The 144179-nt window shown below is 35.9% G+C and overlaps 5 protein-coding genes across 17 annotated transcripts; 3 read left to right on the forward strand and 2 right to left on the reverse strand.

Annotated features, from left to right (window-relative positions):
- Positions 1-2412: 2412 nt before the first annotated feature.
- On the reverse strand, positions 2413-39984 carry LOC115917881 (prospero homeobox protein 1-like). Of its 9 annotated transcripts, none has more exons than XM_030999027.1 (5): positions 39812-39984; positions 36320-36382; positions 13889-15508; positions 8188-8404; positions 2413-2769 (listed from the first exon to the last, which is right to left on the reverse strand). In XM_030999027.1, the coding sequence occupies exons 3-5, from the start codon at positions 15352-15354 to the stop codon at positions 2428-2430; spliced, it is 2025 nt and encodes a 674-aa protein (XP_030854887.1). In that variant the 5' UTR covers positions 15355-15508; positions 36320-36382; positions 39812-39984; the 3' UTR covers positions 2413-2427. The 9 variants fall into 9 exon arrangements, with proteins under 9 accessions (XP_030854887.1, XP_030854878.1, XP_030854882.1 ...); XM_030999018.1 differs by having other exon boundaries at positions 13883-15508; XM_030999022.1 differs by lacking the exon at positions 39812-39984 and adding an exon at positions 37399-37433 and having other exon boundaries at positions 13883-15508.
- A 346-nt stretch (positions 39985-40330) lies between these two features.
- LOC576084 (dihydrolipoyllysine-residue succinyltransferase component of 2-oxoglutarate dehydrogenase complex, mitochondrial) lies at positions 40331-77024 on the forward strand. Its single transcript, XM_776429.5, has 15 exons — positions 40331-40439; positions 50190-50223; positions 50894-50957; positions 52725-52810; positions 53282-53356; positions 60110-60165; positions 61140-61248; positions 62115-62288; positions 68813-68904; positions 70148-70245; positions 70846-70976; positions 71687-71754; positions 72415-72498; positions 73112-73279; positions 73620-77024. Exons 1-15 carry the CDS (start codon positions 40362-40364, stop codon positions 73752-73754), a joined length of 1452 nt encoding a protein of 483 aa, XP_781522.4. The 5' UTR covers positions 40331-40361; the 3' UTR covers positions 73755-77024.
- A 3555-nt stretch (positions 77025-80579) lies between these two features.
- Positions 80580-102536, reverse strand: LOC100890887 (myoblast determination protein 1 homolog 2). 5 transcript variants are annotated; one of them, XR_004066658.1, is made up of 5 exons: positions 101934-102267; positions 99943-100017; positions 99296-99480; positions 82379-82449; positions 80580-82046 (listed from the first exon to the last, which is right to left on the reverse strand). XR_004066658.1 is itself a non-coding variant. In XM_003726895.3 (4 exons), exons 1-4 carry the CDS (start codon positions 102078-102080, stop codon positions 81970-81972), a joined length of 480 nt encoding a protein of 159 aa, XP_003726943.2. In that variant the 5' UTR covers positions 102081-102267; the 3' UTR covers positions 80580-81969. The 5 variants fall into 5 exon arrangements, 1 of the variants encoding a protein (XP_003726943.2); XR_004066659.1 differs by lacking the exons at positions 99943-100017; positions 101934-102267 and adding an exon at positions 102280-102536; XR_004066657.1 differs by lacking the exon at positions 101934-102267 and having other exon boundaries at positions 99943-100357.
- Positions 92707-94385, forward strand: LOC115929673. The gene is made up of 2 exons (XM_030999459.1): positions 92707-93226; positions 93918-94385. The coding sequence occupies exons 1-2, from the start codon at positions 92915-92917 to the stop codon at positions 94242-94244; spliced, it is 639 nt and encodes a 212-aa protein (XP_030855319.1). The 5' UTR covers positions 92707-92914; the 3' UTR covers positions 94245-94385.
- Positions 102537-115603: 13067 nt separating the features above from the next.
- Positions 115604-125123, forward strand: Gsc (goosecoid transcription factor). Its single transcript, NM_214498.1, is given in 3 exon segments — positions 115604-116093; positions 121801-122000; positions 124389-125123. Coding segments are annotated over 3 exon segments (966 nt in total). The 5' UTR covers positions 115604-115723; the 3' UTR covers positions 124785-125123.
- The last annotated feature ends 19056 nt before the right edge of the window (positions 125124-144179 follow it).

Genomic DNA, 144179 nt, shown 5'->3' on the forward strand with positions numbered 1-144179 from the left:
CCTTCACACTGATACCCAGCCAAAACTGAAAGACAAGAAACCTTTTCCTTCATCATCACACAAACAACAAAATAAATATTTTGAGTATATTTTCGCCCATTCACGTTAACCCTCAACAGATCAGCTGACCACAGTGCAATGCACTCTTGTTGCCTGCCCGCAGTGGGAAATGCCCACTGAAATATCTTCCTTCCTTTCCTAATTCAGGATTTACAAACCGTTACACAGAGGAAAAAGAGGGCAGCAAACCAACGTGCTTACAAGAAAATGTCAAGAACTGTGCTGGAATCACTTCTCAAGAGGGCTTGTTTAAGCTCTGTCTTTTACAGACTTAAAAACATGTAAAGATTCTATTCAAATGTCTAAATTTTGAAGAAGATGGAAAGACTGATTTTTAATCTTACAACATTGATCCAGATGACTAGTGAAACTTTAGGTCTGAATAACTAACTGCTGACCAAGGTATATTCTTTAATGCCACATCAACAAAAGGACAATTATTTGCTTGTAGTCAGAAAGGTTCAATTCTGTTTGAAATAATTATGAGTTTAATGTCCTTTGGCTCTCAGGAGACAAAAACACTACATGACTTTTCAAAACTAATTTCTGTAGTGATTGATTGATGATAGGTTACCACATTCAATTATTATTGTCTTCTGTCTATCAAATACACAGTCTACATGTATATTCAATCTGAGAGATCTCCCTGATTCAATTGTGGTATTGTTTTATGGTGTCCTTAAAAAATGTCTTAATCTTCTTTGAAATAGGTCCAGTATTGCGATAATAAACCAAGTACATGTTTACATTTCTCTATTCATGGACTTTTATATCTTTTTTTTTGACAGGAAAGGACAGTGTGATTTTATGATATGTTGAAACAATATCCAGGTGACAAGACAGGGATCAAATAAAGTTTTGTCAACGACAGGACAACCTTTATAAATTCTTTTCTATATGACTATATGATTTGGGACATTTCCAGGATACTGACATAATATGTGATACAAAATTCAATGTTTTATTATTCAACATTCATGGCCATGGTCATCTCCATAAATAAAACCTTGGATATGACAAAATATAGTTGGATGGTACATTATTATTCAGAGATTTATGTGCAAGAAAAAATAAGACTGTTCATTTTGCACAACATGCAACAATCACAAGACCCCTCACTAAAATGAAAAATAGTGTATTTTTTAGCATAACACCCAAAGATCTACCAATGCGGTTAAGATGAGCTTTAAATTGGCAAAGATACACTGAGTCACTAAACAGATACACCCTGTGATCATTATTAGCAAACATCAGCCAAACAATAGATGAATCAACCTCAAAGTACACACAAAAACAAGAGAAAACGTAAGAATATATATTACGGAAACATCCTTTCTCTCCAATCTTAACCTTGTTTTTGGTTGAATGGGCATGTCAACAAGTTAGAGTAAATATTCAAGTCTTTTCAAATACAGTTTCAGTGGCTGACAATGGTCATGGAAGATTTATTCTCTTTTATTGATTAAAATCTATTTTTCCTTTTCTGCTGGTTAAGGAATGTCCTTCCATAAACATAGCAGTTCAAACAGTATGAGGACAGGACAATATTGAGAAATGACCCTGAAGTTTTCTAGACTCAAATAGGCTTTGTTTTAAGTTGTGGTAAAATAAATGATACTGTTGAAATTTGAAAGAATGATTAAGATTTCTTTCATGATTTGTTTTCATTGAGAAATAATTGATATTTTTCAATACTGATTTTGTTGATGAAAGCACGAGAGCACAAAATTTGACAAAATAACCCAAATTAATTGATCACAGGCACATCAACTTTATGCCCCAAAAAGTTATCAGGATATTTATGTCCACATGCAAATGACCAGCTTATATGCAATCGTACCATTTTCTACAATTTTCTCCACCCTTGGTAATAATAGAAACATCCCAAGCTAGGAAGTGGTTATGCTTTCATGGTTTTTTGTGAAAATAAATTCCGCAAACACCCACACTCTTATCTCAAGTCAATACAGCAAAACAACAAATAAACAAGCAAAGAAATGAAACCTTAGTCTTCATAATTCTTTGTCAATAAATCTAACATTAAAGTATAATCAGTTTCCGCATATTTATCTAGTACCCTTGTGTCTTCATTTGTAGAGGTGCAATTTGTCCAAACAAAGCGATAAACAGGGAAACAAACAACACATAATCAAAACAAAAATGCACAAGAAGAGGCACAAAACAATATACCATTTTTAGTATGCATTCAATTTCAGGTAAATTTTCCCAAATTTGCTCAAGGTTTCCTGAGATTGCAGCAATATGTAAACAAATGGATTGTCACAAACATAGAAAGTCATAAGCTATTGAAGAGCAAAAGACTTTGATATGGAAATGACAGAAACATCCTCAAATTTGAAGACGTTTTTAATCGCACAAAAACACACACCAAAAAGGACTTACCGTGAATTCATTGCTCTTGTTGTAGTGGAGATTGAGGGACCGGTAGAGCTCCGAATCCCTGGTCACCTTGAGATCTTCGGCGGTCTCGACATTGTCGCTGACCGACTGGCGGGCAAACTTCTCCATCTGGATGTAGTAGAACTCGCGGAAGTTGCTGAACCACTTGATGATCTGCGAGGTGTTGTGACGGTTGAACTTGACGTCGGGGAAATGCTGGCGTAAGAGGGCGGAGCTCGGGTAGCGGGTGAAGAAGAACATGAGCTTGGCCTTACGCAGGTGGGTCGGCGTCAGGGTGCAAGTGATCGAGTGCAAAGGAGTTAAGGTAAATTTATGATAATATGTACATATTAGAATTACTTGAGATTGAAAGGCAGTGATTATGGCCAATTCTTGGGATTAAAGATGCTAGACTATAATTAACCCCTTCTCTATCATTTGATAGAATGAACTACAATACATATGTGTAATACAAATATTGTTTACATTTCCATCAAGTTTTAAAAACATATTTGATTACAAGTGCTGATAAAGATATGATAAGATGTGTCTAAAAATATATAAATGAAATGAAATCAAGAATATAATTGGGGACACGGCCTTGAAAAAAACCCAGAAAAGAAATGAAGCAGTAAGATCTCTCAGCAAACCCTTTGCATTCGGTACATGCAATTCATCTTATTCCTTTCCCAGGGCCCCTAAATGAATTAAGCAAATAATTCCAAACAAAAGAGAAACCATTTATCATACATTCCAACCTTCAAAAAATTGTTAAAATCCTGCTCAGGACAGACAAATATTTTGCAAATCCGACAAAAATATGAAAGATAAGAAAAACACCCACCATCCTAATAGATAAAACACAGAGCAGATGTAGTAAAACATGACCAAGCAGAAACTATTCCTTACAAAAAGACATGGTGGATTGGTATGAAAAGAAGGCTTTTCTATTTGTGCCAGTTTGGGTGGCGAGAAATTCAAGGCCATTTTCATCCTTGGTTTCCTCCACACATTACTTGTTTACACCTTTTCTTGCACTGCTGAGCAGCCTTCGGGCAAAAAGAGAATATCTCACGCTATATACCAACTCAAAGGCAATGAATAAGATTCTTATGTTTGCTTTATGCTTCCCTTTGTGTGGAAGAATGCATGGTTTACTCTGCTTTTGGAGGAGTTTCAATTCACGAAAGTTTCTTTAAAATGTAAGACCAAGTTAAGGCACTTGGCTGGCGGAGAGCGGCAGGTAGACTTGGGAAGGAACTACAAAACAATGTTAAGCCTCATGTTGACTGTTCTTTGAGATTTACAGAGTCATGGAGATGAAAGGGAGATAAAGAACAACATAAAAGAACAGATACATTCCCACGACACGTAGAAGATTACACAGCACACAACGCTGACATGATCTTTTGTAGATGATGGTCTTTGTGCTAAATATAGAGAGACAGAAAGACAAGGAGAAAGAGAGGAAAGAGAGAGAGAGAGAGAGCAGAAAAAAAATAGAATGAGAGGAAATTAATCAGAGTGTAATGATAATGATGGAAATTTAGCGGGAATGATATGGTGGGAGCTGGAGGAGAGGTGATTTGCAGCACACAGGCCGAACAGACTTGTCGTTACTTTTCGACGCTTGCTATCAATTAGCCTAATCAGAGGGGTCATGCATGGCCTCTCACATATCCTGCATTTTTGATCATTTAATGAAGAAAAGAGCATCCTCCCCGACATCAATTTGATGAAGTCAGAAGTGAAACATTTAGAGAAGCTCAGGGGACCCCACCACATCACAAACAAGGCAGGTCTTCCTGTCGATTGTTCTCTCTTATAGTCTTGGGGCTTTCTAATCTACGAGCAAACAATAAAAAGATGATTGGATATTCAATATGGAATCCTGGAAATTTTCCTTTTCTGGGAGTATTGGGGGCGAGAGAGAGGTGGAGGAGGAGGAGGAGGAGGCTAGTGGCAGAGGGTTGAATGAGGACACCCAGGCCTGGGTAGCCATGTAGAACCGGCCGATGTCGAAGTCTCATCTAGAAAAACATGCGGCACAAAAGCAAAGTCACAAGCTGATCCTCAAGCTGTGCTTCGGCTGCAAGGTAGAGGCAACAATAAGGGTTTGAGTCTGTTACGGATGAAGCGGCTTCTTGAAAGGGACCCCTGGCAAAAGTGCAAGAACCTGGGACGAGATAAGCTAAATGAAGGCAGAGGGCTGATCTTGAATGGGCGTCGGCACTCAAGTGGAAGAAGGACGTAGTGGGAGTGAGAGCCCAATACCCCCAAAGATCAGCGACGTCTGAATAGGAATGACCACACAGGGCTCATTCTTCACCCAGTCATAAAGATTAATCGTTCTATGATAAAAACAAAATAGGACGATGAGATAGAGATATATAGACTTTAATCGATCTGGAGTTATGATGGAGATCCACCTCACAAAGGGTCTCGGTGGGAAGTCAAAACCAGCATCTAAAAGAACAATTCTATTCTATGAGAAAGAAACTAAGCAAAAGGTAGGAAAGTGGCATAATAGCTCGGGGAAAATACGGCCTTGTTACCACAAAAACAAATCAATTTTGTAACCATTGAAAGAGAATAGGACAAAACCTGGAGTCGTTTATATAGGTCTTTCTCACGTTGACAAAGCATGAGATTGAGAATCGCATCTCGCCATGGAGACAGGGGCCTTGTCTTTTGAGAAATCGGCAGAAAACGATCAATTATATCCACTTCCTCTCTATTTCATTGAGAAGAAAGAATTATCTACTTATAATTGCTTATAAAGCTGAGGTTAACTATTATCTTCTTTCTTCATGGACCTAAATCTACAATAAGTTACTTGGGTTTAAAGGTTTGATTCTTCTTGGCAAAATATTCCTTTACAGAATGGAGTACAATTAAAATCTTTAGCCAAGGATGGACTGAATAAGATTAATGCCCTATTTAAAAAGGGAAGCTTTGATTGATGATATTCTTGCAACATTGATAAAAATCAATCTTTTTGGGAGAGATATAGAAGAGAGGATTGAGAGAATAGAGAAAAGGAAATCGTGGTCAGAAGAAGTATAACAGATGATGAATCTTAAGGTTTTTGGTCAAATACAACAAATTTGATACATAAACTCAGGAAATCCTTGTCAAATGACCACAGCACTAAAGATAAAAAGAATGACAAATTTGGAATCACCACAGAACCATCAACCCTATGATGGGAAACCGGAAAATATTTATTTAATCCTTTATTTTTTTCTTCTCATTTTTTTCTTTATTTCCTTTCTCAGCTTTTCAATGATTCAAAATTTGCCCAGTTCTTTACTCATGTTTCTTACAAAGTCTGAGATGATATATGAGTTATGTTTTTTTCCTCCAAATTTCCAAGAAAACACTGTACGATGAGTTGATCTCAACCGTGAAATGTACGTCTTTGAAATCTCAATAGAATGAAAGCGAATTATTTTCAATCGGTTGCACAAAAAAGGAAAATAGGAAAGGAAATAATAAGTGGAGGCCTTGTGAAAGGTGCACCAAAAAAGGCCATTCCGCCTATTTCATTCGCCATTTCTTGGGGCAGTCTTAAAGCATAAGCAGTAGATCAGGCATACTGAAGCCTCTACATTACCCTTCATGCCTCGTAAAACAAGAAGAATTCTCAAGGAAATCGGGGGGACAAAAATGCCTTTTGAATCTTTGATGTGCATATGAACAATAATTGAGAAATACTTTGGCCCCAAATCAGACAAAAGACCTAAAAATCCTCAGCGGCCAGATAAGAAAGGACTCCTCATTTCTTTTTTTTTTGAGGTATGGCGACAAGTTCAATGGATTCAAAGACTGGCATTGAAGGAGAGTATATGAGGCGATGCCGACAAGAAAGTACAATGCCCCCTCTGACAGTCATCATCATATCAGCCAAGATTTATGAATCAATTCAAACTTTATTTCGTCAATTTCAGCTCAGTATGGTGAGACCCAATGAGCAACACATACACTTGAGAGTACGGGTAGATGGGAGGGAGGGAGGGGAAAGAGAGACAGACAAGAATAAGAGATCAAATGAGACCTGTCTGCTCAGTCTGGGATGGAAATGAAATGACACAAAGAAAGAGAGAGAGAGAGAGAGAGAGAGAGAGAGAGAGAGTTAGAGTAGAAATTTGGAACATAAAAATATGGTCTATGGGATAACACATCAAGTTTTAGGCAAACAAATCTTTAAAAATACTACATTAAAACGTTAACAGGCATAAAAAGACAAAGAAAGGAAATGATAAGATGCAAAAAAAGAACCGATATCCAAGTGTCATGAGCTAAAATTTAAAAAAAAATGACAAAAGCTAACAGATCGCTTGATATATCAATTGAATAATTTGTTATTTCACAGTATCATAACATTTTGATTTATTTATGTAACCACAAGCACCCAGTCTATAATACAAGAGATTGTGACATTTATCATCAATTCATCAACTCTAGGAATTATTTTAAAGTTATGAACCTTGAGACTTCAATTTATTATCTTGGAAGTATATGCATGAACTGAAAATAAACCTTGAGACAAAGTGCATTGTCTAATTCAGTGATCAACACAGTTCACACACAACAATGTCAAAAGCGAAAACAATCGAGTCATGCCAAGATCGAGTAGAGTGAGCTAGAGAAGCGATGATATTATTATTATACCAGTTTTCATTTCCAAGTGAGACAATGTCGCCGCCGAGGAAGATCACATGATATTGCTGTTTGGTTTCCGAGTGCTTACTTGGAGAGAGTCTTGAGAGAAACTCTGACTGGCTTGCTTGGCACGCAACTTCCTGAGTGATAGCATTACCAGAGAATAGATCCAAAACATTGATCTCAAGTGACTTCCTCTGCATGGCTGACCGTCAAGAATCTTGTCTAGAAACTCTATTTTTGGTGGTTACGTTCGGCCCGCAAGTCGTGGGAAAGGAAGGAGGAGCAATCACAATAAGAAAATGACCGCACGCATTAAATTTTTCATTGAAGAGAGAAGAAGAAAAGAGGGAAAATGATAGAGAAAGCAACAAATATGATTACCAGATGGGGCCGATTTACTGGCATTGTGTTTATTTCTTGTAGAAACTGTTGACATTAAGCTTCATCACGGCTGCTTGAAATAATTTGGGGCAGTAATTACCATCAGGTGATTATTTCTATTATCTTCTAACCGAATAGGAATAGGATTTTTGGCTGATAAGGACTTTCTTTTCTTTTTCCGGATAAAATGTGTCACATGCTAACCTGATAAAAGAATTCTTACAATGACTTTACATTTTGTTTGTACTTTTGATGTCAACTGAAGACGAACTACATGAACCATAAGAATAAAAGGAAAATGAAAAAGTAACAATGAAAACATTTTCTTTGGAGGGGTGTCATTATCACAAAAACTCATATCGTATTTTGTGGCTTTGCTTTATCCTAATATCATCATTGAAAGGGGTATTCAGCGGTTCTTTGTCATCCTTACAGCAAATTATACAAGTTTGCAATATTTATTAAGAAATAACTTTATATTTTCACAAATTCAAACAAATAGGAATTGTGTTCGCTTTGCTATCATTTCATTAACTAGAACTTGAAGAAAAAAAACCCAAACAAGAAAAAATAACAAAATTACGGATACATTATACAAGAGTAAGTTGGATAATTTTTTTTATATCAAAACATGAAAAATTATTATATGTTTAAATGAAATATATATGGAAAGGATATTGTTCCGTTGACCGGCGAGTAGTCAGAGAGATCGGCCGAGCTGGGCCTGTCGTGCATGTGAAGCGGTGAGGTGTCTCGTCCCTCTGGCTTGACCATGGAGTAGGCAGGACTCTCCCCAGAAGAGATGTGGGAGAGGTCACCAGGAGAGGACCGGTGGTCACTCAGGTAGTTCAGGGGCGAGAGATGGGAGTTGGCGATGAGAGGACTTCCTGGGTACCTGTTAGGGGGTGATAAAACGGGTGGATAAAAGAATTATTGAGTAGGATTATTGGTAGAAAATCTACATGTTCAATGATGTCTTTAGGTAGAAAACAGAGAGGAGAAAATGGGAGTTAATTAAGAGAGGAGAGAGAGAGAAGAGAGAGAGGAGCAAGAGAGAAAGAGAGAGAGAGAGAGAGAGACAGAGACAGAGACAGAGAGATAGAGAGAGAGAGAGATGGGAAAGCATTCGAAGCATACAGGTATATGAAATCATATCAAGAAAGTACAAAATACATATTCATGTATCATATGGCATGTCTTGTGTCTTGAAAAAGGAAGAAAGAAAACCTAAGGGGGAACCCAACAGTACGTTCTTAAGTTCAATGAACAAGGAAATGATGATCAATTCTGATGCGATAAAGTGTCACCTTTCAAAAGAACTTTCTTGCATCCAGATACTTGCGTTACCTTGAACTATATACCATGGTACTTGACTCCAGGTTGTGTATGATTTATTGCGATGGGAAAGGAAAAGATAAATATCGCTGCCAAGTGTTTTTCAACTCATGAAATGCTATTACCGATGGACGATATGAAATATTCATATAACCATATACTTCCAGATGAATTCAAAAGGAAATAAGGAACATCACTCATAAACTACTAACACAGGTGAGCATATTGCTGAAGATGGGTTATAAATATGTCATCGCATAAAAGAGACAAAATGGGGAGTCTGCCTGCAAATGAATGATCTTCCAAACAATGCCGGCTGCAGATGGGATCATGGACAACAATAATAGATCCCTTCTCTTTCTAACACATCAAATCCATCAAAAAAGAACCCAAACGGAAGAAAGGAAAGTGAAAGAAAAAGCAGGACTCTGTACAGATTTCCTGAGAAGATGTTTTCGCAACGTCAGACTGAAAAGCCCCTACGGCGGTTCTTCGCACGCCAACTTGTGATATCCTGTATGAGCATCCTAAGAGATATGTTTGCTTGCTTGCGGACCAGGTGAAAGACTATGGTAAGGGGACAAATTGTCTTAATCTTCTTTAAAAAAGCCAGGAAGGATGCAACCTACACATAAGAGACCATTGTACATAGTGAGAATCAGGGCAGGAGCTGAAAGCCAAAAGCAGAAGGAGAAAGAGAACAAGAAGAAAGGCGAGGACGCTGGGGTGTGATTATGCCATCCATTCAGGTGTCATTATACAAGTCATGGCATTACTGGATCTATGTTTTGCAAACATATGCCGTTCATCGCACCCTATCTATGTCAGGTCATTTTTTATTTTCAAGACTTCAGTTTCATGTTATTTCTATTCCCCCATAAAAATCAATACATGTATGTGTGCACATTATACAGGAAATCTATACTGGTAGTTTATCTGGCCTTCTATTCCACCACTGCAAAAAGTACTTTCTAGATAAGCTATACATTTGCAACGCTAACATTAATATTTAAAACATGAAATTTACATATGACTCACTGAATTTCTCTCTCTTCCATCTAGGATAGCACTTTAGATGACAGATATGACATAAGATATGGGAGAGTATGTCTGAAAAACTGTAAATCATCTTTGCTACTTGAGAAAAGCACAGAACTAAGACGTAAGATTTTGACCTAATCCAAAGTAATCTTGGAGTGCGTGGGAACATGAGATAATATGAGACATCGGTACACATGCTCAAGCTGTACATATATAGGAAAGCTTGTAATACTTTCTCCTAATCTCTCTCCCCTAATGCCTGCGATGAAACTTCGCATTTTGGAAGGAATTTTGTTTTAATCACACTTAGAGTAGCCAAGTCATGGCAGAGCATTTTTTGTTCCTGTTTGGGGATTCCTGACAACCGTCATGATATTAGAATTACTTGAGATTGAAAGGTAGTGATTATGGGCAATTCTTAGGATTAAAGATGCAAACATTAATTCCATTTTATCTTCATTGGAATTACTCAGATTTCCACACAATCTAGAAAGCAAGGTACCGGTAAAGTGGTTAAGCTTAAAAACCCAAACGTGCGCACTAATGAGGACAATTTTCAGATCTGGAGATTGTTTAAAGAGAGACTCAAAGCATCTTTTTATCCTGCAAGATTGTTGGTGCATGCTTGCTTGGTAATGCAGGCAATCATGACTAAATCAGAACCTGATGGGGTAGTCTGTAATTTCTGATGACTTAATTGCTCACTCATTTCAGGCAAGTCACATAAAAAATGAAAATAAGAAGCCAACTAGTTGGGACTTGGATTCATTTACAAGAATGCACTTTTTAGGGTCATAGCGACATGCAGATACTCTGTTTTTGAGGATAGGAATAATTGATGTCACTTTCCTCCCCATCTTTTATCCTTTTTTCTTCATTTTTGTAGGAGCAAGTAGCTCAACAAGTAAACTTAACTGACAAATACAATGAAGTACTTCCTATACTAATGAAATACTGCACAGGGAATTCCTTTTGTATTTGACAGGCGGAGATAAATCCTGCGTAAGTCGGTGATTCAACTGCAAAATGATTGACGCTGTTTGCGAGGCGGGCTCAAAATAGAGCAGAAAAAAAATGAGAAGCTCCGATGAAAGTTGAGCTGTCTGCACTAAGATTGGCTGATCCACGGAAAAGTCTTGGCAAGATTCTCGGATTAGGAGACATCGTGACAATTAAGAAATGAATGCGTCTTGTAAACCTCAAAATATGCTCTTTTCAATTTTATTCTGTTGGCCTTCTGCATGCAGGATGTGGTGAACTTAAATGATTTTTGGATAAATGCTTTTCTGATCATCTCTAGGAGCCAAAACAGACTGAGATTTCAATTGAAATACAAGAATGAATTTGATAAAAGAACTGGAAATGGTCTATTAAAGGATTACTGTCTGGTGAAACAAGATTTATAGTACTTCAACTGAGATATTATTCACCTATTCATCTTATTTTGATGTTTCAACACCCAAAGCTGTTTTTAAAGGCCTACTAATGACATAACGCACCAATTAACCTCAAAATGAAATTCTCTACATGGAAATTTGGGCTGCCAGCACTAAAAGGAAATTTTAATCTTCTGCAAATTGAATGCATGAATGATTGATTCTATTTTCCTTCTAATAGGGATAATAAATATTTGTCCACTTCAGTCAATAAAGGAGAAGAATTTGCCAAATATCTCTTTTTTCTTTGTTCCACATGATGATAAATCAACCGGAACATTAAGGGGAAAGAAAAGGTAAAAAAGCCCTCACCACATATTTTGATGGTTTCTAATTCTTGCCCAAACAGGAGATGGGTCACACATACTGCACATCCAAATAAACAGAATCACAAGAACGTAATTCAGTGAATCATCACTCTGCCCACTGAACTTGAAGTTTGCAAATATTTTTGTATCAACCCTTTATGCCACATTTGTACAATCTTTTATGACCAGAGAAGATCAGGCTTTGTTTTAATAATGCTTCTCTTTTTTTTTTTTTTTTTTTACATCAGGAGAGCTTGTGTCATGTTTTTCAGCTGGCTAACATTTCACACTTTGAATGGATAGTGAAATGTTACTAAAATGAATGAAGTCATTGACAGAATGAATGGTAAATTGCTTAATCAAGTCTAGTATCTATCATAATTTCAAAGATATTGGTAAATAAAAAAGAAAACCCGCTTCCTTTTGTAAACTCTGTATATTCAAGAATCATAACGGAAATTGAAACAATCTCTACAATCATCCGTCTTTGACTTGATGCCTCCCACTGTGGAAGTATTTAAGACTAGACCTCATTCTACAGAAAAGAACGAGCAAACAAGCCCAACGATTACTCCTATGACAAAATAAGAGGATAAATACCTCAAATAAATGACTAGAAATCATCATTAAACACTTGGGTTGGTATGAATAAGGATAGATGAATAAACACACTTCCCAAATTCCCATGCAGTGAGTGATAATGAGGAATGATATCCTATTTCTATTGAGCCAGAAAAGAATATTTAAAATGAAGTTGCATCTCCTCTATTTACAATTTTTGATAGCTTAACAGCTGGCATCGTTGTGAATTAAAGGATAAGTACTGCTTTATGTAAGCCCACGACTTAAATAATATCATGAAATGCTTACTACAGGCCCATTTGTCAAAAATCAATTTGTAAAAAACATTTTTTTTTTTCGGTAGAGAAGTAAAAACATGCAGAGTAAATGCTGATGATAACCGTTAAAGTATATGAGAAAATTGAGAATTCACATTGTCTACAGTCCATAGGAAAGGAAATAGAATATTAATCTTAATTTTTTTTTATGGAATCAACAGTTTTGCTAAAAACTATTGATGTCTATTGATACCAAAATTATAATTCCCTGAACAATTATCACACAAATAAATATCACTGAATATACTTGCATTTTGAAATACATCATGTCACCCTTCTTACATACACACACACACACTAATTATTAATACAATTGTCTTAGTAATAATATAGCCCTACTAAAAATGAAGGTGTATTAAAACTTTTTGGGGGAAGAAAAATGTTACTTTTAAACCATACATGTCTTATACTTGAAATCCTACGTTTGAGTTAATCACCCTTTGGGCCATTATCTGTATCATTATTAGTAAACATATGGAAGAGACAGGTCTATAAATCATGGCGGTATTGAGAGCGTTAACGAACAAGATGACGGGCTGGAATAAGAGAGTTTTCTTGTTTAGGGTTGGACTTGTTTTTCTCTTGTGAAACGGTAGCGGATTGCAAATAAACAGGTGGTGAGGCGGAGTGATATCCATCATACTTAGTCAAAGATAAGTGCGGAAGAACTTGTTAATAATGAATAATGCATGGAAATTTTTTTAAGTATTGACAATATAAAGGATATTCAGAAGAATGAATCAAAAATCACATTGACTGGTTATAATTTTTCAAGAATTATGTGGCATTTTCATTTCAACAAGATTACACTTTTATGAGCTGCTTCATGTATCGTAAACATCTTTTGACGGTATGTGCACTTTTGGAAGATGTACATGTAACAGGGGAATTTTAAGAACTGATATTGAAGACGATACATAATGCATGTTTTTACACTGTCATCGATTAATTAATTACTCACTCACATGATATTCAGAGTCTTTTTTTTTCCTACCTTTTTTTGAAGTATGAGAAATATGCATATCAATATCATGGAGGCTTGTACCGGTACTAGTATGAAATTCAATATTGTTCATTTATAACTCCCTACAGCTTAAAATTTCAAATAGCGCAATCAATTTACATCTGCTGTATGTGCATGCAGTAATTGGGACTTCCAAATGCAACAAATGATTTCATTCAAAGTTCTTTTCTTCCAATTTTTTTACATGTTCAATCATTATTTTTTATTCATGGTTTATCAATTTTTTGGCCCCTGTGATTTCCCCCTACGATATTGTCCTGCATATTAAATCATGATATATAAATAATTAGTGATAATGAAATGTTGGAAAAAAGAAGAATTTATTCTTACATATACCTGAGGCTTTCAAAATGGTCCCTTGGATCAGTCATGTTGGGGGTCATGAAGCTAGCAGCCAGAGTAGGGTGAAGACTGGGGTTGGGGATGGCTACCGAGGTGGGTAAGCTCACCGGTAGAAGAGGCTCTGGTTTCATGGGGAAATCCCCGGGGTGGAAGCCACCGCTGGCATGGAAATGCCGGTGGTCGTTACTCCTCACCCTCTTTCTGCTAGGGACCACCAATGACATTGCCTCTGTCTGCTGCTGCTCCAGCGGTGTAGGGAAATGCCTCATGAAGAAGCTTGGGTGGATGAGGGTTGGAGGGGGAGGTGTTGGCTTGCACTCCTGGGCTGCTGGGGCAGGAGGGCTAGCAGCATTCTGGGCTAGTACTGGATTTCTGGCCTGGTTACTATTGATTTCAGACTTAGTATGGGTTGAGTTGTTGTTACTTGCATTTTTGCTGCTGCCGCTTTTCGTTAGTTTATTCATCACAGAGTCTACTGCATTGAGCAGGAGAGGTGGCAGCTCTTCTTTCAGTGTTTGTCTCACAATATAACTTGTTGTGCGATCAATTAGAACGCTACTTCCATCTGCTCTCCGTTTCCTATCATTGCGATGGCGAACTGGTGAGCTGTTTCCACTGACCCCATTCACCTCATATTTCTGAATTGCACTACCTGTGTCAATCGGTTCATTTAAATCATCCATGTCATCAGAGTTGTCCGATAGATTTCCATCATCTTCTATATCATACATGTTGAGGTATTTCTCCTGAAGTGTGTCCAGCTGCGTTTGAAGATGCGATAGGATCCCTTTGAGCTTAGTTTTTTCTTGTTTGCGGGAAGGTTTGCTTGGGGAGTCTTCATCTCCGGAGTCCCAGCGCTGGGGTTGTGGTTGGTATTGCTTGCGCTTTGGTTTGCGCAGACTGTCTTCCAACCCCACAGGGTCCTGGGCTCCGACTGCTGGTGGTGAATGCCTCATGCTGGTGATGATGTTTTCTACTCGGGCACGCTTGGCTTTGAGACTGTCTGTGATGGTTTCTTGAATTGGACTGGTTGATCCGTTACACTCTTCCCACATTGCGGTTTCTGCAGTGGGCATGGCTGTGGAATCTCCACTCTCACTGGGTACCTTGGCGCACTCCAACTTTCTATCTTGCCAATATCCACTAGGTTCAATATCTGCGCTCTCCGCAATATCTTCTTCCGAATAAAGCAAACTGCTGCGATCCTCCGCCACTCTGTCCTGCGCAAATGAATCTTGTGATTCTGTATCGCTGCACAAACCGACGGACTTGGCAGGACTGCTCCGATTCAAATTTAACAAGTTTCTCAAAACTTCAGAGTTGTGTTCGACATTTTCCTGGAACACACCGTTGATGCTGGCAAAGCTGTTGACTTTTGTGTGAGGATTGCCCCTGGGTAGACCCTGATCAGCTCGATGTCGCTTTACTTGGCGACTGGATGCATCCTCGACCTTAGACATTGGCTTGCCAAACAACGTCAATGTCTCCTTGACTGTGCACAACTATGCTACACTGAAGCTCTTGACTGGTCCAACGTCTCTGCAGTTGGAAAGGGAGGTGTGAGTAAATTCCGTCAGCTGACAGCTAGAACTTCACTCGGCCGCAAATCACTCACTGTGTGAGGAGAGAGAGAGAGAAAACACCGGTTATAAATAGGCTAACAATACCGCATTCTACCTGATAGGCAAGTATACGCATTCATAATCAACGAGCAGATTTAAGTACCAGATGCACTTTTTTTCAGGGGCATGCAGGCAGGGAGGAAGTGAGAGCCCGGTAACACACGTCTTACCCAGATGGCTTCTTACTTCTTTATGCCTGCCACCAGCAAGTCTCGCAGAAAGATCGTTGGCTCGCGATCTTCAGCCAATTGTTTTCACCATAACCATGATACTTACTTCCTCTTTCCCTGGTATCCCGTACACAACCAAGGAGATTGGATTGTGGGAAATGAGGCGCTGAAGACCAAGATAAGGCCTACTTTACTATATCCGACTTCGCTAACCATCCACTACTGGCAACCAAAACCAAAAAGATATCTAGCATAATACTCATTTAACCCTCCTGAATGAACTATTTCAGATTTCTCTGCACAACTCATTGGGGGTTAAAGTACTTTCTAGCATAGCAGCAAGGACACATTAAGACCCTGCTTAGTACTCATTTTGCTACAGAGTTGCTACTTCCTAAATACAATTGCAGATTACGTTTCCTCTTCAGCATGATGTCACTAGTTGATATTGTGGTTTTTTTTTCCTTTCTTATTCTTTTCACGGGATCACTACTTTAGTTAGAGAAACAAAGACGGTTATCATAGGCGACTTTGTGTCTGGGAATTTTCCAAAGCAGCCTATTGCCTTTTGTAGATATCTAGTAAAAGTACAAGCTAAGGAAAAGGGCTGTATCCTTATCAGAATGGATAAACATAAACATTGATCAATCTGGCAAGGACCAATAGTTACCTTTCTTCTTTCTTTCTTTTCTTTTCTTTTTCTTTTTCTTTTACCACGAATAATGGTTTCATAACACTTCGTTTTGCATCCTGTAGCTTCAAATTTAAAAAGTGCATACCAAGTTCATGAGTTTTTATAAAGTAAATGGATCAATACTGAACTGCTTCAATAATCACAATATTATTTTAAGGATACAAGTTCTCTACAAAAGTACTTGAAATGAATTTATGTTCTCAAAGAGTAAACAATTTTTCAAAATTCACTTTTTCTTTTTCAATGCCTTCTTTGTAAATACCATTTTCTAGACATGTGCTTAGACTCTGGCCTTCATGAATTACAACAACAAAAAAGTATTTACATGGAACTATTCCATCAAAGAGTATTGCTATTTATTAAGGGTATCAATAAAACCAGTGGACAAATCTAATGACCCTATATTACACTGTGGATGTCTGGAAGAAGGCTTGGTTCTTTTGTGCGCTAATTCTTATGCCCTTGTCAAACAATAGTGATCTCAAAGCTTTCCCATTGACCAGTAGCCCTGGCCCGAGATGACCGACCGACCATCTGTGTGGTGATTAAACCCTTACAACATAAAAGATGGAAGTGTGGCCATTTATTTATACAGAAGGGATATTTATGTTTGTCCAGCTTCATTCTAAGAGTTTACAAAACTTGTTTTCTTCTTATCCTTCTTTCTCAAGTAGTATCAAGAAAATGAATAATTTATCTAATTATTTCTATTCTCAAAGAATATAAGCATGTACATTGTAAAGGAATACTTTATGTCTGCTTTCAAGGCAATATCTATAAAAAAAAATGTTAACAAATCTTTATTTTCTTTTATTTACTGCATTCTTTGTTGCACAGCTTCTTGCTGAATTCATTCAATCACTATAATCTCCCCCTCTGATTTTGTGTGAATTGAATTGCAGTCTTTTGCTGTTTCTCTGAAGCAACAAACACTTCATATATTTAATTCAAGCTACATTCCTTTTAAAACTTTTAAGCATGCACTTCCTTTGGTTTCCCTGTTTCTAAACTTTGTTTTAATGTAGGAGAAATAACACAGTAAAAGTACTGTGCTCTTTTACTTTGTGTTTTATTCTACATAAAGATAAGAGACATTTCCTGCACAGATTTATAAATCCCCTAAACAGACAATATTTTCTTAAGGAATTCACTTTGTGATTAGATTATCCTTAAAATTACCTTCCAAGAACATAATCAAAATAGCTTTAGGTTTGCTTTCCAACACTCTAAATACAAAATTGATTATCTACAAACCTCTTTCATTTGATATCCTTGCCAAAAATATGAATGAATACAATGATTTTAGTAACCCTACAGATCTACTTTTACCTTGAAATTTATTTGGACACAGTGTGCCAAAAAACTGAAGTTTGACATGAAAATGACCTGGAATTATGTCAAAAATAAACATTTGATTTGAAGTGAACTAATTTTAACATGGTGTTATCAAAAACCTAAAATTGTGATTATGTTGTTCTATTAGGGCAAAAACAATGCCTGACACTGATAGTCACATTATTTTTTTAACATTATATTTACAAGTATGTTACTGTCTGGATATGGTTTAAAAAGAAATAAAAACATAGCAGATGTAAACAAATTCAATGGTAGGCTTACTATAGTGAAACAATAAATTTCATCCTTTATTCAAATCTCCCATTTCAATAACTAAAATGAAGCTTGAATTTTTCACCTTTCTTGACTCAAAGTTTTTTTTTTTTTTTTTTTATCTTTTCATAACTTTTTTGAACAGTATTCACTGCAATTTGTTAAAAATAATTACACTCATATTTGTGTTGGTTTACCCTTGAAAAGCATATGCTGCTTGCAAACATTATAAATGCATAACGAAAATAAGACATCCATCATTACACAAACATTCAAACAATAGAAAAATCAATTTTTAGAGTCATTTAGGATGTCTCATAATAAATGCATGAATGGATGCTGAATCCATTATTTCACATAATGTCAGTCTTACAAAAATCAAGTCATTCACCGGCACCTCTGATTTTACTGTGCAAACACATCATAATATATAATATAATATAATAATATTTAGGCATCAAAGCCTACCAATTGTTACTTTGAATAGTGCATTAGTGTCTTCTCAGTCAATTAATTATGTGAAATGGTGCAAAACTACTGTAAAAATCTCTCTTTACACTATTATTACATTTGATACTTCTCTCTTTATTTAAAAACAAACAAGCCGTTGTCTTAGTTAAAGAAAACAACTAATAAAGTCAGTTGAATACATTGTAAAATCCATATAAACGTGGAATCGCCTTGGAAGGATATGAAAGTAACACATGTCTGAGGAGATCTGGAGATAATGATTTGTGATCACCTGAGTCTCCATTCCCAATATAGATCAGATCCTTCCAGCCACCGGGAGGGTCTTCCAAGGGGGCAAGCTTAACATCTTAAAGTTGTCAAGGGGCAAACTGGACATATAGTTTCTTGACAATGCTCGCCGCCACGCCAGACCTTGACAGGATTTGTCTATCAGCAAAACAAAGACACAGCCCTTGCCTTGAGAAACAAGGAGAGGATCAGAGAGCAGGGAGGGCTGGCTTATCTTATCCAACAAGACTTTGGGGGCTGGGAGAGGTGATAGACCAAGGGTTTTAAAAGAAATCTTCAGGTACTGAATTAACGAGGAAGACAAGGAAATACAAGTTGGATCTTCAAATGCACATCTTGCAACTTCTCTTATCTTATCTCCTGTCAGCAGTTCCTGACCTAGACTCTAACAAGGAAGGAGATTAGGCTTTACAAAACTCAAGAGGATTTTTCAAAGAAGGAACTACCAAGGCTGTGACTGCTGCTGCCGGAAGAAGGACTTATAAGGAAAAGAAACATCTGATCAGATAACCCAAGATGTGCCTTGTTACATAATGGATGTGCCATGAGGAAAGAGAGAAAGGAAATGAAACAGCCTATACCAGGAATGAACATGTGAAATATTGGAGCTGGCTCCTTTCAGTTTCAATAAACTCCACCCCCAAGAAGTCACCTCAAGCAAGCAAAGAGCGAGTGCTTTATTTACCAAGCAAAAAGAGCTGTTTCTTCTAAGATGAAGGCATGACTCTGTCAACAGTCAATATATAAATTCTCCCTGCAAACATACTTTTATCAATCTTCGGTCCAGAAAGGGGAGTTTGAACAAATAGTAAAGGTTGAAGCTAAGAAGCTCAAACACATGTTCCTTAAATTGATCTCAAGATATTCGACAAGTTGTTGAGAAGTAATAATGGGTATACAATCTGAATGCAGCTAGACCTTAGCGTTGACCTTTTTGAGGTAAAGTCTGCATTTAATATCCATCATTCATCTATGTACATTGATATAAAGAAGAGATTTACATCATCACTTGACATTTTATGGATATAGAGGGTGGGAATATGAGACAGAAATAGATGTCTGAGTGACGATGGATTTTAGTTTTTTTTTATTGCACGAGACATACATGTAGAACACACAATCTTTTAAGTCTGGTTTACAGAAAACATATGAATAATTGAAAAGTAAATTAGTCTGAATAATAATGAATCCCATAATAACACAAATGAGAACAGAAGTAATTCTAAATCCCTATTTCTGCATCTACAATTAATTCAAATAAGAAAAGACAGTCACCATTGGCAATTATTCAAATGATTGATATAATATATAAATAGCAAATTCAAAGGAGTTGGATCGAGTTACCACTAATATAATTGATATCATTTCATTTATTTTTATTTAACATACTAGCTCACATCCAACATGTACCAGTTCCTAATTCATTTATCTCAATCATATTTTCACAAGACAACAAAATCAATAACTTAATGTTTCCCTTTAAAAAAGGGAAAAAAGCCATGAAAGGTAAGATGTTCAGTAAAATATAAGTTTTTGTGAAAGCAATAAATCAAAGTAAATGTTTTTTTTCTTCATTAAAATGGTATATAAATGGTGTAAACTGATTTCTAACAATTATATCTACATTATAAATCAAAGAGATGCCTTGGAAAAATGCAGGTATCTATCTACAAACTATGATATATGCTTATTTCAATAAAGAATTATGTAGAAACTAATTTCATTTTTATGGTTTACCCTTTTCTTTTTCTAGTTGCAGAAGAATGGCAGAAATTAAAAATTAAGCTATTGTTACTGGTAGAATCAATGTCTCACACAAGATTGGTTTTCAGTTTTCTTTGCATCCAGACAATAGATTTGTGGAGCATCCACTTCAAGGCTCTGGTAGCTTTATCACGGGGTGGTGCGGATGTAAGTTTCAAGGAAGTATGGTGTATCTTTTACCACTTTACAGGAAACATCAAAACACAGAACCCTTACCTATTAAAACACTGCACAAGGTTGTATCTTAGAGATAGCAGCATAAAGACTGACATCTATAAATCATGTTCTTAAAAACCTCCACTTGTAATCTTGCATTACAGGGTAAAATGACCAGCATATTCTTTGACTGGTGTTCTCTTTCTCAAGAAAGACATGAAAGCGCAGACCTCTTCTAAAGCAGACAAGGAATCAGATTTAGGTACTTCTGGCATTGCCGAAGTCACATGACATCATTAATCGTGCTGATTTATTGATGAATATATTATTTAAGTACTGGTAGTAAAATAAAGTTTAGCATACCATCTTTGCTTAATAGGCAGTGTAACTGCTCCACATATCATCTGTAATTTTCCTTTAAGATTGGGATTACAAATGAAATATCAGTACTATCTAATCATAACAATTGTCCTTACATTTTTATGGAAGGATGATATACGAACACAAAACAAAAAAGAAAAGACATTCATACATACCCCATCAACTCCAGTCAATTGAAAAAAATATATTTGATCCACAAGATGAAAACAATTTCACCAAAAGAGACTTTGAAGTTTGAATGCTAGCTATTATTGTTATATTGATAGATACTGGAAGAAAGGAGAAAGCAGATTATCCAATGAAAGAGTGACAGACTAAAATACAAGTCACTTTCTGAGTAGCAACAATTGGAGAGCAAACTTCAGAGCTCTGTCCTCGGGGAAGCTACCGGGAGCTGACAAAGCTAGCTGCCTAGACTGTTGAGAGAGAGAGTGCGAGAGTGAGCTTACAATTCACCAGCAATCGATACACTGCCGCCGCCGCCGCCGTCATCGCCAGTAACCTGTGGCACCCGAGCCTGGCTGTGGGAGGGGCATGGATGGGCTTTATGGTTGCTAGATAGAGCAGCTAGGAGGGGGAAAAAAAGAGACTCACCGGCTGACTTGAAGCTCCTTGCAATGGTCTATCCCTCGTTGGCTAAAATCTCTATCAACAGGAAGTCTACGAGGCTAAGTCATCCAATTCATAGAAACAGGAACTTGAGTGATAACCACCTCTGAATAGAAGTGAAATGTACTAAAGCAGCAAATCAGTCACAATGCGATAGATATGCAGCAGCCTTGATCTCAGTGATGATATTTCGGGTAACTTGATATGTTACACACCATGCAGGGCTTTATAGAGTTTGTTTGTGTGCAAAACAGGAATTAGGTGATTGCGTGAGAAATTTGATTCTAATACCTGGGCTGAGCAGCCTGGGTATATACAGTGAAGTACAGACGGAGTAGCTGGAAAACCAATACCCTCACAACAATGGGAAGAAACCGAGCGTGCCGTCTGAGGTATTGTTATAGATACCATGAAGGGGCGGAGCTAGTGGAGGCATGGGAGCTGTGGATACTGATAAGCCCGGAGGGGGAAAGGGGCGGGAGTTGTCCAGTACTACTCCATACAAGCATTGCCCTCATCTTGTAACAAGTGGCTGGCTGATGCATGCATGGTCACATGACCTTGTTGCCCATTTTCTTCCACTCCATGATAGATATTCTCCTTTGCTTTGGCAAACAAGGAAGACTTGAACTTTGAGCTAAGAAATGATACTGTGGCAGCTTTGATTACTGTTTCATGATTCTAAACTAAGAAGCTATTCAAGTCAGACCCGTATCTCAAGATCACCTTTAGTTTCTTACAGTAGCTGGCGTTTGTTTGTAGAAACGATTGTTACCTGGGAAATGGCCACCAAGGGTTATGGATACCGCGCTTCCAAAGAGAGGGATTATGATATTTGCTTTATAATTCAAACCTACTATAGACGTGGCATTAAATATAATAAGAAAACAGGGTTTGGAATGAATAAAAGAGGTATCGACTTTGCCTCTGCATGAGCGAACCCCCAGATAGAATTGTCTAAGGAAATGGCATTGTATGTATGAATGGGTGGAGTGGGTATTTTGGTTGGTGGAAACCGGGGGATGGACGCCTTCAAGGAATGATGAACAAGAAGAAGGATCGGGGCAGGTGTCACAATAGCGCAGCCTTTTACATGTAGGTAGCCTTCAGGGTGCTATTCAGGACAAGACTTTTATGGCATCGCAACAATAAAAGAAAAGGGGTTTCCACAATGAGAAGTCGCCAGACACCAGTCTTGACCCGATGGGGTCAGGGTGCCTTGTTAGTTGCATTCTTGCATTCACGTTTCCCTGGTTCTTCTAACTCTTTACCCCCATCACAATCCACCCATTTTGTCATGCTTACCCCCTTGAAAAGAAATATGAATAGAGAAACTGAAAAGTAGAGAAATAATCTGGCGCCCTGGGTTTCAAACAATACCCCTGTGAATATATAACAAGATGATAATATGGAGAGAGAAAGCATGATCTGTTTCTATGGAAGACTGATCAATGTTAAGCAGCTGGTGAGTCAAAAGACGGAAGATCTATTTCATATCTCCACACTTGGTACGCCACCTGGATGACCAGTTACATATCTCAATGACACAGAATTCAGGGCCAACTACTCATCCTAACCCGCCTCCACCGTCTGGAGATCCCAAAAGAAATAGATAAGGGGAGACGGGAGAAAAGAGGGACTGTCCTCGGAAAAGAAAAGAAGGGAGAGACAAGACGTGGCAGAGATGTGATGGGACGATAACAGCTGGAGGAGATTAAACAATAAAAATGATACAAAGCAAGGGTAACAAAGATACAGGCCACTGCCATTCACACGTGCACACTTCCCGAGGGCTTGCCCGGCTCCAGTCTACTCTCCCCTCCCAGAATATATCACTGTCATAATTCAATCTCTGTCACCCTTCTATTATCATCCCAGTTGTCCACCTAGCTTCTCTCGTCTTCTCTCTCGTCTTCTCTGCTCCTCTTCTATTCTCTGGCTTTCGCCTCTGATCATTTGGCCATTCTTTGGGATATTATTCATCTAGTTGCACTTAAAAAGCAATGAATCAACGTGAAATTGGGCTGGTTTGGACTAAGGAGAGGCAGACAGGGATAAAAAGGAGTGCACATGTATCAAATCTGTCTTTACTCTTGACAAATGCAGAGAAAGAAGCAGGCAGTTGGCCACATTAATCTTACAGACATCCATGAGACAACCAGATTATCGACTCCACAACCAAACTCAACTTCTAGTTCACTTAGAGAATGAAATGAAAATGGGTACTAAACTTAAATCTTAAAAATAAAATGGAATCAATAAAAGAAAAAGAAAGAAGAACAGTCACTATTAGATGAAAAGTTTAACAGATATAAGAAGTCAAAGAAAAATTAGTAAATTTCTTGTGTCATTTCTTGTGTCTTGTATCTACCACAAAATATCAGGTACTGATGTAGGCAAGTCATTTGTAACTAAAACATACAATTCCTATTGCAAATTAATTCTAAATCATCAAAATTGCTTCTTAGAATGTTGATGCACCAATTAAATTAATCTGAATCTGAATCTGAATAAGTATCATAAAAATGAATACGACACATTGCAACATATCAAAAAAGCTGTTAGCCTTTTAAAGTATATTTCTTGTGAATGCACCAATGGAAGAGAACTGACGACAGCATTTGATCAATCAATTCTACTGCATCATGTTTCTAGTTTCCCATGGTTTATCCTATTGTGCTGCAGAGATGTGCGACTAGATAACAGTTGAATAGAAAGATATATCTAAGCATCACAATGAGCATACGTGGCCGGATCATCAGTGGTTAGATGCAAGGGAAAACAAGAACATGTCAACCTAAAAGGCACAGATTGTATATATTGCCCTCTGTTGTTGATACCCAAACAGTATGGGGATTGGTATAAATCATGAACTCATTTGTGTAACCTGAATAGATGGTATCTATGCATTGAAAGGTTTTCCAAGTATTTTATTTAACCAACATTAGTATTCTTAATGGGATTGCCAAAAGTGAATCAGTCTACTTTATTTTAAAACATAATGGGAAACAAATAAAAAAAGGCATATATAACAAAATATTCCTGAAAAAAAGACCTACGATAGAATGGGCTAGTTCAAAATGAATAGCCAATGATGAAGCATTATCAGATAACTTGTGAGCAAAATTTAGTAAAATTCAAACTTTAGGGGGTATAGTTTCACCCTTTGGTGCCATTTCAGTGGTAAATCCAATACATTATGTGAGATATTAGTTCATGGGTGACAATGTCATCGCAACAAGTGTTTGGTATGTAGTACACAACACCAAGCATATTATATCCAAACACATTTTGAGAAACGAAAGCCCAATTTCTCAGCCTGGGAAACCAAACTGCACACGTCAGTCAATCCCCTTTACGAGCAAGGGCGTTTCATCATCACCATGAACCTCCTTGTACTTCAGCTATCAATTTTAATGCAATTCACTTAGGCTAATAACCCCGGCCAGTGACTTCATGTATTATTTGCAAGGAGAGTGCAAGAGAGCCTACACAGCAACTCAAACAATCGTGAGATCAATTTCTAGATTCTGTAATTACTTGACGCTATGCATAGGGTGTCTGCATGGCAAGTCAAGCAAGAAGAATATACTGCCATTTTTTTCCTCCAGCGCCGTCGTTGTTGGGGGAGTGCGGCTTGTCTAACATAATGAGAAAAGAGCAGCAGCAACAGTGTTATAAATTAGATGGATTAACTAATCTGCCAGGAAGTGCTGCCACTTTATCTCTCCATAACTGTCATGGTTGTATAGAAAGTCAAGAGCTATAGGGATCTTAGAACAGGGAGAAATAAAAAGCTATGAAAGGAGTATATGTCTGAAAGATAAAAAAATTATAAGTAGATTACTTTTCAACATAAAACTCCTCCATAATTTATATCATTTATTTTCTGTAGCATTCAACTCAACTCTATCGCCCCCCGCCCCCCATATTTTGTAAGAATTATTTTTCATCTTTTGGATTGGTCAGAAGCACTAATGCTTAGGGGAGGAAATGGCCTAATGTTGTTTCATTAATGTATATGCAAGGGTTTCTTGACAAGCTTTAGAATTATAGGCAAACTTTATAGTTACCGGTATGTCTAATGGACAAACTCAATTTAAAGCTTTGACTCATTTCAACTGACTAATACCTGTAATCTATCCATGACACCAGCAACTTCATTAATTTCAATTCAGCTGATTCTCAGCATGGAACATAATTCAACAGTCACTTTGAATGTGAACATAATAAAAGAATACGAGTCAGGAGTGCGAAAGATGATAAAAGCAAGAAAGGAAATGATCCATAATTCTGTGTTGGATGAGCCTCAAAAGGAAACGGCATCCTGTCCAGTTGTCTCAAGATTCGTGGGAACACAACATTCTTGCGGTGATTCTTCAAGCCTGAAGCCAGGAAATGAGCCTTCCTCCAAAGCCTGCCATTACAAAGTCAAGACGACGCAGGGCGACTTCTGTTCGGACCTCCGAGGTGCATTTCCATTAGACTGAGCGATCTTGTGCTTGAGATATAAGACCGAAACAGTTCTTCTCAAGATAAGCCAGAGTTGAGCAATTCCTGAAAAGCTCTAGGATTAGGCTCAAGCTTCTAAGAATATCATAGATTGAGTGCGTATTCACCCATAAATTAGCCCTGCTAATCGACGAAATAACAGACTATATTTCATGAAAGTAGTAAAGGTTTGCAGAGGACGGCTCTTAAAGCTAAAATTCCAAGCACAAGGATGCAATATATCCCACTAGTTGCGTCTACTCTGCAAATTTAACTCCAGCAAGTTGTGATCAGGCTAATTTCCCCTATACCGTAGATCGGAAGAATGTAAGCAGGCTATTTTTTAAACTTGGGCTAATGAAAACGGGCCTCCTAGCTGATTCAATATCTTGACTCATAGCACCACACATCTGTTCAAGATCCATCCCCCTTTTAAGAAAGAAAGGGGTACAGGTAAGGGGCAAGAGAGGACCATCTCTTATTGTCAAGAAATTATCTTTCAGGTCTGATTCTTAAATAGCTTAAAGCCCAAGAAATCACAATTCAACCTATACCACATGGAAGCAGTGACTGTGCGACTGTGCAAATGTGGGTAACCACTTCCATGTCGAACAATTTCCTAAACTAGCGCTAATAAAAAAAAAAATCATGAGCTAAGGAGAGGATTTACATTGGTCATGTATGTCATAATAAATAGAAGTAAGAAAAGGGACAGCAAATAAATAAAATGGTGTACATTTCATTAAGAAACTACATGTACAAGGCGATAAAGAAAATTACAGAGAGATAAAGTTGAATATTTAAAAAAAAAAGGAATGAATGTCATAAGATTCAAGATGGATTCATTGAAAAATGTCTGCTGTAAAAACCTTGCACAATAGAAGTTGTAGTTTACGACACTTCCTGAAATATCATGCATTTATAGCAAAGAAGTTAGAACCAGACATCTCCTTGGGATATCATACAATTGCAAAATTAAAAGTTCATTTTCAAACTGAAATATCCTTCCCATTGTTACTCCCAAGAATAAGAGAGAGAGAAGGAGAGAGAAAGTATGAAAATTGTATAAGAGCATGGCAAAATTACAAGTTGATTGTCATACTGAAATATCCTTTCTATGATTACCCCTAAGAATGAGAGAGAATATACTTCACGCCGTCACAGGCACAAAGAATAATCAAATTCTCAGTCAGACTCTCAGAGAACACAAAAGATCCTAATACTTGATGTCTCATTTATCACGCTTTTTATCAGTTGCATTCTTCCCTCGTTTCTTTCACCCTGTGATCATATCAGCATTTGCAAGCCCACTCCTTCTGAAAACAAAATCATTCTAGATTGCTCGCTTCATTAGCATGCTATATCAACGTGTGTTGGCTTCTTTAACAAATAAAGGAGTAATTTATCAAACCTAGAGATGTTTTTGTTCATTTACAATTGCATGATAACATCTCTGGCTACAGCAGTCTGCCCTGTACCATATCATTTTAATGAAATAGCTGAGTTTTCATTGCACCATCTTCGCTCAGTAGAAATATAAAAGAACAGATCCACGAACACTTTGTTAAAAAATAATCACTGAATAAACAAATAATTTAATCAAAGTGCTAAAAAGTGGTCAACTGGTCACTCATAGACCCTAAGTAGTATAAATAAGGGTATTAAAACATTGTTGAATAATTGTAAAAACTGTTAGCTGATATAGCTGATAGATCTGAATACTTGATATATATGTATGTTTAGTATATACATGTAATATAGATATTCAGTTTCAGGCTCATTTCAATGAATATTGACAAATGAAAATTCAACACTTATAAGAAAAATGACATATTGAGCTGCATACAAAGAAAAAAGCAACTATCAAGATACATACAACTGTAGATTTTTAAAGCAATTAAAGGTAGCAAAAGACAACATTGTCTTGGACTTCATTTTGCAAAATGCATAATTTGTCTCATATGATTATGGAGTGTAAATGGCACACAAAAAACCTTTAAAAACCAGAAGTTAGAAAGTGAATTGAGCAAATAGTTATCATCTCTTCATCGCGAGTGTTGTGCCTTGATGATGTAGATTAGGCATAAGACAAACAAGCAATTAAAATTGACTGACTGCAATACATATTCACTTGGAACTTAAATAACGGATGTCAATTAGAGCTCAAATGTCACTGATTAAGGGGTTTATCTGATGAAAATATGGGGAAATGATGGGAGTAATGTTTCTGTCATCTTAATATGGTGATGCTGAGTACTGATATAGATGGGAGAATGAAATGTGAACATCCGCAATACAATTTGGGTTTATTTAAGGTTTATCGTTTCAAAGATACCATCTTCCAGACATTCACACGTTTCAACTGACATCAGCTTCATGTAATATCAGTGTATCTATTTATTAATCATCAAGATATTCATCATTATAGCTACCAACTCATTTCCTTTAAATTCATGAAATTTCACTTTGAAAAGTAAAGTTATACTGCTTCACCATAAGGTAAAGAAAACTATAGAAGATTTATAACAATATTTTAGTAATGAAAAATGATACCTCGGTAGCTCTTTATTACTAGGTAAATCACTTACTTGAGGTTATTAAAAGAAGCTTAATTTCTACCTAGGTGTGATTAAGATAATAACTTTACGACCGTGGGAAAAAAATTATAATAGATCCATCATGTTTCACTTACCCCAAATGACTCAAGGAAGTTGTAGATTTGTTCAAAACTTCAATCTTAAATGGGTGGACTTCCTGCCTGGTGGTAACAAGAAATCTCTCACGACAAAACACAGATGGGTGTCATTATCTTCAGTCAGCATGGAATCACGAGCTACTCGGGCAACTCGCATGCGAAGGGGGACTTCTTCTCACTCGGGGAGCTCACACGTTTGGCAGAAGAAAACAAAAACGGCAGTTTCCGACAGTTGATTTCTTAACCAACGTGTCTTAAAGCATGCGTGAAGCCAAAGGGTATAGACTTTCGAGCTGGCGCTTGCTTGGGAGGATATCTATCCAGAAAACATTCACACTTCCACTTCCGACTGTAATACAATCTGCATGACTTGGTGCTTCAAGCAGACTGACTGAGCAGGCACGTACAGCAAGTACTGCAAAGACACTGTGCCGTACTAGCTAGCTGTACCGGTGCAGGCCGAGACAGAGCACAGATTGTTACATAAGCATCGATATCCTTCCTCTATCGATAACCCCAACTAAATCTCTACCAGCACTCTGCATTCATCCATGGGTTGGAGGTCTTACAATCTGCCTAATGCATTGTCTCCTCCCCCACCTTATGGATCCATAGCCTTTAGAGTGAGAGAAGGAAAATATTGATCCTTGGGGCCATATGGCCCAATTCACAGCGCGCAGTCTTAAGGACACTCCAACACACACCTTACACTTGTGCCATATTGATAATTCCCCTTCTTTTGTTTGAAGAGGATAATAATACACAATCTTACAGCGTCATTCCAATCAATAACTCTAGCATGCAAGCTGTTTTGTCTTTACGTGGTAGACCATAGAAATATAATACTGAGAAATTTCTTTGTGCTTTTTTCAACATTCAAGTACATTGTGGGCATGTATGCTGGTCTGACAATATCATTTTGATTTTGGGGTACAAATTGAAAATTCCTGTTCATACTTTCTAATACGTTATTGTATTATTTCATGGTTTAGATCTTCACTTTTCAAGAATCAGGAAAATATTGTACATGCTCAATCCACTAAATACATTTGTTTAAAATTTAGTTTTATTCAAAGGTGGAGTTTCACCAAAATATATTAACCCAATATAGTAGATATCAAAATCTGATTGTTCAAAAAATAATTAAAAAGAAGAAAAAAAAATTGAAGAGGCAATATCAAATCAAGTTTTACATTTTTCTAATCTTCTAAATAGTCTCATGAAAAAAATTACAGGCCACTAATTAACGTACAGTATTATATCTCTGCAGAAAGATTCGGTAGAAACTCTTACGACATGGACGGATGAATCAAATACTTCTAAAATAAATCTTTAAGTGATTTGTGAGAGCAAATAGAAATGAAGGCACAGATGTTCCATCCAGCCTCTTTTGCATTTTAATCACCTTGAAGAGGAATTGGTTCAACATGCCTTGACAGAGACACTCTTTACCAAAATCAATACTTAATGATTTTTACTTCACGTCTAATTGCCACCCATCCAAAACAACGAGCGCACTGTTTAAGAACATCATCCTTTGTGATCTAAAATAACTGAAAACATCTTGGACTTCTATTTACCGTATATTGAAATTGCTGAATGAAAAACAATCATTCATTCTCTCTTTGTATCCTATTGGTAAAAGATTTTGTAAGAAGCAAGAAATGATATAGTTCCTATTTGCAGTCTATGGGCCTAGACCTAAACGCAGTATTGATGAATTTAATGTTTAAAAAAAAAATCTATTCAATCAGTATCAACTCATATTTTGGTCACAAATATTAAAGAAAATGTTACAACATCAAAGATAAAGATTATCAACAAATACTGAATTAAAATTACAAAATTTACTGAACAAAACAGGCACATTTTCACTCTTTGTCGTTTACAAGCTGACAAATAATCCTGGAATATTTCTCAAGGTAAACATATTCCAAGTACAAATGCAGACATATGTCATCAGATTTGTGAAGGTATATAGAGGTACAGTCAACGTGTCTATTTCCTGATTCTTAACCAAACGTAGTCAAATCTACATGCAAATAAAACAAGGAACAATGCCAAGTTTTCTTGAGAAAGATGACCTTGATAACAAGCATGTTTGCATATCATAAAGATGCAGGTACGTGTACATTGTTTGCCTTGCATCTTTGTTCCTTCTGCATAAAACAGATCTTAGAATGATGTGAGTTCTGTGGAATTTATATTGCTGTGAAAACAGAAATATTTGTTCTCAATAATTTTTTTCAGAATTTGACATGTTCAAACTACGGATCTTCTACACTGCACTGATTGCAGTGATTTTTGATGTATTTTAATTGTTTATTTTCCTCCAAATATCTTTCATCATCTTTTCAAATTTCCACTGCTCTTCTTTTTTTTTTTTTACCATACCAGCTTCTAAGTTAGCCATTGCTAAGTGACATAGGCCTGTTTTCATCGGACCGAAGTTGCAAAATAACCCACTATTTTCAGACTCTGGATATTTTACCAAAGCCTGAAATTGCGTCTTCACTAGAGCGATACACTCATCACAAGCTAGATGAAGACAGGCGCAAATTAGCCCGCTATTTGGGAAATAGCAGGCTTTTTTAAAACAAGATCAAGATTTCTCAGGATGTTTTCTCGACCAAATAACCTGCTAATTGCAACTGCAGGCTGATGAGGACGCAAATAAGCTGGCTAATTTGAGATCAGCTAGTTAAAATAGCGAGCTATTTTGTGACTTTGGTCGGATGAGGATAGGCCTAGATAGCAGGGTTGGGCGGTAAATACCGGTGGCGGTAATTACCGTCCGGTAAATAAGATGTGCGTCCGGTAAATATGTAGAAAACGGGAAATATGATTTTAATTCTCTATTTATTAATAATTTTACTTGTTTTTAGCCTCACAACTGAAAATATTGTTCTGAAATAATTAGCAACACAACACTCATAGTAGAAACACACAAACAGATTTATAAAACCCTCACTGCATACATGTACACACCCAAATGTTCATATGCTAATTAATGGGTATTCATGAATATGGTAATTAGCAACTGGGAACCAAAACCTTCATACTAAGTTACTTTCATAGTAAAGTTTAAGATATTTTAATAAAATCAGTGAAAATTTGAACAAAATCGGGCAAGGACTAAGGAAGTTAAAGCTTTTTGAAATGATTAGTCACTAAAAGGCGATATTCAATTTGATGACATCATTTGTGGACAACTCTCCATGCCTTTTGGACATCAAATTTCATGTTTTTCCTTCTTTCTTGTGATTGAGATCATCTACTCCCCTGAAAGCAAGGTATTGCATGCAAAATGATATTCTGCTTCACATGTTATGAAGTCGGATCAAGAGCACAAATAAATACAAAGAAAACAAAAGAATTGTGAAATTTGATGTACAAAAGGCATGGAGAGTTGTCAACAAATGATGTCATCAAATTGAATATCGCCCTCTAGTGACTAGTCATTTCAAAATGCTTTAACTTCCTTATCCCTTGCCCGATTTTGTTCAAATTTTCACTGATTTTATTCAAATACAGTATCTTAAACTTTACAATAAAAGTAACTAATAGTATGAAGGTTTGGTTACCTTTAATGAAAAACATCATAGCAAGATTAGGTGTATATTTGGGATCTTTTTCCTGTATTTTTTCCAGCATTTCATAATAACAGACATAGACAAACACATAAACATACACACACCCACACACATAAATAATACACACCAGAGCACCACCATTGTTATTATGTTCAAAATTGGACAATTCCTATGAACAAGTGTGTGGAAAAATATATTTCCCAGTATTTCCCGGTAAAAAGTGGTAAATACCGGTAAAAAGCGGGAAATACCGGTAAATACCGCTTATTTCACGGCGTCCGGGAAATAAGCCTCCGAAGCGGGAAATATGCCAACCCTGCTAGATAGTGATAACAATGTCAAAGAAATTGTAGGAGCAGGAAAGGGCAAGTCCTCTTACTTTCTGTGTTGTGATTTTTACCACCACAAGGCATAATAAATCCTTATAAAAGAAGGTTTACGTTAATTAGCTAATCAAGTGATGAATGTTAACTGATTAATAAAACAATAAGGCTGCTGCATCCATAAATTGCAGAATAAAGTATTACTTCTGATTCTAGAGCTGTCCAGAAAAGTACAATGAAAGTTGGGTTTACCCTTCTTGGTTATCTAAAAGGATGGTATCACAAATTAATAATAATGTTATTTTGGCATGTTTGACATCATTTTAAAGTCTAAAGTCCACTCCAAAAATAATTTGCTTTTAACAGATGCAGAAAAACTAGAGGAACAGAGCAAAAAAGTTTATTTAAAATCGGATAACTAATCAGGAAGTTATGATTTTTGTTTTAAGTATGAAAATCTATGGGACTTAGAAAATCACTACACAAACTTGCCAATTTGGTTTTAAGTTTGTGACGTCATTGCCTCACTATTTATCAATTATTACATAGTTTTATCCCATTAATTTCTCTTTTTATCCCCCAAAACTTGATTTCCCCATGCCTTTGCCCAATATCTTTTATGAACTTTGATACTATTTTCTGAATATTGTATCCATAATTATTTATTTTTATATAAATAGTTTATCAAAATTCACATTTGTCATGATTTAACTGGAAAAAAAATACTCTACTGTATATCAGTGCATCTAATCAATAACATATTACTATCAATAGAACTTGGAGGCTGGTGTGAGTAAATAAGATTTTTAGGGGGAGAATTTGAAATTTATAGTATCAATATATAAAGAAAAAATTAGTGGATAGTGAGGCAAGACATCACAGACTCATGAGTGAGTTGCCATTTTCTCTTGTGATTTTCAAAGTTTTTCATGTCATTAACCGTTCATAACTTTCTTATAATTTATTTGATTTTGCTCAAACTTTTTTTGATTGGTTTGTCTGATTTTTCTGCTTCTATTGAAATCAAGTTATTTTTGGAGTGGACTTGCCCTTTAATCTCTTTTTGTCCTTTTTAAATTGTATACATTCAGGCTTTCCTGAACTTTAGTTGAAGGCCACCATGTCTGTATGTTGTAGGGCTCCCAGATCAATACCAAACCAAAGACCAATCACAAACATTCAACTTTAGCTGTGACAATTACCAGGAGTCCATTAGACTCGGTTTCTAATCAATAGTCAGGCAAGACAATTCCACGACAGCTGTCCCCCAGTTTAACACTCTTGAATCACCCCCTCTAGAATATCCAGGACAAAAATTCAATAAAGTCTTAGCAGCAGATTCCACTAATGATGCTCTACTCTAAGTAACCTCATTGATCACTTGTAATTATACCATTTCAAGGCATGATTTAGCATTTTTGTAGGCGATACAATATCGCACAACCTGTACACAAATTTTCCTTTCAAATGTCATCCTGAGGACTGTTCAGGTTGTCTTTAATTATGGTATTTTCTCTCCAAGTAAGAGTTCTATGACACAAGCTACAGTGACAATTACCCCAAGATCAATTTCATAGTTCCTACACTGACCAAAATTCCTAACCTTGGATCACTCTTGCTCCATGATCAATTTCCTACACTGACCAAATTTCTTAACCCTGTATCAGATACTTACTCTAACCCTAAACCTAACCTCAAACCCAATTGCAACCGAAGCCTTAAACCCGTATATTAGACAAAAACAAATCCAAGAAAGAGCAACAGCTGGGTCACTGTACCTTTGGCTTTGCAAACACTTTAGAAAAAACAAAGCAATACAAGATTTTCAATTTCAATCCAGTAAAAACAAATCTTTGGAAGGCACTTGAGATTCAGATAGATCTATCGCAAAAGTGAAAGTGTATTTTGTATTTAGATGTTTGCACTTGTAACAATATGTTCAAAGCCTGAAGAAATGGAACCCTAATATATCAAAGGTAAGCTGCTATATGTTCAGCTGTACTAGTACAGTACATGTAATGTAGGTTTATTAGATCAAACTTACTTTTACCACAGATATATTTTATGTATGCAATTGCTTCCAGTAATGACATTAGAAAGTGCCCCAATTTTAGATTTGAGATATTAGTCGATTCTTAAATTAAAAATGTGTATAGTGCTCAAGTTTCTCAGTCAAATGTGTGGTTAAAGATGATTACCGGTAAGGAGGCAGGAAGTAGAATATATTCAAATTTGTAAAGATGCAATATTTTGTTAATTCTCATCACTTCTTCTGTGCCCTGATATTTTCATGTACTTTCTTTTTAAGTGTAGAGTTTGAAGTGGTACGGAAGAAGTCAACTAAACTGTCAGAAGAGAAAGTGAAACTTTTTTGTTGCTTCATTTTCTTTCTGTTTAGGTCAGTAACAAATTAATTTGCTTGCAGTGGGAGAAATGAAGCATATTACACACAAGAGTGAAACAGGAAGCATGCATACTTGTCAACATTCAGCAAAAGAATCTACAAAAAGCATGTGTATTGGATATAATTGTTGTCTCTTAAAAAGTGCAAATGGATCAAATCAACTGCATTGGCAAAGAATAAACAGCATTCAGGTCTCTGCATTATAACTTCATATTCATTCACTACTCCCCCCCCCCCAAAAAAAAAAAATCTCTTTCTCTATCTCTCTCTCTCTCCCCCTCTCTCTCTCTCTTTCTCTCTTTTCTCTCACACACTCTCTCTCTCTCTCTCTGTCACTCCTTCTCTCCCTCCCAGAGTCCTTCCTTCCTTCTCTCTCCCTCCCTCCCTCCCTCTTTCTGTCTGTCTGTCTCTCTCTCTGTGGACACTCTCCCTTCCTCACTCCATGCCTACACCCTCTGCCCAACTACTTTGATAACAGAAGAAGGAACATATTCAACTTCTCATTCTCCAACAGAACATTCAGATGAAAACAAACTGGCATGAATGGATCTCTTGTCAGATACTGTGATGATTAATGACTGGTTATGATTCAGCTAAGACTCCCTGACCCACACGCTTTGCCCCTTCATCTCAACCAGCCCGAGCCCTGATTGCAAGTAACAATCCGCACCAACTCCCTGACCCCTTAACATCTTTTCTTCATCAGCAAGAAACCTTGGCACAGCTGCCTAGTCCTCCACTCATGACAACGTTCCCCTTTCCTCAAGAAACAATAAATGCCAAGATGACACACCTCTTCCTCACAGATGATAATTTCACAGAAAAACCCCTCCCAAATTTCTCACGACTAGTCAATTATGAAATGATAATTCAATAATGTTACGTATCATAGTCAAAGTGTCCGTATGTGATTGAAGAAAACAGGAGGGTTACTTGTAGAAGGGTAAAGTTCTTTACCCAAGAAAAAAAGAGAGGTTAGTGGGGTCAAGGAGTTATTACACCTTGGTGAGGTACAATAATTGCGGTACAATGAATAATTGATCTGTCACCTGATTAAATATAGAAAACATTTCATCCTTTTAGCCCCTCCTTCATCACTTAATTATAATTAAAAAGTGAGGGGACTGGGATTTAAGAAAATTATAAATAGGCTTACCTATTATGAATGGAGTCTGGAGTCGGCTAATCATTAAACCATAACTGCAGCAATACTGTATATCTGTTGATTAAACAAATGATAGGATATTTAAGTTTTTTTTCCTCCAAGTTCTAAGAGTTTAGAATGTACAATCTGCTTCTTCAAAATATTGTTTTTAGTATCTTTTCTTATTGAAGCGAAATACTTCTTTGATAACCGTATTCCTAATTCAATTTTGTATTTTACCCTTCAATAATTTATAATTTCATACATGTATTCAACAAAACACACCTAATTATGTCTAGTGATATTTTTGCTTTGATTTGGTATATTAAAGTAACTTGCAATAATAATAATAATACTATTTAATTTTTATATAGCGCTTAACACAAATGTCTCTAAGTGCTTTACAAATTATTTTGTTCAATGTACGAATAGGTATACAGTAGGCCAATACCATTAACTAGCATTATTATGTAGCATTTAATAAAGACATGATAAATACATGGCAAATAATGGTAACATATTAATAAATGAATACTAAGCCTAAGATATCTTATATTGGCATCTATGGAAAATACAGTATATGTATTTTCTTTTTCACCAAAAAAGGAGAGCACAAAGGATACACTACGCATCATCCGGTGTAATTTCATTTTGTTTGTAAAAATTCTTTAGTCTAATAACGCAAAAACAAATATATGACAAATAGCCGTAACAAATAGATATTTGCTAAATATATCTTGACAAACATTTTATGTCTAAAAGACATTGCTCATCATCATTTTGCTTCATGCTCTGATAAATGCAATAAACTTAACTCACTTCTCTTCTACAAAGCAGGGCATTAAAATGAAAGTATGCTACATTGTATGCTGTCTGCAGAAGCCCTGTTTGTTTTCACCTAGTTAATGATTGAGCACCTCATAAATCTTAAAAATGCATGATTAATCTATCTCTCTTTTTTTCTAATGCATGTAATTTGTTCCACCCCCACTGATTTCCCCCCATATATCCTAGTATCTCTTCAGACTTTAAATTACAACTTGTAGCAGAGATAAGATAATGAAAGACCCAAATAATTCTCTCACAATTACCCTTGGACGATGCGATGAAACAACCACTTCCTCTTCTAGCTGGCTCAAGTAATCAAAGTAATATATATTGCCATTCTTTCTGTCTTTGTTGCATCTTGGTATTGATGAATCAAAACAAGAATTGGGTCAGGATGGTTTTCACCATGCGCTGTATATGGCTCGCTTACACCATGCAATCCATCACATCCTATACAAACTAAGCAAGGTAGTCTGTTTTTCAGACATCGATTTTCTCCTTCTTTCTTGTCCAATCATGAAGATGAGGCCATGATAGCAATATTGATATTGATCATAACGACAAAAACAAAAACATCTCATAATGATAACATATATCCCTATGTGCTTAAAAAAGGGCCTACCTATATGATTTATTATCTTTCATTAGAAGTTGGTCCATATCTATGATGTGCTACAATGTACACATTGTAAAATCCTTACAAATTACTTGCAACTCTCTTCCAGCTTCAAATACTCTATCCAAAATATAATACCCTCATTTCTTCTGGCCTTGAGCAGTAGACGGTTCAATTTCGATTGGCAATTGCTGAGACTACAGACTTCAAGGAGGAAGCGCTACTGTTGCATGAAATTCAACAAAGGATAGAGAATACATGAATAGCAAGAGAAAAAATTCTAAAGCCATTCATGCGCAATAAACTGCAAGGAAATGCATGGTGAGAAACGAATGTTGGTTTGAGGAGCTAATTATACATTTTTTGATATACATTAATAGTCTTCATGAAGTTCATGGGCAGTACTCTAAAATTGTTTTTTTTTAGGGGGAAGGGGTTTTAGGGGGAGAGGGAGTTTGTGGTATTTAATGTTATATTGTTTCCATTCTTTTATTATATGTCATATTATTCAAATCATATGATATTGATTTGTATTATCTAAAATATAATTTTGTTTTCTATGAATTTGTTGAATAATAAAATTCCAGGACAAAAAAGGGGGAAGGAAAAAAAACAGACTTTATTAGTTGCACATTTATATCGTAATTTGATGTTCTTTTATCTTTTCATAACTTAAAATGAAAGGTGGACTGGTTGAGTTATAGCCGTTGTTGGGTGTAAGCATATGTCACCTTTTCGAGAAACAGATATCGGACAAATCAATTTTCACATGTTTAAAGAATAACAAAAATGTGGTAAGGGTATGAATAATTCAGTTGCTGTATACATGTAACTGATTTTGTTTGATATTTTGATATGAATGTGATCTAAATGAAAGTCTTCAGTTTATGTATCAATGCTATTGAAAGAAAAAAACTACTATACACTGTACATGTTTACAACGTACAACACAATGTATAATGAAAGATCAAAGGATGGTGGGTTGAATATGGCAGAAAAACCTAAAAATTACTTTACTTAAATAAAAAATGAATCATCCATTAATTACTTTAGTGGAGGATTGGCAATGCATTTTATATTTTAGATAGGTATCATTGACTAACTTTAAAGAAACTGCTCTAGAGTTCATTTCAAATCAAAATATTTGACATACACTGTAGAACACTTTGCACTAAAAAGGTGCATCCACAGGTTTAAGACTTACTGAAATTTATCTTTTTAATCCTTTGATGATTTACCAACAAACTTCATTTACTAGCTCTCACCATCTCTCCTTTATCCTTAGCGCTTACAAAAGGGGGATGTTGTGGGGAGCTGTGATATCTCTCATTCAAATTATCTATTTGGAATCTGAAACTTCTTTTCTCAAACAATAAATTCTTTATGCAAACAATATCTTAAAACTTCCTTTTCTTTATTCCAACCTAAATTCAAAAGAAAACAATGTTTATAAGCTGGTGGTCTTTATGTACAGATTCAATAACTTCAATAGCACCTGTTTCAATGAGAAACAAATTTCAATGGAAACTGTGGTCTCTCTACATTCTATACATGATGTAATGTCCAAGTGGTCACTAGACTAGAACAGGTTTCAATTTATCATAGCATTATTGTTAACCATCAAAACCAAGCAGCCATCATTACCACTATCACCAACAGCACCATCATTCATCCTCATCAACACCACCTCAGCCTTCATCCCCCCCCCCCCCCCCCCCCCATCTTCCAATTCCACCATCCATCACCACCATGACCATGCACCACCTGGCAACAGTACTCCGTATCACCACCACCTTTAACAACAAAGTCAGATCCAGTTTGGAATTGGAAGACAAAAATGACGCTGAGGCAGCCGCATATTAACAGTTCCAGCTTTAGTTTTATTGCCCAAAGGCCTGTCACTTTGTCAGGTATCGGAGCGCCAGAGCTCAGAGCGGGACCGTCCGGAGCCCAGCACGGGTCAAGCAAGGCGCGCATGTGGAGGCAGAAGACAATAATAGAATTAGAAAGGTGTCTGCTGCATTTTCGGCCTCGGCAGTTATGAGCTTTCTACAACTTACCTGATTTTCTTACTAGAAATCTGACATCTCGGCATTCCAACTCCCTAGTCATAACACACTGTGATCCATCGTGATGAAAAAATTAGAGGTCTACTGACAGGTCTTCATTAAAAAATAAAGAGAAAATAAAAATCAAGTCCCTCCTCCAACTCCACAGAGATCTACGATACGTTTATTTAGCACTAAAATTATACCGGCAATATTTTTAAGGATTTTATGATCGATTTAAAGATAGATGCAGTACAGGATTTTTGTATAATGATAATCTAAACGATGATATTTTCAAGGCTCGCCCGTCATAAAAGCCTCTAAACACCTAATATTAAGACTATGTCAAAATCTGATAAGTCGATTTGATCACTGGTTACGCAATTTAGAGCAAGATTTATATAATTATACTTTTTATTTAATATTTAAATCTTTAATAAAAATATATTTTATATTTGAATGATATTTTTAAATGATTTTGAGTTAGGTTAATATTTTATTTAGATATAATTTCTTTCAACCATATATTTGGTGGCAAATTGGCATCTTTGAAACTGACGAAATGGCGATGCTGTCCGCTAATTTACTGAGGAAAATTCCTCGATTTCATCTAAGAGGAGTTTCTTTTACACCTGAAAAGGTATGTATTTAAGTAATATATTATTTATCCCTATAACACAGTACTCTCATATAGTTTTTATGTAATTTTCATGCGGAAAATCGCCATGAAATTGAGAGGGGATGGGTACTCTGCCTGTCTGTGCAGGAGCCTACTGTGTTAGTGTGACTGTGAGTCTGTAATGCATGTGATGTAGGCCTAGAGGTCTAGAGAGTAGAGTATGTATTTGTAGATCTAGAACTATGTAAATGCATGTAGTTAACTCCATGGTAAATGTAATGCATAGCTTAATGCCCAGGTTATGACAATGGCAATGTGTTAATGCTAGTGTACAGTGCAGTAATGCCTAGAATCTAGATCTAGACTAGATCTAGACTTGGCTTAATGCCTTGGTCAGTAGGTGCGGTGGTCCGAGAATGAGGATTGTCATCATAAACGAGGATATCCTTGTAAACGCGGTAAAGATGCATCCTAAAAAGTGAGGATCGTCTGCATTTTCCTGTTTTTTTTCATCAGCACTCTGCAGGTTTTGGGTTTCTGAACTGCCTGCTGGCGATGCGAAAAATGGATTCCGTGTAAGAAAATAATCCTAGTTCACTGTCTTCTCTTACAGCCTTTTCACACACAGCTAAAATTCTATAAACATGATTAGTTTAAAGGGCTTTAAACTAATCATGTGTACATATGACATCATTCACACACAGACATTTCGGTGCGATCGTTAATCGTTTCCTGATTAACTACTGCTCTTAAAATGCGCAGTAGTGCCATTGCGAATTGAAGGTCAGGTCATATCAAACAAAGCACATGCTCCATCTAGTTTAAACACGTTTAAACCGTTCACGCACAAAATGTCAAGCTCTCTAGATACAAACTTTGTATCTGCAGCCTGCTTTGAGGGGCGTATGAATCGCGACACAGGGAAAATTTTCTTTATACGTGTTTAAAACTGTTGAGTTAAACATGTTTATACTAATCATCTCTAGATACGATGAATTTTAGCTGTGTGTGAAAAGGCTGTTAATCTTATGGGTTGTCCCTCTTCCCGAGGATTTATCGCATATTATGTGAAGGTCTCTGATATGTCTAGAGTTTTAGTCAATGTAAAATGCATCAAGAAAATCATCGCGGAATCCATTTCTTGCATCGCCAACGCACCGATTAAAAATATGAAATGTCTACGAAAATGTGGACGATCCTTATTTTTGTGGACGCATTGGTCTGCGTTTACGAAGACGATCCTCGATTATGCAGACGATCCTTATTCTCGGACCAGCGCCCCTACTGTTGATAGTAGCAGAACTAGCTAACAGTAAAGTGACTCTCACACTCTGCCGTGTAGGCCTACCGTGTGCCACCGTGCGCGAAAATGTCTGCGGACGGTAGAGAACGGCGAGGGCACACGGTGGTTCGTTATCAAAGCGGGCAACACGTTATTAACGGGCGTTGGCGCTTATTTACACCCGATGGGACCCGGCAAAAGTTTTGGGCATGTTAAAAACTTTGGCCAGCTGGCACCGGCCGCAAGAGGACGGTGTTGAACGGTATTTTTTAATAGCCCGGCAGGTGGACGGTAGGCCTACACGGCAGAGTGCGAGAGCTCCATAACATGTAAATCTACAGTTGTAACTAAGTCTAGATTAATATTGTAAGTTGGGGCTTTGATCGGATCGGAAGATCGGAGTGACAGCCTCGCACCTGTGATCGGTATCAGCAAAAATAATCTGCGAAAACAATCGGCAGAATTTTTGTTGTTTTTGTTAATGCCGAAAATTTTCAAGTTTTTAGCTATCAAATGCTTTAAACAAATTCATAGCTGGGATTATTTTGTCATTTGGAGTTGTTGTAGACCATGTTTGTTGATATTTAGTGCCTTTTCATGACTTTGAAATTAATAATATTAGTTTAAGAGGAGAGGCAAAACATGCAGGCCGCCATCTTGGATTATAATGTAGGCATTATAGAGGCCGAGGTCTATTCAGCTATAATAACAACATATTCAACATAAGAGCAGCCTTCTTGACAATGTATAATACCAATAGTGTGGGAATTTAGAGAATCAGACAGAGAAGTACCACTTGTAAAAATGCAATAAATTGCATAATAATTTTTTTTCTTTCTTTTCAGTAAATTACTCTCCAATGTTACATCACCAGTAAATAAATGGGGTCATCCTATCGAGGCATGCAACTTTGTGTTTAAGTTTTTAAAAGTTCAAAATTTAATCTTAATTTTGTTATATTCAATTTGATTTTATTCTATAAAAAGTATGTTTATATTTTCAATAATGATAAACACAGCTAGAATCTTAAAGTGCGGGTTCATTGAAAATCTCAAATATGGCAAATAGCGTATTACTAGAAACTGTTAAGCTAACAGATGGCCATCATGCAAGTTTTAGGTCAACTACATATCGGGTGATTTATAAAAATACAAATAAAACAACCTCCATAGCATCTGGGATATGCGAGAGATTCACCGGAAAAATAACGATGTTTTAATGCCGTCACAATATGAACCAACCCTGCGCAAGCAGACGACATCCCATAAAGAATGAACATAATTGCAATGCTTTTATTTCTCAAATTATATTGAGTTTAGTGTATATAAATGTGATGGAATTTTACACCATTCAAAAAGGGATATGACCCCCATTCTTATAACTAAATTCTTTTTTTTGTAAATAAACAGGATAGGGGTTAATGAACAATCAAAGAAACCACACTTTCAAATTAAAAAACCTCAGGAATGATAGCATGGACGTCATTTGTTCCCTCTTGAAACGCCGAACATGCCGCGGTGTATGCAGCTGAAAATACAATGGGGTCTTATTTTGTTTACAAGCGACAGATTCCCTTCTTTTTTTTTATCCTTGCATTTTTCATCAAAATAATACCATGCACGGGGTTTAGAGTGAGGCAATAGATTAAAAATTTCACCTGAGGGTGTTGAAGTAAGAGAAATAACTGAAGAAAAGATGACAAAACAGGCACTGATATTGTGTGACATGTCATGGGACATCGTCTGCTTATGCACATCATGTTCAACATGTGACGTCATATCTCAGCAGCGACTGGGGAGCCTTTTCAGGTGCTATGTCGGGGCTACATCTAAGCGTTTTGTAAATGTTAATAATCATTACTTCAAATGTTTCCAAGCATTGGCTTTTGATAACCTTGGCCAATCAAAGTGTCACCTTTGCAATAATGACATTAAAGTTAGTTTTTTAAATCAATGAACCCTCTCTTTAAGTATTTTCAAACGTATATTTATAGATTTGATTAGAAAGTGGGAAAGAGGAATTGAGTTCAAAAGATTGATTTGTCTTACATGACTGTACATGGCTTACAAGTATCTCCATTAGTAAAGACTGCTGTTTTATTGTTTGTACAAAAAGCAGATTTTCACCTGTTGATAAACCAAAACTTGACCCCTCTATACAGTTTGAGAGTATCAGTAGTTGATTCAGCACATACTTTACTCACTATGTATCACTCATGTCATATGCTTTTGCCGTCTAATGTCATTAGTTGCCAATGTATTGCACAATGGGTAATTATTGAATTGTTCTGAATAAATTACTGATGCAGTGATTGCTTACAAACTTTGTGAACTTCATTAGTCAGAAAGTGAATTAAAAAATCTTTTTGCCAAATTTAAGAGGTGCCAGATGAGAAAGGAAACAAACAGTATGTTGTCCCCAATATTTGTGTATGATGTACATGTAGGAAGTGTGTATCAAATTTCATCTCTAGATTTCATGGTTTTCAAGTTGGAGTAAAAAAAAAAAATCAAAGGTCGAGTAGTTGTCAACACTACACTTACAGTATGTTGTGCAGACAGGGAAAATAATTACAAATTTAGATTGCTTATCTCAATTAACTTTGCAAATTGGTATGTAAAATAAACAAACTTGTCCTTATAGTTAAATACAGAAATAAGATTTTTTTTTTTAATGTGTCAATTTTGGGTCATTATGGCCTGGAAATTGTAAAAAAATATATTAAAAAAATAATCACCTTTAAAAGGCTCAATTACTCCATATGCCACACTCGAGTCAGTTTGAAAAGGGGGAGATTTTATTTTATTGATTAAAAAATTAATGATACTTTAATCAATTTGACAAAGAATGACCCAGGGAACAAAGTCATGAAATTTTGGGCACCATTAAATTTTGTCGTACTGTAGAATGATACATCACTATCATAATATTTGACACCCTCACTGCTCGCTACATAAAATACAATCATTTAAAACTTAATTAGTGGCTAAAAAGCCTAAAATCAAGGTGCTGGAAGTACATGTACGCACAAATATGAATGTTAATTCAGGATGTAAGAAAGAGACATACTGAATGGAGTTTTAAGAAAGTAAAGTCTGGTTTTTGTTTCTTACCTTATATTTGTTACAATTTTGCAGTTGTAGCAGAGTGATGTAGTAGAAATAAATTTACGTCTAGTTCACCCAATACTACCATCAATGTTGGTGTCCTCCTGGTGGTGCTGAAGAAAAGCAGAGCATTGTGCTGCAACAGTAGAACTGAGCAGACCCTTGGAAGACAATGGTTCAGTGATTCACAAAATAGAGAAATGGCCAGTTGGGCAATTTGTTGTTGTTGGTCACTTTTCTTCAAGATTATGTCTGAAGAAGTCTGATGTAAATGATGGACGAAAATAAGTTGTAGATGCTTCATTCATTTATTGACAAATATTTTTTGAGAATATCAAATCAAACAAGTTGCCTCTGGCAAGCTTAAATAAAGTGTAGATTTTAATATACCAATAGTTTCCCAGCCTCCCAGGTACCACAAGTACGTAGTCAAGTGCAATGTGTTCAATTGTGATGCAGTGCTGTGAATCCAATGCAAAGGTGGCTGCCACATACATTGTACTTGAGCTGGATTATGGATCACATGTTGCTGAATGAAGATGATATTGCTCAAAGTTCTGGGATATTAGTGTTATGCGAAAATGGTTGGTATAGTAAAATTCAAGTTGAGTGAAAGATTTGTAAAACAATGATGCTCTGAATGAGAAGCCAGTAGATACAAGAAACTGAGACCTGGAGAAAATCTTCCACAGAGAGCATGGTCTGGAAACAAGTTGATTGGATATTGAGGAAAACAACCTACATGTACATACAATGGTAAATAACAATGTCTATGCCAGAGAAGGAATGTTGTCCACAAATCATAATATATTCATAAGATGCGGAGAATACTTGAAGGTTAAAAATTATACTACCAAATTAACCAGCTATAGTGAAAAATATGCAATATTTCTTAAAGTCAATGTTAAAGTTAATTGAATTGAATTACCAGCTGTAAAGATAGTCAAAGTTTATTTTGACTTGTGAAATTTGCAGGAGCCTGTAACACCAGTAACAACAATATAATTCTAATTAAAATCTCAAGGCATCTTATGGTATCAATACCATCAGCTAAAAGATACTGTATGTATACTGTACATGTACATTGCATTCTATGCATGTGAATAAGGTTTTGGGAGGTTTCACAATGTATTCTTGTCGAAAGCATGTTGCACGTTTACAAAAAAAGATAAATAAGCCAATATTGATGAAAGATAATGTAGATCGTTTCACATTAAAGATAAACTCCAGTTCTGGTAAAAAAAAGAAAATTAATTCTTACAGAATCAAACGAAACTTACACTGAATGTTCAAGATTACAAATAAAGACATGTGCCAAACAATTTTGGAAGAAAATGTATACTGGCTGAGTAATGAGCATAGAAAGACAAGGAAATCAAGGTAGTACTAGCCCCGACACCATGTGTGTTGTCCCATACATGTATATAGCATTTTTGTGTACAGTGCTTGTTACTTTAGTTTACCAAGACTAGGCCAGATTTATTATGATTTTGATGACTCCAGAACCTTGCAGTGCACACCAATACTTACAATGTACATGCTACATGATCAACTGTTTCTGATCCATTCCACACCTTTTCTTTCACAATGCAATCGCATTACCAGTACTCGCCTTTATCTTTAAATACAAGTTATGCATGTTTGTGTATGATATTTAAAAAAATGTACATATATACATACATGTATATGGAGTCATACTGAAGATGTAGTTCCATTTCATTCATTTCATTTAATTTAATTCCACTTCTCATAATAAAAAATTGTGATTAACACAACAAAATAAGAAAATAGCATAACAATATTAGAAAGAATTGAAGCACCTAGAATTTATTCTTAAGACTGTGGTGGAGCCAGCAGAGGCCATTGACCTATCAAGGGCTGGTCACCAGGATTTTAAATATATAGTTACCGTAAATCTCCATGTATAAGGCGCACCCCTATTTTGGGGGCAAAAATATAAATTATAAATTAAAAAAATAAAAAATAAAAACAAAATAAATAAATAAAAAAATAAAAATATATATATATTTTTTTTGCCGAAAACCCACGCGGGAAGGACCTTCATTTAACATCGAGGTGCCGTTAAAGGGGCTGATTTGTGCTTGTGAACTTGTCATAAATAATAGTAACAATGTCGTTTTTAGAAGAATGTGTAAGATCATTAATGTAAATTAAAAACGATAGAGTACCTACGATAGAACCTTGTGGTACACCATTTGTTATAGAAAAAAATTTGAGGAATTATTATTATAAACTACATATTGAGATCTATTAGAAAAATTACTTTCAAACCAAGATGACAGACAAATTTGAGTGTTGTAGTTTCCGAGTAGTGAGTGCAGCTGGGAGACATTGCCAGGCATAGCGCCATAAATCGAAACTAAAAAAAAATATTTAATTTTTTTTTCCTTCCTGTACCTGTGTATAAGACGCACCCCCGACTTTCAATTTTTTTTGGCGGCAAAAAAGTGCACCTTATACACAGATATTTACTGTAGGTACAAAACACAGTTAAGTAAACAAGAAAAGGAAACAGGCGGTCTGTGTGAAGAAGAAGTACATGTATGCACAAAGAATAGTTTGGCATAAATACTTCAGGTGGTGTAGTAATGTTTTTTTTTTTAAATCAACATATTTTAGGATTTCAGAAGGCATTGTTTATATACGTTTGAAAGAGGCAAGCGATGGGCTTTCTTAAAAATTGTCATCAGGTAATAAAGTGTCAGACTTTCTGTCTGGACGATTCGTATTTTAACATTTGCACACATGGTCTATTGCAATATCAGGTATTGTACTGATGCATTTCAGAGTTTAACATTCATGAACATATCATTAAAAACCTGAGTCAACAAGTTGAAATATTTGTACATATAATGCAGTTTGCAATTTACTAGTGTCAAAATAGTTGAGACTTTAAGTTTCTTAAAAAGAGGATCACTTGGTGTTCTGGGATGAGAGTTGGTAATTGCACTCAGAGCCCTTTTTTTAATACATAAAGCTTATTTATTTGCACATTTCCACCATACTATTTTACAATAAGAAAGATACGGCAAGATCAGTGTGTAAATATAAATTGGTTGAAATTCTCAGAGGAATAAAAAACCTAATTCTATATGATACTCCAATGGCACATGATAATTTTCCCCATGATTTCATGAATATGACAAGACCAAGTCAGGCTTTCATCTACAGAAATTCCAAGTTATGTTATGCAGCATACTCTATTTTAATATACGTATCCTCAATTTCATAAATTATTTGTTTATTATTTTTCTTAAACACCATTGATTCTTTTTCAATCGATCATCAGCTCGTTTGCTGCAAACCATTGGTCAATTTTTGGAATTTCTGTACAAATAATGGCATTTAGTTCAGTTACACTTTTCCCATTTAAAAATAAGGTGGTGTCATCAGCAAATATTGTAGGGCAAATGAGTTGAGTAACATACAGTACATGTATTGCACATCATTAATGTAAAGCAGAAATAGAAGGGGCCCTAATATTGAACCTTGGGGTACACCTACAGAAATCTTGAGTAAAGATGACTTAATATCACCCAAGTAAACAAACTGACTCCTGTTATTCAAATATTTTTTATACTCCCTTTATATTCTAACATATACATTCATCTTGTATTATGTTATCATTTTATCACACTTCTTCAGTGACCACCAATACACAATTCTATTTCAATAAATGATAATAATGCACAAGTCTATGGTGGCTGTTGATCACTTAAGATGTTTTGTTGTGCATGACTATTGACTACATACATGTACATGTATGTACAGGTATTGATCATAACATTATGATGATTCTGCCTGTTTTGTCATACACACAAAATTGAAGTTGGGTTACCGTATTTGCCGGCGTAAAGGCCGCACCCCCGCATAGGCCGCACCCCCGATTTTGACATTAAAAAAAAAAAAAAAAAAAAAAAAAAAAAAAAAAAAAAAAAAAAAAAAAAAAAAAAAAAAAAAAAAAAAAATCGTTTTTTGTTTGTTTTGTTGTTGTTGTTTTGCTGCCGAAAACCCACGCGTGGAAGGACCTTCATTTGATATCGAGGTGCAGTTAAAGGCGCTGATTTGTGCTTGTAAACTTGTCACAAATAATAGTAACAATGTCGTTTTTAGAAGAATGTGTAAGATCATTAATGTGAATTAAAAACAATAAAGTACCTATGGTACCAGTGGTGTACCTTGTGGTACACCATTTGTTATAGAAAAAAATTTGAGGAACTATTATTATAAACTACATATTGAGATCTATTAGAAAGATTACTTTCAAACCAAGATGACAGTAAAATTTTAGTGTTGTTGTAGTTTCCGAGTGGTGAGTCAACACACTGATTACTGAGCTGAGAGACATTGCCAGGCATAGCGCCATAAATCGAAACTAAAAAAAAAAAAAAAAAAAAAAAAAAAAAAAAAACTTTTTTTACTCTTTCGCCGCATAGGCCGCACCCCGACTTTTTGATATTTTCTCTTCCAAAAATACTGCGGCCTATACGCCGGCAAATACGGTATGACTTGGAAGTACATACACTGTGTGTAGTTATTGGAAGTGCCTCTGTTGTATGAAGGTTGAATGTGCTGAGATTGTAATTAGTTGAGTAAATAAAGATGAATTTGCTTTTGGAAACACCCAAACTTGACATTCATGTTCCTTGAAGCCCAGTCTGTTTTGATTATATTTGCATTTAATTTATTTAGGGGAGATACATCACAAGTCCTATGTATTTCCATTTTCTACATAACATGTATATTTTTGATATGTTAAAAATGATTTTCATAATTGAGATTGCATAATGTACATACATGTATGGGAATAAAAATATCTGGAAAGGGAATATTTTGTGCAAGATACATGTTTAGTATACATGTATATTAATCATTTGTTATCATTAACACTAAGAAGATCGGATATACCTGCACAGTGTATTGCATGTCACATGTATTTGTATTGAATATTTTTTATAAACAGTGCAAATGTATTATTGTATAAGAATATTTGTAGGTTGTTCTTGGATGTTATTGGACCTGCTTTGTAATACACCTTAATGTGTTTATAACTGTAAATGTGATGTTATCATGGAACATGTACTTTGAACTAACATAGAACAAAGCACAAGGGTAAAGGGCAGACAACTGAATCTTTATCATTTTTTGAGACATTGCCAAAAGTATTAAGAAAAATAAACTATTACATGTATGTGCATCCTCTCATAAAGAAAGTATACTATAAACTTGTGTACCCTTTGTATGGGTTTAACAAAAAATGCCATCTTAGATATTGTTCACATTGGTCTGCTTATATGTAGTTTTTACAGTGAATGACAAAGTAATTTATTTTCATATGTTTATCAATTTCTGTCTTTGTAGGCATGCATAGCAAGGAACATCAAGTCCAGTATAGGTAAGATGAGTGGGGAAAGAGTGTGTGTGTGTGTGGGGGGGGGGGGGGGGGGGCTGCTGAATGTGATACCCTCTAAATGCATTAAAAAGCAAATATAGATTGCAAAAAAAGTAGAGACACAGTTAAAAGCATAACAATTTTACTGGGTATACATCCCTGAATACACAAATTTTACTGAAAGTAGCCTCTTGCAATGAAGTTTTTTTTAATAATTTTGTGCATTATATACCTTGGATCATTAATTACATTGATTACACTTCTCAACAGTTTTAGAAGTACATCAACCTTCTCCCGTTGCCTTTATCATCACAGCAGCATTACATACATGTATGTGGGATCAGTTATTTGATAAGCTTGAGATTAACATACTTGTCCTTTAATTTCATTACTTTTAAATTAGCAACCAGAAGACATTGCATTTATTTGGGAAAAATATTTTGTAGTGTAAATTTTAAACATTAACTTGTTAGCATGTTTCAGTTATAAAAGTAAAAATAAAAAAAAGATTCTTGGTTATTGTTACCTTGTATCTGGCATCAGTGGTTGTTTTTGTTTCTGAAGCATCATCTTGTTTACATTAATTAAAAAGATATCTTATTAAATACAAAAGTTTTTGATATTCTTTCCTTTTATCTAACTTAATATGTGCTTGTTTTATTTTCCAAACAAGCCTTCTCTGAGGGGTGCCAATGGAGGGCATACAGCCAGCTTGCAAAGCACCAGCAAACTCTAAGGTATTTACCCCAAAACAACTCCCTTAACATCTCTCCATCCTCGTCCCTATTCATCTTTTCATACCACCTCTTTAATTTCACCCCTGAGTAACCACACCAACCGTCCCCAAGGCAGGGCGAACTTGTTGCTTTTCATCTCGACACTCACAAAGACTTCCTCCCCACTCTAATGTTGAGAGCCATTATTGATTGCAAGAGTGGGGGAAAAACTTAGACCTTCATATATTTCTCCTGTAATCATATTTGCATCCATGGATCATTAATAACGAAAGAAGGCCACAGCAGGGGCTCAAAGTTGTCTCGTGCAGGGCAGATCATGAATAATTCACACCTGACTTGGATGCATTAAGAAGACCAACAAGATGAAAAATACACCCAAGAGTTCCCTTCATGACAGGCATTTAAGGGGGATAAAACAGCGCGATATTAATTTTCCATCTCTCTATGCCGTTATGCAATGAAGCATGGACAAGCGATGGCCAATGATCTGTAGAAAAAAGGATAAGGTATAATGCTAATCTTCCAAGTGGTCTGAACAAAGCGGAGCGAGAATGCAATGCAAATATTATACCACCCATAAACGATAAACAATTCCGCCATCAAAGAAGACAATTGTCAGGGGAAATGGATATATTGGCAGGAGGGAAAGCTCTAAGGGAAGAAAATTGCCTAGCATAGAAAAAGGTATATACTTTTCATTTAAAACCTTGAGAGGAAACCCTTTCCATCAAACCTGGTAACAGCTCTGACCCATTTTTTAAGTACCTACAAATTATCTTTCATCCCCTTGATTAGGTATAGTGGTGCAGTATTTGATTAGAAAAAAGAAAGTCTCCCCATTCTGGGTAAATGCACTCTGGAAGTGTGCTCATGCTATCAGTTATTGGAGTGAAATCAATTGGAATTAACGAAGGCGATGAACGCAGCTTGCTAGGGCAACAGGTTCCTCTGGAGTAGGGCCGAGAGGGATGTGTGAGAATTAGCCCCCTAATGTGTCTCTCATTTGTAAGCTATCCTCCTAGGATTAATGCTTAGTGAGGAATGGCTAACGTGCTATGCACTGGTCATTAAGAATAGATACGTACAAAATTTAACAGTTTTAATATTGAACCATTTTTCACTTAAAAAATATTTTAAAAATAATGAAAAAAATTGTTTTTAAATGTAGGCTTTACATATTAAAAAGTTTCATAGAAAGTGATAGGTTTAATTATATTGAGATAGGAAAAATAGAAATTCTGTTACACCGGATGATTTAAAAGTTGTTCAAATTTGGGAGTCGTGGGGAAGTTCAATGATCTCTACTCTCCTGGTATTATAAAAGTTAACAGACAAAATTTAACAGTTTTAATATTGAACCATTTTTCACTTAAAAAATATTTTTAAAATAGTGAAAACAATTGTTTTTAAATCTAGGCTTTACATATTAAAAAGTTTCATAGAAAGTGATAGGTTTAATTTTATTGAGATAGGAAAAATAGAAATTCTGTTACACCGGATGATTTAAAAGTTGTTCAAATTTGGGAGTCGTGGGGAAGTTCAATGATCTCTACTCTCCTGGTATTATAAAAGTTAACTGATCATCTAAAATTTGATAAAAATCACCCAATCATTTAAACAATAAAAATTGTTTTCTTAATAAAAACAGAGAAGATCAAACGCTCAAACCATTTTTCTTGGAACTGGTGTTCTAGAAAAGGAAATGGGAAATGTTGTTATTGATATCTTTTCCATTCTTCTTCCCCCGCTCAACCACTAATCTTTCAGGATACGACCAGTGCTAGGCGCCTTCCAGTCTCAACCAATCTGGGAGCTAAATGGTTGTAAAGGACTCCAAACTTCACATTATCATTGTAAGTCGTTATAATTAGTACCCTCTTGAGGAATTCTACCTCATTTGAAGAATATACATGTGCTTTGTAGAATAAAATACACGCTGTATTTGATGTAATTTAACCTTTCTTTAACCTTTTAGGGCAAGCCTAAGATATAATTCATTAATAAGTATTGCTAAATAGTATTATGGAATTATAAACATAACTTGGCTTTATTTTATTTTATATTTTTGTCTGATCCAAGCTCTTATACAGATGGCAGCTTGATATACAGTCATCAGATATACTAAGATATTAGATGTGGACATACAATTAAAACAATAAGATATAAGATGTGGTCATTAATATACAGGAAAAACTAGCTTGGACTTGTCCTTTCATTATTTTGAACAGATAATATGGCAAGAAGAAAAAAAGTTCACTTGCATAGAGTAGAAAGAGTATAACCAGTCTTGTTGAAATAGTTTCTGTTGCCAACTTGTGTTTCAGATGATGAGGTTAGGATCGTAGAAACACCTCCTTTCGCAGAGTCCGTGTCAGAGGGTGATGTGAGGTGGGATAAAGGTAAGATATATCTTAAATTTGATACATCCTAAAAAATTCACTTAGCATTTCTGCTCCCCCCCCCCCCCCCCCTGTTTGTATTGTTTTTGTCCTTTTTCAGTTTTCCTTTTCAATTACATCTTCTTTTGGGGGTAGAATTTACACCAATTTATCCTACAAACAAATGCTCTATCAGGCATAATGTGTTTTATACTGAAGGTATACTTACACTATGAACATGACAGACAAAGAAAGCAGACAAAATATACAGTTCCTCAGGTAGAGAAAGGAACTCCCTTCACTGGTATTATGTAAAAAGGTGAATATGCATGTGACACCTGTTCTACACATGTTTACATAATAAGGCATAATAGCCTTTGTCTACCTGAGGAACTGTATATTTTGTCCGCTTTCTTTGTTAGTCATTTTCATAGTGTTACTTTCACTATGAAAACGTGTATACTGCATTTTCATGCAGTAATTCTGTTAACTTTGAACATTTAAATGATAAATAGATCACTAGTTAATTACAGCACATTTAATTGAATATTTCAAAAGTATAACTCACCAAAAAGCTGTTTGAAACTTGTCATTCATTCAAGCATCATACAATATATGTAGAATATATGCGTGATATATCCACAGTTACTTTCACTTGAAAATATTAGATTCAACCTTTAATCTGTTGTGTGGTCATGCCCTCTTAAATGTACTTTTATTGCACGGTCAATGTGTGTACATTGTACTCTAATTCATACTAGTCAAGTGCAGATAACATGAACTTCCCATTCTGCTTATATGTGAATATCATCAAAAAGGCAGAGATAATTAAAGGAAATGTGAAAAAGAGAGAAATGTGAAAAAAGGGGGAAATGCACTGTGATATGAAAGGTGACCAAGATATTTAAGTTAGAGAATACCTCCTTTTTTATAAAAAGAAATATTTGCTCATTGTGTTTGACTGATTGAGGAAGAAGAAAATGGTCTGAGAAGTCTATAGGGAAGGAATGTGTTGTTTTATGATATTTTCAGATCATGGGGAATTTCGTTTTCTTTAGATAAACTTAAGCTGCATTAAGTAAAAATATAATGACAGGTCATTGTACTTTTAAGTTGATAATAGAGCACAGCACTAGTTTTCTTCAATAAACATGGAGAAATCATATGCATGTTATATGAGACATTTTAAAGCTTCTGCTGGCTTTGTTATTTTTTAAAGTAAATAAATAATTTCTGAAAACAATTTTTGAGGATGAATCAGAATGGTGCCAGCTGATAGCCAATTTGGAAGTATCAAGTTGCGTTCATGTCTGGAAGAGGTTACACTATCTGCATATGCATTTCCATGTATGTCCTTAGGGAGTGGGATTCATTTCAGGATAGACAAATAGATCTTTCCACAGTTGTATTTTGTTAAAGGCGCGTCATCAGGTACTGTCTCTGTTGGTCTGATACATACATTAGGTCACCTTATTACCCTGTAGATGCACAAAGTGAATTTGTAACCTTTACATTAATGATGTTTTGATTCCAGGAGCAAGAGTGTTATCATAAAGTTAGGTATGGTAAAGGGTAGAGGGAGTCTGTTCTTTAGTACTGGATGCAGTAATTCCCTTTACGTATGTTTTAGCAAATGCAAGGACTACAAACGATTTTCACTTTCCCCATCAAGGAGTGCACTTTGATTGGTAATTGAAAGGGTTGTTTACATGAACCATTAAGTAGATTTTTAAACCAATGTTATATGATAGTCAGGGAAATGAAGTTGTGTCAATGTAAACAGATCTGGCTGTGCAATCATTAAAGGAAGCTGACAGAGGGCAATGCACAATCGAAGTGTCAGTGTCCCTGTCTTCATTCTATTCTTGTTGACATCATGTTTAAGGGTGTCACTCATTGATTTTAATATCGGCAAGGAATCACCAGAGATCTCTTCTACTATTCTCCTCCGACAAAACTCCCCCGTATTAAAACACCATGTCCACTGCCCCGTGCATGTGCCAACGCACAGCTGCCCTCCTTTCACCGATACCCGAAGATTTCCTCCGCGGGATCAAAAGAAATATTGACGCGGGACCGAGATCGCTTTGGTGAAGATGCATGATGAAAGGGAAGACAATGTATGGAAGGATATGAGCAGGGATGAGACAAGTCGGTGGGTGTGAAGGGCTGCCGGGAAGCCAGATGCTTCACACCCAGAGGTTGCCCAAGTGTTGGCATTTTCAACTTTGATATCACTCCAGATGGTCTTGGGTCGTCAAGAAGAAGTTAAGAGATTGGTTTACAAGTGGCTTTTAAAGTGAATTTAATGCAGTGGGCAGGTGTGACATTTTACAAATCATGGTTATATAGAGAGAGAGTTTTAATTTATTGCTCGCTGTTATGAAGGAATACAAATTGTGGGCAGATCTCTTTTTCATACATGATGTCATGGACTTGGTTAACCTGATTTGTTTTCTCCCCTTCTTGTCTGCAACGGATCAAGCCTTCTCTTTTCATTCATTTGTCTTTTCTTTTTTTCTTTTTTGGGTCTATATTATGATTAGTTGAACCATCATTTCCCCTTCATTTGTATACATATTAACCAGGTGGTGCGGTCTTAATATCAAGCAAGTGTCTTTCATCTGTAAGTTTATATTGGTAGATTTTTTATTAATTAAAAAAACAAACATTAAAGAATGCTGGATGCAAGTCTCCTGTTTAGTTACGCATATATCATGACTCATATACTGTAGCATAAAAGGCTAGCAGTTGAAATACATGTAAACCATGATGACATAATTTAATTGTAGACATCAAGGGACCTGATTTCATTCTCATTTTTCTCTTTTTCAATTTTGTACTTTCTCAGCAAATTGGTTTGCATAAATATAATTTGTATATTACAAAGTTATCATTTTCCCCCTCATTTATTTCTTTTACGTGCCATCTCTTTTGGTAAAAAAAGAACAAAAACAAAAAAATGCTTGCTCAATCTTAACCACTTGTTAGAGTTAAATACAGAAAAAAAGATAATATAGATTTATTTCTCTATTTCCTCATATTTGCTCATTCTTCTTTGATATGCTCTAGCACTCAACCCCTTAGAGTGACTCAGTTACTTGCTCCCCACCATCCTATGCAACCAATCCCAGCTTTCTACCAACCTATTAAATATTTATCTTGTCTGTGGTCAAACCATGAATGCCCTGTCCTTGAAATACTCAAAGGAAACATCTCCACTTTGATCTTTTATAAATATATCACTCTTTAGAAACTAGTCAGTAATGTAGATTGTTTCCCAAATTTTGCCATACTTGACTTTTGACTATGAATGGAATGCCTGATGCAATAACTGGAGCATAACAACACAATTAATTGGAAGACGTTTCTTAAGAGTAGGAGTGAGGTTGACAGTTTCTATACAAAGTCATGCACTAGTGCCCAGTCCCATGCATACATTTGCTGGTAGAGGGTCTTTTGTCTTCTAGTCATATGCCTAGGTAATGGAACCGCCCAAAAAGTTATTGTCAAACAGATTAATTTTTAATGTCTTGTCTCAGTTGTCAGGAAAGAGAGCATTGATTTATATTCACAAGTCACTCTAAAGAAATAAAGATATCAATATTGTAATGCAATCAAGGAAATTGACATTTACTTGAAAGATTTCATTTTCATTTTGTAACTACCGGTATGCATCATATTCATTTTTTGTCATTATCTTTTCTTTTCTATATAACCCACATGCATTTGTATACCCTTTAACCTGTATATTCATTTTTTTTTTTTTTATAATGCTGTGCCAAACATTAGTAATCACTTTACAAGTTGGGTTGTTCAGGTGAAGGTTTTAAGATCAAAATTCATTGTTTGTACAATATTGAATATAAATATATAATCTGTACAAGTGTGCAGTTATTCTGAAACTCAATTGATATCTCACTATAAGTGCATTATTATACAGCCAATACCAAAATTTGTACATTATCTTGTGAATAGGCATCGTTTGGAAAGCTCTTTGCATTAAAGATTGAGAGCATGTATTCCTAAAGTAAAAAAAGACTTTTATAGAAAAAGAAATTGATATGAGACAAAGATAGATTGAGAGATACAGGGGGAGAAAGAAATTTAGAGAAACCATTCTCTACTCAATTATGGTGGCCTTGGAGTTTCCATTCGTGTCTAAAAAGTGATCAGGACATTTTCAAATCAATCCCATCTCGATGGCCAAAAAATAATAATAATTGGTATATCGAAGAGCAGTATCTCACTCGCCAACCCCAAAAGCCATGTCCATTTAAAAGTCTTTCCGACACCTCATTCCAAAGACAAGGCTAATTGAGCTATCCAAAGATGAATGGCAAATTAGATAAAGTGCTCATCTTTCTTGTCTGAAAACTAATCATCTTTTACCTCGGTGAGATGCGTGGTCGCTCATCGTCATGGCAAGGCCCATTACTATCCTCAAGGGTCTCGTTGAATTCTCATTTTCAAATGCTTCATTTACTCTCCTAAATAATTGATGACATCTTGCTCCTGCCTCCTCATCTCCAAATCAGTCTCTCTTCAAACTGTTGCTCTTTTTCTCGCAACTACAGGGTATCCAATAAAAAATGGGAGCTTTTGATGATTGAAAGACATTTTGGTTATACATCTACAAATTGAATGTCATTTTGTGTGTGTGTCTGTTACAAACAAACATGTGTATCAAGGTTATCAGGATTGGAAATCCTCAATCGTTTGGATGGTATTTGATAAGTTATTTAGATTAATCCAGTTGATTAATCTGGTTTAAATCAAGTCCATTACATCCTATTTGTTTTAATAAATTGATTATATAAAGAATAACTAATATAACCCTGAGGACAACATATTGTATGTATTGATAATATTAACATAGAACATGCCAGTACATACATGTATCCCCCCTCCCTGAATAGTATTAAGTGTGTAAATAGATTTGATGTTTAATTACTGATATAAAAGCTTAATTATTTCTTAATCCATCCTCAAATTGGCAACAATTATATATATTTTCCACTCTTGCATAATTATTTTATGAGTGACAAACATTTTGCCCCCCTCCCCTCCCCCCCCCCCCAAAAAAAAAAGATAATGTTTGAGCAAATATATTTTACATTTAGTAAAACCATTTTTAAGCTGGAAATTAATTTACAGTTACGGGCTAAAAATTATTGTGGATCTCCGTTCCATATCGATCTGTTATAACACTCAGCTTTTGTTCTTTCACATCTACTCTCTGTGTATTTGCACTTTTTGGAATCTTCAAGTAAAAAGCTATTCTTCTGGTTATATTAGTGGATTATTGACACTTGAAAGCCAAGAAATGTGAAAGATGAATATGCGAACAAGTTTACATTGTATCTTATTTCACACCCTTCAAATTGGCATTCTAGTTCCAGGATATAATTACTTCTCTTTCTGAGTATACTCATCTTTGGCTTTAAATACTCCATTTATAAAGTTATTTATAAAAAACAGTGGTGTCAGTTTACACCTTGAGTGCTGGAATCTGATCCTTGGACAAACCCTTAAACTTGGCCTAGATATGTATATATATTCATAAGAATTCGGTCATTAAGAATGAAATACACTAAATTTCTTCCAGATTCTTGTTTTACTGAGTAATACCTTACCGGTATGTGGGCGTATTGCGTGCTCACACTTCTTGTGCTGATTCTCATGTATGCTGCTGGTACTGGCTTGTTCAGTGACTTCAGACAATGTTGAAATATACCCTTGGAAGGGGAAATTCTGTCTTTATAAAAAATTCCTTGGATATTCCTTCAACTGTCTTTGAATTTCAACAGTGCAGGCATTTATACTAAATTGCCTTTGTCAAGAAATCCTTTTTATGAGGTCTGTGTACCGGTATCTGAGATAGTGGTGCAGTTTTTGTGTAATGTTGTCTACACAGATACATGATTGGCCCTCTCCGATGACTGAGGTCCGTCGACCGGGCGTTTTCATCTAAAGTGCCTTATGCATATTTGATGAGATATTTCATGCGGTATCAGACATGTTATGAGACTGACTGCCTTGCATGGGGGATACATTGCAAGGGTGGATTTTTGCAAAGATTGATGAGAAGATTATCAAGGCACTGAGGGAAAAAATTCTTATTAAAAAAATATTATAATCCTTCCACCCTGTTTTTTGTATTATGGGAATGTGTACACAATGTATAAACATGTATATTATATGGATAACGTTCATGTTAATTATTCGGAAGAAGATATCAGTTGTCATGACTGAATGGATTGTTTTATATAATGAAAGTGTTTGTATATACTCTGAAAGATATGCTTTCCCCCCCAACTATCTTGTTTATAAATTCTTGTGTTCAAGGAAAAATCATGCCGTAATATGTGTTTTAGGGCTGTTATTTTTTTCTACAAAGGTGTGTCTTCTAATACCCCACATATTGTATGGAGACTTTACAGTCCATTTTTAATATATCATAATGGTCTAGTGTTGTGTAAATTTATATTTACAGTATTTGCCTGTGATAATCTACTTACTAATTATGTCACTGATAGTATAGCTACAGTTGTACATGTACTTCACATTTAATAATTAGTGAAGTTAAAAGAAAATACTTTAGGTGAAGTAATAATCCAGAGTTATCTCAAGTTCATATAAAATCTGGATGTGACGTGCTTTACAATCTATCACAGACTTTGAGGAAACCATCTGGTCGAAAGTACACTGTAATAATATCTTTCTCATGTTGTTCTGTTTTGTCTTGTTTGCATTTGCTGCCATGTCCTGCAGGTGTTGGAGATTTTGTAGAGGAAGATGAAGTTGTGGGAGAGATAGAAACAGACAAGGTAAGACTGACATGGCAATCATTTACAGTACACCATTCCATATGGTTCCATTTCACTTGTCCTTGTATCACCTTGAAACTCAGGTGGGGTGTACCTGTATTAAATGTAAATTACATGCAATGTAATCCACACACACATGTATGTTATAGGTCTAAGAGTCACATTTTTCAAGTACAGTCATTGTTGGGTCATTTCCTGCTCTGTAACTTCACTCATTCTTCCTTTTGTAACATTCCTTTGATAGCATTACCAGATGTATAGTGTTGTAAATTGGTTTCGTTCAACGTTTAACGAGTTGTAGAGAATACAGAATGCCATGATAAGGCTGTTGTTTGTAGGTCATGCGCACTTTTTTGTATTATTACCAACCGGTATACATGTGTAGGTGTGTATTTCATTGTGTAAAAAGGAATATATATTCAATTACCTCATGGAGCTTCAGTTACATTGTTTGTGTACATTAATAGGTGTATGATATGCAAATATAGAAGTACAGGACATGAAATGGGATGAATATAAGTTCACATTTTCAATAAACAGTCTGGGAGATACATGTTTTATCTTATCATCTAGGAATATTTTCATTGGAATAAAGACACATATCTATAAATGTTTTTTGATAGTCATCGAAATCAGAAAATTGCCATTGCTCGGCAGCATTAGATACATGTAAGTACTCTCAGTTGCTGTTAGATGTTTTATATACAGGTTTAATAGAATTATATATAAAACATAACAAGAATTATTCTAGGCAGTAGACACCATAATTGATGAGGAAATGTTTTCAACTTTTCAGAAGTGGATCTGGGATTTTTTTCCCCTCAAGCTATACAATGAGTGTTAAAATATATTCTGTCTGTTTGATTTTAGTTGATGAAACATCCCAATTGAAAGGGACACCAATTTAGACCCACAAGCTCAATAATACCGTCTTTCTACACCGATATGTTTTTTTCTTTCTCCTGTCTTGCCAGACTTCTATCCCAGTACCAGCACCATGTAGAGGAGTCATCCTTGAGTTCTTGATTCCAGATGGAGAGAAGGTTGTACCGGGTCAACAACTTCTCAAGATACAAGTCTCAGGTATAGTTCTGACCTCCATTCATTTTGAAGAAAAAAATCAAAGCTTATCAAGAGTCCTGCTATTAACAAAACTGCATTTCAAAAGAAACCCAAGTCTGAAGACATTTTTAACTGTCCTTAATTTATAAAAAAAATAAAAAAAAAAATAAAAAAATCCCTTTTTTTTGGGTAATAGAAGTAAAGCTGGTTAGACCAGCAAAATGCGAACAAGCTAGTGAAACGTGGCTGCAAATCATATTCACTGAAAAGTTTTTATGTGTTTCTTGTTTGAGAAATAGTTCAATATTGTTGACTACTGGGGCCTGATAACTTGAACGATGGAATATTTTGATATCCTTACCTGTATTTGTGTTTCATTGTGCTGTAATGACAGGGAAAACAGTTTAGTTGACCTAAGCCAATTGACAATTGGCAGTCACATCATGTCTACTTGAAGTTACAATCAATACCATTTAGAAACTATTGAAAGAAATGAGTACATGTTTTGAAAGCCTTGACACAATACATACGAGAGTATATTTGTGTTTAATTCAGACATTGTTTGTGACATCCTTCATAGTATGATTGGTATAATCAGGAAATAATAAATTTGAAATGAGTATAAATCCATGTGTATGTCTGCAGGAAATCAAGTTAAAAATCTATTGATATGATATACACAAAGTGGGTCAACTTCTATTTAAAAAAAAACCTCAGTACTTTTAAACTGACCTGACATATCAAATATGATAGTATTTAGGAACAACGATTTTCTGTTGATACGGGAAGTGGAAAGTGGTATTGTTTGAAATTGTGCATTAAAGACCTAAAGAAATATGACTATTATGCTAAATCCTTATATTTCCCCATTCTATCTATACCAATAGCCGGAGATGCCCCCAAGAAAGCTGCTCCAGATGCTGCCGCAGCCCCTCCTCCTACCCCTCCACCACCTGCAGCTGCCCCAGCAGCACCCCCTGCTGGAGCCTCAGCTGGACCTATACCCTCAACACCGCCACCGGCGCCCTCTATACCTACAGGGCCTATGACGTCAAAACCAGGTATTACAAGTTGAACTTAACTCTTAGAATTTTTCAAACACATAGTACGATAAGCCATCATAATGAAAGAAGTTTGTCAGATATCTCAGGTGATGTTGATGTTTCAGCTTAATGTTGTGTCACTTGCAAGAAAGCCACCAGTGGACCTACAGAAGGGAGTTGATTGTGGATTCATTTCTTACCAAAAGGAATTAGTGCATCGACTTGGTTTCTAACTCAATATCTCATACTTACAAGACCACTGCTTATTCACTTAACTGCCTCCTACATGTAGATAATGGATAGCAATGTGCTCACAAAATGAAATGGCTGCAAAATGTACTTGTTTTCTTCAATAAGCAAGTAGTATATGATTATTAAATATGCCTATGTTTTCCTTTAATCAAAAATGCTATGAACACTTTACACAATAATTGACTTTTTGGCAGTATTTACTTCTCCCAAAGAAAAAACAGGATAACACTGTATTTCTTTGTTACCGTGATATTAGCTATTGGTATACATATTGAATCACATCCCGATGTATGGATGATCTTTCAAAGTAGGAGGGTACATTTGACAAATGTCATGGTACCCATTCTGAATGCTATTGAAATCTTGAGATTTTTTGTAAAGGAGCTACATCTGTACCTTAATTTCATTAAGAAACCACAATTACCCTGCACAAGGAGATGTTACGTAATGACTGATTAGTTGGTTTGAGTGTGGACACCTTTGAGGAGGGAGGTCACTGACCCCTCTAGCAGAAGACAAATGTGGGGCTGATCTTCAGCAAAGAAGATCCATGCTGGAGATTGATCTTAATGTTTGGAAAACAAGTACAAGTAACAATAATGTGATAGTAGGTGTGCTGTGTAAGAGTGAACTCCTGTAAAGGCCAGTCAATGATTCTCCATCAAAGTGAACACAAAAGTGTACTGGCCTCTGCAATCAAGACTCTGGCTTTAAGAATGATAAGTTGGAAAAGTTATTCCTTATCGGATTGCCTTTCTCAAGTACATACAAGTACTTATTATGTAATTTGTGGTATCATTCTCTTAAGAGTGGACACCTTTTGGAACAAGTCAACAACTTTTCTGCTTGCTTGAAGACAGAACGAAGGGTATTGCCCTCCACAATCAAGATTCATGCTGCGAGATTGATATGAATTTAAAGAAAAAGTTAGACTCGTTGGATTTGCATTTCTATTGTACAAGTAGTATTATGTAATATCGAGGGGTCAGTGACACAAAGACGTAATTCCATTTTAGCCATTTTGAGAAAAAGTGGTTTATGTGTCACTGAGCACTTGGGCCTTTAGGAGTTAAGTCATGTTTCACTAGCCATTGACTTCGATGGGGTGCTGGGTGGAGTTAAGTCTTTGTGATTCCTGGAAAGCCCACATTTTTCTGAACATTTTGATATCAAATACTCATATGGGCAAAATATGGAGTTACGTCTTTGTGTCAATGAACCCTCAGAATACAGTATGCTATCCTGAGAGTGGATACCTTTTGCAGCTAGTCAAAGACCCTTCTGCCTGCCGAAGACCAAGTACAGGGTACTGTCCTTTTTGGACAAGTTTGGACAAACAGACCTCATGGAGTTATCTATTAAATACATTCAAGTATCAATTAAGCAATACATAGTATGCTGTGGACACCTTTTGAGGGAATCCATTGATCCTTCTTCCAGCGAAAGACAAAAGTGCACAGTTTACAGCAACCAAGTATCGATTCCTACACTGCAAGATTGATAAGTCTGATGGGATTGCCTTTCTGAAGTACAAGTTTAAATAGTTATTATGTAATATGAGGTATGCTGCCCTAAGAGTGGTAGACACCTTTTGAGGGAAGTCACTGACCCTGCTGGTAGCAGAAGACGAAAGGGTACTATCCTCCACTATCAAGATTGAGACTATAAGAACTTGCGTGATAAGCTTCAAAACAATGAACACAATCCATTTCCTGAAGATCTGGAGTCCCATTTATCTGATTCCAGCAAAGATATAGATATTGTTTACCAGCGACTGCAGTGTCATTGCACTTGAATGTGTGCACCAGAGAAATGCATGTAAATCACTAAGATCACCAGAAAGGACCTGTCTTGTAATGTATATAACTCCTGAAATATAATTTGCTATTCAGGGGATTAATACCTTTTCACCACCAAAACTAAAACTCTCAGCACAGTTCGTACACATGACAGTATTGTACAACCACTTCCTGCATATAAATTAAATTTACTGAAGTTTCAAGCTGCAAAATGATTAAATATCAACATGCCATTATAACATTTAACAAAGGTTTCTAGTTGTGAAAATGGCTGTTCTTCTAAAAATATCTTGAATTGTTCAGGTCACAGAAGTTTCTAGATTTACATTAGTGTTCCAATTTAGTTAGCTTTATAAATATCTATAGGATTTATCTAAAAGTACTTTTGAACCCATTGGCACTTGCATGCATGTATTGCCAAACTGATGCTAATCGTGCCTGCTACACGTGGAAATTGTTTTAGAATTTTCAATTATAAACAAAGTTACAGCATAAGATAAAATATGAAGCATAATGTTTTTTTAATTATGATTTGAACAAATTCTTATTTATGATTACAATTTAAATGTAATGCAATGTTTCAGCACTTGGTACTTTTTAGACCTCGTACTGCTTTCCTATTAAACTTAGATGATACCCTTAAAATTACAGTATGTGAGTCCAGTACTTCTATCATTGATATTTTGGTAAGAAGAATGTGTGTCGTCAAGTATCAAGAGAGTATTCTTTGTTGTCTGTTCTTGTGAGAACTTATGCTGCACTTGCACAAAGATTAGGCACCAGTAGCACCTCCCATAAGAAATATGTTTCTTCTTTTATACATGATTAGCGTAGTGCTGACTTTTAAGCTTACTTCCAATATGATTAAGATTATCGCATGTTCTGCGGTCAAAGCAACTCTGAGCCATTTGATCATCTTGATAAGTGGATAAAACCTAAGACAAACCAATGGTTTGTCTATGTGTATCAGGTACGTGTGCCCCACTCCCTACCACTATTTATAAAAAAAAAATATTGTGGTAAGATATGTTTAGATCCATGGTCGCATGTAAGTCGATGTTTGCATGAGCAAATATGGTTGCATGTTCTGTGGTTACAGTGAGACTGAGCCTGGTTTACATGCAGATTAGTGGACAGACCACTGGTTTTTCTGAGCACTGGATGGGACTTAGGTCTTGGGACTACGCCTGTGTGTGTGCTGATCATACTGGAGGTCTTGTAGTTTCACTTGGCATTGATACCATGTTAGAAAGCATGACTCAACCAAGAAAGATTAGATATAATGGGATAATTTGATAATTGGAGATAATAACCCCAGGTCTCAAGCAATTTCTACAATTGTCAGATGATATCACAGCTTTTGTTGTGTTCAAATCTTGATGATTACCAGTATCCTGTGGGGGATAGCGTGGCTCACAGTCTCAGATGTCAAAACCGAACAACAAGGACTGGCCCACTGCAGACATGGCAAGCCGACCCCAGCTCTCTCTAATCCAGATAACACGGAGGTCACTGGATGTACCTCAGAGTTAAAGAAAGTACTCAGTCGGGTCAAACAATTGGCATGAGGTGGCAGAATTCACGTAACAGTTGTGAAATTGTTGCACGCTTCCTATATGTCATCTTACATCGCCTGCAAAAACCCACTTTAATCCTCCCAATTGTATTCCTGTCAACGCTAAATCAAATCAAGCCAGACTGGGGAAGTTAAAATCAACTGTTCCACAGATCTATGTCACAGAGATTTGCTTAATCTCATTTGCATTTTTTTCTGACAGTCACTGCTTGTAAGTGTCAGAAAATCTCTCAAGGTATCAAAATACTGCCCTGACTCACACAGCCCAAACAATAGTCTTATTGGCAACCGGATATTCCTTGTTTTGCTGCAAAGATTGGGTATTCCACAAATGTCACATCCAATTCTCAAAGCGGTTTGGACCAGCGGCCATAATCTTACCTGACAGAAATAGCCCCAGTATTGCAATCCTGCTGCTCTACAAAATCAACAGTATTGCATGAAACAGGATTATCCAGGTAATTTGAAATTAATATTCCCGATTAAACCTGTTGCTTGTAATTTGATACCCGATTATTGTGATTTAAATTGTCAAAGGTATGCTTGTGATAAAGAAAAAGAATGGCAGGGGATGGCAAATTTCCTGTTCTAAAACGGACCACATCATGGGATGTTAGATTAATACAGGTGTATTAGTTGATTGGAATGGATAGGACAGCCTCAATTTGAATCAAACCTTATTATTATTTTGTCATTTTGATTTGTTGTCTTGCTCTTGCTGTAATAAGATAGTGATGTACATCCACTTAAAAAAATAAAAGAAAGGCTAATGGCTATTTTTTACTCTTTATTGTGAGTGGAGTGTTATAGAGGTGTTAATCTTTGCAAAGTTCAAATCTGCTGCTTTTTCTGAATTTCTGTAGAGTTTATTATTGTTTTCTGTATATCTCAGGCTTTGATTTAATCCGTTATCCGTATGATCTGTATCATTTGTCAAAGTGTGTATTTGTCATCACTCCTCTGTGAGTAATGATGAAATATACATGCAAAGCATCAAGAGCATCTACATTTTAGACAGACTTTTAGATTTCACAATGACAATTATCAAAACAAACTTACTTTACTTGTGTTTTTGAAATTCAAGTTTTATGATTATTGGATTAAATCATTTACACTGTATTAAAGTCCATATTTAGTTCTGATAAGGGACAAAAGTTGGTCTGATTAATGTTTGAATTATTTGGAATTATAGAAGGCAAGATACATGTAATTTAATCAGGGTGGAAAGATTTCATAACTGCAAATAGCTTTATAAGAGAATAACAAATTTTCAACTCCTTTTTGATTGGTATGTAAATCCTGTCAAATCTTGATTCTAAGGTGTTCAACTTTAAATACTACATGTATGTACCTTTTGAATATTTATCTTTACATCAATTCAAAAGATGAACAGGATCTTTTTTTTCTTTTTTTTCTCTGGTGTGTTAGAATAGATGCCATAACTACAAGCAGCATTCACCTTGGCGATTGCTCCACTTGTCCATTTCTAACACTAATCAAAGGCCTATATTCAATCTTGGAGCACTTTCATGACCTAACCTACAATCTCCAAACTACCCAAGCCTTGCCCATGTTTTTATTTGTGAAAAGGAGCTGGAGCAAATTAGAATTGTCATTTTGTTTTTTAGCTGATTCTCTCTCACTCTATCTCTTTCTTCTTCAAGAGTAAATCAGAGTCCTATCTCTCAGTCTTCAATCTCTCGTTAATCACTTAGCGCCCTCATTATTCTTTCATCAGAAGCATGTCTTTGAGAGAGAAGCACTGCCTTACGCTGGGAATCGTTTGCTTTTAGTCTGAATTAAAGATGAGCGCTGCATGATCTAAGTGCGCCTATCATCTGCTTCTTGGGCTGGATCCGTGTTTCTTGATTAAGTTTTCATGAGGCAATATTGCGATTAAGATCGGGAGATTCAAGTGTGTTTACTGAAGATTTACCCAAAAGAAACGTTAGCTTTTAGGCTGAATTAAAGATGACTGCTGCGTGGCCAAGATGAAAGGGAGATGATACCATCTGCTTTTCTTCAGTCCGTTTAATAGGTGCAGTGCTAAGTCTCTATTGACAAGACTTGATTACATGAATGCCTGTGTAGTTTCTTTTCATTTAAAGGATTGTATAATATATTTATGAAGCAGCAATAGGTTGTGAAAAGTTAATTATTTAGAAGAAAATGCCAATGCAATGAGTGTTTGATATCCATTTGTAAGTACAGATAATTTTCCCTATTAAATGCCTTCAGTTCTTTTCCATAGGTTTGACTCTACAGTTATGCAGGTACTTGTGATAATTGAAAATTATCATCAAGAATTATGTATTAACTTTATGAAGAAGAGCTAGCTTGTGAATAGTAAAGGAAGTAGAATTCTATATGCAAACGAGTGTGATACCATTTCTCTAAACTAAAAACCATTTTCCTCAATGTCTTTAGTTCCATTCCAGTGTGGTTGTAAAGGCACTTACAATAATTGAATTTACGATCCATGTTTCCTTCAATTACTGAAACATACAGCCTTGGCCTGAAACGTCTCGTATCCAATCATCTATCAGTTTTTCTTTGACATGTTTCCCTCCGTATTATAAGATCATAAAATAAACATCCCTGTTATATGCAAAATGGTTTAGTAGCATTGTAATTATCATATCATCATTATTATCATCATTCTTATCAACACCATCATTGTTTACTAGTAATATCACAATCATTAATGATTATCACCATCATTGTTATCAATATTACTATAATTTATTGTTCATCTTCATCATCACTACCACCACCACCACCAACAACACCACCACCCCCACCACCACCACCACCACCACCACCACCATCATCATCATCATCATGTAATAGCGTTGCTGTTAATTACTGCTTTTACATACAATGTTAAACACACCTTTTCCATACTTGTTCTACAGCATCATCAGTCCCCATTCAACCAGCAGCAGCAGCCCAGCAAGCCATGTCAGCTGAGATGCCTGCTGGATATGGAGTAAGATCGGAACAGAGGGTAAGATAGTCTGTTGGCTTAAAGCCCCACTGCACTACTTATAGCTACTTGCGCCCTCTATATAGCAGACAATACCTAATCGGTGACCATTGGTCCACAATGATCCTCTTTTTCTTATGTTAATTGAGAGCTGATTTGATGAGATAACCACCTGTCAGTGACCATGCAGGGAGGTCTAATCCCTCCTGGCCAAACTAGTACGGTGGGGCTTTAACTTTGATGTTTCTCTTAAAACCCCGTTCAGACATGACACAGAAAAACTGCCGGGAAAAAAAACACCATAGCAAACTTTGTATGTAGATTAAATCAATAGGCAGTATATTTGTGAAAGGTTTATTGCTGTGCACAATAATTGCCTAAATGTGTCCTCATACTTTATGATTTTTATGTTGCAAAATACAAAAATGTATTTTTATATTAAATGATAACAGATTCCTATATTGCATTATAAAAGAGTATTCTGTGTGTTGCAAGATACAGAAATATGAAGGGCTATGTTTATCTTATTAATCTTTGCACCACATTATTTTTAGTGGCTCACTGATTTGTGTCTAAATGGGTCTTAATTCAGCGTCTGAACAAACGGGCTATAGACTAGAAGGCCTTGTTATGTAGCTGTTGATGCATTCTCTGTGCATCTTTTTCTTCTTTAGGCTTGACTCAAGATACACTGTCATTTGTCTAAGTGTCAAATTCGGGTCTGCACTTGCAGACTATGGCTTAGAGGAAAATCTTTGATCCTAGTTGTCTTCCATTTACCATCTCAAGCTATATGATACGGATACATTACATTTGTCTATCTTTGAGCAAGGTTTAAACTGCGAGAGATTTCTAGCATTGATCTGAGATGTTTCTTTTTCTCTACCCTCCCTTCCTCTCAATTGATTAAGTAGTGCAATAGATAGTTATAGATGTTAGTTTCTATATAATGTAAATATGAGATGAAACTTAAGTGTAAAATGAATAATGAAATCATACATTCCTGGATTGATCAAATTCAGGAGGGTGATTTGGACTAAGTTAATCTTGATGCTTAAGATTTTAATTAATCCAACAATTTTGTTAAATAATCCTTTGTTTTGGGTATATGCCCATTTCCGATGGGTATCATTTTGTATTATCTTGAGCTTAGGATTTAAAGGGTTAAAAATTCAGAAGTGTGTACTGGGAAGAAACTGTTAATAATGGAATGGAGTTGTGCATCGCTAATGTTATTAGTGTGTGATTCTATTTAAACCTGCAGGTTAAAATGTCCAGAATGAGACAGAGGATAGCACAGAGACTCAAGGAGGCACAGAACACAACTGCAATGCTTACTACTTTCAATGAGATAGATATGAGGTGAGACGCGTTCGGGATGAACTTACTTTGTTCTCTATATTTCAGGATAACTTTCAACTGCTTTGACATCGATTCTGTTCACTAGGGCCACTCTCACAAAACTGTCTCAAGTTGGAGATTGGTGGACATCCCCTTGGAATACATGTACATGTTAGAGAACTTAAATACGTTTACTGATAATGGTTGTTGTGAGACAGGCCTCAGTGGTACAGAAAAATTTGTTTTGTATGGCAAACTTGTTTTGTTTTTGGGATTAATTCATCAGAATATCCAAACAGTTTTAAAAGTCAAGGAAATCCACAATTACCCTGGAATATTGAATTGACAGTGTAATTTACCTTTACTTATCCTCTTTTTTTTAAAATAAATAAATTCTTTCAAGATAGACTATGTTGTTAGGATAGATATGAATGAGTTAGAGTGACAATTGTATCGTCCTAACTCGTCTCCCAATATTATATGCCTATGACCTCAATGATCATAGATCGGAATTCAGAGGTCGCAAAGACCATTCCATCATTCTCCATTTAAAAATATCTATATTTATTATAATACGTTATTGTTAACATCCTATTTATATTACCTATTTCCTATCCACAGCAACATCATAGCAGTGAGGAATAAACACAAAGATGCTTTCATTAAGAAGCATGGGGTCAAGTTGGGCTTCATGTCAGCCTTCGTCAAGGCATCGTCCTACGCACTCAAGGAAATGCCAGTCGTCAATGCAGGTATGTAGTCATTGTACTCGACGACTCGCAGAGTTACCCCATGTTTGACATCACAAGTTTTGACCGAGTTGCCAATGGGAAATTGATATTGATCTTAACTTGCAAGAACAAAAATACCCCAAAATTTTCCGTAATTTTCTTCTCGAACATTGTTTTCTCCCTACTCTAGACAACTGTACATAGAAGGCTAATGCCCGAGTAAATTAGACTATCAGAATGATTTCAGAGTGACATCTGTGGATATATCCACATGAGCTATGATGAAAGACCCTGCAACTTTCTACCTACTGAAATTGCAAATCTTACCACATTCTTCAATGGCTTCATGATAAGGTCCGACTTGAATATTTTGAATTGAGCAAATTGATGTCTGTGTTGACACCCCTAAAAAATCAGTGCCAAAATGAATTCATAGTAGTAATGGTTTAGTTTTTTTGTTTGTCATTAATAGAATTCTTTTAACGGTAGACATACGGAGGCAAGGTGCATTTTATGTTTGCAATTCTTTTTAGACATAAGGGAATTAATTCAATAAGAGATATATATGAGCTATCATCTTTTTGGTTCTCAAGGAATATGAGTTATAATATTGTGGCTCTCAACAGATAAAATTTACTTGAGTAATCATAATAAAAGCCGTATACTGATAATCAGTAGAATTTCATTCATTTATTTACTTTTTGCTTTCTCTGATTCCTTTTCCAATGCAGTTATCGATGAGAATGAAATAGTGTATCGGGATTACGTGGACATCAGCGTTGCCGTGGCTACTCCAAAGGTGGGTGGAACAAAGAAGAGATGCCTATTATTCTTCCCTTCATTTCATTAGTGATAATATAATAGCTTGTTAAAAGTGAGCAAGCTACTAAGAGTTGATGATCTGTTCTTACATCAAATACTAAAACTTCTAGAGAAACTTTTTTTTTAAACATCAAGAAACATGCTTTAATACATTGATTAATTTTTTTTTAAATGTACCTATGTTTTCCTACACTTCAGCCATACATCACCATGAAATGGCGATAAATTGGTCAACCGTCGACCTAAGGTGACTTTATGAATTAGGAGTTCATCTCACCTTTGTCATAATTTTTACTTACATGCATGATATAATTACTAACACAGTTGACTGGATATTACCTCGTAAAGTCAGCCGTAAATGTATGCAAACGTCACATACACATGACAAAGGACTCTTCTTGGAAATATCAAATATATACCTGATTATATGTAATATATTTATGAGCTGCAAGGTCTCGCATGGAACAACTTATTTGGACTCGGACCAATTTTAAGATATCAGGAGCAGTATATTGTCCTTGGCATTTGATCATAGACTATTTATTCTTGTAAATTATGAACACCATGTTTAATGGAATGATTCTAGTATGATTAACATGTTTTTTTTTTTAATTGTTTGAACTCTATCCTTCTCCAGGGCCTAGTTGTTCCAGTCCTTCGGAATTCAGATGGCATGAGCTTTGCTGATGTTGAAAAGGGACTCAATGAGCTTGGTGAAAAGGTAATCTTTATTTTCCTTCATGGCTTCCCTCCAAAACTATTCAGCAATTTTGCTTTTAGAAAAATAATCTTAATAGGGAGCCACTCAAATTAAATAGACTGTGCAATGATAAGTAAGGCCATAAGAAAATAGTAAAGAATACCCCAAAGTACAGATATTGTAATTGTAGAGTGAATACAGAGAAAATAATATGACATGCAGTGGAAATTTAATGTGGTAACACTGTTTGATATTTATTGCCAGTATGGTTTTATATGGAGTTGATTGTTTTAGTTCTCAGCAAATACAAGTGATTAAAAACATCACTGATTCTGTAGGACATTACAAGTGAAAGATTCATTATTTCTAGAATAACAGGTACCATGAAGCAATAGTAATTTACAGATATATGTAATATGTTTCTTCTTCTTTTTTCGTCTTCTTCTCCTCCACCTTCTCCTCCTCCCCCTTCTCCTCCTCCCCCTTCTCATTATACTTCTTCTTTTTTTCTTCTTTTTCTTCTTCTTCTTCTTACTCTTCTTCTTCTGCTCCGTCTTCTTCTTCTGCTCCTTTTTCTTGTTTCACACGTGTCCCCTCTCCTCCTCTCCCTCTGCAATCCTATTTTCTCATCCAGGCTCGATCAGGAACCCTAGCAGTGGAGGACATGGACGGAGGCACATTCACTATCAGCAATGGGGGTGTCTTTGGTTCTATGTTTGGTACCCCTATCATCAACCCCCCTCAATCGGCTATCCTTGGCATGCATGCCTCCTTCGACAGACCGGTCGCTATTAATGGAAAGGTGAGCTCCTCAAATATGATGAAGATTAGATGATATTACTCTAAAGCAAATCATTTTTGCAAAATGCGAATGGAAATCTTACAAACAATTAACTACAGACATTTTCCTATACTATTGTGTAGCATTCAAGAAACTAGCGAAAGATTTGCTCAAATAAAATGTTCTAGTTTAATAGTATGGCCGTTGTGTCTACATTCTTTTTCCACATAGATGCAAGCTATGACAAACAAAAATGATGCCAGTTTGTCTAAGATTCATTACATGCATAATTGCAACAGAATTGCTTTTTACTTCAGCATTAACACCTTGGATATCCTCATTGTATACATTTTCTGTACAGGTTGAGATTAGGCCTATGATGTACATCGCCTTGACATATGACCACAGACTGATTGACGGCAGGGAAGCGGTCTTGTTCCTTCGCAAGATCAAGGCCGGGGTAGAAGACCCTAGCATCTACCTACTAGAAATGTGATGTAGACAAAATTATAGAACTAGGTATATTTAAGAAGATCTGGTGACGAAGTCGGGAAGAAGCATATACAGCTGGACACATGATTGTAATATTCTGCAATGAGATAATTGAAGTGGAAGATTGATTTGATGTAAGATCCAGTTGTTTTTTGGAGTCAGATTTGGATGCAATCGTATGGAATCTACTATTTGTTGACATTTTCGTTGTTGATGAGTTTGTCTTTTGTTCCTACTTTAATAGTGCACATCTCCTATGGTTTTGATGAATCAATATTTATTTAGATTTCAGTAATTTCATTGGGAATTTCTTTAATAATAATTTACACAAAATTGCCAATTTTTATTTAATTGGAATGCAACTTATGTGTGATATTCATACATCCTTACCAATACTTTTGTTACCATTATATTGCATCAAAGTAATCCATTACCCAATGACATTTACAAATAGGTCACAATTATTATTTGGTTTCTTGTTTCAAACTTTGACAATATTTTTGGATGAAATGTATATATTATATGACCTTTACGAAAATTGTCTGAATCAGATTCATGATTGAGGCGGACAATCAAATTTGTGGGCTGGCTTGTTAGATGCATGGGATCCTCAAGTTTATGCATATGATACAAATGATATTTACTTATTAGAAAACACATGATATACATCAACATGTTCAATTGATGGCAGATAAACAGATAGGAATACATTTTAAATGATCAGACAAATTTCAGAAGTATCGTATAATAGTAATTCAATCTCTTTCTTTTCTCTTCATTTAAAGACCATTTATATGCACTGCCTTTGATATGAAAAGTTATTTATAGTAGACATAAAGGGTTGTTACTGAGGGTTTTTTAGTTCATGAATGACTTTCTGGTAAGATGAGCATAAATTCTCTCTCGTTGGTAACGTTTTCGTTTAATAAAGGTGGCAAAAAAACTACTGTGAGAAACATGATATTGCTTGTTGCATCGAAGACCAATTATTACGATCCAAATTGGTTTACATTTACATTGTACATCCATGGAAATGTTAGAAAAGGATAACTCACTACCTTTCTTATGTTTGTACCCATTCTTATGAATACATGAATAGGCTGTTTATTTGTTTTATTAAGCAGTTTTCAAACAGTTAAACAATGCTGCAACAGCTCCTACCAAACAAAAGATGTTTAGAGCCATGTGTTGTTTGTCTGGTTGATGTTCTGAAATTTTGTTATAGTCTATATAGTTGCTATAAACAAAGCTTCATCATACACTTTTAACCAGGTCTGAAGGGCTAGCCAGACTTCACTTGTTACAAGAGCGATAAAAATAACAAGAATTCTTTTTTCTTCAAAAGGTACACACTACAGCTTCCCTATTATTAAACCATGGCCTACGATAACCGGGTTGTTCCTGTTTATAATAAATCTATTGGAATTAGAGATTTCAGCAGTCGTCAGGTTAACATCCACAAGCATAGTTGCATGTACACACCACATAATAGGGTGTACTGTTAATAGACTGGTTGACTAATATATTCAAATTTATGGTTTATTTCCTGGGGACCTAGTATACCATTAACCTGTTATTAATGAATGAACTACAATACCTGGAATCCAGTCTGCATATATTAAGTGTTGCTACATCAGGTAAGCCTCATGCAAGCTTTCTGGTTGTCAAGAATAAACTATGTTTAAAAAGTACACCTAAAATTTGAATATGTTAGTAAAGCAGTCTATCGTTGGAAATGTTGTTATTGTTATCGTAGAGTTCTGACAATCCCTTAACTTGAAAAGGTTAACTATAATCCCGCTAATATGAGCTACACCCACTAATAAGGATCATATTCATTGTCCATTAAACAATGGATAATGAATGAATATGAAGCCTTATAAAGGCTCATTAGCAGTATCATTCTGAAAGGACCAATACATCATATCCTGGCCAAATCAACTGTAGGAAACTGATTCATTGATAATTGGATTTATGCACGTAGGGGAAACTAAAAATGTTTAATGATCAGCTAATGATTTTTTTTTCTCTCTCTGATTTGACATTTGCCAAATGTTGTTGCAGAGTATGGGACATCAATTAGCTTGCTCTCTAGCAACCAAACAAATTCCTGATATACAATATGCTCTGCTACGGTATCATCTCACTGCATTTACAATTGTTAAAGTTAATCTTGAGTTCTTGTGACAAAAACAAATATTGCATCTTTGAGAGAAACTCAGTGACGGTTGAAGCTTTCAGGTTGTCAAAAACATACACCTTTGTTTACAAAGTGTGCATAAAATTTCAACAGATATCATTTCATTGTAGTCATTCCAAAATTTTGTGTAGGTCGATTCTGGGAGATTTATCTTTCTTCACCATTATTACCAGAACTCGATATTCTGTGTAATATAAGATATGATTCAAAAGGAGTCCACAGGGTAATTTGTGCACAGCAAGAGTTAACAAAGAAAATGGATACTTATTGAAATATTTCTGTTGGATAATTGATTTCTTGCAAACAAATTACCAGTTTTACATATTGATATCATATCAAACATGTAGGATAAAATGTTCAAAAAAATTATTTGATTTTAGGAATAATTCTCTTTTAATACCTTAGATCTCAAAGAGTAATTGAAGTTCAGGTTTGGGAAGGAATGCATTTTTTTGTTGAGCATATCCTTTGCCTGTTAATACGATACATATTGTATATGTCAATCTGTTTAACTATCATTCAAATTGTTTCTGTCATATGTGTTTGCCTATGCAACCCAATAATGTGTATTCAGAAATGTCTTTACGTCTGTACTGCAAAAGAAAGATGGATACCCATGTATAATACCAGCTGTCTGTGCTGTCTACAGTGATTAAAAAAATGCCTACGTGTATAGTGAAGGAAAAGGGGAGAACTCTATCTTCCACATGGGTGCTAGTGTATTTTCTGTTTTTGATTAGCCAAGCCAAGCCATCCAGTCTTTTCATGTAGCATTTGCATCAACTTCCATTTGATTTCCCATTGATAGGATTTTGATTGTTACAATCAAATCATACAGGAAGTGTTATGAATATGAGTATGTGTTTGTAGATGATCTGAAAGAAAGAAAATGTGTAATAATTATTGTAATGGATCTTACTGATTCTATGAAGTTATAATGAAATGATGAACTGTCCTTGCTTGCTTCCTTCATGGAGCTTTATTAGGACCTTGATGTGTTAAATGTATGAAGCTGCTGCTTCAAAACCAGAACAACTATATCAATTAAAAGTTTCAAAAAGTTTTAATATTTGACAACAATTTGCTTGACTGTTTTTGTTGTTGAAATGGTTCAGTAGTACTAGATTGGTTTCAATCTACCTCCATGTAATGTTATTCTGTCACATGAATATTTGACAGAGACATGAACAAATCAAAATGTGATGTGACCCCCCCCCCCCCCCACAAAACAAAAACAACAAAACAAAAAAAAGTTTACCACATTGTTAGTTTTCTGTATTCCATGTATGAGGAATTATGAAGAACTAATTGTACCTCCTGTTCTCTTCTGATTCACCATAATTATAGAGCCTGATTAGTTCTCAATATATGTGGTATAATGTCAAAATCTTAGATAAATAGATGATAATAATAGGGCATAACACATAGGCAGGCATACTTGCATATCTCTATGCCCTTCACAAAATAGAATACAGAAGTAGTGGAAATGGTGCACTGGGTTCATAATTGTGAGGTCTAACAAAGTGCTAAATAGATACGTTTTCAAATTATTTCTGAACTTTTCATATATTTCTATATTTTTAAGGTATTTCCGCAAGTTATCACATAAAACAGTGGCTGCATATGATTGGGGTCTTAATATTCATTACAAAAGAGAAATACAAGAAAACAGATTCACTTTACAAATTTCTTTAAAGTACATCGAAAATATTCCACAATTTGGATTTAACCTGTCATTCTAGAAAATTAATTGCCTACCACACTCAATTAGCTGAAGGTGTAAAATGGTCATGGTCATGGTTGTAGTGATTGTCATGTGAAAGCCGGTACTGGAAGTAGAATCAAGACTGTAGGATGTTGTTGATCTTTCCGTTAGAGAAAATGTCTGCTAAAATTGTAGATAGGATTGTGACGGTTGGTCTGATGTCGTTTTCATTCACAACCAATCGGGCCTATGTGTAAATGAACGTTTTACTGGTTTGGATGTTAAAACAAAAAAATAATCAGTGGCGGCGCTCCCAGGGGCTGCCCTTTCCCTTCTGATAAATGCCCCTGCCCCTTTAAAACCTCTGATAAATACCCTTATCCAATCTAACAGGGGCCCCTTTAATACTCTCTGACAAGTGCCCCTTTTCCTTTTTGATAAGTGCCCCCTTTCCTCCTGTAATAAATGCCCCTTCTTTCTAATAAATATCCCCTGATAAATGCCCCTATCTAAATCTGATAGTTGTCCCTTTTACTCTGACAAGTGCTCTTTTTCGCTGGTGCACCCCCACTTTGAAAGACTCCGCCACCCCCTGGAATTACTCTCCCGTTTTTACTTCATAAAGAATCTTTTTGTCTCGCCTGCGTAGCAAAAAGCGAGACATAGGCGCCGCTTTTCCGGTGACGGCGGCGGCGACGGCGACGGCGACGGCGACGGCGACGGCGACGGCGTCAACATCAAAAACTTAACCTAAGGTTAAGTTTTTGAATTTTTGGTATAATTTTTAAAGTATAAGTTCTTAGTCAATGAAACTTTGACTATAGGGTAATCAAGTATCCCCAATCATGTGAGTAGAATTTCAGATCACAAAGTCAAGGTCAAAGGTCATTTCAGGTCAACAGACTTGGACTATGTTGTAGCATCATCATCGAAAACTTAACCTAAGGTTAAGTTTTTGAATTTTTGATATAATTTTGAAAGTATAAGTTCTTAGTCAATGAAACTTAGACTATAGGGTTATCAAGTCTCCCCAATCATGTGAGTAGAATTTCATGTCACTAAGTTAAGGTCAAAGGCCATTTAAGGTCAACAAACTTAGACTTTGTTGTGGCATCAACATTAAGATTTTCAAAATGCTTCTTCTTCGTTATTTTTCAACCGATTTTGATTCTGATTGTTTCATATGATAGGGCTAGGAGGGGATTTAAAATTTCTACACAGAATCGTGAAATTCATTATCTATGCTAATTTATGCAAATTTATTCGAAATCACACAAAAGGCTTCTTCTCCTTCATTTCTCGACCGATTTTGATTTGGTTTGCTTTATATCGAAGAGCTAACTTTGGTACACTAAACTTCTACACAGAATTTTGAAATTGTTCTCCATTAATTAATTATGGTAATTTATGCAAATTTATTCCAAAAATAACAAAAATTGCTTCTTTTCCCTCATTTCTTGACCGATTTTGCCTTATCTGGTAGAGCTAAATTTGGAACAATAAACTTCTACACAGAATTGTGAGATTTTGCTCCATTGATTATTTATGGTACTTTATGCAAATGAAATGAAATTATGTCCCTTCCAGGGCATCAAATTTCTATTTTTTGACCAGTTCAAAAGTGTACCACATAAAATTTACGATATTTGTTGTTGTGAGATGCGGATGAGCGCTACGTCATTGACGTTCTGGTTTATCGTATTGAATTGCGTTATGCAGGCGAGACCGCCGAGAGCGTTTCCCTTGTTTAATGTATATGCTTCTCCTAAAATCATTTTAAAATGTCATTGCCTCCATCTTCAATGCAAAGAAGAGCTACAAGAACACAGCTTAAGTTTAACAATTTCTTGTAAGCCACACTTCTAGAAAATAAGTCACCTTGGCGCATTAAGTTTGCTTACATCATGTAGAATGCAACCTTTAAAAGATTGAATATCTTGATTTTCACTTCATGAGATTCTACTCAGATCATCTTAAAATGTCTGTTTTCGGGGTGCAGGTTGCTGATAGAACCTTCATTCTGGAAGAGGTTTTTTTTTACACGCTTTTATAGGCTTTCTAAAAAACAAAAACAGAATAAAAACAAAAGAATAAACATAAGAAATGACGAAAGAAAAGGAAAAACTCAATCATTATGTACGAGATATGATTGTTTAATCATTTAACTGTAATAATACTGTAGGCCTACACGAAAATACGAATTGCGCAGTTAATTGATGTAGAAATTAATATTTAAAATTCATCTAACACACGTACGACGAGAACAGTTTAAGAAACATCACACTGGGTTGACAATAAAGCGTTTTTTTGTCCGACAATTTGTTGGGATAATTGGTATCAGCCAACTTTAATTTAGCACATTCTGTCTTTATTATCCATAGTAACGCGGTTACTCCCTACCCGCTCGTGTCAAATTATAATATTTATGAATTTGTACCGGTTTTTTTTTCCTGTTTTTTTTCCCTCTCGTTTTTTGTCTCTTGTGCTTATTTTTTTTAATTTAATTTTTTTTTGGGGGGGGGGGGGGTGGCCAGGGGTGCTCTTGCAATCCAAGATTAAAACATACATTGTAAAAGTAAAGAAAGTTACAAATGACAACACTATGAAATTATATAATTGAATTATATCGGTGACAAACAAATGTTGAAATTAAAGCATTATCTATGATAGAATGATATTTTAAAAATTCTAAGTATCTAACTAATAAATTATATACATTATATTAGATATATCAAGTAAAAGCAGTTTCAATGTTTGAATCACCCCTCCCCCCCCCAAAAAAAAAAAGAGTCGTCAAATAATATCTCAGGAATTTTCACCCATTGATCTTGCTTCCCATCTCCCCATAAACTTTTAGAAAGCTTGATTGGTTTATTCCATTCAGGTTTTTACGCCCCATCTAGAAAATAGCATTAGCATTATCTTTGGAATCCATGATATAAAAATAGCATTTTCAAGAAATTTAAGTCATTCCCTTTTTGGTGTTTAACCGTGTATTCTTTACTTCTTTCTATAATACATTTACAGTGCAACGTAAAGTGCTTCGAAGGATTTTATCAACAACAAAGATTTTAATAGTTCTATCACATGTGCATCTGGCTTCTTTGAAAGATATAGTTTGTAATTGCGCCCCCAATCATCGATAAAAGTCCGTCAAAATACTTTGTAGAAGGCTGAAAGCACATCAAAATCTTTCTAGCGCTCGGTCGTTTTGCTTCCGCTCGTTTTGTCTTCATTACTTGACCCAAACCCACGAGGACCAGTCGATGTGTGGTATGAGGGCCAGTTGATATGTATCCTAGCAGTCCGATCCTGTTTAGAGGGTTCAGATTTTTTAATTATTCTAACGCCCCATTGTTTTTCTCACATTCATATGTATGCTGGTGTGTTGTTTATGAAATAGTTTTTCCCCATGCATAATCAATTGAAGAAGAAGAAGATCATCAGAAATAGCGCTCGAGATAGGCCTCAACGACACAACAATAGCTGATGGCACACACTGTCGAACGACAAATACGAGAAAATTTCTACCGCCCAACGATAAAGATAGATTTTCATGTATTACGTAATAAACAGGAGCGTCTTCCTGCGCTAATAATCTTTGAAGCGCACAATGTCCGTTGCACACAGAGCGTCAGTTGCTGACTTGAGTCATTCAGGTGCCCTCTAAGAAAGTGACATCGTACACAGAGTAAAAGCAAAGAGAACCGTGCAAGCTTCTCGATGAGTTATTAGCTCGTAGTATGTTGGTAATGCGAGCGAAATAAGACAATCAATACCTTTAAGATATAACATAACGAATTATAATTATGTCCATTATTGATGAATTTGTGAAAGAAAAAAAACGGAAAGTAAAATTGGATGAAACGAGTTGAGGGTGACCAGGAGAAAAGCGATGGAGAAAAATAGCTTGAGGAAATGTCAACGTGAAGTGGTCAGCATCCTACCCAACTCTAACCAATACCCGACTTTGTCCAAATCACATGAAAATCAATAAGTAAAAAGATTCACAAAAAGTTTGGCATATCATAACGAACTACGAACTACGATTAAAAGTTGCTGGAGATTATTGTGAAAGAAAGGATTAGTTGATGTTGCTATCATAATGGTTGGTGTTGATGATGATGAAGGTGATGTGCTGGTTAGAGACTCTTCCGGTTATGAATTGACGAGTGCATTTTGGTTACCGGAGAAGTGTAGTGATCGTTTGAAGAGAGAGCATGCACTGACGACTGTTGTCTCCCTTGGAAGATTTCCGGCCTGGGTGAGGTGGAGGCGGAGATCTCATTGGGGGTGAGGATCTCTGAAGTGGGATCATCGCCAAGAAATATTAGCTTTTGGTGGAGGGTCATCCATGCTTAGTAGACCAGGCTGAAGTGATGCGATTGAATCTGTAAAACAAAATGAATAACATTCATCATCATTATTAACTAATGTTCTTCTCCCTTTCACTCCTTTCTTCCGAATTCTTGTTTTCTTTTAAAACTTCAAGGATTCAAATTTCTTTTCTTTTTAAATAATTTTGTCTTTGTTTTTCCAATGCACGCCTCGGTTTTAATTGAGATATCTTGTAAGATTTCTCCTCTTGTTTGTCCTTGACTCACCACCTTTACTTGATTACATGATTAAGTTTTTCGCCATAGGGCTTCAACATGGTGACAATCATAATCTTAGAGCCCAGAGGCTAGATACGAGGACATTCAAAAATGATCTACTTTCTCACCTAGCTGGATTAAAGATGGTTGGGCTTCAGTTGATTGGTTATCCTCATATCTCATGGAACAGTTTCTGAAACTAAAATATGAACAAATCGAAGTTACACCTTAACTTAAACATTTTCTTGAAGATAACAAATGCAATTTTTTTTAAAGGCCGAGTCCGTGGTGTTCTGTGTCGGGTTCTGTGGGTGGGTGTGAGAACGACCAAATAATAATAATATCAAAAGTATAAATATTCATGATACTTTATTTGATAATCATTTAGATCATCAGAAAATGAAAGGTAGGAGTATTGGTTGGTAACTCAGAGAACAAAATACATCGGACCAGGCGCGTACGCAGGATTTTTTCAAGGGGGGGGGGTTTAACATTTATAAATCGGGCCGAAAATTTCGCAACGACTCAGCCAGCCGTTGGAAAAATCCAAAAGGGGGGGTTTAGGGAAATTTAGGGGGGGTTTACACACAAAAAAATACCAAAGGGGGGGGGGTTAACCCCCCAAACACCCCCCCCCCCCCCCCTGTGTACGCGCCTGCATCGGACTATATTAAATTAAATCCAATGTATTTGGTCATTTTGTTGTCCCAAATATTACTAAGTATTGTGGTATGATGAACATAGCCTTACATCAGAAGTATTGATATTCGGTCCGAGGGGGCAATTTCAATACAGTCCCTTCACGTCATTCTAAAGTAATGGAACTCAATTCTAAATGTACAAAACCCCTTACACACAATTTTTTCTCGAACGCTAATGTTCTTGTTGGTAATTAATATCCTACTTCGAGGATCAGTACCAGAAACTGAACAGTTTCAGATTCCGATTACGGTCCAAGCTGTAGTAGGGTTTGGAAAGTAATACTCATCAGATACTAGATGGACATGCCCATGAGCTTTCATGATTTAACATAAAATCTGTCGCACGAAGGTCAGAAGGCATGGGTTATGGCACTGATAAGTCTGTATACATGGTTTGAATTGAATTGAATTGAATTTGGATTGAGTTGAAATTATTTCCACACCCGGGGGCAGATCCAGGGGGCGTAGGGGCACACACCCCTTTTTTTTTCCTTCCGAACAAAAATAGCAGGAAAAAAGCTAAGAATATTCACCTAAATGTTTAGTTTACGCATTCAGAAATGCCTCAGAATGTACCATATTGAGCATCGGGTCAACATTTTCAGGGGACCCCACGCCTAAAGGCTTCGCGCTCGCAATTTCGTTCATTTCACGCCCCACCCCCCCCCCCCCCCCCCCCCCCCCCCCCACCCCCCCCCCCCCCCCCCCCCCCCCCCCCCCCCCCCCCCTTTGGAAAATCCTGGATCCGCCCCTGATCTGTATTCTAAAAAAATTACATGATACAAGCAAACATCGAAAGAAGAAAATATTAATGTAAATGTGGTCGGATCGTAACAAGTTTGGGGTTTTGGCGTCGCGCGGGTCCAGCCTTGAGGGGGCTCTTGTACCGTAAGGGGCGACATACATGTATACTCGGTGGATGATTAGCCCTGTGTTTCAATACTTTGTGCATTTTTCTCTCCCGAACCCCTGTTTACCAGTCATTTCATTCATAATGTAATAATGAATAATGTAATCTCTATGGATGGAATATTTTGCATAGATTGGTTGTTGATATGTCGGTCAAGCCTCTAAAGCAGTTTAGTTGTCGAGAGAATATATGTTCAAAATTTGTTCACACAATTAGAAAACAGGTCTATTGTGATCAAAAAAGGTCATCGAATAGGAGAAGATTGGGAGAGAGTCGTAAAATCCCGATCTTAATCCTTTTTTTTAAACGTTTTTTTATTGCCCATTTGATGAATGGATTATGAATTAATTACTCTTGGTACTAAAAGCTATACACGTGGAAAACCACGAAAAATGACCAATGGAGAATGGTATAGTTGAAATTATTATTGAAACACACAACATTTTATGGTTTGATTTCTAAAGAGTGAAAAGTGTATAGAAATTTCAGAATATATCAAGAATATCATTAAAAAGAAATGACATACTCCTTAAAAGCTATACCCTGCAAGTTTAGAGTGTGCCAACTTCAGTTTGATAACAATCGTTAAAATGGCGATTAGGTACGAGTCATAATCATTTCAATAAGTTAACTATATCAGAGCCATGTAACAATTATTTTTATTTAAAAGAATCGATATACAATTAATTGTAAAACTAATTGTATCTCCAATCCTCTACAATTTATTGTATCTTCGATTAATTCTAGGGAGATACGAATAATCGTAGCTTTTTTGTGTTACAGGGCCTAGAAATATTAAACCAGATATTGTCAGAAGGTCAGAGCCTCTTTATAAAAATTAGATAGTGCCGTATTGATCGCGTGTATAGCATCGCGTGTGGACATGACTGTGTCTCTTTGACGGAATCAAAAATAAAATCGTATAATAGATTATCATCCTATTTATTCACCATTGACATCTTTGACGCTCTATGCAAAAACGACGTTGGATGATTAATCAAACTTTACAAAAATAAGCTTTTTAATCTTTTTTTTTTTATCTCTCTCTCTCTCTCTCTCTCTCTTCTCCCTTTGTATCGCGTGACAGGCTATAATCGACTTCCCTTTGCATAATTATTGTTGACTTATTTTTCTTTAAGACCCTTCAAGTATGAAGCTTTTTAATTTTTCGTAAAGCAAAAATAGATTATTTCATTTATATTGTTATGATTGTTGATGATGGGAGCGGAGGAGGGGGGGGGGGGGCGCATTTTTTCATACAAAAGGCGAGCGGGGGAAGATCATGCGTGGGATAGTTGTTTTCTGATACATCTACTTTTTTATGTCTCTATATCTTTCTGACTCTCTCTCTCTCTCTCTCTCTCTCTCTCTGCCTCTCGTCTCTAAATGAATTTTCTTCTCTTTCTCCTCCTTCTTTTGGTTCTGTGTAAAAATGTCAGTTGTCAGAGGTAAAATACCCCCCCCCCCCCCACAATGCGAGTCAATAGATTGTCGTTTACAACGAATGTATTTAAATAGATCTGCCCCTCAAAATATCTTGCTAATTATGCCACCGGCATCTTTCTGTCAATTTTGTTTTCGACCTTGTTTAATCCCACACATGGGCGTGTTAAACGAAAAACATATCCTGACTTAAATCACATTTCTTGAATCCCGATTATTACTTGTAATCATCGTTCCGTAATACGTATCAGGGCCAAAGTATTCAAACAAAATGGCCGCCGTGTTGTTTTGCTTACATGGTCACATATGCTGGCTGCTAGTAAGAGGTTTCCTTCTGTCGACTTACGCGAGGTGAATTAGATTAGGATGCCATAACTGCGCTTCTTTTCTTCCCAAGACAGCCGCAATAATTTGTATCGCCAAAAAGGGAGAGAAGGGGAGTGAAGAAAACATAAGAGAGTAATCTGAAGATTACATATTATTCATGACCGAAAATACCTGCTGTTTTGAGCTCAACTCACTTTACAGGCTTCCTATATGCGTTTAAACCTTTGAGTGGCCAAAACTTCCATGATTCAATCAACAAAGACGGGTTGTTACACCATGTTAATGCGAGGTCCCTCGAAAAAAAAACTCTATCTCGGTCAGTGAACCGTTAATTTAAAAAGAAACAAAAAGTATACATTCCATAAATATTTTACCCACTATACGTTCAGTTCTGATAAGGTAACTTATATTCATTTACAGGTATGACGGCAATGTCTGGAAGATAACAAATATAATGGCCGCTGCAATATCAATTTTCCTGATGAAAATACCAGTTCTTCACACTCTTAAACCTCCTGTATCGATCAATATATTGCCGTAAAACTACTACTTAGGACTCTCCTCTGCCCCTTATTCTTTAAACATTCAAATTTTGCTTTTTGCACTTTTAAAATTTCATCAGCATCAAATCATCGTCAACATATCATAATCATCAACAACAACATTATACTAATCCATTTGTTTCTGTTTCTCCCTTTCAGTGTTCCATTATAAAAACAAAATGCATCCTTCAGTCGAAAGTAGGTCAAATCTGTCATTCTATAGTCCTTCCGCATTCCATATCTTCAAATCAGAAAATTGTTGGTAAAAGAGTATACCCGTATATCTTGCTTGCAAGCAGCGCAAAATTCGGATGGTGGAAAAGAAGGCAGTAAGGGCGGGGGAAAGGGGGCTTGTTCCTATTCTACCGTTTGTTGTTTAGTGAAGCCATGTAGATGATGACCGAGTCCCTGGATTATTCTGATTAAGAATCCTTTATCCGCGTCAAACTAATATACCCGCCAGTTTAATGGTCCGGCTTTGTTGTACTCCCTTGTAAAGATATTTCTCGTAAGAATTCATTTCGATGAAAATCCCAAAATGGATGACATTTTATCCGACCTTGCTTTTAGCAAATCCCTTTCTTCATGATGCAGTCTTGTTTATGTAATTGTTTGCTACAAACCCAGAGCTGTTTGGGCTATGTTTACACGAGCTCCTATAACCTGATTCTCATCAGGTTTTTTCCTTCTTTTTCCCTTATGCCTGTTGCTGACGCGGCGTCTACTGATAGGACTGCGTCAGCAACTTGTACTTGTGTTGCGTCAAAGGCAGTACAAGTTGCTGACGCAGTCCTATCAGTAGACGCAACACAATTACTACGTCAGAATAAGAACTGTTTAAATATTTCCCAATAGGGACTTTTAGATTGAGTGGACGAGAACGGCGCGAACGTCCACTGATCCTGCGTGTCTATGGCAAGCCGTTTCAATATTCTATTAAATTCTTGATATCAAGAATTACCATTGCTTTACAACAGAAAATCATGTATTGATATCAAGAATCTACGAAAGACCATTAGTGCCACGAAGAAAAAAAAACACACTTTCTACTAATCTGTTTAAACAGATTACGATATTTCTTCTAATCTGTTTAAACAGATTATAATCTGTTTAAACAGATTACGGTATTTCTACTAATCTGTTTAAACAGATTACGGTATTTCTACTAATCTGTTTAAACAGATTACGATATTTCTTCTAATCTGTTTAAACAGATTACGGTATTTCTACTAATCTGTTTAAACAGATTACGGTATTTCTACTAATCTGTTTAAACAGATTACAGTACTTCAACTAATCTGTTTAAACAGATTATAATCTGTTTAAACAGATTACGGTATTTCTACTAATCTGTTATAACAGATTACGATATTTCTTCTAATCTGTTTAAACAGATTATAATCTGTTATTACAGATTACCGTAGTCTGCATGTTACGTTCTATAATAGAAAATCACGTTGTTACAAATACATAACTGATGGCCGGTCAAGCGTGCAGGACAGGACATCTGGAGCAGCATTATAGCTATACCCTTTTACGTTTTCAATGTATCTCACGATCCTTTGGAACAGGACCTTCTTGTGGCAATGGAATGTGAAGGCTTGGTTCGGAATTACTTTAATTTAGGATATAATTACAACGAAATCATTGCTTCTCTTTTATTCAATCACAATGTAGCGATAAGCAAACGAACATTGAACAGAAAGTTGCGAGACCTTGGTCTTTATCGTCGTAAAAACCATACTGATGAGTTAGATGTAGCTTGCTTTATTCTACAGGAACTTCAGAGTTCAGGGTGCTTACATGGTTATCGATGGATGCACCTGAAATGCATCCAAAATGGTATCAACATTGACAAAGAAACTGTTCGGCATCTACTCGGAGTGTTAGACCCATTGGGTGGTATTCTCGAAAGCGGCCTAAGTTAAATCAGTGGCCTAAACCTGGTTTAAACCATGGACTATCTTTTTTGCTATTCTCGAAGGTGGCCTAAAGATAAGCCAGGCTTAAATACGTCATAGTTCGGCCTAACTTTAGGCCGCTCAGAGGGCAGGTTTAAATACGTCATAGTTCGGCCTAACTTCGCGTGACGTAACTTTTTAGTTAAATCGACTGTCCGCGGAGAGTGAACGGTAAGTTTTGCATTTGAATTTCTATATTTGATAACAATTTACACTCTTTTGTATGGATAAGCGCTCATGAAAGTTACACCAGCTAATAAAGTATTTTTGTTACTTTAATGTTGCTGTACTGGTGATAATCTAAAATGCTTTTAACTGAATACATTTGGGGAAACTTGGTAAATGTTCACAGTGTTCGCAGAGCAGTCCCATATGTGCAAATAATTGTCGGTTAACATTTTCATTTCCTGAGATTGAGCAATTTCTTACCGGGTAATTTTTTTCTTGGCACTATTGTACTTTTGTACGCATATAACACCGTAACACCACCTTAAAACTATCATTGCTAGACGTAGAAACTACTTGTATAGTGGATTTTTGAGACGCTGTTGCCTAAAAGTGGACTAGCATGCAGTCTCTTTCGTTCGTTAGCCTCTGATTTGGGTAGTGTCGGCTGTTGTGTTGTGGGTTGGAAAGTAATAACTATTAAGCTAAATAAATGCAAGTATAGAGACAAACAAAATGGAGCCTTCAGAAACACGTGTGGTTGCTTTGGTAGTTTAATCCAGACTCAATATCCATGTGCTTTTACATGTATAATGTAGTGAACAGAGGACCTTGCATACATTCATTGTGTGTATGCATCTAATATGAATAACAATGAACTGTGGCTTAACAGCTGCAGTGCATTTCTAAGTGGCATGTTAATTTCAATTGCATGTTAGTTTCAATGAACCTGTTTTTAAACGTAACATCCGCTCCTCTCTTTCAGGAGCCGACCCTACCCAAATCAGAGGCTAACGAACGAAGAGACAGAAATTTCGGTCTGGTATCACCTCTGCCTGAGCTGCAGCGCTAGTAGTTGTGGCTGTTGGTGCAATAATTTTTTACAGGACGATGATGATTTTCAGAACTACCCCCCCCCCCCCCAAGAAAAACAATTTTTTTAAAACAATATTACTAGACCTAGATCTAAATTTCATCAATAAGAGTCTAGTCTAGACAGGTCTAATAGAAATTGAAAGGAAATGGACAGAAGCTTCCTTTTTTTGACATACATTTGTTGATAATGTTACAATAGTTTAGTCTAATAATACTATTAGTTAGTAAACTACAAAGAAAGAGAAATTATAATATCTTATCAAATATCAACATATTTTTCATCTTGATTTTCTGCTATTTCAGGTTCTTTTCAATTGATGCATGGGGATGAAAAAAGAAGGCCTCTCCCAAGCTACGGTGTCCCGCCTTGTGAAGTCCATCTCAATAGCCATTGCCAGGAGATGGGAGCAATACATCTCAATTCCTTCAGCAAGAGAGGCAGTCCTGCAGAGTGCAGACCCAACATGAATTGTATAATAACTGCCATTTCCCTGGCGTTAATATGGTCGGTGCTATTGATTGCACCCACATAGGTGTCTCCAAGCCAGTTGGCCAAACACCAGTTATTTCCTGAACAGGAAAAATATATACTACATTTTTCTTGGAATGTCTGCTGGTGAGTAAAGCTGTAATTACGCCTAAATTTTGTAAACTAAATCATGTTTATACAATTTTTATTAAACAGATCTGCTGATTTTATGAATCTGCAGATGTGTTTACAGGTACATTATGAAGTGATTTAAAATTGTTTTGTCTGATGAATGTAGGTGCAATCTACACTCAAACTTTTATTCATTTGAAATCGGCATGAGCTAATATTTTCAGCTCGATTGCCATGGCTACCAGTCACTCCTGAAAGTGACAGCTTGGCCTAGACTTCCGGGCGGAACTATCTGAAAATAAGACACAAATAATCAACAGTTGATTAATTACTTTCAAATTTGGGTCAGAAGAAAATTCAAACCTACCACTAACAATTATGGACCATATCAGACTTAGAGACCTACAAACTGCAGTACAGTATAGTGCAGTAAATTTTCATTTTACTTTTTCCCTTTCACGAAGCTCATTTTGGGAGATAACATAAACAAAGACAATCTTTGGTCTAATGCTAGATTGAACTAAAATGGAAAAGTTGGGCTCTAACGATTAGGGCCTTGTAAAATCTCCATTCCAGGCTGCGTTTACATCTAGGTTAGGCCAACTGTCGGCTGGTTATCTAAGTAAGATGTAGACCTCTAGACTTGATTTTAGGGAAGGGACTAACTTGGCTATAGACTTTAACTACTTAGGGCTTTCTTAGGCCATGACATGGCAAGTACAACTTGGTGCAAGCATATTTATGAGATAGTGCTGCAAGAATGTGTATGTTTGTTCTTGACTTTAAAAGAGAAACCGGTAGTCATTCTGTAAATCAATGATTACTAGTAACTGAGTGGGGAGGGGTGCCTAGTCACCGCCTACATGAAAGGCGCCTTAATTTTTTTTTAAAGTTAGAATATGATTGACACTATAACGAAGACCAATTATCAATGGAGTAGATCTTTGATATTTTAATGAGGTATAAACCTTTTTATTTTTGTTTCAGGATGATGTTTTTCTTCAGTAAAATAAATGAAGTCAAATTCCCTGATAACTGAGACAAATTCAGAGAGAGGAAGGAGAACTACTGAGCTGCTGAATATCTGACAGGTAGGCTGTACGAATAAGTTGTTGTTTGTATGCCCAGGTACTTCAAGGATGGCATTTGTTCATTCACATTTTTCAATCAATACTTTCATGTAATTGATTATGCACTCCACTTTTACCACAATGTACATGCAAGACCTTTTTAATGTTTAACAGAAATAGGTTTCAATGTGCTTCCTTTCATTATTTCTCTTTTCATTCAACAGACATACTTGCAAGGACTATGAAGTTCTACTTAGCCTCTTCAATGAACCAGACTCCATCTGCTGTAACTGTGACTGCATGGGGATCAAAACCTTTGAATTATAATCCTCATAACATGAAGCTATGGTAACAAACAAGCAACCATTGATAAAAAGCCTGATATGTCCTTGTTGTGTATGTGAACCACAAAGCAACCATCACTCATAAGGATGTTTTTATGTACATCAGATGTTCATTGTTTCACTGGAAAAATTGTGATTTAGAATCATTTAAGAAATCATGTTTCATGATGTGTTTTATAATATAGTGCAAGTCATGAAACACGGCTCAAAAGTAGACTATGCTTTGTTTTAAAAAAATGGGAAAAAGTAATGAAACAAATACATAACATTTAATTCTAATAGTTTCAAGTAGCAGATTTTGAGGCTATTGGAGCTTAATATTTGACCTTCAATTTTATAATCGTATTCATTGTGAATTACAATCTTTTCTGTTTTAAGAAAAATAAATAAATTGAACATAATTGTTGATATGTTATATACAATATTCCATTCATATCTTTTGATTTTAAGTGTGCATACTGTTGGGTTCATTGAATTATACATGGAAAAGTCTTGAAATAGAACAGTGAGGGAACAGAGAGGGAGAGAGAGAGAGATAGAGTAAAAGAGAAAGGGAACCAAATGAGAAAGAACAATTTAATGGTGAGAGAAATAAACAATGATGTGAGATAGTGTGTGTGTGAGAGAGAGAGAGATGGAGATAGGGAGAAAGAGTTGGGGGGGGGGTACAGTGCCCCCTTTTTCAAATGCCCCTTTTTATATAGGAAAGTTCCCTTTTAACTTTGTAAGAAGTGCCCCTTTTTCCATAGAAAAAGTGCCCCTTCCCCTTTTCACCTCTGATAAGTGCCCCTTTAATTTTGACACGCGCCCCTTTTCCTTTGACAAGTTTCCATTTTCCTTTGCAATAAGTGCCCCTTTTTCACTTTTAAGAAGTGCCCCTTCACCTCTGATAATTGCCCTTTTTAAATTTGAGAGGTGCCCCTATTAACAACAAATGCACATTTCCTTTTTTTTAAGTGCCTCTTTTTCATTCTCATAAGTGCCCCTTTTAAAATATGTTCAATGCCCCTTTTCAGGTGTGATATGTGACCCTTTTCACCTCTGATAATTTCCCTTTTAACAATGATACAATTCCAGCAAGTGCCCTTTTTGTTGGTGCTGCCCCCCGCTTTGGAAGTCGCTCCGCCGCCCCTGGACGTCATATTGCTCAAGTTGTCAAAGTGATGCATCCTCTCCACACTGCGCGCATCTATTGTCTTAGCCCATTGTCTTAGTACATTGTGACGTCATATTGCTCAAGTTATCGAGGTGATGCATCCTCTCCACACTGCGCGCATCCATTGTCTTAGTGCATTGTGACGTCGCAGCTTCGGTACTGAGCATGTGCAGAAACCGTAACCATGGTGAATAATCCATGGACTAAGTTAGGCCAGGTTTAAACCATGGATCAGTTAGGCCACCTTTCGAGAAATGAAAATGACTTAGGTCAGCGGCCTAAGTTAAGCCTGGCCTAACTAAACCACGGTTTAACTTAGGCCAGGTTTAACTTAGGCCGCTTTCGAGAATACCACCCAATAGGTCTTGAATACCGATCACGTAGAAGGCTACGAAGGCGTTTATATCGAGGACGGGGACCAAACTTTATATGGCATCTAGACTCCTATGACAAATTAAAACCTTTTGGAATCTGCATCAATGGATGTGTAGATGGCTATTCAAGGAAGGTAGTTTGGCTAGAAGCTTACACGACAAACAATAATCCCAGAGTAATAGCTGGATACTACATGCAAACGGTTAGGAAAGAGATGGGATGTCCTCGTGTCATTCGATCAGATTTTGGAACAGAGAATAACACTGTCCGCCAAATGCAACAATTTCTGCGCAGAAATGGTGACGACCCACTTGCGTCTGAAAAGAGTTTTATGCAAGGAACGAGCCAGCATAACCAAAGAATAGAGAGTTGGTGGGGCGTCCTTAGAAAGCACTCTATACAGTTCTGGCTGAACATGTTTGGACAAGTGAAAGATCAAGGTCACTTTACTGGAGATCACCTGGACAAGTCACTGCTGCAGTTTTGTTTCATGAATCTAATTCAGGTAAATTGATATGTGTTCATGCTGTTAACCAGCTCTAGAAGTGTTGGTCGAGGTCGAGCGATCCCAATAGCTCACTTAAGCCTTTAATTTGGATGGGGGTATGTTCTGCTTTCATCCCAAAATAACAAAATAAAATAAATTTATTTTTCATGGCTCAACTTTTACCAACATTGTGCACTAAACATAAAATTTGAAAAGGGCCCCTTTTTAAACCAATCACAATCAATCTTATGTCACCGGATAGCTGGAAAATAGCGCCTTGTATCCTCTGGAAAAGACGCTATAAAATCCAGTTGTTGTTATCATTATTATTATTATTACTATTATTATTATTATTATTATTGTGATTATGATTATTATCATTATTATTATCATTACGTTGCTTAATTTAAAAACGCGAGAATTAACCCCCCCCTGCACCCTCCCCCTAGGGCGCGCGCGGTATGTAATTTTTACGCTTCGCGTGCTCATCCTTACCGCCCCCCTGAAATGAAATCCTAGCTACGCCATTGGAGGGTTTTGATATTTTCTCAGTACTTCACCATGGATAACCCACTCCATAACTGAATACTTGTCAGCTGAAATCTCTTAAAATATGTTAGCGATAAATCCTTAAAGAAATGAAAAAAGTATATTTTTATCAAATGTATAATAATAATATTTATTTTCTTCTTCTTTGTATATGGAACAGGAAGAACTGGACAAGGTTGCTAAGGAATGGAACGCTCATAGAATCAGCAAATCAAGGAACCAGTGTGGACCATTTGGTCGCCCCAACGTGATGTACAGGACACCCCAGGTGTATGGAACACAAGATTTTCTTGTGCCGTTGGAAAACGATGAGGTTGAAGTATGCGAGGAAGAATGTACTTTCAAAAGTCAGTACCCTTGTGACAGAGACGTATTTGACCTTTGCTCGATCCTGATGACTGAAGAACAACTACCTGTACCGCAGAATAGCGAAGAAGGACTGAACCTATATCATACTTTGAGAATGCACTTGCTGAGGATGATTTAATCAGAGTATTTTGCATTAATTGCATGTGTATTTTGATATTAAATGAAAAACACAAGTAGATATTTTTCTACAATGCTTGGATCAGCAACCAAGACTTATTCATACCTTTCCCCACAATGACATCTTTCCTCTCTTCAAAGAAGACTAGCAGACTGAAGCGTCTGATCCGTTTTTTTTTTATTCACATATTCACCACATTGCTTAAAATGATCTGCATATAAACACAACAAAAATGTTTTTACCCCCTAAGGAAAGTGACATAACTTTTTAACTGGGAGGTGTCAAGTAACAAAATTTGCAGGTGATATTAATCAACTATATTGTTATCGTATGTGTAAAAATCAGCATAATCCTATATTCATGAATGAACAAAGGTCAAGAAAAAAATGTCACTTTTCAAAAGTCACAAGGGTATTTTTATGAGCACCATATGTACCAAAAATTATGTAAATTATGGTTCTCGTGTACAATAAAAATAAATTTTTTGCTTTTATACCAATCTTCAGACTCCTATTCATCTGACCATTAGTTTTGCGCATGGATGGACATATTTTTCAAGAAAAACAACTCTTTTTAACGCCTTTTGGGGGTTAAGCTTGATTTTCGTGAAAATATTGGGAAGTGCATTTTTCGCCAAAAAAGGTCAATTTTGCAATCGGATCGTAAAAAGTGCCCAGATTAGTAGGATAGAGTGTGATAATGGATAACATAACAAAAAGACACTAATACACATCCATCCAAATAAGGTTTTACCCATTATTTGTTCAGTTTTTATCCTAAAAATGGATTCATATGTGATTTTAAAAAAGTGACATTTTTTGTTTCATGTGTGACCATTCAGGCGTTACAATTAAAATCATGCTCATTTTTGCACACATGCTTTTATCTGCAAATTTTGTTACTAAACACCAACCCGTTCAAAAGTTATGCTACTTTCATTTGGGGGGGGGGGGAGTAATTTCACACAATGAAAAGCAGGCAGATCTACGATATGACAGACTACGAATTTTCCGATGATGTCCTACCCGAAACTCGGGGCAAGCTGTCAAGTCCAAATTCTCACGAGACATGAGCCATGCCACGGCATTGACGGGCACGGCAAATCAAGCCGAAAAATAATGACGATGGAAAATGTATTGAATTTGAAAGTTTGCCTAATTAACTTCTCAAAACCTTAGAAATACTAGTAGGTTTGGATCACTCAAAATATTAGGATTTCTTTTGAAATAAAAATGAATTCAAGAAATTCAAGCATAAATTACTCACCGACAAACTCCTCCCTCTCGCCAGCTAAAATCATTCTGTGCGGGTGACGTCATCACAGCCACTAAAACGCGCAGCGCAGGCCAGGGAAAGTGACAAAAGTAGGATCCGTAATCTGTTTAAACAGATTAGTTGAAGTAATGTAATCTGTTTAAACAGATTAGAAGAAATATCGTAATCTGTTATAACAGATTAGTGGAAATACCGTAATCTGTTTAAACAGATTATAATCTGTTTAAACAGATTAGAAGAAATATCGTAATCTGTTATAACAGATTAGTGGAAATACCGTAATCTGTTTAAACAGATTATAATCTGTTTAAACAGATTAGAAGAAATATCGTAATCTGTTATAACAGATTAGTAGAAATACCGTAATCTGTTTAAACAGATTATAATCTGTTTAAACAGATTAGTTGAAGTACTGTAATCTGTTTAAACAGATTAGTAGAAATACCGTAATCTGTTTAAACAGATTAGTAGAAATACCGTAATCTGTTTAAACAGATTATAATCTGTTTAAACAGATTAGAAGAAATATCGTAATCTGTTTAAACAGATTAGTAGAAATACCGTAATCTGTTTAAACAGATTAGTAGAAATACCGTAATCTGTTTAAACAGATTATAATCTGTTTAAACAGATTAGAAGAAATATCGTAATCTGTTTAAACAGATTAGTAGAAAGTGTGTTTTTTTTTTCTTCGTGGCACTAATGGTCTTTCGTAAGAATCCGATTCTTGATATCAAAAAATAGGAATAAATGTTGTAAAAAAGGCTTGCCATGGACACACATGATCAGTGGACGTTCACGCCGTTCTCGTCCACTCAATCTAAACGTTTCTAATTTTGCTTGCGGAGATCAGTTTCATGTGGCCAGCCAATGAGGAGGCTGGTTGCAGAAATTGATTCTTTTAAGGTAGTGTAGTTAGGCAAGTCTAAGGTATAGCATACGCTACTGACAACACCTCGCATTTGAGTATATTTAATAACTGTATTATGTTAAAAGACCGACTAGAGCTTATATCGGCCCAAATATGAAGTGAAATTGCACATAAATATGATATCAAATTATGTTGAGAAATCTTTATTTCTTAGCGATGTATGTGACACCTTGGACTTGCTCATTTCTATACTACACAGACTGCAACATGTCAACTCAATTCGCTGCCCTTGCAATGTGAGATGTATTATTTATGCCAATAGTGAGATTGACATCGTATGGACAGCAAATCTGATTTACGTTAACATAAATATAAAACAGATCGTAGAGACTCGTTGTTTGCCCCCCCCCCCCCCCTTACGGTATCTACAATATCATATGGGTATAGAGCATTTCAACATGCAGTCCCTCAACTATGGAACAAACTTCTTATTAATATTAAAGAATGTTCTTCTCTTGATCTATTTAAGCCTCTTTTAAAGTCTTACCTTTTTCAATCGTAATTTCGTACCATTCTTTATACAATACAATGTGTTATACAGGTAGTTTCCAGTTTAGATATTTATCATGCTATTATGTTCTTATTATTTCATTTCCTCTGTACTCACTTCTCGATTTTCTTCTATTTCCATAGCGCTTAGAGACTTAATTGTAATTTGCGCTATTTAAATGCTGAGTATTATTATTATTATTATTATTATTATTATAAACCTTTGAGCGACGTCCCATTTGTCACTGGGTTCGACTTTAAATCCGCTATTTTATCAAATTGTAGTTATATTCTTTGTGTGACATATTCCATAATATTTTCATGTGGTATTCATCAGACTTTACGTTTGTCCTGTGCATTAGTAAGCCCAAATTCATACGAACATTTGAGGTCAACAGGGGGTACCAAATTAGTTAAATTCTTCAAACAGGTAAAAAAAAAATACAAAAGAAAGAAAGCAATGTAGTTCTATACCTTACTTCATTAAAAAATCTGAAAACATCTAAAAAAATTACCTCTACAGTTCCTCTTAATTTATTATTATTATTTTTATTATCATTATTATTGTTACTATTATCATTATAATCATCATCATTATTGTTATCATTATTATTATTATTATTAAAACAAAAATATGAGAAGAAAACCAGCAACAACGGAAACAAGAACATCAAGAATAATAGAACAACAACAACAAGAACAGTAAGAAAAGAAGAACAACAAGAAAAGAAGAACAACAAGAAAAGAAGAACAACAAATGGAAGAAGGACAACAACTAGAACAACTACAAGAAGGAAAAAAAAAAAATATAGAGAAGAAGAGAAGACTTCATTTAGATTAAAGATGTTCATGCGTGGGTATATAGTCGTTCATGAAGTAGCCAACTTGGCGATCATTACATAACACTGAGCCAACGGGTATTACGCTCCCGTGCGTACGTCCGTGTACTGCCCTCTATAAACCCACGCACGAGCAACTTTAAATGATCGACAAAGCCAGAAAAGGTCAAAGTTTGGCGAGATGACATTTTAATGGAAGGGGGTCACTTGTAGGTCCATGGTCATACCCTGAAAACTGCCTTCTCATGGCACCCTAATAAAAACATGAAACTATATATGAACATCCCAAAGGTGACGATCGCTTATAATATCCTTAAGAAGAAGAAAACAAATACATACAATAATGCCTAACGAGCATTATTATATGACCCACTTGTGATACGATTTTCAAATAAATCGCTTGAATTTTGCATTAAATATGAAATTGAAACAGTCATACGGACTGTTTTTCTGAATAATCATAATCCTGAAATCGAGATTGTGGTGCATTGTAAGCCTTCTAGTAAAAGTTTAGTCCAAATCGGTTTCAAATCGTATACGATCGCACGACTAGTTTGACGTCACTACGATTCGAAGCCGATTTGGTTTTGCCTCATACAAAGGAGGCTTACAATATTATTTTAAAAATTGTTTTTCATGTAACCTTACAAAACCGCAATCATTGGGGTGTTACAAGTCCCAACGTTAAATAACTGCGAATCCTTTTAAAAGTAATCTGCTGAAAGGTGATGACGTTAATCAATCTCAAGTGTTTTTAATCGAAAAATAGTAGACATATTAAAGGTAATACAAAGTTTTGGGAAATTTTGAAAATTGGGTGGATAGTGAATCTTTACAATTTTGTTATATTTGGATGCCCCTGTGGATGTATTATGAGCACTAAAAAAATTAGCCCCTGAAACACTTGTTTTCTGTGCTCCCGGTAAATTTTGATAAATTTCAAATAGCGCCTATGGCCGTACAATGGTAGCTGCGACCATGAAAATCTCAGAATATATAGTTGTGATATATAATTTCCAAACGGGAATAGCTAATCGGTCGATTTTAGTCAAGAAACATTGTTTCATAGCTAAATTAATAACTTGACCTTGAGAGGGAGCTATACAACATAAAGAGTTTTTATATTTATAATGTTGTAACTTTAGACTCGATTTCAACCGCGACAACGATCAATGAATATTGTAGGAACGCATATGCTTCCGAAATTGTTAATTTGAACCGAATTCATGACCCCCATACCAAAACTTTGTAATACCTTTAATATACTGAGAAAATAATTACTCTTTTGGACTTGCACATTCCTTTGCTAAATATTTCTTCACTGGTATTCCAAGTGTTAAATTTACATTAATTTTATGTTGTTTTTCACAACTTTTATTCTTGTATGATTTCAGTGTGACAACTAGGATAGATGTAAACATAATGTTATTCCGACATTTACTTTGAGAATATTTTCATGTGTTTTTCAACGAATCAGTAGATGGTAAATTATAAATTTAAAGGTATACAGATCTTACGTTTCCAAAAAGTGGCTGAAAGTTGAGCGATTAAAAAATATGTTTCTGTCCCACTGGTCAAGCGAGTTCAGCGATGTCGAGGTTCGGTCGTCATTGATGTCGAAGTGATCTCGGTATAGTTGGTTGTCATCGGCAGACAGTAGGATGGTGAGGAGCTCGATGTAGCAAGCCGCGCCTCGTAGAACCTGTAAAGTATGAATAAAGAAGTGAGATGAAATTATTTAATGTCACAAAATATCATACCATCTTCATATTACAGCATCAGTGATTAACACTCAAACAGGGAAAACCCCTGTGCCCCCCCCCCCCCTCCCCTCCCCAAATTTATGTTTTGAATATACGATATGTAAAAGATTCTTCTTGATTTGTAAGCCTTTATAGCAGGAATCAAGAAAACCTAGTCATTTATTTTGTGAAATGTCGATCGAAATATAAGCAAATCCAGTGGAAACACGTACTTATTTAAATAAGGGGAGTGACACAAAGTCATTAACCTGAGGTGTTTAATCGCGTATGTTTGCAAAAGTTCGCGAGTTGACGACAGCGACGGCGAACGATGATAAATGAAAACTCGATCAGACAATCATTTGAGTTTTCATTCTCATGAAAATCAGTGACTGTAAGGTGAATTCATAACGAAGACTTACCAAAATATCAGTCTACATACAATAGATGCACAGTGTTGTAAAATCGAGAGGTTCTTCTCCTCCTCTAGTGGAATCCTAAGGTGTGAGCATTTTTTTGTTCGGATAAAATTCAGTTAATTCGACTAGAAACGAACTCAAAGCAAAATAATCCCGAGCCGAATGTCCTCTACACACGTTGCACAAAATTTAACCAACTTGTCGTGTTATTTTTTGACATGTAGGATCCATACATGAAAATTTCCTTTCACTTTATTCATTTCTATTGTCATTTTGATGCATTTCATGTCACCTGCTTCACATACTGTAGACAGGCGATGAATACGTTGGAAAAAAGGTATAAAAATGTCCAAACACCCATGCTTGAAAAACGTCAACGAACTTTTACTTCACCGGTATTTATTACGACACAGGCCCCAAGCATTCATCGTAACAATACAACGTCGAAATCCGAGGTCCGAGGTCCAAATCTAATTCATTTAAAGATTTTTGTGTGTGGGGGGGGGGGGGGGCGGTTGACGGAAAACGTCATATCATTTACTCAACATTAATTTCACGCTCTTTGATTATTCATCGTAGAAAGTGTATATTTTGAGTTATTGTCGATCAAAAAATCTTTCTTAATATCCCAATATGACATATTTGTTTCTTTCTTCTTAAAAATATGATTCCCCGCAAACTAAGATGCAATTTATTCAAGGTTTTATATGTTTTATATAACTCTATATATTAGATATTAACACATATCTGACTTTGTTTCAGATGTAATCACATTTATACAGACGTGTAAAAACATTAACAAGAAATTGTCCTTTTTTCTTTTTGTCTATGTGGAATTGAAGAAAAAAAGAGGACACTTCTTTTGAGCGTGCGCTGTTGCGGCCTTTTATGGTTATGAATATGTAAATGACTAAACATAAAACATAAAACAGACTCAGAGGACACCCAAAATTAATTAACACCCCCCCCCCCCCCTCCTCAAGTGGTGTTATTTACTCGAGTCCATAAGAATGCGTATATGTATTACTGTGCTAACCAAATAAAGATCTAGATTATTTATATTCCTTGGATGTTTTGCGACGATTCTGGACTGTGATTGCAGGAATAGATTCTACTTAACCCGGCAGGGAATAATCATATAATGCTCTTGTCAGATTATTCAAAGAGTTTTATTCATGTAATCGCTCTAATCTTCGTGTTACAGTTTAACTAATTCTTCAAAGAGCTTTTCATCCTATACGAGCTAATACCCGGGCATCTCTGATTTTAGACCTCAAGCTGATTACACTGCCTAAATTTTTTTTTTTTAAATGCGTGTTTGGTATGGTCTTTTCTTGTTCGTCAGAGTCTCGCGCTTCGTTCATTCCAATCACTTATTCTAATAAGATAAACCAGATCATCCGGTATATCTTTATTCTTCTTTAACAGATAATCATTCCTTTCGATTTTTCGTATCGACTTTTCATAATCCACGTGAGACAGTACCTCCGAAAATAACTAAACGTGTGCCCAGTACCAGAGGATTATTACCCGTAGATTTTTTAAGTACATGAATTAACGCTCTTCTATCTCTCAGCAGCAGACGTGTATAAGACCATACTCTATACTACGCAGTTTCCCTTGTTTACTTTCAAGGTCTAAGGCATATCAATGAGCCTTTACATGAATTTGGAAGATTTCTGACTAGAGATGCGAAGGTCGGCGGTTCGAGCCCCCTCGCGGAAGTGTAATGTCCTTTGGCAAGACATTAAATAACTATTGCCACTCTCCAGCAATTCTTAAATGAGTATCTGGTATTCCTTGAATGCTGTGAGAATCGAAGTCGGTAGCCTAGCTACAGTTGGAGCGCCTTGACCACCTTGCGTTGTGGATAATAATTAGCGCTCTTAAAGTATCTGATATTTTACAATTGCAAACAAACGTCATCAAAACATCGCCATTTGTTGCATTTCGTAATAAAAAAAATATATTATTATATAATTATTTACTATTACCTCTAACTTGGTAGCATTACCCAATAGATGTTGAGGAACATGGTTGCTGAGGTTGGAATAGGCGCGGTTGACTTCGGCCAGCCGTCGGCGTTCTCGTGCCGTGGCGTTCTGACGAACTCGACGTTGACGGAGTTGGAACGTCGACATGACCTCAGGCTGATCGGTCAAATATTATAATTCCCTTCTTCTCCTTTAAAGAATGCGCAATCTCGCACCTCTCTCGTCTGATATAAACATAATATTTATGTCATAATGGCTGACATGCATATACATGCGATGAATGTAACCAATCTAAGCTTACAGACACTTCCAATGAAAATGACTATAGATGATAATTTTCATGTACCTTGCTGAGTATGCGTGGAATTATTTCATTTTGATTTGATGGTTTCTTATCACCACCTAGTGAATCCTGAGCCTGGACGCTATCAACCTGAGCGTGGAACCCAAGCCGGGTCTGTCGCTGTTATCGCTGCTCCTTGCGCCCTTTCATCTCTACCATCCCCCATCAATGATGCGATCCCTGGCTGCATGTGGAAGGGTGGGTGTGTACCTGGTTTGCCCAGTCGACAGATGTGTGCCACAATATGATAATCATGTTTCCTTATCGAGTTTGGAAATGAAACGGAGGGTACACAGAGGCAGTGGCGTAAGGTGGGGTCCATCAAGTGAGGGGGCACCGGTACATTGTGGTGATGGGGGGGGGGGGGGGCGCACCGGAAATATTTTGTGGAAGGTGAAATACCTCATAACAAAAAAGCCCTAGCGTAGAGGGTAGATGTGGGGTGGGGTCTTGTCCTCTTCCATTCACCTCACCATTTCCATCTCAATAGGCCATTTTCACAATGTAATAAGATTTAATGCCATAATGTTTATCCTACCTAGCAACAATTAATGTATGCAATGTATGCATTTTGACAATATAAATACAAATATTCTTAACAGGTGAATGAAATAATTTGTAACGAGGCACTAAACAAATATTTGTGCATTAAATTTTATTACATTACGAAAACTGTCTATTTATCATGATATTTTACATCTTATTCAACGGGCGTTGCAGGGATTTGAACGGTGTAAATATCAAAACTTGTAAAAGGGCCAAAATGTTGTTTTAAAAAAGATTTTTTTTTCTTCTAAAAGTATGGTAGCAAAAAATTCATTATTAGCAAATTTCAGCCATTTTCTTTTCAAATTTCAAATTTTATTTGTTTTGTAAAAAATGAGGGCTTCAATGTTCACCGATAGACAGAAAACTAGACGGTCTTTTGATCTGAAATTATACAAACACTTTCATGAACTCATCTTGCTGCTACAGATATATTATGAGATAAATTTCTGAGCGCTTGCAAATCCCTGGTAGGGACTTTAAGCGTGAGTAGACGTGGGATATTTTTAGTTATCAATGTACCAGACGGATCTATTTTTAATTATATTTCTTAAATAACAACGAAAACATGAAGAAAAAAAATAAAGCTTTTCTTCTTGCCCTCTTGTCCCTGAGTAAGCGGTAGCTAATGGAAACGCTTTGAGGGCAAGACGAACAACTTTTGTCTGTTTTCGTTGCTATTATTTCGATTTTGTAGTACCAAACATCTCTTCATATCACTTAGTAAACACTGCACACCAATTTTCAGAGTAACGCCCTGTTGTTTCAGCTTATGATAAAGGGATGGGAAGGTGTACTCATTTTTTGAAACAAATTACACTACGTTGGTTGAGATTTAGCTATCCTATATATTTTGTCAATTTGTTAGCTGGAGTATAGTTTAGTCGTAAATACTTTCTTCTCAATGTTCCAAATGTTCCATTCACTGTCGTTTTACATGCATGACATGTATACCAAGTATTTTCTTTTTCGCACAACCAATCATAAATTTGGTGTCCTTTTATATTCTATATTTTGTAATGGAAAATCAGAATGTGTTTGTATTTTACTTTTATATTATTATCATCACGAGAGTACATCTGAATTACTAAATATTACAGTTTTCTAACCAAAATCATCGATTTCAATCAATGTTATTAGTCCCATTATTAATCTGTATCATCTAAATATTGTTTTAATTCTGATATTTGTTCTAATATTTTGCATTTACATGAATATTCTATAATGGATATATAATTATGTGTTACAATACACGGTCCCTTTATTAACCAGCCAAGTAATTTTGTAATGCCATGTACGGCATTATACAGAGCTGATTTGAGTGGTAAATGGTTGAACATTTTGAGAAGCATTTTCGCTATACCTTGTTGTAATTGCAACGTAGACCACCAATATTATCAAACGAAGAATTGGAAAGAAAATTGCAGAAAGTACAGCTAAATTGACGAGTCATCTTAACAAATAGATCATCAAAATAATTCCCATGTGAGGCAGCTCCTATTAACCTGTATATCCCCTCTTAGGTCATTTAACAAAATATACATGTTTAGCGTCCCCGCCCGCTTCCTTTTAGTGGGCCGCCTCCTCCCCCCCCCCTTTTTTTATAAAGAAAAACACTTCTAAAATGGATAAAAATGGATATTTCTGATTTTTAAAAAAATTTAAAAAATGTCGGCGGCCATTTTGAACAATAGCTCGACTGTCAGGAAAATGTACCGAGCGGCCATTTTATAGGAAAAAAAAAAGGGCCTCCTCCTTCCTATTTTTTAAAAAGGCAGGACGCTAAAAATGTTTTTTAATTTTTGATTTGGCCTTAACCAGACAATTTAAATATATTAATTAATCAGTTTTACTGCACCACACTCCTACAAGATAATGAACCTTATGCAACCTGTGTTCTGTAACTTTAATGTGCGATATGTTGGTCTGCTCTGTAGACGTATATTGTTATGTGAATATTGTAACTTTTCTTGGTTTGTTTTTCTATGTTCGTTGTTTTTTTTATCTAATAAAAAGTTTTTTAAATACATGAGTTTTACTCGTGCTACTATCACAATATAAATCCCAAATAATCAGTCTATTCTTTTCTTTTTAGCTCATGTCACCAAAAATTTGATTGTTCCGTTTTCTATTGTAATTTAAATATGTAGGGAAATTTACTGCCAATTGAAGAAAAGAAATGGCTGAACATGACTATAAAAGCTAGGCTTAAGGTTAAATTCTGAATGTAACGGGGCAAACGTGGTGTTAATATTATTGAAGTTTCGAGGTATTAACGAGGTTGGATGTGGCGTTACGAGGCTTTTCGTGGTGTTTACCTGGTAGTACGTTGCGTTAAGTGGTGTTTACGTATTTGTATTGAGTGGCAGAAACCGACAATTTTCACCAGGGTCTAAATAATAATACTGATCGATGAAATAAAATGATCAAACTAACGATTGTGTTTTGATATTGACGGTTTGACTTTGTTGCACATCGACATAGGGGCTTTTAATTATGTGTTAGAGTTAATCAAAATAGGGCGATGATATAAACGTTAGAAATACTTTAAAATTCATTCTTAAAGGCACTCACTTGGTATTGAAAACTTTGCTATAGTTGTGATATAACGTGCCCTTTGGATAAGATTAATGAAGTAATGATATCAAAATATTGCTTGACCATTTAATAATCCCTTAATTTCCCATGTCTCTTTTGTAAAGTGCACAGGAAATCTTGAAAGATTTTGGTAAAGATTTCTACTGACCATTTTAATGATGCTAATTCTCTTTTCGAATGAGTTTCTTTTGAGTTGCTGTGTCGTTTCGGGTTGTTGTGGGGGTTTCTGCTCAGTACAGCGGCAGTTCCCACGCCGCACGATTTTTTGTACGCTGATCTGATCAACAACATCGTATTTGAAAGCAATCATTTATTTTGTCTTCTCTCCCCAAAACCAAGAAACAAATTAGCTCAACACCCCCGTTCAAATATCCGGTGAAACAGTAGCAATTAGCAAGATCTAATCCGAAAGGGGATGTCCTTTCATAGACAGAGCTGAATTACGATGAGTAACTGAGTACATAGAGAGAAGGGCTCAAATGAGAATGGGTTTTATTAAACCTTAAAGTACTTTGCAGTTGACCTATGGGTAAAGTGTAGAAATCTGTTCGGTAAATAATGGGCAGCAAGAAAAATGGACCCGTGATTTCCTCTCCATATGGAAACGTTTGCTTGTATTTGTCTCATAAAAGAAGTTGCCACAAACTGACTCCCACACGGTGTTGAGTGCTCAGGGGTCACAGGCCACTGTCTTCATCGGGCAGGTAGTTCCATTATGTGAATGGGTAAAATGAGGGGACATTACATTGTACAATAGGGACACACATTGTTTTTATTGTGCAGAACATACTCTTTTATTGACTTACTTATTGCATGAAACTATAAAACCAAAATGCATTTTGTATTCTAACAATCGGAGTACAAAGAATAATAACAGGTGAATGAAATGCATAAACACCACAAACACCTGAGGAGGAAGCATTCATAAATTTGAATACATACAGTTGATAAACGACTCCGATGAAACTATAAAACCAAAATGAAATTTGCGTTCTGGCAATTGGAGTACAAAGAATGATAGCAGGTGAATGAAATGCTTCAACAGCAACACAAACACCTGGGAAGCTAGGAAGCATCCATAAATTTGAATAAGTTAGTTGATAAACGGCTCCGCATGTGGACGTTTGTTAGAGCAGAAAGCAGTGGATTCTTAACAACACGAACCCATTTAACAGAATGTCGGAACGTAAATTAAATTTAGCGCGGTTGGAAAATGCATCTTTCTACCCTGCAACTCTAATGGTACGATCCAGTAAATTAAAACAGTAAAATGGCTCTTATTTTAAAATTACTCATTAAATAAAACCCCAAACTTCAGTGATATCAAAAAAAAAATGTTATATCTTACTAATAATTAAAAAAGATGTATAAACATTGTGAAAGTGTCGCATTTTACGATAAAAGACACCAATTTAGCGAAGGTGACGTCATTAGTGCGCTTGCATCAGGGAATTCGAAGTCAAAAGGTCAATTCAGACGATGATAAGTTATTGGTCGAGCCTTTTTGTTTCCTTTATTCCGACAAAGTATACAATCAATAAAAACAAGTTTAATACCAGAAGAAAGCTAACGATTAGTATTTTCATTAACCAGTTGCCCCAAAGTCGCCTGACCACAGTGAAACGAGTGAGAGCTTGCGAGAGCGGCCAAAGTGTGATTGAAACTCGCTATTTGCTCTTCTCCAACGCAAAAAGAGACGACATTGTGCTGGATAAATGTATTTTTTCCGACAAAAGTACAGAACATTTGCATATGGTCTTTTTATATTATACTTTATGAAATGTTACCCGAGTGACTTCCGGGCGCCCCAATGCTGGAAAGCAACGCACATTTTAGAAAACTTCACTTTTTCATGGGAAAATGCTTATTTGTTCTATGCACGCAAGTCAGATTGAGCGGATGATACAACGTTTCCATATGGTTAGGTTGTTGTGACGTCGGATATTCTTCTACTCATGCGCAAAGCATTTCGTTGGAGCACTCGGGAAATTCAAGGAAAACATGTTCACCAAGAACTATTGTAACAATGATTTGATTTAAACTTTTTATCGTGCCGTTTACTGTCTATCCCCTGTGTTTATATGTTACACACGAAATGTCAAATATCACAAGTTTTACGAGGTATAAAAATTGGAATCATGTTAAAAAGTATTGGTACATTAGGAATAAATGCGTATAGGCAACGTAATTAATTAATTTATTTATTCATTTATTTATATTTATTTATCTATTTTGTAACTAAGCTACTTTTTAAAAATTTATTTATATATTAATCATTTCATTTATTTATTTGTTTACTCAGTTATTCTTACATTTGTTCATATTTATTATTTTCTTGTCTATTTATTCATTTTTCAATCGCGTCTTTACTCTTTCATGACAGGGAAGCTAGATTTATTGCAAATGAACTAAATAAGTTAACCCATTATCCCATCCTCTTAATGAAGGGCTACAAATCCATGTTAATACCTTTAAGTCAGCTAATAGCATGATTAAAGAATATACTTCTGCTAATAACATCTCTTTACTTCAAAGAAGCAAATAATAACTGGGTACCCTTGATATATTATAGACTTGGCAATTTCTATGATTATGGTATTAAAGATGCCTTACTTTTATGTTAAGCTCTCTTCAGCATCATGACAAGCCTAATTAAAACCATGCTAACGTTACTTACTTGGTTTCACGCAATACTTGGGAACTCATTCACAGCAATACATAATTGAAACAATTTGGTAGATGGAGGATTCTTAAAAAGCGTGCCTATGAATTTGTTTAAATGTAAAAGTTGTTTAAAATTCTAAGTTGACTCAGTTAAAAGGTAAGGGGAAAACAGTTCTAAAATTTCGAAAAAATAAACGACATTTACAAAACTTTAAGGAGCAATAACTTTTACCAATAAAAATCTTAAATTCATATATTTCAAAACTAAAGGAATTTCATACAGGGGGCCGTTTCTCGAAACCATCATAGGTGTAACTTCTTTGACATCCCATTAAAAAGTGTCTCATAGCGTTTCTATGGGACGCCCACGAACTCTCGACTTATGACGGTTTCGAGAAACTGGCTCCAGGTCACTGTGACTATTCATTTATTTTTCATTAATTTTGTAATTTTTTATATGGTATCTTTATCAATGACTAGGCGTGGGCTCATGTTGTTAAACGTGTGTGATAATGATGTTCATAAAAACAACAACACCCACACTACCAAGGACAAGAAGAAAACAACAATAACGACAACATCAATAACAATTAGAATGATAAAAACACTTTTTTTATGTCTAGCTCTAGCTCTAATCCTAACCTAAAACCCAATCGCAACCTTAACACTATAACACTATCTCTGACGAAATAAAAACCGCAGCAAATTGTCGGTTGACTCATTGATAGCCAGTAATAAACGTCAAAGGCTGCATGATGTAGGTGGGAGGGGGAAGGGAGGGAGGAGGTGGGGGGGGGGGACAAATCTCAACGAGTCACTCTGAAATTGGTAACGACCTGCTGGAGAGGGTTAATGAAGTATTCTTGAGAGATTAACTCGAGAGTGATAATTGTAAAATGATGAGATGATACTAGCTTATCTGTTATTAGCGTCCCTTTATCTCACTTAGGCGATAAAAGCAGTGGCGGATATTACGCTCTTAGAACTTGGTATTAATGAGATTGACTCCTCTTTCATTACGGGTCATTCATTCCCTCGCTTATTTTGTCGCATATTCACGGTGATTTCTGTCTATGTTTTTTTATATGACAAGTTAAAAATGAAATTGCCACAAGAAGAACCCTTTTTTAAAAGTAAAGAGAAGTCTTTCTAACAAGCACAAACAATATCACATTCTAGGTGGCTGTGGGGTCTAAACTTACATAGGTCGGTGATCGATTATTGTTTATATTGGGGGCACATAAATATTTTGGTGCATGCATTCATACTTTATGTTTAAAATAGTATTTATACCATTGGTACTATGTTACATTGGTGCCAGTTCTATACAATGTACAAGGGCACCCAATTAAACAGAACACTAAAAAATAACCTCTTTTGGGAGTGTATTTTAAGTGAATTTAAAGTATGGTGCCTCTTGAACTAGATTTAAACGTTATCGACACGTGCCTTCATTTAAAAAAAAGGTACTCCTGTTCATGTTTTCATCTCACCAATTTATCACGCGACTGGAGTAACGTGATTCCACTTACTTCTTTAAATCAAGTGTTTATGACCAAATAACCACTTGACCAAGCAACGAGTTTTTTTATCCGTTAACCGATGGTGTTGACAAATAAGTAATTATTTGGTCTTTTAAGCACCTTTATCGATTGGTTTCACAGGTTATCCAAGGTTGATGGTAATAATCACGTTACTTACACCGGCTAATCGTATTATTGTTCTGTTCGTGAATCTCTGGTTGTATTAAATAAGTAATTCTGAGGTGTCTTACACACCTCTTTTTAATGGTTTAAAAGTTACCATAACTTGCTTGGTGATGATCACGTGGCTCAAACTGATTACTTATCTAAGCTATGAATCTGTGGTATTCAGGTGTGAAAAATTAGTAATTCTTACGTGTCTTAAAACACCTTTCTAAATGGTAGTCAAAGTTGCCATAAGTTCCGCGGTGATGATCTCGTGACTCAAACGGATTATTATTCTAAGCTGGGCATCCGTGGTTTTTAGGTGTGAAAAATTAGTAATTCTTACGTGTCTTAAAACACCCTTTTAAATGCTTTCAAAGTTTCCATAACTTTCCTGATGATGATCACGTAGCTAAAACTGATTACTAATCTAAGCTGTGAATCCGTGATATTTTGGTGTGAAAAATTAGTAATTATTAGGTGTCTTAAAACACACCTCTTTTTAAATGGTTTCAAAGTTACCATAACTTTCCTGGTGATGATCACGTGGCTAAAACTGATTACTAATCTAAGCTGTGAATCCGTGATATTTAGGTGTGAAAAATTAGTAATTATTAGGTGTCTTAAAACACCTTTTTAAATGGTAGTCAAAGTTACCATAACTTTCCTGGTGATGATCACGTGGCTAAAAGTGATTACTTATCTAAACTGGGCATCCGTGATTTCCAGGTGTGAAAAATTAGTAGTTCTTAGGTGTCTGAAAACACCTTTTTAAATGATGGTCAAAGTTACCATAAGTTCTGAGGTGATGATCTCGTGACTCAAACTGATTATTAATCTTAGGTGTGAATCTGTGATTGTTTAGGTGTGAAAAATGAGTTATTCTTGGGTGTCTTGATGGTTTCACAGTTACCATTTAAGTTCCGTGGTGATAATCCCGTGACTGTTGGCATATTTCCATTTGTACCAGTTGATAACTGACTGTTGGCATATTACCAGTAGCACCAGTTGAAAACTGGTCCGTGGGCATATTTCCAGTTAAACCAATGGACACCAGTTAATTTGCATATTGAATATGGGGTGCGTGCAGATCTATATTTTTTTTAACAATTTACCTGATTTTACAGCATATTTCTTAATTACTGATGATTTAGTTATATGCAATTCATTTCGAAAATACTACAAATATATATTGCCAGTTATTAGGATATTTCACTACTTCGTATAAATTACATTAAATTAAACATGAATAAGGGAAACATTAACTATGAACTAAAATAATTTCAATAAAATACAAGTATATGGAAACATTTTTATTAATCAAATTCTTTAAGTCTACTTATTACCAATGCCTTCACATTGGAAATACAGGCGAACCAGTATTATGAGAGAAAAGTCATTAAAGAAGGAAAATTTAGCAGAAAGACAAATTTAAGAACGTAGCTTAATTAATTTTGCACGGGTATAGCTGGTTTATAGTTTCATGTCCCACCTGTTTATTCTTTCTATACTTTTAATCCCAAGTACCCATTATTGCTACCGATTCCCCTCTCCCCTCCTTAACTCAAATCCAACAACGTACTTGCAGGTAAATTAATTTAGAGCAATCAAAAACTATTATCATCTCGCTCATTAGGCCCTATTCTTTCGCGGTAGGTAACATTTTTAAGTTGTTGCTAAGATTGCTGCTCTTTTAGAATCTTTTAGAAAGATGGAAACTTGTGAGGAACGAGGCAAGCTCATCCTCTAATTGTGTAATCTCTACTGTACATAAGGATACCACCGTCACTCCTAAAAAACACCTTCAAAAGGACGAAAAGGTGAACATGAGCTGATTCAGCGAAACAAAAGAAGGACAAAAAGGGAAAGTCGTTCAAACTGTTAAGCCTTCTGGTCCTCAACTATCGCGTTATTGTTCTGACGAGAATACCTCCCCTACGGTAGACCTTCAAATGAATATATAGGATTTTCTGTCTTTTGCTACTACTTTTTGTAATGAACAAACAGATTGCAAATTGGTTTAAAAGTAGAGTACTTTGTTTATTTGCGTTTACCAAATACAGTTAGCGATTATCACTCTTCTATTTCCGCTAAAAGGGGAGTAGGTTCGAGAGAGGGGCTGGAGTATTCATTCAACCTATACCATACAATGACGAAACTTGCCATGCGTTTAAAAACAAATTTGGAATGGTTTGCTAGGAGTAAAAAGTCTTATATAGTCATCACATTACACTTTTTTTCATCAGTGTTTATCCAATTTATTCATTTATTTCTTGGCAGAAATTAATTCCTTTAAATGATAAAGCGGCATAATGGCAGCCGGGCTTAAGGCGGGATAATAATATTGTAAAGCGCAAGGAGTGTCAAGTCTGACAGACATGAGCGCTTTACAAGAACTCACTACGAGTATTATTATTATTACTACTGTTATTATTATTATTATCATTATTATCATTATTGTTATCATTATTAAAATTATCGTTATATTTCACCTCAATTTTTAGATATGAATTTTAATACTCAACATGTCTATTAAATACCGTTAAATTCCAACACTTTGGGGCCTTTACACAGTATAATTTTCTCAATGGATTTTCGACAGGTCAGCCTTCCCCAAATAACAAACAGATTGTAATAATGTTTTTCTTATATTTTTTTTCCAATTTTGTCATACATACATACAAGCATACAAGAGCATACACGCACGCAGACACCCACACACCCACACACACATACACACACAAACGCACTCTCACTAACGCACCTAATATGTGTGCGCGTGTGAGGGTGCGTGGGTGTGTGTGTTTGTGTTTCATAATGACAGATATGGCAAATAATATGTTGAGAGTATGTTTAACGGGGGAGAGAATGGGAGAATAGACGAACAATTTATCCCATGTTTACTTTAATATTCTTGATCATAATATATAAAAAGGTTTAAAAACAATTTATGAAAATGTACTTTTGTTTTCTTTCCATTATTGCAATTTATGTTTAATCCAAAATGTCAATGTACAATGTATCCAGTTTTGTTAAGAATGATTTGTACAACATGCATTTGATTTGAGAGAAAAAGAAAAAAAATCTTTAGAAAAAGAAAAAAAAACTTAATTAGAATCCTTCTTATATTTCATTTTCAGTGGGGATTCATGAGAAGGACAAAATTAGTTATTATTAAATTAATTAATTAAATGATAAAATAGATGTTTACTTTATCCTATAATATCGTGTGGGCGGTGAAGTATAATTAAATTGAAAATAAATGGGCTGAACATTAGAATTGAAAACCCAAAAATATAGATTATGTCAACTATTAATAATAGCCTAAACTAACGATACTTTGTGAATTGGATTGGAATTTATATCGTATCATTCGATAATATTTTTTTAAATGTTTTTTTTTTAATTTTTTATAGTTTAGTACTTTCCTGTAAAGGCATTTACTTGTATTTATATGTCTTTGGATTGCAGTAGACAAATAACGCCATATTTATGGAAACACCTTCAAGGTCACTTTAATTATCATGAATTGAAGGAACTTTTGACGGTTTGAAATGATTTTTGTAGAATGCTTAAATCGCGTTTCTAAGATTTCCCTGAGCTTGAATGTAACTTCCAGATACTTCTTTCGTTGGAGGAGATGTTTTTTGTATAGATTAGATGAAGGGGATTTTCAACAAATTTGAGGGGGGAACAGAGAGAGAGAGAGAGAGAGAGATAGAAAGAGAGAGAAAGATAGAGAGAGAGAGACATAGAGAGAGACACAAAGAGTGAAGAGAGAATGGTATGGGAGAGATGAGGGAGAGAAAAAGGAAAAAACAGAAGGAAGAAAGACGATAATACGATGAATCGCTCTTTGTAAAATCCAATTGTTCTTTTGTTATTTGTCCACCTGATAAGACTAGTTTCACTGTAAAACATCTTATGGATATCATTTTGTCTTGTCTATTTATTGTTATATTCATCGTTAATTATGTTGTATGTTATGTTAAACATTATTGCATATTGCTAAGCTATAAGCTCTATGCTTATTGCTTAATGAAGGATGTGTACACAGAAAGACGGAAAGAAAGACCACTACGGCCCAAAACGAAACACGTTAAAACATGTCAACAACTCATTATTACTCATCATTATTAAAATCATAATTGTCCTGTGCACGTGATCTGATTTGCTTCTTCATAATTATCATAGGATGACAGAGAACCAAGGGAAGAGCAATGGAACTGAAACAAACAATTTAATCCAGTGATACCATACAAGAGAGATGTCCTCGCTTCGAATAAATTTTAATTAGATATTGGATTACAGCAAAGATACATGCACTAAGTATAATATGTTGTTATGAAGTAATTAAAAAGTCCTCCTCTCTAATTATTTCTACTTTCTTCTCATAGGTCTTCATTTTATTATTCTTTTACCAATTTATCATAGGATCATCTATCTATAAGCATAAATAGTTTTTGTCCGTCGCTGTGTTTTCTAAGTAATTGTTGTATGAAATCTTTTAATGTGCTTTTATTGTTTTTTCATGAAAAAAGTGAAACACAAATTCAATTCAATGTTGTTGCACATAATTTTATTGGTCCTTTATTTTACCCGTTGTTTGTAATAATTGTTCTTCAGCAATGTTTAAAAATTTATTTATATATATATATATATATATATATATATATATATATATAATTCTTAGATTTGGTCTATTCCTTCGTACAGTGCCTGATGATCGCTCGCAAGGCGTGAAACTCGGAGTTGCAACCATGTTCCATTAGTCTGCCTCATCCAATATATATATATAATATATATATATATATATATATATATATATATATATGAAGATGATTGCATGTAAATAACCAAAGGTGTAAGAGATGGGGCTGTACCGACAAATATTAATTTACCACTATCCAGGCAACGCCATGTCATTTTTTGGCAACCAATACCTCGTATACAGGACGGAGGATGACTTTCGTTGCCCAGTATGTTTTTAACGACAAATTTACATTTATATCATAAAGAAATGAACCAAAATGTCTGCTCACTCGCTCTCTGGCAAAATGTATAAATTGGAAAAGTCCATTCGGGTAAAGACGTCAGCGCCCCCTCCCCCCCCCCCCCCACACTCCTTGGCGAAATTGGGGCCATGATCTCCGTAGGCTTTATTAAGTTGATTGACAGCATTCTTTAAGTTGACATGATGAGTTTTTTTCTTCACACAACACTCTTTTGTTGTCTTTTGCGCTTTATTATTATTTTTTGATGTCACACTCCTTGCTATCTTTTAACTGAAAGTAGAAAGTCTGATCCAAGCTCAGTGGATTTTGATCTTCTAGACCATCTAATTTAAGTCCAAGTGTGGGCAAATTAAAAGATAGTTGCATCAAATGACTTTAATGCCGCACTTAGTCGCGCTAATTTAAAGTCGATATTAGACAAGAGTTATTCATAATCTCTTGTATTCTTACATGAATACTTATGATTAGTGTCTTTCATGACTTTTCATTAGAATCTCAGCGGGATTGATGAGTGGCCAGCCTTAAATCTATTACACGGCAATTAAGCGAGCAGTAACGGGTCACAATAGGACCGGGCCGTTATGTAAAAATTAGCCCTGCAGATGGGTGAGTGGACAATAGGTTTGAGTGGACAAACGTTCTAAAGCCGTTGAATGGATGTCTATTGGTAGCTACTGGTTGGAGATTAAGAGGTAACTGGTGGTTTTTTAACAACAGCTAGAAGCTGCAGCGAGCCGAGACAGAACCCAACCAGGTAGCAGCACGCGCGCACGTCCATAGAATTCTCTCTCTCACTCTTCTCAATCCCTCGAGCTCCTCCTTCTCTCATCTAAGTACATCTCGCTGGTCAAGAGACGACGAGTTGATGCCATAAATAGAACTCTTCAGAGTTGGATATTTATTATTTCATAGTGGTCAGCTCTCTGTTTCTTGGTGATGGACTATTATCTCCCCGACGTCGCCCCGAGCCGCCTCTCCATGAATGCCGCATCGATTCTCGCGGGCAGTCTGCCTCGTCCCGTCCACAGCCCCTCATCGACGACATCGTCTCCACCGGCGACTCCGACTTCTTCCTCCTCGTCAGCCAAGTTGGGGTTCTCTGCCTCGCACATCTCCCCGGCCATGGCGGCCTATTACAACCCCTACACTGGCTGCCCGATGACGGGAATGACTTCCCCATCGTTTACCATCGATAATATTTTGGCGCCTCGTCCCTACCCGGCCATGCCCGGTCCGCGACACGCTCCCTATCTACCGCTCGCCCCTCATCCTCACTTCCCGCTGCTCCATCCTGAGTATCACTTAGGTGAGTTCTTATCTTAAAACAAATTTCATTTCAAGATCTTTCATGTTTATGCCTATCTTTATTAATAATTTTAACGAAAACTCACAGCACATTAAGCTCAACAAATATGTGAAGATTTAAAAAAAAATGATCGTTTCTATATTTTTCATTTAGTTTGTTCTTTTCAAGTCCCGTTTACGTTGTTTCACAGCAACAAGCTGTGATATTACCTTTTAACAATATGTTAAGTTATCTTTCATCTGTTATATAGTTTTCTCTCTTTTCAACTATAATTATAAATTTAACAGTCTAGAGTCCACATTCCATATCCACAAATATTCACTCCTTACTCATAATTCCGACTGCTATGAATGTATAAGATTAATATACATAGTGATATGCCTATGTTATTGTAATCAAACATCAAGTATCATTGCATACATTTTCCCATCACACAAATTTGTACTGTTTAAAACACAAATCGTGGAGACACGAAATTCATTAGTCAATGCTACAATTTGTTAGCCTTAAAGACGGACATAATTTATACATGTAATACTTTCCTTTAAACATTCTACGTTTCAAGCGGGTTCAGAACAGGAAAGAAACGATCACATCATCTATTTCCCTGTCATTGCTTGAGCCACAATCAAGAACGCGGAAAAGAAGGCGGGCTTCTTTTATAATTAAACAATTAAAACAAAAGACTGACCTGTCGATTCATGGATTTGTCACGCGTTTTTGAGAATTCGAGGAAGTCTTGAAAGCTAGTATATACGCATCGTTGTAATTAATTTGTTCATAGGATTCAAAATAAATTAGAACTTCATAATTTTCTTTTTCCATTAACCGTCGATATGTCCCAATTTATGCTGAGGAAGATAATGTATAGTAAAATTATTTACAACAGCTAGGCACGCCTATTTGTTTCCTCAAGTTCTTTTGTTGGAAATTCACCACCATTTTAAAATAAATTGTAAATACGTACAAGACATAGTGGCTCAGTGATGAATCTTTTTTTAAATTTCTTTCTAGATGCTAGTAATGAGACTTATACAGAAAAAGATAACACTAAAAAAATAGCACTCCTCGATAATATTAAGCAACATCTTTTTAAAGTTGCTAATTATGTGCAGGACAATGATAATTATCGTTTTGTTTGTGAAAGCATATTTCTTCTTCACCGCAACCCATTTCCAGTTTCGCAAAATGTTTATATGGATTCTCAAGTAATTTGCTTAATTTGTTTACATTATTTGTCTTACTGTTGGAATTTATTTTACAAATCCGACTTTTACCAATCCATGAAATTACCAATCAATAAAACATGAATAACTCGTAATAATTATAAATCATATATTATGACGGGCTCAAATGTTTTTTGCATTTGATATAATCACAGTCCCATTAAAACAATAACACCCACCTCCCTCTAAAAACAAAATACTCGTGCGAAAGTATGAATGATAATCATGGCGATTAAGAATATCTGCATAGTTGAGTTTATTTCTCCCAGGAAAGTAATTTTTAAGTGGGCTATACCACATTGAAATAGAAAGAAAGATGCTGTATCAACACTTCACATCTTGAAAAAGATACAACACATCGGTATGCTTTTTGTAAAACTTCCAAAACATAAAAGCTCTAGAGGGATTTGAGTTAAGACCTATAAAAAGACCCAATTAATAAAATCGCCCTCATATTAAATATGCGTTTGGCATTTTGAAATTACTTGTAGGCCTATAATGTACTTTATAAGATCTTTATGACAGGTTTTTCTTCATATTTGAGATTTGATTTTGCAACAAAATTTGGAACCATAAGAAAGACATTTTGATATATAAAAAGAGGGTCTATACAGAGATATAGAATATGAATTTTCATGGTCATTTTAGTCAGGAAAGAGGCAAGCGGGTTAGCTTCAGATAATTATTAAATTGCTCAAATTATCCTTCTTTGAAAAAAGGAAGAGCCTATCTTTTTTTTGTTAACAATTTCGCAATTTTCAGAGTGCTATAACTTTTTATTCTCTCGATGATTACTAGATTAAATTGATAAAACAAGCAGGGAATAAGTCAACTTGTTAAATGATGGTTTTCGTTTCAAGAAATGTTATCCACGACCGATGTGTACTTCAATATTTTTTTTTATGGCGGTTAAAATAATACATAATCCAGGAAATGATGCCAATGCAGTCAGTTAAAAACACCAAATCAAGGAGATCCTTGACCAAATATAGAAGTGAGAAAATACCACCATTGCTGATGCAGTTAAAGGTACTATGTCCCATTTGCAGGCCAAAAAAATAAAAAGTTAAATTCCAACTGCATTTGAAAGATAATACTTATTTAGAACTTCCCTAAAAAAGGTGGGGCTTGAAAAAGTCTTCAAGTGGGAAAATAATGACTATTAGTTGTCAAATCGACTTTAGGGCTATAGAGCCCAAAAGTAATCGCCTTGATTTTCAGACAATTGTACCGAATGGTCATACGTTTTATGCTGCGCAAAGATTCAATCAGTTTAATATTGGCCATCACAAGAAGTGGGTTATTGATGTAGACAAATGCTCATGTACCCTTTACAACTCTTTTCATGTATGTTATTACCAAAAAAGAAAAAAAAGCCAGTCAGCTACTCAATAGTGCCTGACAGTGAAGTCTAGCAAGTAAACGGGTTTCCTGCATAATTTGAATATGAGGACACTGCTAACGTTTAAATTTCACAGATAGGACATACATGACATATTCATAATTCCTGCAAAGTTCTACAGAATTTGAGGTTGGCTGCAAAAGGGACACAGTACCTTTAAGAGCAACAAGTCAATAAATTGATCGAACTTTTAAATACTAAATCTTCACGAACAAAAATAGATAATTTTTTTCTCATCTTTCGCGAGGTCAACGGACGACTAGAAATGACCTGGTATAGACTTGATGAATGTGGATGGTTTTAACATTCCGTTGTCCCAGTACGAATCTAATCGCGACAAAAGAAACAGGTGTGTTGGGTCGTTATCAAGCTCAGTTTTGTATTTTAAGGGATGAGGTAGGATCTTATCACTTTTCTTCTGAGTGTTTTACCAGAGAGGATGTAATTGGTTGTCATTCAGAGAGAGATGTGTGTGTCCATCGCCAATGATATTGTATGGAGAGATAAGCCTTGGACGTGATTCACAACGTGTCGAGATTAACACCAGGGAAAAGAGCTCTCCAAAACGATTTTCTTTATTGAAAATCGAATCGAGATGAATGCAACGCCATAAAGACCAAATTCAAAGGGACCATGGTTTAACCAATTTCCCCTTCCATTCAATCATTACCAGTTAAAAGGCCCTCGTAATCACTCCTTTATTTCTTCAAGGCATTAACCAAAAAACAGCTTCTTAAGACGGGTACAAAGTGCTGGTTTATTGTGGGTGCGTTGTTGGTGGTATGATACAGGGTACATGGTCAGGTGGCCCTGCTGGGGTTAGACCTGGTCAAAGTGGGCTTCAAAAGCCACAACACATTCTCCAAATCAATAACCCAATACTGTGGCTAATTTGTTAATTTGTAAGGTGAAGAATAGGATTACGTCACAAGGGTTAATCTCAATTTCATAAATTGAGGTGATGGATATTGTAGTGAAACCTCGCACTGTTTTGTATGCCAAGAGGCCAACGTCCTGCGATGGAAGTGTTTGTGGTTGAATTGAGAGAGGGGCGAGAAAGGGAAAGGTCGCGATGATCATTTTTCAACTGAACTGAACCCTAATCCGATTGAAATAACTTTTTTGAAGGAGATGATCACCTCACATTGGCTTTTAATAACCAATCTCGTAAAACCATGGATCTAAATCTACCCCTTTTTCTTTATTCAAAGGATTTGGGCCTTAATAACCCCCTAATTCTAATTCTACTTCTTCTTCTCATTCTTCAAGAAAGTAATCGTTTCACCCTTTCTTTCCCATCAGAACTGTTATTGAAACTTAGCGCATTGTGCAAGGTTTATCGTTATGGCTTCTTATAGTTTCTTTTTAATATAACAGTTTTTTTATGACTGCGTGGGGCCTTCGAAGGATCCGACATAATATCAATGATGAAAATATTTTAATCATAATCTTCAATCATTTTCAATGAATATAATTTTCATTTTCAAAGGATCATACTAACTTGATACAAATCTTGAGCTATATCAGCTATCTGAAGGACAAAAGAACAATCTTCAGATCAAACTATTTTGAATTGTTGTGAGAATATGATATGTCTCACAGTGTTGAATTGTTTCACCCCTTCCTCTTGAATCCTAAATAAAGAAGAATAAAATGAAGCATTTAAAAAGAAAGTAAAAGATACTTTAAATCTTTGCCTAATCAGATTTCGTTTGCTAAAATCTCAGATTCTGCACAAAGTAGCTTTAAAGCTCATTTTAGAATTAGCTAATTCCAACAAGAAGATTTACAGATAAGACCGAACGGAAAACGGATATTTTTTAACAAATCTGACAAGAGAATTAGACGATTATCACCGGTCTAAGAGGTTATTCCTTTGTATCCAAATCTGCCTAAAATACCTGTCATGAAGTACCAGTCCCATACATAACAAAAGGCGTTACCAGTCCGTTACTCATTCGATGTATTATCACACAGTACTTAACATACTCAGGAATAAGGGGGAAAAACGTTATGGGCCCTGGAGGTAGGAAATAAAAGTCTTTTCTTGGATTTGAAAAGTATTATCTTCAGTGACGATGAGTCTACAAAATCTGAACGGAACCGGATATAATTGAAATTCAAATACTCTGCTGTTTAAAAAAAACTCTACTATTATTCATCTTTAAAACTGTTTGATATGTAGATGGAACAAAGTTTCAAAGCCCTGCCTATAAACGTAAGTGCAAGTTCATCGTAGGATAAACCAGATAACGGCACATCTCTTTGTTTAATCTTCATCACTCATGTTATATCTGCAGTATATCTTTTGCTTTCTTGTGGGACAGGATAAGAATTTTAAAAGCCCTGACAGTGATGGATGAAGTGGAACATCGATCATGCTTTAATTCATTTGATTATCATGGTAGCAGAGGCTAGTCTGCTTGTACTGATAAGATTACTGGCTGCCTATCCCTTAATAAACCAAATGCATACCAACACCAAGTTCACCTGCGCCGCCTCCATCCATCCATCTCTTTCGAACTTCACTATTGAACATACATGTATATCCATTTGCCGTTAGATGCAATATATAATACAACTTGCGAACAGATTAATAAATACACGAAAATAAACCGGGCAATGGTTGCCTAACTCAGGTGAAGGATTCCTGAAGATACAAGACATCTTGTGCTTGATACAATGTTTTCCTTTCCTACTATTGTGTATTGGTACAATAGTTATAAGGGCAGAATAAAATCAAACCAAAATTAAAACAAAAAACTTAAACAACGATAAGAGACAAGTTTGATACCAATATTTTCTACAGCAGTATGGAAAACTTTAATACCAGTAATTCATACAATGACTGAAACCGATATTTTCCAAAATATAATTACAAAACTTTTATATTTTTCAACAACACTAGAGACAACTTTCAGTCTCTAACAACAAAAGTGAAACTTCTGATAGCAATCTTTTTCAACAACTTTGATGTCACTCTTTTCAACAAGACAGACAATTTTAGATAAATCTTATCAATAACAATAGAAGAAAAAAAAATAAGACCATTCTATTATTTGATTCCTCCCATCTCCAGCTGCCTACCATGCCTACACGGCCTACCCTCATATGGACCTACTAGCCCGCAACCAGAAGAGGAAGAGGCGACATCGCACCATCTTCACCGAGGAGCAATTGGAACAACTCGAGGCGACGTTCGAGAAGACACACTACCCCGACGTCATGCTCAGGGAAGAACTTGCCATCAAGGTCGACCTCAAAGAGGAACGAGTTGAGGTACGAGCTGGAGATCATTTTTTTTTTGGGGGGGGGAGGGACAATTTTATTTTAAAAAACAAGCCCCCCAAAATGAACATAGAAATAAAGGTGACTATTCTAAAATGAGGTGTCGTCTTGGTCTAGTGGATAAGTCATCATAAGTATTGACCACATGGGAAGTGGTTCAAATCCCTGCCACATCGCTAATTTAGTGTAATCCTTTCATTCTTATCTGTAATAAATTTTGTGGTCACTTTAAAACATTTCCTTATTATCGCAGATATGGATAGAGAGATTATGAATACACTTAATATTTGCTGGTAAATGATTTAGAACTTTCTCTGCGATCAATCAATACTCATTGAGTATCAAAAGAAAAGGAAGAAGCAGGACAAATTAAAAATATATCAAAGTGAAATATCTCAATGACATATTGTTATAGATGGAGAAACGGGCTCTCAATAAGCGTTTTAGAATGTCAATGACTATCATTTATGTATTGACTGTTTGTTTGGTATTCGGGTTTTACAATTCACGATAAAACATTAGCAGAAACACTCTTTTAAAAATGCTGAATGCCGTTTGGTGATTAGGCCACGCGCGAAATGCCAAAATATTTGATGATACTCTGAGAGAATATTCATCAAATATGGCAAAGTATGATAAGCTTTTAATCCTAAGCACCTTTATTTTAGAACTCATCTTCTTCCCCGGAGTAAAACTCTAAAAGAAGCATTGATTTGGGTTAATATCGGGTGTTTTCAATGCGTGTAAACTTACCATCAAAAGCCAGCTTTGGGCAGAATCACAGATAAGTATTCAGAAATGCAGATTAGCAGAAAGAAAGCTCCCAGAGCTTTTACGATCTATTGGAAGATGAGAAGAAGAAAAAAAACAACATCTTATGCCTAATTTTGGAGATTTTCTTCAGGTTTGCTCGAATAAACACTAATCATGAATTTCCATGTTTGTAGCGAGATTATGGGGTATTCCACTATCACATACGCGTCCGACTTAAAGGATCAGCATATTTTCTATCCTTTAATCTTCGAGCCTGCCTCATAACCAGGAGATAGATGGAGTTGGGTGGGCAATATCTTCAAAATGACTTGAATAATTTTCAGATATTGAAAGAAGCGATAGAAAGGATTTTGTGTATGTCTTGATTGTTGTTATTTTAAGAGCAACAAAGCATGGAAATTAGAAAAAGTGAAGTTAAATAGAAAATCATGGTCAGTTTGAGGGAATATGTGGCCCAAAACCTTCCATTCTCTAGTTTGTTGAGATACTTATTGCTTGCAAAACATTCACTTTAAAAGATTCAGCAATCATAAACGTCATCTTTTGAAAGGAAAATATCTATCCTTTATATTTTCTTTAGATTCATTTTTATAATAAAGCAAGCAATGCAGTGCTCTGGTCTGCATGCTCCTATGTGCAAATGTTGTATATAGTTTTTTGATTTATCAATAACAGTACTTATAAATCATCATTTTAATGAATTCGGATACGTATCGAAACCTAAGGGGGTGACATTTTTACCTCCTTTCATATTGCTATGCATGGTGGTGGCCTATGTCAGCAGTTACATTCGCCAAAATCGTAAGGGGAACAAGATGCGGGTTGTTTACTTGCCATGAAGGGGGCAACAATGCCACAAGGACACGGAAAATACAATTCAAACGAAACTTAGACTAATTACCCTTGTAAGGCTTTATGACATAGCGCCCCTTTCGAATATTAAAAATTCACACCATTCTTTTCCTCTGAAACTTTAGGAGGGTGGTTGGAATTGAAGAAGATAGAGGGTTATTCCGGTTTGGGCTCAGAAAAATAATGAACAGATGTATTTTGTAAAGAATTGACAAGATAATTGATATGATTAATTCTCAAAATCTGTTCTCTTTGATAAAAAAAAAATCCCTCTCGTGATTATCAAGGATGTATTGCACGACATAATATTATTTCCATATATTATTGGTCAAACGTTTATTATTGTTTAACACTGTTTGAAACACAACGGAGGTAAATGGAGGGGATAGAGGGCTACAATATATTATGATGATTTAAAATCCTACTTTTTTAAATCACTTTTGTGATTGCTTATGTCGTAATTTTTTTTAAAATATATAATTGCATCTATATCCTATAGAAACAATAAATTATTTGATTGATGGACACGATAAAAATGGACGTATGCCTACTGTAAAAAAAATTCTCACTCTCTTTCTAATCCTTTTTTTTCTTTTGTAACACTTCAGCAACATCACTCATGTTGACAAATACACAATTTGAAAGATCAGGTTGCATTTCAAATTTTATTTTTACGCATGATAAAGGTGTAAAGGTAACAATTTGAACCCTAGATTATATTTTCTTTTTTTTACTTTTTCAATTGTATTTTAGGTTTGGTTCAAGAACCGCCGAGCTAAGTGGAGGAAGCAGAAACGGGAGCAACAAGAGGCTGCCAAGCGGGCTTCCGAAGCATATAAAACCGAGTACGGGTCCAAACCAGACAAGACCTCTATCACCACCACCACCACTCGCCCATCATCGCAACCTGCCAACGAATCCTCGCACCCGCCATCACTGAACGAAGACAGTCGGTTCGCTACGGGACGCTGCGACGGAGAGTCCGCACACAGACGGGGAAGCGTGAACCCCTTTATGAGGCAAACGTCCGAGTACTCTGCGGACGATGAATCGGATTCGGAAGGGTTAGACATGGATTCCCCATCGGGTAGCGCTCGGTCTAGCCCCCTCTCGCTATCCCGCTCACCATCGGGGTCTCCTCGCCATTGATGAAGCAAAAGATTCAACCTGCTTCAATAACATTGTTCGGAAAATGATATTTCATTCTTTAATGAAATGGATTCACTTGATTGAAAAGTTCATACCCGGATATCAATGTCTTTAACTATCGTGAATTACTATATGAAGCAGTGGATTGTATATGTCACATACATTGTTTAACTTCTAGTTTAAATGAACGCAATGGAGGCCATTATTTAAACTCGACTTGCACTTTCAACACCTAACACAAATTGTGAAATTGAAATTCACAATTTTCACAAATTGTTTGCAAATTGATATTCGAAAAATCCACTTCACTTTGGCAATGTATTCAGCTTACGGTTATGTGCAATACGTTAGTTACTAATAATCAAGTATAGGATTCACCTTTTGACTGTTTTGATGTGCTTCTTTCATGCGATGTTAATTATTTGCAAAATTGATATTATTTTAAGTCAGCCGGGTTAAGTTTTATATAACATGTACTGGTATGTTATGTGCCTCTGTGGGCAATTTCAGTTGCTATGGATCTCTGTTTTTCAGACTTTAAAAAAGCGCAGTAAAAATAACGATAACAACAATTGTTACCAGGGAAGGAGTCCAGAAAGTATCCATGCACGAATAAAATGGAAATGGGTCCGTACTTATGGTGAAGGAAACAAATCTGTTTTTCGGAAGTACTCTGGAGGAATATTGGTCTTAGCTATTCAAGATTAGCCGTCACTCGAGGTCGAGTCTCGAAATTCTTTAATCACCCCCGTTCTTTGATCTGGTGATTGAAGAGGGTCATAAGAAATGCATGATGATGGTTAAGCTCCCCCTACCTTAAGCCTTATCCCCGTAAGTGATGGGATTTAACGGCCATGCGGATTGGTTCCGCCATGCGTATATTATCTGGGGGTATATAATCATGCAACAATCCCTTCACAAAAATACCAGAGAAAAAAATACTTATTATGTAACCACCAGTAAGACTCTTACTACTACAGAAGGTAATCGTTGATCAAACAAGGATGTAAATGGATGTATTTTGGTGGAAGTAAACATCATCCATGAGGAGGTTTTAGGTGGAGATGAAAAGGCAATCATAGTTTAAAAACATTTTCCATATTATTGTGTTGAATATGTCATCCCCTCTGATTTTCTTCCCGTCCCCCCCCCCCGCCCCCTCACTCACTGTTTCTCTCTTCCTCCCGTGAATATCAGTATCAGTGTGTATACTATACTTAGATGATTTACCTCCATAATGAGCTATTATGTCTTGGTGCCTCTCACTCCCGTACCACTATTTCTTCATCCCTCTCCCCCTGCCACTGCCCCTTTGTCTCTTGCCCCTCTCTCCTCCACTGTCTCTTTCTTTCTTTCCATTCCCCTCTCCCTCTTCTTATCTTTCTTTCTCTCCGTTTCTCTCGCTTTCTCTCTCCCTCCTTCTACTTCCACTCTCTTGGTTAAACCCCTCTATCTCTCCTTCCCCCATCCTTTCCATGCAAATCTAGCCCCCCATCCCCCTATACCATTCCCCTTCCTCTGGAGTTATCACGTGATGTTCATAATACGACAAAACAATTTCAATAATGTCATCACCTTAAAGTTTAATGATTTATTGCTGAGCTGGAGGTTTTAAAGTTAGAGACATTCGTAGTTAAATGTAATTTACTTGCTGAAGATCTGGTTTAGTATTGTTATATTAATGTAATATCTTAACAATTTTGTTTTAATTGACAATCTCTATATTTTGTATGAATATGTTTTCCAAAGTTACGTGTGGTATCACGCTGTTTGGTCGAGAATGCGTTTTGACAATCATCCTGTAAATATTGTTTTTTATATCTTAGTAATCAAAGTTCTTGTATTTTTGTGTTTGTATGTATATATATGTAAATATATAAAATGTATTTATGGCATCCAATGCTAATGGATCCTGACAGAAAATGATAGAATAGTGGGAAAGAAATGGATATCTTTGAAACAATGCTAGTATTTCTTGTTCATAACTTGAGTCTTAACATCTTTTAATTCAAATGTTATTACATAAATGATTTATAAAAGCCCTTACAATTTATTTGGGTGCTTAGAAATCCTTTGTCCTCGACACAACGAGATGTTCCCTTCCTAAAAAGCATTTACTGGTGGAAGGTCTTACAAATTCATGCATCTCATTAATACGTTATAGTATTGTCTGGTTTATGCATTTTTATGTATTCATGAAACTGTATTGTATTTCTCAAATTCTACTGGGGATACAAAACAGATACAAGACAGATATCAAATATCATGAACATCGAAAACGTATCAATATCCAACGTGGTAGTATTTCAGAAGGAAGACATTGTCCAATTTTATTTGTGTAATTTCGTTTATCTCGAATATCTTGAGTTTGTAACTGTGTATATTTTTGCATCTTTATGAAAACTTAGACACTGCATGACTCGGTGGTAAAGAAATGTGATACAAATAAATTGATTATCATCATACTTCATGGCTGACTTTATGTCTTTAATCACAGAGTTAGATATTCGGTATATAAAGATGAATGAGAGGTGTGTAAAGGTAATACAATGTAAAGTAAAAATTGACAATGATATAGAGAGATAGTGAAGAATAAAAGGTTATACAGATACAAAGAGACAAACAAATGATAAAAGAGTGAGAGAGATAGAGAGAAGGGGAGATAGGGCGATAAAGAGAGAGAGGGAGAAAGAGAGGAAGAGAGAGAGAGGGAGAGAGAGAGAGAGAGAGAAAGAGAACTGGAGAGAAAGACCGAGAGACAGATGTGGAGGGGAAAAAAGCGAGATAGGTAAAATAGAGAGAAAGTATAGTAAACGGAGAATGTCATCCAGTGAATATAAAACAGATTAATGATTGGTGAGAACAAATTATCATCTATAAAATAACATACTCTAATGGTAGCTTAGTCACCAAATAAAACTTTGGTAAAAAATAATCAAAGTTATCATTATTAATACAATTCTTTCCCAGATCAAAAGATTAATGCTGACATCAATATTGTTTATTTTGTCACATTAAAAACCAAAAACAATGAGAGAATATTTTATTAATCCTTCTTTTGATGCCCAATATCATTGAGTTTCCTTGATTAAGATATGAATGAATAAACGCAAACAGTAGTCTGCTTTCCATTATAACCGTATAGTTCGACATTATTTACATTGTTGCACGTAGCCTGATACCAAGAAAACAAATTAAATCAAATATGTAATTTAAGTACTTTAGAGGAGGCGTGGTGGCACAGTATTAGAGCAGTGGTCTCGTAACTGGGAGGTACTGGGTTCGAAAAGTTAACATTGTTGTCATGCTGGGAATGTTTGTTGTTTCACAAAAGCAAAGATACAGGATAACAAAATATATCTCCAGAGACAATCACGTCACAGATCTTAATCAAAGTTGACCCATTGTGATACCCATTTAGATCTATCGAGGTCAGCATAAATACGAGTCTATTCATCTGAATGGATTTGATAATTCAAGATAACAAAGTCATGAGCTTGCCTGGATATTAATATAGATTTTCGGGTTTACACTCCAAAGCAGTTAGAAGGTAATTACTTAATACCTTTTCCCTCGTCATTTGAATATTATCTTGGTTTATTAAAAAGAGTGCGGAATGCGGTCTACAATCCGTTCCCATCATAATTGTACACAACAACAGAATCCAAAAAGTAATTTTGAGGCCCGACTTATGAAAAATCTGAGACAATCGGGCACTAATTAGTGTACTCGGAGACAGTTACCAAGAATGGCTTTTGGGGTCCGTTATGCTCTTAATAAGTGCAACCACTTTATGTAAGCCGTAGGATATCAATTAAGGGCGGGTGGGACATAGAAAGCTGTGCTGAAAGAAGTTGATAAATAGCCTCTGGCGTTTTAAGGCTTCTGACTCCATTGTACTATCTGGGATCGGAAAATTTGTATTCTTAAGTCAATCTTTGTCTTATTATTACATGAAGGTGATCGATACGAATGGGCAGCCTCCCCTGGCAGATATTAGAGGCATAATATCGGATAATTATCGTTAACCTGATAATATTCTACAAAACAAAATCTTTGTAAAAGATAACTAATTGCGACTGAGATTTTAAGACAATAGAATGCAAAAACTGCCCTGGGGTTTCGGGCCTATTTTCGGCTGATGTATTAAAGTTATCGGGTCGTTTGAACTTTTGATGTTTGTTATATTCTAATAAAAACATTAGAAGTTTTTTCTATACCATCTTCACTTAATTTTTAGTTGTCTCTTCCCTCAACGAGTCTATTTCTGTAACCTTTTCCTTAACATTCAGCTACGACATTGTTTTGTTTTTAATAAAGTATTATCTGTTTGCGACTTCTTTGTTGTATATAGCAATAGATTATCCCTTATATTTATATTAGTTTCACTTTTAACATGTCTTTGTAACCCATGCAAAAAAATGCAAAAGAGAACTGTAAATATAATGCATTTATATTTTTAGCGTATAGGAACGATTTTTGTTTATGTCATAGCCCAACCTAAATAGATCAAACAGAACCTGTCACTGGTTACTTCTTTCTCAGTAATCTACAAGAATCGAACGTCACTGATATAGCATTATCACAGAATCACGTCATTAGCACGTTTCTAAACAGAATCAATCGGAAGCTTCTACTCATGATAGTGAAGAGCGTTTTGGCGATGCAGGAGGCGAAAAAGTGGTCTAGAAAATGAGAAATTAAACACTTAATCATTTGCTCTGCAAACTAAGTGCTTACTGTGCAAATGGACCTTGTATACACCTTCTGCTTTTAGACTTAGCTAGGCCGATGCTGTGTGTTTTACCACGGCTGCATAGTTGTTATCCATGTCTTGTATGTTTGCGTTTACTGGGATTTAGAGGCCGTTAAGAGAGGGTGTGTGTGGGGGACGCGGTGTAGATGTGGGTGTTGTTCAAAGGGTATTGCCCCTCTCACGCGTCATGATCACAACAGTTATATTATATCGTAACCGGGCACCAGAGTAACATCTCACAGTACTGGTAATTATGGGTTTGTTTCAATTCAGCTGAGTTTATTTTGAAATACAATTTTGACTTTATTTCAACACATCACCTCATCCCCACTCTCCCCACTTCACTTTCGTCACCCCTTCTTTGTTTGCATGGTAGCAGTGAATGACAAACTACAAAGAAAAGTAATGTGTACCCACTAACGTGAAATGTGCGTTTCCGGTGCGAATGAGAGTAAGTGTATACATGAAGTTGGTCTATCGGATCTACACTTAATCTTAGGATGACTGGTCTGGCTCAAAACAGAGAAACAAATATCCGAGGATACACACTATTACAAACTTCTACTATCTTGGTCCTTGGAAAATTTGATTGAAAGAAAATAAAAAGGATTACAAGATCATCTTACAATGGAAGACTAAAATATCTTTACTACAATATTTTACACTTTTTAAATTATTAACTTGGAGCGCAAGTATTTAAAGTACATAAAGTTTCATGCTTGTATTGGCCCTCGGGGGCAGGTCGGGGCTTGTTTAATCCATTTTTAAATCCGTCTTTGTACATATCGGAAAGTTGTTCAAAATCTACGTTTTTAATATGTTCATGAAAATGTAGGCTGAAAAGAAGAAAAAAAGTCAAACGAAAACAGAATAAAATGAACAACTATTCATTTTGGAAAGATATACCATTACACAAAATTCCGAACTATTTACCAAATCGTTTTGTCTCCTTTGTGAACTTTAAAAAAAAGAAACATATATAATTATAGTTCATCAGTCTTGTGAATAATAATGATTAAATCGGGAAGCGTGTGTGTAAGTGAATACACCATTCTTCCAAGAGCCCGCTACAGCATCAGTGCCATTTTGCATGGCTAATAATTTCGAGTATAATGCGAGATTATCCTCCATACTCCTTGCCACACGTCACTTACAAGGAGGCCTATAATTATGTTCGCCAGTGATAAGACCTCTTATTTCTAAAAGCAAGAAAAACATGCCGAACATTGGTCAGAGTTGACACTGACTATATATAATTGGTCGAGAAGCATAAAGAAATGGGCAGCTGGAAGAAAAGAAAGTTCTTACGAGGGGGAGGAAATGGCAAACGATGGCACAATAATGTGAAAGATTTGGGGAATGATTATAATTTATATATATAGTGTGTGGGAAAGTGGGAGGTGGAGAGGGGGAGGGAGGCGTGGGAGAGAAAGAGAGTAGAGATAGGGAAGAAAGGAGGTTGGGGGGAGAGATGGGAAGAGAGAGAAAAACATAAATCAATGCAATAAAAGACAAATCACCTGCCAGTGAAGACATAGCATTACTCGTCTTGCGCGTGCGAGCTCGAGCGCTAGAAGGCAAAATCACTTTCTTTCTAAAATCATGTTGACAGTTTCATGTATAATGTTTATTCTTTCCCCATCCCAAAAGCAATTCAAAGCTAATGAGAGTTTTGCCAACATCCAGGTGCATAGTTATCTATCTCCACGTCTAGACAGATGCCAAATGTTTGCCGAATTTCATTATTGAATTGTCATAATGGCATTTAGTTCTTGTTTTGTTTTGTTATGTATTGTAATATTTTGCTGTTGTTTATTTTGTTTATTGTTTTAAATTGTATTTCAATCGTATTATGTAATATAGGGCTCTCTCAAAAATCAGTTTGTATTTACTGAAGAGAGTACCCTGTATAAAGAAAAAAAATGATAAATAGATAAACGAATAATAAATGAATAAACAAAGAATGAACAAATAAAGATGGTAAATCATTACCACTCCGTGAAACGTATCGGATATCCTGGAGATGTTGATCACCATAAGGATGTTAAATCGACGGTATAGTATTTTAAGTATTTATGAACAGTTTCATGGTTTTTCAAATGGCGAGGGCGAAACGTGTTGGACTGAATTTCATGGTCAACGATACATTTTCCTTGATGTCATCTGAAACGGAATGTTTTTATTATTGACGTATCATCGGAAACGTCCTCCTCGAGAATGAAATAAACCCTTTAGATCCTGTTTTCGTAATATCTGAAAAAGAAAATGTCAATGACTATGGGCCATCCTTGAGAGAAAGAAAGAAAGAAAACATAATTACAGCGTTTTTGAATAACTGAATATCTTTACAAACAGTTGATACGATACTGTTGAGAGTTCCAAACAATACCATTGCAGAATATTCATATGCCTCACAGATATATTCATTTTTCAAAATGTATTTTGTGATACAAAAAAAAAACAAAAAAAAATTTATACCATAACAAGTCAATTTCTATAAAAGATAGTAATCTTTCCCTTTACTTTTAAGATTCTTCCAATAATTGTCAGTGTTACATTTACGTTGGTGCTTAATGCTATAAATATTGCTTTAAAAATATGTTTGCTATAAATATCAAAGACTTTATAAGATGTATTATACCATAGCTCCTTTCTCTCCCGACATGCCTGGGACAATTTCAGCTTATCAGAGAACGTCAGTCCACTTTACTACCCACTTTCCCCTTTCTTGTCCGTTCCCCCATCTCACTCTCTCTCTCTCTCTCTCTCTCTCGCTCATCCTTCCCCCTTCTACTCTCAATCTTCTTCCATTCCTCCCTCCCCCTCTCTCTCGTTTACCCTTCCCAGACAGGGTTTATCTCTCTCCCCTTCACACCTTCCTTAACCACCAGTTCACCTGTACTCTTGCGGCTTTACCTCGTCATCCCTCCTCCGATGGTATTTCAAAAGAACCACTTTAGGCACTTTCATTCTTCTTAAAACTCTTAGTGGATTTCCACTTACAATTCCGCAAATAAAGTAAATATCGACACAGGTAAACAAGGCGTTGCTATTCTTCTTGCCAGATGTATCGCTCCTGTTTTCATTGTAGCTTGACAAAGGCGGCCTGTCGATGCCAAAGGTTACTATAAGCCGCTTGCCTGCTACACAAACGTTAGTTAAAGATACAAAACTCAGCTAATTATGAACAATATTCACTACCGTACTTTCGGAGCTAAACTGGTATAAGGATTATAATACCCACAAGACCACAGTCAAATTATCTTCTTCATTGTCACTCCAGCTGATCTTTTTTCTAATCCATGTCTTCTCAATCGACATCGTATTTCTCATCGTAGTCATAGTCGTCATCTCTTCATATATTTTCTTAAGAAGTGACACAATTATTCATGCTGTCTTTTGTCTGCTTTCTGACGATTAATTAACTTTTTTCGACGACAATACTTATTGAACGCCTTTCTCACGAAACTGATATCGTAATAATGTTTTAATATCTTGATTAGATAGTGAAACACGTGCGCATCGGATCGATTACAATGGCATATTTTTTGAAATAAAAGATGATATTAATTGCAAGAAATTAAAGTGTCAATCACTTTAAACCCCATGAAAAGTAAATCAGTGTGGACAATAATATATATCTTCTGCTAGATTGTCTGGTGCTATTTCTGTCCCTACGTCTACGACTTCTTGTTGCTGTTGCTGCTGATACTACTGCTGCATCTACTTATAATACTACTACTGTTACAACTACTACTACTACTACTTTTATTACTACTACTACTACTACTACTACTACTACTACTACTACTACTACTACTACTACTACTACTACTACCACTACTACTCTTTCGACTACCACTACTACTAGTAGTAGTAGTAGTACTACTAGTATTATTACTTAATTTTGTTGTATTACTATACTACTACTACTACTACTACTACTACAACTTCTACTACTTATATTTCTACTCCTTCTACTACTTCCGCTTCTACTACTACTACTACTACTGCTGCTGCTACGAATAATAATTCTAATACTGCTACTACTGCTACTATTACTACTATACTACTAGAACTACTACTTCTTCTACTGCTCTTATTACTACTACTACTACTACTACTACTACTACTACTACTACTAATAATAATAATACTACTACCACCAACACTACTACTACTGCTGCTGCTGCTACGAATAATAATTCTACTAGTGCTACTACTGCTACTATTATTACTTATTACTACTACTGCTACTACTTCTACTACTACTATTACTACTACTACTACTATTACTACTATTATTACTACTACTACTGCTGCTGCTACGAATAATAATTCTACTACTGCTACTATTACTACTATACTACTAGAACTACTACTACTTCTACTACTGCTCATATTACTACTACTACTACTACTACTACTAATACTACTACTACTACTACTACTATTACTACTATTACTACTACTACCACTACGACTTCTCAATATACTACTACTACTACAACTACAACTACTACGACGACGACGAGGACTACCACTACTACTACTGCTACGACTACTACTACTACTACAACTACTACTTTTTTCTTCTCCTTCTATAATACTACTAGTAGGACGAAAGTAATACAGTAACTGTGTATATAATGGCTTCTTCTTTTAGTACCATCACCACAACCACAACAACTACTAATACCATTACCTCTTCTTCTACGACCACTACTTCTACTACTATAATTAGTACATCTTCTGTCGCGACTGTTGCTGTTGCAGCTTCTGCAGCTTCTACTGCAGCTACTCTTGATATCATTATAACATTCAATAAAACTCGTGGGGCATTTATTTTCTATACTATCCTTTTTCTCTTATCTCTTATTCTCTCTTTATATGCTCCATCCAACCCTCCGATGTTTTACTATCTCCATTCATAATTGCTCTCTTTCTTCATGTTCTCCTTCAACCTAGTTTGACCTTCTCTATTTCACATGTCGCAACCGCACTGGACAAAAAAAGGGAAAAGTAAGATGAGATGGGGCGTGGAAAGGTCTCTTTGCGGTAAACACCTTTGCTCTGGCAGAGATTGAAGATTATCTTCTACGATGATGAGGATTACATAGGAGTTTTTCTCTCCTGGTCAATCTAAGGCTCTAAAACGGGGTTGACTTCTTTGTAATCCCAACTGATTCCCCTCTTTGTTCGGCCCCGGTGGAGAGAAAAAAGAAAAGACTTTCTGACAAGTTACAAATTATCGTGATGGTGATGATAATGCGCAATCGGAATTTTGGTCATGCTTACATGGGCTTTGTTATAATCTGCTCGACTATTTAGCCAAATTCTCCCGTTTCCACCAAAACATGACGGAGCAGAAGACATTGAATAGAAGACTGTCAATTCCGGACAATTTTCCAACCTAGGGTTTGAAGATTAAAATGTGAATCCTAATAATCGTCTCACACACGTTCTCTCTCTCTCTCTCTTTATGCTTTCTTGTTCATTTTTGCCTCTTTCTCTTTCTATTTTTCTCCGTCTTTTGCTCATTCTGTTTTCTCTTTCTCTCCATGCTTTTTGTGAATTCGATCCCTCTTTCTCTGCTCTCTCTCTCCCTCTCTCTCTCTTTCGCTACCTCTCTTTAATATAAAAATCTCTCTTCATCACTCACTATTTATCGGCATAATTTGAATATGTCGTTGTGTTTCCTTGTGTATAATTCTTCCAGATTTTCCCTCATTCAGTCTCTCGATTTTACGTCTTTTATCAATATAATTTCAAGCATCACAACGTAAACATTTCTCTCTCGCAACCTCAAGTTTCCCTTTCTCTCCATCTCTCCCTCACCGTCACTATAGCTCTCTCTTTCTGCACGAACACAAACACGCACACACCCACACATCACACACTCACACACATACACACACACGCGCGCGCGCATTCCCACACGCACGTACCCACTCAAATAATCTTTACCTTCGTATATTTCCTTCGTTTCTTTGATATTATTATCACAGTGGAAAAATAAGAATTTGAATGATTTGTATGTCTGGGAGACGATTGTTTTATACAAATGATTCGTTGTCTCATCGACATTAAGATAACTCAATCACTTTTTATACTTTTATTAAGGGTTATTAGGTTGATCTTTTTATAAGAAAAGAGGCCGTTGCAAAGTTAGATTTAAATAGATTCATATTTAAACACTGCAATTTGCTGTTGATTTCTTGCTATCCTGTACCCGTCTTCTTTCTTTATATCACACTATCTCCTCTTATACTTTGCTAATATATTTTCAATTTTCCTCCTATACACATTCAATGACTTTCTCTCGCCCAGCATCACAAAAATCATTCACTAAACAGTAATGTTGTCCTGAGGCAATGCTTATCATGGAAAGAAAAACGGGGATAATCTTGAAGAGCCGAGGGAAAAAAATACTCGTAATTACATGTAATCGGTATTTTCATTTCATGTGGTAGGACAGCGGGCGAAGAAAAGACAGATGAGGTATTATACGAGTGACAAATCATTTGGAAGGACTTCGTCTGGAGAATAAGATTAACAATGAGGCCAGTGATTACCGCATCATTTATCCTTCCTTTAATTCACTTTCCTACACAAGCCATAAACCCGCCTATCGCAGAGAGCGAAAGTGTAATTATGTCAACTTAACAGATTTCAACTTTTCATAAACTTGGTAAATTATACCAAGTATAATTTGTATACATATTATTTCAATCGTTAAGGGGTAGAGTGAGTATAAGTTATATATACAGTAGCTTAGCGACATTCTATAAGTCGACAGGTGCATTTTTAACATCATGATATTGTATTTATCTTTCTTACACAACTTAAAGTTTATAAGAGCAAAAGTATATCAAAGAAATTATCGCAAGTAAAGCGAAATAACTATATTGAACTAAAAGCAATCAAATTTGATATCAAATAATGAGCATCTATACATTCTTCATGTCAAATTCAGGAATGAGCTCCCATGAAAAGCCATGTAAGGTTCTTTATCTAATCTAATGGGTGAGTTTATGAACACGTTCTTACATATTGTTGCGTGAAATTTAATACAGGCGTAAAAATCCCATAGTTTTCTTCAAAACCAGGAATCGGTGACACTTTCTATATCAATAATGAACATCCTGCGATATCTTATTTTCAACACATTCGATTTCTGACGCTAAAAATGCAATAGGTATCCTTTTACACTTCCTTCTCTCGGTCTCTCTAATTGTCTCTTTAAAATGACATTTTCAATGTATTTCAATCAATTTTACCTTTATAATGAATTTAATATTCAGATTTGTATGCATGTCTTTCGAATCCTATAAACAATATAATTTTTTTTATTAAAACATGTCTATTTGGTATGATTATTTTAATTGTTTTGTCATTTGATTTCGTTTTTCTGCATTCATTGTTGTTGCAGAATTTAAGAGTTGTGTCCGATAGTTTATATTTTCCGCAATAAAGTCTTAATTACCCGTATGCTAATTTCGTAAGTTTAATCATACTTGCAATTGAAGCAATTAGTTGACAAACAGCTATACTCTGTCTTTCCTTTGTATGCTGCCCGCACGGTACGGGGAAGTCTCGGGTACAGGCTTGCCTCCTGCTTCATTGAGCATGACATCCCCGCTGGCCTACCCGACCGACCCACCGGGTGCAGGTGCGATGGGGATCATTGTATCGAGATTAGTTACAGAGGATCAACTCATCCGATCAGATTATCCCAATACCCTGGAGTAGGATATAGAGAGTGTTAAATCTGATCCTGAATTAAGTTCTGACTTCGCGTGTTTAGCGAGTTCAAGTATGGTGAGGGGAGGGGGGTAAGTGCTTGGGACAATGTCCGACTGAACATAGAAGAAAGGGCACCACTTAATAATTTCTATTTGAATTGGGGAAGGTAATGTTCGACCAAATTTGTTTGATTGTTACAGATCACTTCCGATAAGTTCTGACTTTCTTGTTGTTTTGTCAAGAGGAAACACAAATCAGCTTTAATGTGTTACATCGCAGCTAAAGTGCCGAAATACAAATCATGACAGATAAGACTTTGACGACACAAAAAAGGTCTCACCCCCTTCCCCATATTTCCTCATTTGAATGGCCCTGCCCAGAAGGTAAATCACGACAATCCACTTTCTACAGTAAAAAAAAAAGTCAATGCCCAACACTGTTATTGGACACTAACCCTTTTTTAACACAGTATAACAATAAAAGAACTAAAGAATTAATATTAAAACACCCAAAATTACAAATGAGTTCAAATGATGATAATATTAACATATATTATCATGTTCAATTATTATACGACATGATTTTATGCGGGAAAAATGAAAACTATTTTTATTTCTCGATGCACCCGCAGATTATTTTATTATTTTTGAAAAGTTGGTATTTAAATTAGAGGTCAGGAAGCCTAATATCCCACAATCGATATTCAATAGAAATGTGTGAAATATAACAATACTGTTCAAAAAATCATACGGTCGATTTTGGTCAATTCATTTATTAATGTAGAATAAATGAAATAGTGTATTTGTTTTGAGTTAAATACTTCGAATTTTTTACATAATTTTAATATAAGATACTGCTCTTTTGTGGGGCACATTCTCGCCATTTCTTCAACAATAATAATGATCATAATCCGCGTTAACATAATTATAGCGCTTAATGTACTTCTACGATACGATATCATAGAAATGCTTTATATATAATTATTACCCCGATCCTTGGATTCAGTCTTACAAGTACACAATGTATTCACATTCTCCACTCCCTGGGGAGTATTCCAGCCAGTCGCCATTTTAAAGAAGCTCACAATCTGCTGAGCAAACTACATTAATGTTCTTATCCTATACCAGGTACACATTTAACTCCTTTGGGTGGAGAGTGGTAAAGGGGATTAACGTCTTGCCAAAGGACGTTAGTGCCGGGCTGGTTTTTGATCCCGTACCTTGCATGTGATCCACATAATAAAGTCGGGTGACGTATCCACTAAAATACAACACCTCTACACCTCTTCACTTGCCATCGATTTTGTAAAGATTCTTCTTTTAAATGTTTCTCCCACCAAAAGTATTTTGTTTAACATACCTTAATACTAAATTTTGGAGGTGCACAAATTATTATTTGTGTCATGTTATTTTTTCCATTTTTAAATCAGATTTTATATTAAAATAGGCCAATGCCCATAAAGTAATTATGCCATCAAACTGATAATTTGAATGAACTACCTTGTACAATGTTGATTAATTTCTCTCTCTCTCTCTCTCTCTCTCCCCCCCCCCCTTCACTATTATGCATCCCTTTCTTCCCCATCTCTCTCACCTTCGTCCTAAGGTGTAATTCTTTGTATTTTTCATTGGATTTATCTCTTAGCTGCCATTTGTGAAAAACAAGCCACTTTAGTTGGGTCGCTATAGCCACCCCTTATGGCACAACTCAAGCCTAACAGAGCTAACACCTTCATACACATAGCCTTTCTTTTACCTCCTTTCTCTTACTTACATATCATCTTTTGACCAAAAAAGCGGATAACAACCGTCTTACCAATTTCCATTTTTTGTTCTCCTTCTTTTTCTTCTTTTTTAATAAAAGTTTACACAATAATCCTGAAAGCTAACAAATCAAGTGGGTTCGAGTGGGTAGGGAGACAAACCGAGGGAGCACTGGAGGCCTGTAAGACACCCCCGTTAAGACAGGGGAAGAGGATGCACAATAGCTTACAGACCACCTACCATCTCTCCACCCCTGGGCTATATCTGGTCCTGATTCGCCTCTTCTTCGTCTTCAATGGTCTTCATGCCATGCAAACTGGCGGGAGAAAGTGAGACTGAAGTTTGGTTGTTAGGAGCTCAGGATTACGCTGCGCAAATAGACTAATGCGTTTCTACTGATCGCGTAATTCGCGCCCCGGGCGTGAGTACTTGTCGGTAGCTGGTCCAGATTTTGAGGATGGGACAAAACAGACAAAGAAGTTACATGACAAAGATAAGAGAATGACAAAACGATGTCATCTGTTTGAGAACACTACCTCAAGACCTGTTTACGACAAGCTACACAGATTTCCACCAACAATTGAATAGAAGAAGTATAAAAAGAGAATACAGGCTGTGGCTTAGTCAAATGCGGCTAAGCGTAAAATGGACACATGATACAGTGTGTGGAAGAAGTAAGCAAGAGATTTGAGTATTTTAGGATAATAGCTGGATTGATGTATTCTGATTGAAGAAGGTAATCGGCCAAAGAAAACCTTTGTGCCAGGACCAAAGACTTCCCGATTTTGATTCGGAACAAGATGATAACAGTCCACCGACAAACCAAAACACCACCAGCTTAGAGGGGATAATTTCTACTACGCCTGCTTCGAAATGTAGTAACAAAAAAGACATGCCGTGAAAAAGTGACCAGGAATTAACATTTTAAGCCGCTGAGAAGACATTGAAATACATAATGAAATAGTGCGAATATTACAATAACACGTCGTTAGGAGAAAGGCGTTTTCTTGTTTCTAGGATACGGGAAGAACACATCTTTCACTTTTCAATCTTCTTGGCAATAATAGATCGGAGTGACCTCTGAGATTTTGGAGGGATAATCTGGTTGTAATCCAGGTTGATACGTGGCAAATAAGTTAAGTGATGAAACAAGGGTTTGGTGTCGACGCAGTCATTTTAAAGTTCGGAGAAGAAATGCATACATTATTTTGTCGTCGTTTAAAAAGTATTAGAAAATTACCAATATAACATATAGATTTTGTTTAGAAATACTGTAGAACAATCTTTATGAGAGGATGAGAAAAAATGTGTTAGACTACCACGAATGCAAAAAAGGGCCATCACCATGATAGCATTGCTCACACGGCTCATGGGAGTTTGCCATTTCATCAGTCATCTTGATTTTTCATTTGTCTAATTTCACTTAGAATACGAAATTGATATAAATATATCGTACACAACTGGATATGAGACATAAAATTAAAAATGACAACAAAACTAATGTTTCATTTAAATCCAAAAGGGCAAAAAGAGATCCACGTTGTTTTATTTAAATTTGTATATATTTTAAATCGTAATATGACGTTTGTTGAGGGCCATTAGAGCGTTGTCTTCGTATTAAAATTAAACCCGTTCTGACTCTCGGTAAACAAATTGCTAAAGAAACAATATATTTAAAGGATTGTCTTGAATTTCTTTGTTTCCTGTAACTGGAATAATTTTCTTCTCTGGTAATGAATACACATGATGATAAAACCACGATTTATCGGCAGATGCCATCTAAATTCATTCTTGCCAAAGGGCAGATCTGGAAAGAACGTTAATTCCTATGGCTACTTAGATTATCCAATGGTGTAAATCTCGATCTCATCTCGTATTACAATCGTGTTCAGTCTTTAATCTGGCCCTTAATCCCTTTGTTAATCTTTTCTGGATATGAGAGAATCAGCGAGAAGATAAGATGTGTAGATCTTCACCGGAGGGATAAAGTCCCTTGTGTCCAATCACAATGAATATACCCAGAGGCAAGGTCTCTTAAAGCCATTGAAACCCTCTCAAATAAGCGTGACGAGAAAATGAGGAAAACAACTTTGTCTAAAATTTAAAGGACACCCTTTCCACGTCAAAGAGACGAACTAGTACTGTTCCAAATATTAAAGTGAAGTCTACAATGTACATGAATCTCAATCTTAATTTCAAATGCATGATAGAAATACTATGCTTTTTCGTAAGTCGGGTTTACAGTTTGACAAAACCAGACAACCTAGATATGTCAAATTTAAACATGAAAAACTAAATCTTCAACTACAAAATTAAGATACTGATCATGATAAAATGAAACCCTACTTTAAGACGTAATTTCTTTCATATTTTTTCTGTAGTATAACCTCATGAAGTCTGCAATAACTAATGAATAGCTTTTTTGGACAGCTGGTGGATATATTCAAAAACTTCTTATCGAGCGACCGAACCTCGAAATAGCAGAAAATCTGAAAATTAAATGAAAAAAAAAAATATTGTGTACAGTGAATGCTGATTTATCTCTCTAAACCTATAAATCGTAAACTTTAAAACCCATAAATAAAGTAATATACATTTTTTTTAAAATGATAACCCTCCACAGGCTACTTATTGGATAATAAAAAACGAAGAAACAACCACAAAGTTACATTATGTTTGACTCACTTGGTTACAAGATAATTCTCTCATTTTTTTTTCTTCATACAAATAAAAATTGAAGTGACTGCCACTTAATTAATAAAAAAATCACTCTCATAACATTGTAGTTTGGAGGGGGGGGGGGTCTTGATGAACAAACAAAAAGTTTCATACCATTCGTTCGTTATACAAACAACAATAACCCCCAAAACAAAAGGTAATATATATTATCACCAGTATCAATATGATTTTACTTTCATTAGCTTATAAATTTTCAAACGACAGCTTTAGATTGTTGTTTAAATTTTAAGCAGACATTATGAAAATTAGCGCACGAAGAAAAGAGCTATATATATCTCTAGATGATAAACGTTTATCGTTCTGCTGTTCTTAAAACCAGTGAGTCTGTTTGTCAGTCAGCCGGATATTTAATGATTGTATCCCAAGGAATAGCATTCCCATTGGAGAGAGACCAAACTGTATACAGAGGGCGTCAGTGAATTTCTTACTCTTGCAGAGTGAATACGTACGTAAAGTTGCTACCAGTTTCGATGCACATAAGTCTATATTAAGAATAGAATCAGAAGAATAAAAAACAGCCACGATCTTTCAAACTATACACAATCATTAAAATCTTCTCATTTTTCTAACGAAAAAAACAAAAAACATGCCCCTAAGGCCCTAACCTCTCCCCCATCTCCCCGTTGACGTACTTGCTGGCATTATTGTCACTTATTTCTGAAAAGTATTATAATTTAAATAATTCATAAAAAGAATAGGTTCTCTAGTTACATCCACTTTTTGCAGGGAAGTACATGGGAAGTCTGATTTAGTCGCATTCCACAGAACAACCGAGATAAGCATGACGACATTTTGGACGCGATGCGTCATTTTCTGACCGAAAGTGTGCAGAAATGAACGTCACGTGTCACGTTTGTCAAAGAGCGCCATCTTGCGAAAAGATTGCAAAACATAATTTGTAAAGACTGTGAACATGCAGATAACTACCCCCGGACCAATAGGAGTTTATAGTCGACAAGCTAGTCTATTAGTTTATTGGCTGGACTACCACACCCGGACGACTACTCCTGGTCAACAACCCTCTGGACAACTACTACGGAACAGAACACCCATGGAAGACAATACCTTCCCCCCACAGGATATCGCGGCTTAACCCCTTACAACATAGACGGTAATTACCAAAACTTCACTATGCTCTTCACGTTCTTACCTGCATTATCATCATAATCATCGCTATTTGCTAGCATATCATAATCGCTGCCAACACCACCGTCACCTCATACTCATCATCATCATTGCCAACGTTAACAAGTATCATCACCTTCGTCAAACTTTATCAATGTCATCATCATAATCATCGTCGTCACTTTATCATCATCTTTGTTAATATCAATGTCACGATCATCGTCACCATCAACATCAATCATTATCAACATCACCAGCATCAACGTTAAGCATTATCATAATCTTTGTTGGAATAGTATCAATATCATGATCATATTCATATCAACGTCAAAGTGAATTATTATCACCTTGGACGTCACTCATAATCATCGTAATCTTTATCAGACATTATCAAAGTCGTCATCACCACCTTCAATGCAAGTCATTTATCATCATTATCAACTTAATCATTGTCATTCATATTCATCATCATAATCGACTCTTGCTTTTACAACTTAAATAATGCATTGATGACAGCCATACAAGCATGAGCCTATATGGATTCATCTATTAACTATTTTCACACATTTTATATCGAATATACATTTAATCATCAATAATGACGTTGATTTGAAATCATATTTGGTATTAGTTTAACACGTTAAGTTACTGCACTATGTACTATCAAACTCCGACATAATGACGAATTCGCAAAAGTGGAAAGTCCTGAAAAATCTAAATGTTGAATATTCCTAATCGAGTTCCAACTGGTGTTTACAATTTCAATGGGCAGCAAATGTTTTCTGATCGGAGCGAGACCCCCAAATCGGCTGCGATAAGAGACGTTGTTTTCCAGACCCATGTGACCAAATGAGCCCTATTTTGCCTAAACGAACGTTTAATGCTCCAATGTTGTGATGTTATTTTCATTAATACATCAGAACGTCCACCAACTGATCTGGGCCCTGTCTTTTAAAGAGTTGCGATTGATCTGAATCAATCGCAAGTTTGCAGTCTCCTATCTATTATATACACCGTTTACAAGATGGGGCTCAGGGCCCCGTTGCACAAAACTTACCATTGATGGTAACTTTGTCATCAATGGTAACTACCATGAAAACCTTGATTTTGATTGGCTGTTGAGCCCTGTTACCATGGTAGTTGCCATTGATGGCAAGGTTACCATCAATGGTAAGTTTTATACAACGGGGCCCCGATGTATCAAAACTTTGAAATCTATTCCGAATTCCAATCGTGGCGGGAGTCTCCGAGAGTGCATTGTGCAAA

Source organism: Strongylocentrotus purpuratus, unplaced genomic scaffold (assembly GCF_000002235.5).
Source record: "Strongylocentrotus purpuratus isolate Spur 01 unplaced genomic scaffold, Spur_5.0 spur5_scaffold_5, whole genome shotgun sequence".
In the NCBI taxonomy this organism is placed as follows: domain Eukaryota; kingdom Metazoa; phylum Echinodermata; class Echinoidea; order Camarodonta; family Strongylocentrotidae; genus Strongylocentrotus; species Strongylocentrotus purpuratus.

Coding starts and splice junctions, on each gene's coding strand:
- LOC115917881 (XM_030999026.1), bottom strand. CDS start 15,354: ATGTCTAAGGTCGAGGATGCATCCAGTCGCCAAGTAAAGCGACATCGA. Junction 8,405..13,882: donor TTTGAAAGCCTCAGGTATAT/GTAAGAATAAAT, acceptor ACCCCCTAACAG/GTACCCAGGAAGTCCTCTCA. Junction 2,770..8,187: donor ACTCGCCGGTCAACGGAACA/ATATCCTTTCCA, acceptor ACTCCTTTGCAC/TCGATCACTTGCACCCTGAC.
- LOC576084 (XM_776429.5), top strand. CDS start 40,362: ATGGCGATGCTGTCCGCTAATTTACTGAGGAAAATTCCTCGATTTCAT. Junction 40,440..50,189: donor TTTCTTTTACACCTGAAAAG/GTATGTATTTAA, acceptor CTGTCTTTGTAG/GCATGCATAGCAAGGAACAT. Junction 70,246..70,845: donor TTCAATGAGATAGATATGAG/GTGAGACGCGTT, acceptor TCCTATCCACAG/CAACATCATAGCAGTGAGGA.
- LOC115929673 (XM_030999459.1), top strand. CDS start 92,915: ATGCAAACGGTTAGGAAAGAGATGGGATGTCCTCGTGTCATTCGATCA. Junction 93,227..93,917: donor GTTTCATGAATCTAATTCAG/GTAAATTGATAT, acceptor TATATGGAACAG/GAAGAACTGGACAAGGTTGC.
- LOC100890887 (XM_003726895.3), bottom strand. CDS start 102,080: ATGTCGACGTTCCAACTCCGTCAACGTCGAGTTCGTCAGAACGCCACG. Junction 99,481..101,933: donor GTAATGCTACCAAGTTAGAG/GTAATAGTAAAT, acceptor CATACTTTACAG/GTTCTACGAGGCGCGGCTTG. Junction 82,450..99,295: donor TTCAGCCACTTTTTGGAAAC/GTAAGATCTGTA, acceptor TTCATATTTTAG/TTTCAGAAACTGTTCCATGA.